Source organism: Pseudoliparis swirei, chromosome 24 (assembly GCF_029220125.1).
Source record: "Pseudoliparis swirei isolate HS2019 ecotype Mariana Trench chromosome 24, NWPU_hadal_v1, whole genome shotgun sequence".
Lineage (NCBI taxonomy): Eukaryota > Metazoa > Chordata > Actinopteri > Perciformes > Liparidae > Pseudoliparis > Pseudoliparis swirei.
Genome location: NC_079411.1, coordinates 18,809,669 through 18,936,992, shown reverse-complemented (window position 1 = coordinate 18,936,992; position 127,324 = coordinate 18,809,669). Strand labels below are relative to the sequence as shown.

Genomic DNA, 127,324 nt, shown 5'->3' with positions numbered 1-127,324 from the left:
ATACACTCTAGTGGGGTAATATGGTACTATACACTCTAGTGGGGTAATATGGTACTATACACTCTCTAGTGGGGTAATATGGTACTATACACTCTAGTGGGGTAATATGGTACTATACACTCTAGTGGGGTAATATGGTACTATACACTCTAGTGGGGTAATATGGTACTATACACTCTAGTGGGGTAATATGGTACTATACACTCTAGTGGGGTAATATGGTACTATACACTCTAGTGGGGTAATATGGTACTATACACTCTAGTGGGGTAATATGGTACTATACACTCTAGTGGGGTAATATGGTAATATACACTCTAGTGGGGTAATATGGTACTATACACTCTAGTGGGGTAATATGGTACTATACACTCTAGTGGGGTAATATGGTACTATACACTCTAGTGGGGTAATATGGTAATATACACTCGAGTGGGGTAATATGGTACTATACACTCTCGAGTGGGGTAATATGGTACTATACACTCTAGTGGGGTAATATGGTACTATACACTCTAGTGGGGTAATATGGTACTATACACTCTAGTGGGGTAATATGGTAATATACACTCGAGTGGGGTAATATGGTACTATACACTCTAGTGGGGTAATATGGTAGTATATACTCTAGTGGGGTAATATGGTACAATACACTCTCTAGTGGGGTAATATGGTGCTATACACTCTAGTGGGGTAATATGGTACTATACACTCTAGTGGGGTAATATGGTACAATACACTCTAGTGGGGTAATATGGTGCTATACACTCTAGTGGGGTAATATGGTACTATACACTCTAGTGGGGTAATATGGTACTATACACTCTCGAGTGGGGTAATATGGTACTATACACTCTAGTGGGGTAATATGGTACTATACACTCTAGTGGGGTAATATGGTACTATACACTCTAGTGGGGTAATATGGTACTATACACTCTAGTGGGGTAATATGGTACTATACACTCTCGAGTGGGGTAATATGGTACTATACACTCTAGTGGGGTAATATGGTAATATACACTCGAGTGGGGTAATATGGTACTATACACTCTAGTGGGGTAATATGGTAATATACACTCGAGTGGGGTAATATGGTACTATACACTCTAGTGGTGTAATATGGTAATATACACTCGAGTGGGGTAATATGGTACTATACACTCTCGAGTGGGGTAATATGGTACTATACACTCTAGTGGGGTAATATGGTAATATACACTCGAGTGGGGTAATATGGTACTATACACTCTAGTGGGGTAATATGGTACTATACACTCTAGTGGGGTAATATGGTACTATACACTCTAGTGGGGTAATATGGTACTATACACTCTAGTGGGGTAATATGGTACTATACACTCTAGTGGGGTAATATGGTACTATACACTCTAGTGGGGTAATATGGTACTATACACTCTAGTGGGGTAATATGGTACTATACACTCTCTAGTGGGGTAATATGGTACTATACACTCTAGTGGGGTAATATGGTACTATACACTCTAGTGGGGTAATATGGTACTATACACTCTAGTGGGGTAATATGGTACTATACACTCTAGTGGGGTAATATGGTACTATACACTCTAGTGGGGTAATATGGTACTATACACTCTAGTGGGGTAATATGGTACTATACACTCTAGTGGGGTAATATGGTACTATACACTCTCAGTGGGGTAATATGGTACTATACACTCTAGTGGGGTAATATGGTACTATACACTCTAGTGGGGTAATATGGTACTATACACTCTAGTGGGGTAATATGGTACTATACACTCTAGTGGGGTAATATGGTACTATACACTCTAGTGGGGTAATATGGTACTATACACTCTAGTGGGGTAATATGGTACTATACACTCTAGTGGGGTAATATGGTACTATACACTCTAGTGGGGTAATATGGTACTATACACTCTAGTGGGGTAATATGGTACTATACACTCTCTAGTGGGGTAATATGGTACTATACACTCTAGTGGGGTAATATGGTACTATACACTCTAGTGGGGTAATATGGTACTATACACTCTCTAGTGGGGTAATATGGTACTATACACTCTAGTGGGGTAATATGGTACTATACACTCTAGTGGGGTAATATGGTACTATAAACTCTAGTGGGGTAATGTGGTACTATAAACTCTAGTGGGGTAATGTGGTACTATAAACTAGTGGGGTAATGTGGTACTATAAACTCTATAGTGGGGAAACGTGGTACTATATACTCTCTAGTGGGGTCATGTGCAGATACTATACACACAAGTGGGGTAATATGGTAATAAACACACAAATATAAGAAGGTAATATACATCTAGTGGGGTGATATGGTACTATACAGCCTCTAGTCCGGCAGGAATGTTCTCCTGTATCTGTCCTTGTGGCAGCGGATGAGGTAGAGGCGTTTGGAGAAAGTACTCCTCTGTCCCTGTAGGAGGTGGTGGAGAGGGTGGTCCGGGTTGTCCAATATGGACACCAGTTTCTTCAACGTCCTCCTCTCCACCACCTGTTCCAGGTGCTCCAGCTGGCAGCCGATGATGGAGCCAGCCTTCCTAACCAGTTTGTTAAGACGGCTGGTGTCACCGGCTCCGATGCTGCTCCCCCAGCAGACAATGGCAAAGTGCAGCACACTGGCCACAACCGACTGGTAGAATAACTCCAGCATCTTGCTGCACACGTCTAGTGGGGTAATATGGTGCTATACACTCTAGTGGGGTAATATGGTACTATACACTATAGTGGGGTAATATGGTACTATACACTCTAGTGGGGTAATATGGTACTATACACTCTAGTGGGGTAATATGGTACTATACACTCTAGTGGGGTAATATGGTACTATATCTCTCTCGTGGGGCAATATGGTACTATAAACTCTAGTGGGGTAATATGGTACTATACACTCTAGTGGGGTAATATGGTACTATACACTCTAGTGGGGTAATATGGTACTATACACTCTCGAGTGGGGTAATATGGTACTATACACTCTAGTGGGGTAATATGGTACTATACACTCTAGTGGGGTAATATGGTACTATACACTCTCTAGTGGGGTAATATGGTACTATACACTCTAGTGGGGTAATATGGTACTATACACTCTCTAGTGGGGTAATATGGTACTATACACTCTCGAGTGGGGTAATATGGTACTATACACTCTAGTGGGGTAATATGGTACTATATACTCTAGTGGGGTAATATGGTACTATACACTCTCTAGTGGGGTAATATGGTACTATACACTCTCGAGTGGGGTAATATGGTACTATACACTCTAGTGGGGTAATATGGTACTATACACTCTAGTGGGGTAATATGGTACTATACACTCTCTAGTGGGGTAATATGGTACTATACACTCTCGAGTGGGGTAATATGGTAGTATATACTCTAGTGGGGTAATATGGTACTATACACTCTCTAGTGGGGTAATATGGTAGTATATACTCTAGTGGGGTAATATGGTACTATACACTCTCTATTGGGGTAATATGGTGCTATACACTCTAGTGGGGTAATATGGTACTATACACTCTAGTGGGGTAATATGGTACTATACACTCTCGAGTGGGGTAATATGGTACTATACATTCTAGTGGGGTAATATGGTACTATACACTCTCGAGTGGGGTAATATGGTACTATACACTCTAGTGGGGTAATATGGTACTATACGCTCTCTAGTGGGGTAATATGGTACTATACACTCTCTAGTGGGGTAATATGGTACTATACACTCTCGAGTGGGGTAATATGGTACTATACACTCTAGTGGGGTAATATGGTACAAAAACTCTAGTGGGGTAATATGGTACTATACACTCTAGTGGGGTAATATGGTACTATACACTCTCGAGTGGGGTAATATGGTACTATACACTCTCTAGTGGGGTAATATGGTACTATACACTCTAGTGGGGTAATATGGTAGTATATACTCTAGTGGGGTAATATGGTACTATACACTCTCTAGTGGGGTAATATGGTAGTATATACTCTAGTGGGGTAATATGGTACTATACACTCTAGTGGGGTAATATGGTGCTATACACTCTAGTGGGGTAATATGGTACTATACACTCTAGTGGGGTAATATGGTACTATACACTCTAGTGGGGTAATATGGTACTATACACTCTAGTGGGGTAATATGGTACTATACACTCTAGTGGGGTAATATGGTACTATACACTCTCGAGTGGGGTAATATGGTACTATACACTCTCTAGTGGGGTAATATGGTACTATACACTCTCTAGTGGGGTAATATGGTACTATACACTCTCGAGTGGGGTAATATGGTACTATACACTCTCTAGTGGGGTAATATGGTACTATACACTCTAGTGGGGTAATATGGTACTATACACTCTAGTGGGGTAATATGGTACTATATACTCTAGTGGGTTAATATGGTACTATACACTCTCGAGTGGGGTAATATGGTACTATACACTCTAGTGGGTTAATATGGTACTATACACTCTAGTGGGGTAATATGGTACTATACACTCTCTAGTGGGGTAATATGGTGCTATACACTCTAGTGGGGTAATATGGTGCTATACACTCTAGTGGGGTAATATGGTACTATACACTCTCTAGTGGGGTAATATGGTGCTATACACTCTAGTGGGGTAATATGGTACTATACACTCTCTAGTGGGGTAATATGGTACTATACACTCTCTAGTGGGGTAATATGGTTATTCTGCTCTTGCTTATTTAAGGTAGCTTAGCAGATAGCTAACACCAGATCCATAAAATGAAGACTCAGGAATCCGGAGTTGAATTTAGGGTCTTTAGTATAAATCTTTGAAATTGTAAAACTGTGGAGACATAACATGACATAACTTCACAAACCGTCCACACACATATACATAAACAACACTATGATTAACACAAAGCCATCATGCCAGGAATTACCCCTATCCATCAACATGAACCTCCTGACTACTTAAGAGTCCAAGGTAATCCTGACATGACAAATGCTAATAGCGATTAGCTAGATGCTAATCGCGATTAGCTAGACGCTAATTAGCATCTAGTAGTGATACAACACAATATTATATAAAACAGTAATGACACAGATAGCAGATATTTACATGTTACATACATAGATACTTACAGACTTAGAACTTCAGAGGCTTTCAAACAGTAAAGGTGAAACGTAGCTGCAGTATGTGCTTTCAGTAGAAACGTGAAACAGGAACTAACTACGGTAAGAGAGGAGGGATAAATCTAAGAACAAGAAAGGCAATTGCCTTCTACACCACTTAGCATCTCGAATGCAACACATGACAATGTGGGGCAGAACAATGGTACTATACACTCTAGTGGGGTAATATGGTACTATACACTCTAGTGGGGTAATATGGTGCGATACACTCTAGTGGGGTAATATGGTGCTATACACTCTAGTGGGGTAATATGGTGCGATACACTCTAGTGGGGTAATATGGTGCTATACACTCTAGTGGGGTAGTATGGTGCTCTACACTCTAGTGGGGTAATATGGTGCTATACACTCTAGTGGGGTAATATGGTACTATACACTCTAGTGGGGTAATATGGTACTATACACTCTAGTGGGGTAGTATGGTACTATACACTCTAGTGGGGTAATATGGTACTATACACTCTAGTGGGGTAATATGGTGCTATACACTCTAGTGGGGTAATATGGTACTATACACTCTAGTGGGGTAATATGGTACTATACACTCTAGTGAGGTAATATGGTACTATACACTCTAGTGGGGTAGTATGGTGCTCTACACTCTAGTGAGGTAATATGGTACTATACACTCTAGTGGGGTAATATGGTGCTATACACTCTAGTGGGGTAATATGGTGCTATACACTCTAGTGAGGTAATATGGTACTATACACTCTAGTGGGGTAATATGGTACTATACACTCTAGTGAGGTAATATGGTACTATACACTCTAGTGGGGTAGTATGGTGCTCTACACTCTAGTGAGGTAATATGGTACTATACACTCTAGTGGGGTAATATGGTGCTATACACTCTAGTGGGGTAATATGGTGCTCTACACTCTAGTGAGGTAATATGGTACTATACACTCTAGTGGGGTAATATGGTACTATACACTCTAGTGGGGTAATATGGTACTATACACTCTAGTGGGGTAATATGGTACTATACACTCTAGTGGGGTAGTATGGTACTATACACTCTAGTGGGGTAATATGGTACTATACACTCTAGTGGGGTAATATGGTGCTATACACTCTAGTGGGGTAATATGGTGCTATACACTCTAGTGGGGTAATATGGTACTATACACTCTAGTGAGGTAATATGGTACTATACACTCTAGTGGGGTAGTATGGTGCTCTACACTCTAGTGAGGTAATATGGTACTATACACTCTAGTGGGGTAATATGGTGCTATACACTCTAGTGGGGTAGTATGGTGCGATACACTCTAGTGGGGTAGTATGGTACTATATACTCTAGTGGGGTAATATGGTACTATACACTCTAGTGGGGTAATATGGTGGTATACACTCTCTAGTGGGGTAGTATGGTGCTATACACTCTAGTGGGGTAATATGGTACTATACACTCTAGTGGGGCAATATGGTGCTATACACTCTAGTGGGGTAGTATGGTACTATACATTCTCTCGTGGGGTAATACGATACTATAGTAGTATATAACCCCCACCTTTGGGGGGGAGGTGGGGAGGGGAGATGGGGGAGGGGGTGGCAGCTATGTATGTGTGTGTGTGTGTGTGTGTGTGTGTGTGTGTGTGTGTGTGTGTGTGTGTGTGTGTGTGTGTGTGTGTGTTGGGTGCTCATGCTTTAGTTTGCAGGGTGTGGGGGCTGCCTTTATTTACACCGTTGAAATATCTAATAATAGTGTGCCTACTCCTAGTTAAGTGATAAAAACCTTGTTGGGGGTGAGCAAGGCAGGAACCCAAAAGCAGCACAAGGAGTCTTTCTTTCAAAATAAAAAGTTTTCTTTTAATTGTTCACTGAGCAGAACCACAGTCTGGCAACAGGAGAGAAACAAACGATCCAACAATATAAAGGGGTATGAGGGCAGTTTAAGTAGCCAGCGTCCTAATTGATGATCAGTCACAGCTGCTCTGGCAATCACCGCCCAGGGGAGGGAGGAGACAGCCACACCTTCTTGGTGAGCCCTAGACAGACAGAATAAACACACAGGAGACAGAAGGACAGGGAAACAGAGGAAACAGGGAAACACTGTCTTGTCTTGACGACAACATGACAAACCTTGTATTCCCTTTTCTATTATTTTACACCGTTGAAATATCTAATAATAGTGTGCCTACTCCTAACTAGGCAATAAAAAACCTTGTATTCCCTTTTCTATTATTTTACACAATTGAGGGGAAAAAGGCCATGGGAAAAAACCTTAATTTTGTTATTTATTTTTAAAATGTAAACATATTAAGCGGTTATATGCAGTTAAGTCACCAATGCATGTAGTCCATGCAATGTTTTTAGTGAATTAACTTAATAAAATGAACAGTATGTGGTTTGTATGTGTTGTTTTAGGCTTTTATAAGTCCTTTTCCTGGGCTTTTATTATCGATATAGGGGTGTTTTTTCGATGGAGGAGGAGGAGGTGTAGGAGGGGAGGGGATATTAAATAAGTATATATAATAAAAGTGTTTAAAGGGGTATGTTATTTGAATGGGCTGTTGTTTTAGGCTTTTATAAGTCCTTTTCCTGACCTTTATTATCGAGATATGACTGTTTTAAGAGATCCTGTGCCTTTATTATCGATATATGGCTGTTTTTGAGAATTAGTAGCAGGGTGGCCTAAACCTTGGGGGGAAAGACAGTGGTCTGGCCTAACAAACCCTGTAAAGGAACAAGTTTGTTTATGAAATCACTTTTATACATAATGACATTTATCCAGTTGGTGGGTTGACATTTGTCAACTCCAGCTGATGCCTTAGAAATCATTTTATTTTAATTTAAATGATTCAGTGTCACTTTTAAGTATTTAAATATCTAATAATAGTGTGCAGAGTGTCTCTGTGGCAGCTGGCTCTAATTTGGCCTCGGCTGCTGGTGATTTGCAATCAGTCAGCAGCCGAGGCCGCGCTCATAAAAGCTCTCAGTGGAGATTGGAGGAGAGAGTGAGCAGAGGCACAGGTTTTGTGGTCTGCTCGGTGTGTGTCTTGCCAAAATAAAAGATGTCATTGAGCGAAACCTCTCTGTGCCTGGCTGGTCCTTGGTGCTGGTGGGGGAAACCCACGGGTAGCGGTGTCGGTCCTGCTACAGTCTCCTTTTCTAGAGTGTCGCTTCTGTTGTTTGGATCTCTGTCTTCTTTTTCTTTGCTCCTCCACTGACAGTTTGCATTTAGCCATGTCTGCCTACAGTACAGATAAAAGCAATACATATAAATTAAATTGTGTTGATCATTTATTTTATGTCAGTCAGTTTTGTATAAGTATTATGCCGCTTTATGTATTCGGTTACATTTTATAAAGACATGCAATTCATTTCATAATGATATTTATTACATTTTTAATGACTTTTCTTTGCAATTAGAGCCTATGAGCTCTTGCAGAGGACATGTTAATTTGCATGTACTTTCTAGGGCAATGCATGCACTTGGTCAGAGTGCTATGAACATATATAAGTATAGACAAAACAAACTACATTGGTGTAGTTAAGTCTTTCATGTTGATCTTTTAAAGTCTATTTCAATTCATTTATATCTGGATATTCAAGCCAAGCTTTGTATTTCAGTGAAATGTATGGCCAGTGTGTGTGTGTCTGTGTGTGTGTGTGTTTGTGGTATTTTTTTCCTGAACTTTGAAAAATATTTTAAACTTTAAAACCTTGTTTATCCTTCCTCAATAAAAATAACTTTGCATGTCGTTGCTGACGCCATCTGATCAGTTTAAAATTTGGAAGAATGTTGGCTTTTAAACATGTACACTTGCAGACACGAGCCCCTTCAAACAGGCTGACGGGGCTGACAGGCACATTAGAAAAGTGAAGGCCTGGAATGCCACATTTTCCTCAGATGTCACTAGAGATAATACGACTCGCTTGCTGTCCCCCTCTCTTCCAATAGTTACACCCCTTAGATAGAAGGGATGTCCGATGGCTGCCTAGGTTTCGCGATGTGCTGGTTGTCCTCTTGTAAAGGGGTTCCTAAAAAATGCTGCGATAGTCACACCCTCGTCTCTGATAGGCCTGGTGCTTGCTTTTGTCGCCAATCAAAACACTCCCGCCCCCTCTTTAACAACGACTTCTGACACCATCAAACAGGATAAGAAACATTCTCATCTCAAAAACTAGACAGTTTTAAAGAAGGTTCGCGTGGTATACAATAAACGTCGGGTATTGCGCGATTACACCCACTCTCCCATATGGCTACTGATATAGCGCAGGGTTTTGACGCTCGTTTTCAACATCCCTTCAGTTTGGTCGTTAGTGGCCCTTCAAATTGTCAAGGATATTATTGCCAACGCTGAGAGGGTTATTTCACATCATTTTGATAACGTTGTTTACATCTACTCCTGTTGGCAGCCTCTATATGATCAACTCCTGCAGATACGAAACATCAACTTTGTAAATGGCTTACCAGAGTCTCTGTGCGATGACGTATTACTACCACCAGCCAAAAACAACCTACTCATTATAGACGATTTGATGAATGATGCAAGTCATAACATCGAGATTCAAAATGTTTTTACTAAATATGTACATCATAGAAATCTCAGCTGTATATATTTAGTGCAACATTTATTTATTCAGGGTAAGGTTAGTCGTACTATTAGCTTAAACACCAACTATCTTGTTTTGTTTAAAAATCTGCGGGACAAATGTCAGATTCTGTTATTGGCCAGACAAATGTTTCCAGGTAATACAAAACATTTTTTCGAGGCGTTTAATGATGCGACACACCCGGCCTACGGTTATCTACTCATAGATTATAAAGCCATGACCCCTGAACACTTGAGACTCAGAACGTCTGTGTTGTCAGAACAACCGGTTGTGTATATTGCTAAAAAGCAAAAGAGATAATGTCTCAGCGCATGCAGAGGAATCTAGCACTGCTCGAGTTGATATATAAATCGCCACCTAAGGTGCAGAGAGTCATTGTGAATAATGCCAACGCTGATTTTGTCAACGCCCTTTGTGAGATCGCCCTCAATGTGTTGAGAGGTAATATCCCCCTGACTAACAAACAATACACTCTCTTGAAGAAGAAGAAGAACCTTATTAGACTGGTGGCCGCCAAAAAGGGTAAACTCACAAACAAGAAAAAGACGTTTAATCAGACCGACGGATTTTTATTCCCTCTGTTCGGGGCTGCTATTCCTTTTATAATTAGCCTTATTAACAGGGGCAAGTGAGTACAACCCAAAAGATGGACCATACCCAGAAAATGTTTCTGGTGCCACAGCATCAAATGGACTCTTTAAAACCCTCTCTGCATGACCAGCGACCTGGCTCTATAAGACAATCTGTGGAAAACGACCTTGATAGAGCCATGAGTGATGTATTAAAACAACCCGATACAGACATGTATGAGAAAGCTAAAAAATATGCAGGTATTTTACAAAGATACTTGGCGGTTGTGAGACAAGGTGAACGAGAGAAGAATGTCTTGACGCTGTCATTACCTCCGGGCGAGAGTCATGAAGGCTCGAGTCTCATCGTCTCAAAAGAGGCACAGGCTACTTATGCCGATGCCCCTAAAAAGGATCTGATTTGGGGGCATGTTATAAAGCACATGCCTAAAAATAGTAAAAAACATGCTGAATGTATTTTGGATACTTTAACCAACTCAAACAATGCTGTATCCTGGACAGATAGGGGAGAGCTTATCATCAATAAGCAACTGGTTAGATATTCACACCTGTATGATTTGGTGAGAAGTGTCACTGCAGCCCATAATGTTTTAGACAGTTCTAGACCACCTGGGTGGTCGGTTTTGTTAAAAACACTCGCAGGATTAAATGTGCCACTATCGGCCATCCCCAACACGCTGGTCCGCAAGGCTGTTGCAGAAAATAAGATGTATGGTTCTGCTGACTTTAAGGCCATTGCTACAGACACCCGTACACCCACAAAGCATAGAGGAGTTGTAGATAGTAAACACTTTAAGACCCCCAAATCCTCAAAGTCTAAAGCCCATAGGATTGGACCTGATGATGTGATGTAGTCAGAGGAGTAAGACACTGACAGCAGAGTAACAACAGAACAGGTTACATGTTGATGATGATTTAGTTTATTTCGATCAGCAAAATATACAACAATCATAATTCAACAAAAGAAGAAAGTGGCTGACCGAAAGGGCCGAGGCTAAAGCTAACGAGCTTATAAGTGCCCTAATCTATGATTTCTCGAAAAAACGTATTTCAAAGAATCATATATATATATATATATATATACACATATATATCCACACATACATACGTATACATATACATACACATATATATATACATACATATACACACACATATATACATACACACACATACATACACACACTGACACACACATATATAAACATAAAACAAAAAACGTGTCCCCATTAACCGTTGATGTAATGATGTAGTAATGAAGGTTACAGGTGAAGCACAGGTGGTGCTGTGACTGGGTGCTAACTGAAGGCTGCTTAACCCTTGTGTTGCCTTCGGGTCATTTTGACCCGATTCAATATTTAACCCTCCTTTGTATTCAAATTTCACAATCAAACATCATAATAGTGCTGTAGTATTTCCGTAGTACATCAGTAATGCAGCGAGTCACTACGCACTACTGTATCAGAGTTTAAAGGAAGTATGAACGGGAAGACTATCCCAAAACCTCTTTTGAAGTTAGATGATGCCTGACTATTGTTTAAAGACAGACATGAAAAACCCTAACTTTTGGAATATTTCATATTTAATTAACCCTTGTGTTGCCTTAGGGTCAATTTGACCCGAATCAATATTACACCCTCCTGCCGCCTTAGGGTTAATTCAATGTTTAATGTCGGTGTTCTTTCGGGAGTCAACAAACAAACATAAAGTACCTCACACTTAAACTTGGAAAACAATATTAATTCTAATAATTTTCTGGAGATTTTAATAGCTGGGGTCATATTGACCTCAAGGGTAAAATATGTTAGTAAATATAAAGGTAACAGGAGGGTTAAACATTGAATCGGGTCATATTGACCCGAAGGCGACAGGAGGGTGAAACATTGAATCGGGTCAAATTGACCCGAAGGCAACACAAGGGTTAATAAGAAAAAATCAACTACTGTCTCTTTATTTTTCAATTGTCAATATGTATTGCCTCGTGGTCATCATATCCTCACTCTTCCATGTGGGAATGTTTAGTTCCAAAATGACCCAAATAAAACAAGTAAATACATGATGTATACAACTATGCTAGAAATTAACCATGAACATAAATATCAGAGGAAATAAACGGCATTAAATACATATGTATCAATAACAGGTATACTGCCATCTAGCGGTATAAAGGTGAACCGTTTACTCTGCAGTGGAAATATAAATATATTAGGAACTGTGTTGCATCAAACAATGCAACGATTAAGTGAGAAGGTGATTCTTGCTGTGTACATGAATATTAAACTTCCCGTCGTCACCACTGTCGCTAACATATCCAGGTTTAATTCTTTATTCTTTATATTGACTAATTAATATTCTTCTAACGTTACCCTGCTATATGTTTGCATCGTTAAAATATCCCCGTTTAATTCTTTATTCTTTATATTGATTAATTAATATTCTTCTAAGGTTAATCCGAATATGTATCACTGGCTTTTATTTTGACTTCATTTTAAGCACTTCCGTTCTGTCGTTTTTGGTTTCAGACAGCAGAAACGAAATACGGAGGTAGTATTCCGTTTTTGGTTTTCAAACGGAAAACGAAAAAACCACGTGATTTCCGTATTCCGTATTTGGAATGAAACGAAAAAACAAAATAACATTACGTACACGGACCTTTCCGTATTCCGTATTTGGAATTAAACGAAAAAACAAACTCACATTACGTACACGGACCCCGACCATTCCTCCAGCCTGCTCACCAGATTCAGCCCCTGGTGCTTTCATAATAAAGGCTATAAAACCATTTCTGCTATGTCTGGGTCCAGCTCTACAAACCACATGACACAACAGGTTTCAAATCTGCAGGTTACATCCAGCCAAGATCCCTTCTGGCCATATGTGGAGGGTCAGTACAGGGTCAGAAGTATCTTCTCATAAACACAATTGCGAATGAACATATGAAAATCATCTCTTGCTGTATTAATGTCAAATAATACGAGTTATCAGTATGGGAGAAATACTTTTTTTCACAGCATACATCTTGACTTAATAGATTAATAGTGTCTCGGTAGTATCGAGCATCCCAGTGAGTCATGCCAGGAAACCAGCATGAACAATACCAGAACGGTGTAACTCAGCGGTCGCCAACCCGTCGATCGCGATCGACCGGTCGATCTCGGAGACGTTCCCTGTCGATCTCCAAAATAAAATGAAAATAAAATCACAAACACATTGTTCCTCGATCTCGAACATTTTCTGAAGTGTCTTCTGAAACGTTTTCTTCCTGACTGGAAGATCGACGTCAGAAAAGATCTCCGCCTGATTTTAATGAACACTTGAAAACCGGTTCTCTGACAGCCATGAAGATAATCATGGACCTAGCTGAGGTCACCAATAACAAGAGTGCAGTGTACCTCTTTTGAAGAAAGTTTCAGATTTGCTTTAAATAAAATCCAAATATTGTCATAATATTAATCATATTGATTTCTCGCTAACTTTAAAGTGAATTTATTCAAAATCTCCACAGTAATATCTCATGAAAATAATCATGGACCTAGCTGAGGTCACCAATAACAAGACTGCAGTGTACCTCTTTTGAAGAAAGTTTCAGATTTGCTTTATATAAAATCTAAATATTGCAATAATATTAATCATATTGATTTCTCGCTAACTTTAAAGTGAATTTATTCAAAATCTCCACAGTAATATCTCATGAAAATAATCATGGACCTAGCTGAGGTCACCAATAACAAGACTGCCGTGTACCTCTTTTGAAGAAAGTTTCTGATTTGCTTTAAATAAAATCCAAATATTGCAATAATATTAATCATATTGATTTCTCGCTAACTTTAAAGTGAATTTATTCAAAATCTACACAGTAATATCTCATGAAAATATTCATGGGTCTAGCAGAGGTCACCATTAACAAGACTGCAGTGTACCTTTTTTGAAGAAAGTTTCAGATTTACTTTAAATAAAATCCAAATATTGCCATAATATTAATAATATTTGTTTCTCGCTAACTTTGAATTGAATTCATTCGAAATCTCCACAGTAATATCTCATGAGAATAATCATGGACCTAGCAGAGGTCACCCTTAACAAGACTGCAGTGTACCTTTTTTGAAGAAAGTTTCAGATTTGCTTTAAATAAAATCCAAATATTGCCATAATATTAATAATATTTGTTTCTCGCTAACTTTAAAGTGAATTTATTCAAAATCCCCACAGTAATATCTCATGAAAATAATCATGGACCTAGCTGAGGTCACCAATAACAAGACTGCAGTGTGATTTTTCAAGAAAGTTACAGATTTGCTTCAAAGAAATATCAAATATTGGAAATATATTACTATTATTTTCTTTATGAAGTGCTTTCATTTAGAAATCAAACGTCAGAATGTCTTGATTATCTCTGGATGACACCTTGAGGTACTCTACCATGAATCAGAAGTGAAAGTATTTTGTAACTACGCACCATTGTGTTCTAAATCTATTCTGAAATTAGACACCCATTTGCGCATGAATGTGATTTTCTTTAGCTTTTATTTTGAAATTCTAAATCAGAATATCCCAATATTGGAATAATTACTTTCTTTCATTTAATGTGTTCATCATTAATACCATTCATGATTTTTCATCTCTTCATTTAGTTTAATCTATCACTATATCTGTATTTAAAGATCTGTATCTGTATCTGTATAAACTTTCATTGTTATGCAGATGACACTCAACTATATTTATCGATAAAACCAGAGGAGAGCAACCAACTCTGTAAAATTCAAGCATGTCTTAAAGACATAAAAACATGGATGACCTGCAACTTCTTGATGTTAAACTCAGACAAAACCGAAGTAATTTTAATCGGCCCTGAGCACCTCAGAGATCAATTATCTGGTGATGTGGATTCTGTAGACGGCATTGCCCTGGCATCCAACACCACTGTAAAGAATCTTGGCGTTATCTTTGATCGGGACTTGTCCTTTAACTCCCACGTAAAGCAAATCTCAAGGACTGCATTCTTTCATCTACGTAATATTTCAGAAATCAGGCACATCTTGTCTCAAAAAGATGCAGAAAAATTGGTTCACGTTCGTTACTTGAGACTGGATTACTGCAACTCCTTATTAGCAGGCTGCTCTAATAAATCTCTTAGGTCCCTCCAGTTGATCCAGAATGCTGCAGCTCGTGTTCTCACTAAAACTAAGAAAAGAGATCACATCACTCCTGCACTAGCTGCTCTGCACTGGCTCCCAGTAAAATCAAGAATCACTTTTAAAATTCTTCTCTTAACCTACAAAGCCTTGATTGGTGATGCTCCATCATATCTTAAGGAGCTTGTCGTACCATATTGCCCCACTAGAGAGCTACGCTCACTAAATGCGGGACTACTTGTAGTTCCTAGAGTCTTAAAAAGTAGAATGGGAGCCAGAGCCTTTAGTTATCAAGCTCCTCTTTTATGGAACCAGCTTCCAATTTCAGTCCGGGAGGCAGACACAGTCACCTCGTTTAAGAGTAGACTTAAGACCTTCCTCTTTGACAGAGCTTATAGTTAGGGCTGAATCAGGTTTGCCCTGGTCCAGCCCCTTGATATGCTGCTATAGGCTTATAGCTGCCGGGGACGTTTTAGGATGCACTGAGTACCTATCTCCTCTTTTTTCTCTCCTTAAGGATGAATTTTCATCTCTCAATCACACGTTACTAACTCTGCTTTCTGCCCGGAAGTCCTTTTGACTTTACGTCTCATGGGGTCATCGGACCCTATGAGACGGCATAGATCCTATCTGCCTGATGGATCGTCTGGGTCGTGGAATTCCTGCTCATGACCACGCCACTGTCCTGTTGAGACTCCGCCCACTCCTCCTCCCCACCGCCATCTGCCTGATGGATCGTGGAGGTCTCCATCGTGGAATATGCCTACTATGAACTATTCATACACTCTGTCATATTCATTGAATGTATTTTAACTCTAAATCTGTCCTTCTGTACATTACATCTATTGCATCTGTCCATCATAGGAGAGGATCCTCCTCAGTTGCTCTCATCCAGGTTTCTTCCATTTTTTTCCCCCTGAAGGGTTATTTGGGAGTTTTTCCTGGTCCGATGTGAGGTTTTGGGGCAGGGATGTCTATGTGTACAGATTGTAAAGCACTCCGAGACAAATTTGTAATTTGTGAAATTGGGCTATACAAATAAACTGAATTGAATTGAATTGAAAGGCGTGTTTCGTCATATCACGTTCACCGGAAGTTCGCTCTTATTTTGAAAACAGTTTTCACACACTCACACCGTAATGCCTGGTATATACGTGTACTGAAAAAAATCGTGCGGGCTGGCTTGACTGTGTTTTTCGAAGTGGCGGCTGGCTTGACCGCAGTGAGGGGAGCGTATAGGACAGGTGGGGCGCAGGGGAAATGCAGAAAGACCTTTATTCATAACTTTACATATTACACAAGTTCAAAGTACAAGGACATACATCTACGTCATCAATAAATAAATGTTGTAATGCCTGTACCTTAGTGTAAATGTTTACATTACGGCATAAACAAATTACGCCTGCGCATGCGCAACTGCCGAGATTCTCGGCGACTTGCCAGGTCTTACCTCCGTGAGTTGAGCTTTTCTGCTGTTGTCCTTCAAAACAAAAGCTCAACATTGAGCTGATGTGAACGTATTCACCAACGGGCTGACTTCAGAACCAGTCCCAGATGAGAACACTTTCATGAATACACATTTGCCCCAAAAAACTCCTCAGTGAAGTTGAGAAAATCACCAAATCAAAGACCAGGAGCTGGATTACTGACACTTGCACTCGTTTGTTCACTAAACAGGGCATTGTCGCACCCAAAGCAGATTTCAAGTATATGCTCGACCAAATCGACATCTTCTCCTCCTTCCGCCATTGTGGGTTGAAAAAACAGCTTTGTAGTCCGCGAATTAATTCCTTTATCAAATTCAGTTTCCTAGTTCTGAGGTTTTGCATCTACCTGCCCATTGGACCCGCCTCTCAATATTGGTAATCCAATCAAAAGACGTGCAGCACTCCGCCTGCTAGCTGCTCCTGTGCCGGTTCCGGGGCCTTCTAGAAGGCCTAGAGGAGCCAACTCTAAAGCTGATTGGTTGACACAACATCGTCATTCCCATTCACTTGAAGCTACCAGCGCCCGCAATGTTGATTCTGAAGGCCTAAGGGCAGATTTTAGCCCCCTAGCAACACACGATGGCTGAATATGATTGGATAAAAGATCTAACATAAAGACCAGCCCTCCAAATCTCAACCTGGCGCTGGCAGCAGCGCAACCAAGAGGAACGCTATGAAATTAAGAGAATAACTCTTACTCTGGGAAATAATTGAATACATATTTGTGGGAAAATATATTTAGAAAAAAATATATATTCTGATGATGTTTAGGCCAGCAGAGAAGGCCTTGCTGGCCCTGACGGCCCGCCACTGGTTATTGCCTTTTCATTAGAAAGAACCTTCATACACAAAGGGGAGGACAAAAGCATGAGAAGGATCCAGGTTGCTCTGTCTCCTCAAAAACGTGAACAATCCAGAGACATATTCAGGGGTTCTTATCTTGTCCTATTGACCTGTAAACATCGTTTTCTCATAGCTTCTCCCACTTCTCACAGGCATCGCTCCTCTTGAGCTCTTGTCCTGTGAGTTAACAGTTCCATATAATATATTTCATTCACAGTTGTCTGCCATCCGTCTTGTGATGGTGGTTCTGCCTTGTGCCATCCCTTTGTAATAGACTTGTTCCTATCACTCCTCTCTAATTACCATTGAGTAACACAAATTACTAATATATAACACCAGAATCTTGACTATAACAATATGGAATATACATGGGAATGGTCTACATTTAACTCCCCACATTTCCTCCAACATGGTTGAACAATAGACAGATATTTGCTTCTAAATTGGGGGAAAATAATGAATATAATTGCATATTTCCAACAATGTTCGCTCCAACTATGCAAGAATGTTGTGTTCTCCAAATATACAGCCATTCATCGTCTGTCATATTCACACCTGGATCTCTTTCCCCCCATTTCAGTTTTACAAAAAATGTTTGCATTTCCTCATTATTACAATAGGTAGTGGGGATTTTTTTATCTGAAACGACAGCAAAGTTAATGCATTTTAAGAGATTAATTCCTCAGATGCAGACGTGATATCTGTGTTTATCTACCACAGTCCAAATATGCCAGATTAAAAGGCCTTTTCCACTGCAGACATTTGAACCTTAGGTGTTACGATGGCTCTGCCCTCATTCAATAGCTGCAGTAAGACGTGCCGGTGTGGTTTCCCAGCATCACACCGCATCGAGCAGTAAAGGAAGCACGGTTTGCACCACTCTCTATGTGTGAGAGACAAAAACAGCGTGAAGTCAGTGCTGCAACATGAAGCTCCTCCGCTGGTTCACCCCGTTGCTCTGTCTTTGTGTCGATGCAGGTACGAGACCATTTACTCACTTGCTTCTCTCAAATATTCCAAGAACGAGTCTGCCAGCAACAGACTTCGCCAGACCCGCTGAGAGAAATACTTTATTAAGGCCATTCAAAGTAGTTTCAGTTGACGCCTGTCAGAAATTCCACGTCGCAGTTTGTCAGACTCTCTAATCAGACAGGTTGTCCCCTTTTTATGACAGAGAACATCGCAGTGTGGAGAGAGTCTGGCGAGAACGTCACCTTGAGGTGCTCCACCGCAGGATGCTCCGGCAACATCGAAATGTATGACGGGATGTATCTGTATCACACGGGCCACGTGAAGAGGAAACAGGTGCTTTACTACCACGCCGGGTCAACTGAGCAGATCAACCTGGAAGATGGATTCAAAAACAGGACTCAGAAGGAAGGATCTCTGAAGAACCACACCATCTCCATCAGCGAGCTGACTGTGGACGACTCGGGCCTCTACAGCTGCGTCTTCCTCAGTTTCCCAGATGTTGTGCAATGCAGCGTCCACACACTTTTTGTAAGAGGTGTGTTTTTTTCCTCACTCTCTTCCATTTATCTTCTTAAAAACTACACAAAAGGGTTAGTGACCCAAGTACCGTACTGTGCGGACATACAGTAAGTACCTTTGCCAATTTTTATATCTATGTTATACGTATCTGTTAGGTAGCTGTCGACTTTTAGTTCCAGAGGTGACCTCTTTCAGGTCTACGGAGAATATCGCTTGTTGGAATGCTACACGGGAGCATTCGCAAGAAGACCTTTTATTCGCCTTTTGGTCCTTTTCACACAGGAATGTCACCGTGTTCCAGATCTACAGGAGAGCCTAGCGCCCCCGCCGATAAGAAAAGTCCACCTCTGATCCACCTGTTGATCGCCATCACCATCGCTAGCTGCACCGTCGGCACGCTGGTAACCCTCATCTTCATCCTGCTTATTGTCCCGAGGGTGAGTTCAGGTCCCTCCCTGTTGTCCATTACTGCTGTCAACTGCTGTTAGCGCAAGGTCTTTGATTGCCGCAGGATGTGTGTGCAGCTTCTGTCAGCCTTACTGTCTGTTCACATTTCATGCTGTCTCAAGGAAAACATCCATACTGTTGGGAACGTTGGCTTGATTAAATAAAAACGTTGAATGTTTTTTTCACTTGGTTTATGCTAAATACTCACAACCTTTGCTGCTGAAAAAAGAATCTTAATGCAGAAGTGGCTACTACACTTCTTCAAATGGCCACTTGAGGCTAGTTCTAAAAGTGAGGCAATCTCCGCGGACCCCAATGTTAAAAGACCCATCTTTACAGCAGAAATAAACACGTTTCCAGTCTGGTACAAAACACGCATTTACTTTTATATTGAGGCTTAAAGTTAGGCGTCACCCTCAACAGATCCACCCCTTTCCTCATTTTAGGATTAAACCGGGATTAGCAAAAATGGCAATGGCCAGAGCCACCTACTCTGACCCGCGATTACTCAATCCGTGTTGTGGGCAAACTCGTACCTTTTAATCTTGAGCAGTCATGATGTTGAGCTTTTCAAATGTCTCTTCTTTTTGTGCCACGTAGTCCCATAATATTGGAGAGAAAGCAGACATCTAGATTGATGCACTGCAGGTAAAAGGAAACATAAGGGGTCCTACCCTTAACCTGATTTGTATTTATCTCATACTGCACCTGTGAAGAAGTCTTATGTACATGCTAGTCCGAAGATAGCTCTTCTTGCCATTTTTTTACAGGCTTCGTGATACATGGCTTGCTACCAGACTCAATGCTGTCTGTTCTGTTAGTACCCGTCATTAAAAACAGAGCTGGTAAAGTAGAGAGCCTAGATTATGACAGGTACATTGCTTTGGCCAGTATCCTGACAAAAGTCTTAGAAATAATTCTTCCGGACAGATTAAATGAGTTTATTCACTCCCAGTTCTTTTTAATCTGTATATACATGATCTGTCCAAGCAGTTGAAAACCTGTAATACTGAGCGCATGATTGGTAATATTTAGTTAATCATATTATGTATCCAGATGATCTTGTGATTCTTTATCCATATAGTGCTGCTCTTCAGCAGCTCCTTACTGTATGTACGACCTATGGTGTGGAACATGACATCAAATACAACGCCAGTAAGAGTGCTATCCTCATCTGTAGAACCACAGAGGACCAAAGTCTTCAAATTGTTTAATTACCTCGCTGTCTGATAAGGTAAAATATCTTGGACATTTTAGAACAGATGACCAACGATGAAGACATCTATCGGCAATGTCGTATGATGTATGCACGAGCGCTCTCACGCAGGTTCAGTATGTGTACAGATGGAGGGAAGATGTCTCTGTTGAGAGCATAGCGTCCACTCTACACTGCACACATGTGGTCTAATTACAAAAAAAGCAAGCCTACAGAGACTTCAAGTAGCTTTTAATGATGCCATGAGAATATTACTGAAGAGACCGAGCTGGAGTAGCGCCAGTGAAATGTTTGTGGCTGCAGCAGTCAATACTTTCCAAGCTGTTTTAAGCGATCTTATGTATAAATTTGTCTGCCGGGTTGATGACTCAGAAAATGAAATCATCATGGTTTTATCGAACATAAAGTTTAGTGACACGCGCTACCAGTCCCAGCTGTGGAGACATTGGTTCAGCTGCCTCTTCATGAGGCATTCGTAGGTCTATGTATTTTACTTGTGATTTTGTATGTTTTTTATTCTACTTTATGTGTTGTACTATCTGGAACTTGAGTCTGAAATAAAAGTTTGATTGATTGATTGATTGATATATTGACAGGAAATATTAACGAGTGACAGTTATAAAGCCAAATCCCTTGAGTCGGATCCTTTGAACTCATTTTTGTCTCTGAAGTGGAATTCCCCACGTCCATATTTCTTCTATATATAACCAAAGATAACATTTTATCTTCCTCAAAATGTGGTCTTCAGAAGGTCTTTGACAGAATGACTGTAATGTTCTGATATCTCTTCACACACCGTCTCAACGGTGATGTTTTACCACCAATAGGTGAGACGATGCAGGAGCAGCAGAAGAGCGGCGAGTGTCCCGCAGCAGGTGCCCGATGATACTGTGTATGAAGTGATGACCAAGAACGGCCTCCACCTTCCGCAAGAGGGGCCCGGGCCGCAGGACTGAGCTTAGCATTGCTGACCCTGCGCTAGGTGGTCATCTTCTTCTGTAGGGCTTACTGTAGGGTTTACTTTTGAGACCGATGTCATCAACACACATGAGACAAAATGTGAAATACATGTTCAACAGCTAAACATCGTTTTTTCATTTTTTTTCTACTGAGGTTCTTCATGTTCTCATATCTTTTCTATCCAAAAATGTAAGTGATGATCGATTTATTATGGAGTCTAAAATACAATTTAGGAAACAAACCCAACCAAGAGCTAACAGTAAATGATGAACGGGTAAAATAGGCCAAAAGGAAGTATGATTTATACTTAGAGAAAATGTGGGTTTTGAAAAAAAACTATATATCTGAAGGTTATGCAGCTGTGTGAAACCACATGTGGACACAACACGTACTTACAAGGGGGCTGAGGGGATGTTTGTGTGAAATTGTTAAAATAAAAAGGGGAATACTGATAGTAAAGGTGATGATGATGCAAATGGTTAATGCACATCAGTTTGAATGTTAATTGTAATTGCGTATCCGGATTAGAATGAGAATAAAAAATATGATTTTTCTAACTTTCTTGGGTGAATGCTGGATATGATGCAACATTTGTGCTGTAAAATCAATTCCAGCGTGTGTTGTATGGATGAAGTTGAATATTCAATAAAAGCAAAACAGATTAACTAAAAATTATCACACTTCTACTCCATGTATTTCTGTCAAACATTTCTGCACTCTTTTTTAATCTTACTCTATCTAATTTCCAATTTACTCACATGTTTGTTAGCAGAGGGCAGGAAGTGTGTGCCAAACGAAACCACAGGCTTTACTGAAACTAAATCTAACAGATACCACAACAATAACACGGCAGCTTGAACTTCAAACATCTATTATGTACAACTGAGGGTATGTATTTTACACTTTTTACTTCCCGATTTGAACATCTTTCAGGCTCTTTCTTGATGAGATGAGAGGTCATTTTAAATAATAAAAAAATGTCTTCCATTGGCAACTGCATTGTTTAACGTCACATTGTTATGACTTGAGGGTAATTCCCGAGAACAGAGTCTGCATCTAATGCTGTCTTTTGGGAAAGGTTCATAGGGTTCTCCAAATAGGGGTCTGCCAGAGAGGCCTCAAACACTCGACAGTTTGACAGTTTGACAGTGGGACAGTGGGACAGCCCTAAACCCTCGAAGTCTGTGAGTCCATAATGGTGGGGATTGGGATTGGCCCTGAAACATCAGCATAACAAAACGTCCACGTGACACACAGATTTTTAGGTGCAAACATGGACTAGCCCTTCACAGAGACGAGGGGAAACTTGACCGACATTAATTAGCATCAACGTTCCTCTATGTATGGATCTGGAGGAGTAATAAAGTCTCTCTCTCTGCAGGTACATCCCAAGTCTCCTGATTGTCATTTCCTTGCTCATTCCTGGTTCAATTACTTTATTAACGAGGTTGGATCAAAAATGAAAGGAGAATATAAAAGTGACACATGCTGATTAAATACGATCTCCCACTAACAATGTATCATATCACTCTTTGTTGTTATTGTTTATATGCAGATTCTAATCTGATCATAAAAATATGCAGATAATAGTTTATGAAACACCTTATTTCCATCATCGAAGTTTCTCGGCCATGATCGTTTGTTCTTGTCAATGGACGAATGGTGCGTCATTTTAAATGTTCCCGCCGCAAAGAATTGTGGGGCAACATTATCTCCTTTCCTTTCATAAAGGAAGGTCCAGTGTTTCCTATGTTAAAGGAGCAAAATGAGGAAAAATTGAAGCTCCTTTCCTTTGTATTTAGATAATTCGACCAGAATTAAATTTGTATTTAACTACAGTACTTTAGCAAATATACTTAATTACATTCCACCCCTGATCATAACACACTTACCACTTGCAGATAATCAAAACCATACAATTAGCTGTGGAATAATATTGAGCAGGATGAGTTCCGCCTATTGGTCCGGCCCTCCACACTAATCCCTGTTTCTCATGTGGCCCTTTGGGGAAAATAATTGACACTGTCTTATATTGTTTTAGTCCTGCCTGCCTGATTCTCTAACTCTCCGGTCATTTCAGGTCCTGCCATTCACACCCTGTCACTCATTGCCCTCATCTGGTGTCCCATGCCCATCTCACCTGCATCCCATTCCCTCATTAGTGCCTCACTATTTATATCCTTTCACCTGATCCCTGACAAATTGTCTTGTGTGTTACTCCAAGCTCTCGAGCGTTATCCTTGTGTCTATATCTGATCTGCCTGTTCCAACCCTGCCTTACTGTTTATAACCTTGGATTCTCTGCCTGCCCCATTTGTATGTGTTTAAGTGACTGATCTTATGGTGTTGACCCTGCCTGCACACAAAGTAAATTGAAAAATCCTTTTAACTATGTCTCTGTGTCATGTTTTTGGGCTCCAGTGCAAGTATTGTATAAAAGGGGACATATTCGATTAAAAAACAGGGTCTAACAATTGTACATGTCCAATAGATTTAGTATGTTACTGAATTGTCTATAATCTTGTATACACATACTGGGCTCTCAAGTGTCACGCATTGAGCGTGACAGTCACGCATTTCGGTCTTTAGTCACGCACTCCCGCCACACATCGTATTTCTCACGCTGAAAAAAAACTCTCGGCTTTTTAATGTGTCGCAGCGCGCAAACATGAGCTGGCCGCGCTGCCCTCGCCATGGAGGAATCAAGCGCTCCCTGGAGTTCTGCTGTGAGGTGCCACTTATCAGCCGATCAAAAAAAAAGAAATGGGCTACACAATATAGCCAATCAGAAAAAACGTATCTGTTGTATCTGGGTAAGATCAAGCAACCAATGAAAATAAAGCATCCTGGAAATGCGCGCGACTGATATCCTAAAGTTTCGTTCTGGGGGGGGCGATATGTCACTCTTGCCTGTCTTCGAAACGTGGAGCCCTGCACATATTTAGTATTCGCGTTTCGTTAAATTGATGATGTGATAACAGTTATGACCACTAGTTGGCGCTGTCCGAGCGTCTGAAGGCGAGAGAGTGAAGGGAGGGGAGAAGAAGAGGGGAGCGGTCTACAACTTCCTCCAGTGGAGCGCCATTTTCGGCGTTGTTCCGGGACTACAGCATGCTGTTAAACAGATAATAAGACCAGTATATAACGTTGCAAGACCTGTCTTTCAGTGTGCGCTCGAAATGGGACGAAAGAAGAAGAAGCAGATGAAGCCATGGTGTTGGTATCCTTTTGTTGCCCTGACGGTGGTGTGGCGGCGGCTAAACGTTAGCTTGACAAAAGGAAGGCCTCCGTTAGCCTCTCCGAGGCTTTATCTGTCTGCTAACGTAAGCTTAACGATTCGATAAACGATTGCTTAAAACAAATTTCACTGAATGTTGTATACCGAAAAAACATTTAGCCTCGTGTATAGTTACGAAGTAGTAGATTGCGTGGCCTCCGCTTTACGGTAAGCTGAGAGGAAAGCGAGCTTTCTCCGCTCCAATGCTAAACTAGCTAGCCGACGTTAACCTCTTAGCAGTTCATTGATGATTCAGGGCAAAATGTCTCGTTGTGATACCGCGTTACGTCTCCACTTGGATTAGTCGGAAGCATTTTGGTTGGCGAGTTGTGTGCACTTACAATATGTGCTTCCAGGTCATTGATCAAGAATGACGATCACGACTCCGCCTCAGCTCGCTGAGCTTTATTTACCAGTCCGACAACAATAGCGTCATGTTGGAGGCTGAGGTGTGACTCGCTGACTCGGGGAGGTTGCGTGTTGTGTATTTTTGCTGTTCTGCTCGTGCTTCCTCTGTCGAAGACAATCCTTAACTCCTCGCTCAAGGTACTGCAATCGAGACTTTGATGACGAAAAGATCCTCATCCAGCATCAGAAGGCAAAGCATTTTAAATGCCATATTTGCCACAAGAAGTTGTACACAGGCCCAGGCTTGGCTATTCATTGCATGCAGGTAGGTGCATTTGTGTGATTTATCCTACTTTAGTATTTTCTGTTGTCTTGAAGCAGGCAGTTGATGTAACGTTACTTTGCTTGTTATGATATGCACCTGCTGACTTTGCATGCGTTTCAGGTCCACAAGGAAACGATTGACAGTGTACCAAATGCAATTCCTGGAAGAGTTGACATTGAGCTGGAGATCTACGGCATGGAGGGGATTCCAGAGAAAGACATGCAGGAAAGGAGACGAACATTGGAACAGAAATCACAAGGTGTGTACACTTCATTGTACTTTAACTGCCAATTTGAGTCAAATGCAAGATGGCCGAATTAATTGTTTTCGTTGATTTTTGTAATGGCTTTGTGTATGAGGGCTGATTTACTGTTACGGGAGATTCCTGATAATCTGTAGCATTTGTATGTGGTAAGAGCCCTGAGAGGAAGTCCGGGGGGGGGGGGGGGTAATCCTGGGGTATCTCATCCTTGTTTAATGTATGTTCTATAACTGATGTTTTTAAACTTAAAACCAACCGTCCATGTTTTTTTTTAAGAAGCTACGGGTCATTTTCCTTTTGTTTAGGCGTCACCAGTAGCTTAAATAGTGTGTCTTGATTTTCAGAGAGTCAAAAGAAGAAGGCAAACAATCAAGATGACTCCGATGACGATGATGACGACGACGATGAAGCAGGACCATCAGTTCAGCCGGTTGCTGCCGTCCAGCCCCAGGCAGGCTATGCTACTCCAATGGCTCAGCTTGGGATGCCTGTGGCTGGCGGAGGTGTGATGCTCCATGGAGGATATCCAGGCAAGGACCCCTTTGTAAAAAACTGAAGTTGGGAATCGGCACCAACTCAAGTTGAAACAAATAATCATAAATTCACTCTGAAATATGGCCCGTTCACACCTACCTCACTATTCCATCTATAAAAATGGATATCTGAGACCAGGCTGCTCATGCTTACATAAGAAATATGGTGTTGGACATAAGCATTCATCATTTGCATTATGAATTATTTTAAACCTTAAGTGTAGGACTTTAATGGCACATAACAAATTGGTCATATGTCCGATAATTAGGTGGTTATATTTTAGGATTGGGTGATACGTTACATTTTCCTCATCCAGAACAATACCAGCGTACACCTTCTGAAATCAAGTTTCTCTCTTTTACTGCTTAGTTTCATGGTTGACTAATCCTAAAACGCATTCATTCATACTCCATAGAAACTAAATAAAACTCACCCAAACTTTCTTGACTAGTCTTTCTACTGTTTCAACAAGCACCAACTGCTTTGGTCAAAATATACCTGTAATTCAGAGTTGCGGGTGGAAATATGCTGTTTCTACGCTCATGTTGTCCGAGCTCTGTCTCCGCCGTTGCTGCCTCGTCGTGCGACTGGCTGAGACGCTGTGGATATGGTTGAGGGGTTTGGACTGGTGAAGTGTTGAGCTGTTAAACAAAACATATCCTCTTACTCACTGTTGCAGGAATGCCTCCCATGATGCCTGGCGTTCCCATGATGCACGGCATGCCCCCCAACATTCATGGAATGCCACCCGGGTAAGAGAGCTCTTAAAAATTGACACATTGATGTCTAATGACACGAGTTCAGATTCAATGCTGTTTATCAAGTTGGTTCTGCAATTGATTATATTCCCCTTTTAGTACAACTTGTGTTTTGTGGTATACATTAGATTTAATCTGACTGTAGTTCTAGCGCAGTGGAAACTGCTAACAGTGGTCTTTTACATTAATAAACCACCAAAGTAAAACTCTGCTCCTCCTCAACTGGCTCTGTTACCGCACATGCATCATCTGTTTCCTCTTTTGCAGCATGATACAAATGGGTGGAATGATGCCTCCCATGATGCCCGGTATGCCCCACGGTGAGTTGTGGTCTCAGTTCAGGTTGCAAATGTCATATTAAATTGACCGAGAAGTTTATCAGTGATGTAATGTAGATATTTTTCCCACAGTATCGTCCGCAACAATTTCAATTTTGAACACATTTTGACTTGAAGCACACTATTAATTAAATTCTTTGATCATAGCCATGCTCACCTTTTTTTTTAGAGTGTTCAGCGGGTTGGCCTGAATTAGACACAGTTTGTCATCTGCTAAGTGAATGATTTCAGACGTGTTCTTCAATGTTCTGGTGCCAGAAAGATTGATGGACGAGTTTGGGTGATTTGTTTAGGAATGCCTCCTCACATGGTCCAGAGGCCCGGGATGCCCCACATGGTCCAAGCTGCTGCAGCCGGACTGATGCCCAGTGGACCGGCAGTACCAGTGGCCCAGCCCGCTGTCTCCAAACCCCTCTTCCCCAGTGCAGTGCAGGTGGGCACCATGCACCACCCCACCCGCAAACACCACTCGCTCACACTCGCACAGCCTTTTCAGAGAGTTTAGAGCTTTCTGTTATTCTCACACCGATCACATTATTGCAGTTTCTTCTGAAAACAGTACCCAGAGATATTAGTTTACTTCTCAGCCCTACGGATGTCCCATTTCCTCATTTTAAGTCGTCAGCGGTTCCTCTTTTCCGGTCTTTCTCAGCCCCGTTTCTTTTTTGCTCTCTTTTGACTCGGTTTCACTGTTATGTCGTGTGTTTTGTTCTCATTATTAAATTGGGACCCAGTGGACGTGCTACATGTCAATGCTGTGATCTCCTTTCCACCATGCTGCAGATGGGCGCTTGTGTTCACAGCGGCTCAGCCTCCGTTTCCTCTCCACCTGCAGACCTTCAGTCTGCCTCCTCTCTGACTCCCTTTCCTAACACGCCACAAGTACGCTCCCAGGCAGGACTTTGACTCGGCTCTCGCAGCGGCATGTGGCTCATTTATTAACTGCCTGTAAATTCTCAAGCTTCAAACTAGTGCCCTGTGCATCAACACAAGCACGTTGGCTATAATGTCGTCGGATAGTTATCCCTGACAACTGACATCCTTTTTGTCTGAGCTTTATTGTCGCGCATGTGCTTTAATTAACGCAGAATTAGGCGCAACATTGGATATAATGGATCTTATTTTGCTTTCACCCCTCCTAGCCTCTGAAGCATGAATTCCGCAATAAATAAGTACTCGTCATGCTTTGACTTTGTGCGATGCAGCGGCGTATAACATACGGCTGGTTCCCCCCCACCCCACACACGGAGTTCTGAATGTCCGTCTATCTGGTTCTTCTTGCATCTCAGAATGTGGTATTGTTTACTCTGCTTGATGGCATCTGGTTTATGCTATGTCGCGCCACGTTGGCAATCCAGTTGAAAGTGTGACGGCCAATTGTTCTGTTCCTCACGTTAACAACACTGATTTCTTGGGATAATATAATTAACAAGTCAAAGACACGGTGTGTTTGGGGGGGAGAGGTTATATGTCTCAAAGAAATCCGTGACACAAGGATTGTCCCAACGGTATAATCCGCTGAGGAGCTTGGATTACCAGTGTGTTACCTGCATGCGTTTGTTTCCACAGGCCCAGCAGAGCACTTCAGGAGCCGCAGCTTCAAGCCCCCACAGTACCGCCGAGTCCTCCGACCCTCCCAAAGCAACATTCCCCGCCTACACCCAGCCCTCTGCCTCTTCTTGCTCTTCCACTTCTGCTTCTTCTAACCCCTCTAGCAGCACTGTGGCCAAACCCCCGGCCACAGTCGCCACCAAACCCGCCACCCTCACCACCACGAGTGCAACTAGTAAGTTGATCCATCCTGATGAGGATATCTCACTGGTAAGTTGCTTGAGCTTTCTATTTTGCCCTTTTCACAGTAAGTAATGACTGATGCATATAAGAGCACATTTATCCACGAGAGGGCCCGTGCACTGCTGTGACCATCACTCAGTCGCCTAACATTAATATCATGATCATCATAAAGTGAGATATTTATGGGGCCAGTTGCCAAGCGTTTAGATGTATTGCCATACACTTACTTAGTAGCTGCTCTTTTGTGGTTATGTTAAAGGATGGTTCTGAACTTTAATATCCTCAGTGTGAAATCAGGGCACGCCAACACTGGTACCCAATTCCTCATCATTTTTGTGAGTGTTTATCTTTGTACTGTAAGGGGCATAATATATTTTCTTTGGTCTAAATTCTCGCTTTGTGTGTTGTCCCTGCCAACAGGAGGAATGCAGGGCTCAGTTGCCCCGTTACCAGCGACTCACACCCCGGCCGGCTCAGGCCCTTGTGGCTGCTCCCCCAGTGGTGGCAGTGGGCAGCATAATGCCCCAACAGCAAGGCATGCCACCACAGCAGCCTGGCATGAGGCATCCCATGCATGGTAAGACTAATGTTTGTTCGAAAAAACACAGGAGAAAAAACAGCCGACGTCTGTCTTAATGATCCAAACTTTAAGCCAAATGTTTTGCAGTAAATAAAATCACTTTGTTACTTATATATTATCACTTCAAGGTGTCCCGTCAACAGCTTCCTGGCACTTCATAGAACCTTTTTTTTAAGCCTGAAGCAAATAGTCAATCACACCTATTTGCTCTCTGCAGGTCAGTACGGCGCTCCTCCTCAGGGCATGCCGAGCTACATGGCCGGAGGGATGCCTCCATACGGGCAGGCTCCTCCCATGGTGCCCTCTTACCAGGGAGGCCCTCCCATGGGCATGAGGCCGCCCGTCATGTCTCCGGCTGGGCGCTACTGAAGCAGCAAAGCAGCCACCACATTAGGTTTGAGGTTAACACCTTTCTCTCATCCTTTTTCATCAAACCTAGCTGCAAGCAAAGAGCAGTAAGGCCCACGGTGGTGAAGACAAACCTTATTTGTTAGAACTAACGGACATTTAATGTAACATTGTTATTGGGAAACAGACAAACACCACACAAGTTCCTGAAGGCTCTTTTGTTGTCATCTGATTTCATGTGAGGATATATATATATATACGTTTCTCCCTCCCCCTCCCATAGGTTTCACTCAGGTTTATAGAAGTAAAGTGTGTTAAAATGATTCATATTTCTTTTGAAGCTGCTGGAGTTACATGAACGTACCAACCCCTTACAAAGGCAAGTTTCTCTTGTAAACATTTGATTCTTTTTATTTTGTTTATTTTTCGGTAGATTTGATTGAGGCCCTCACAGCGCGCTTAGGTGCTGTTGGACTTGCGTCCCCAACCGTGGTTGGTGAGGGTCTCAGTGATGAATGATTCCAACTATGTAGTGTTAAAAGAAATTCACGACTCATCAGCCTCTAGCTTTATCCTTATTTCAGGTTTGCTTTTAATATGTCCTGGTCAAGAGGGTACCTGTATGCATCCTTTGTAATGTTTTATGAATCTGTTGTAATAAAATTCATCTTGAAATTCAACGCTGGTTTGTCCTGACGTGCGTGGAGGTGAGTGAAGGTTTGTACTGGCGCACTTATCTTATGGCTCTTTTACCGGATTTAATCAGGTATTTAATAACCAAGTTTGCTATCATCGCTCTCTCGTGTGTGTGGATCTTAAAGTGCTAAAGAAAATCCTCTTCCGTTAAGTTGGAAACGGATACAAGATTTAGTGTTCTCAAATCTTTTATTCCACCAGCCTAAAACTAAGATGTTGGCCAACTTTTGGTTCTGAATTCGTCATGTTACCTCATGATGATGACGGCCATGACTGCAGATTATATAGAACTAGATGCAGTCAACCCGAGTGAAAGGAACTAAATTTAATTACTGATTCATTGATTCTTATTTTTTGTCTGGACATGGTTAGCAGTACAACATTAGATTTTAATATCTCAGTCGTGTCCCCATTAGGGGGGGAGGGGGGGGCGAGGCAAGCAAATCGAGCAAATCAACAAACCCAACAATACTCTGGCTCTGTTAAATTCAATTTTTTTAATAGTGATTCATCCTGTTTTAAACTCCAGACTCGAACCTCTACTCGGTCAGTGGTTGTGTCTTGCGACTCTTAATTCCCTGAATTACATTTGCGTCCTCTTGCAAAAGAGTTTCAAAATGTAACGATGTAATCTAAAAAACTAACCACTGCATCAGCAAGAGTCGTGAGGAAACCCTCGCAAGCAGCTGAGAAACTCGAGATAAACAAAAAGCTCCGTTGCTTGATTATTTACTGCAGCGCTAGTTTGTATTGCTGGGTGTTTCCTTTTTTTTTGTCCATCCTTTTCTATTCAAAATGTTCATAATCGCAAACTCCGATCTCAACCACAATGATCCTGTGGGAGATTTCTATAGAGGGCAATCTATGTTATAGAGTGGCACAAGTCTTGCACACATCACTTACTGCTTTGTATTTGTTTTTGTTTGTAGCCCATCATATCAGCCTTAAAACCCACTCGGCTGGCATGAAAAGGTCAGTTAAACCCAGTAAGTACCTGATGTTTATTTTAGTCGCGAGGCCGTGTGTTCAATGCTGTGTTTTCAAGATGGGTTTTGTTCAGTGGAAATTGACGGACATGTCGTCAGTGTAAAATAATCTTTTATTTATTTGTGTGAACTGACAAGTAAAAAGTTGTCGACACCAACATGTACCTTAGTAGTGGAAGTATTCATTATGCAAATGAGATATTTACCTAAGGGCAATGTTTCTTTGACAGTCGTACAATTTGATTAAAGTTAAGATAAATTAGGTTTTGACGAGTTGTCCTGAAAATCCCATGTTTGTCTCTTTATAGCTGATACTCTGTTCTTAGTTTCTTTTGGAGTAGTATTTTAAAACTGTTTTTGGAGCAGGTGTATTTGTATTTGAAGGAATACAAGCTGCCCTATAAGGAGCAATTGGAGCTATTCAATAAAAATGTTATGCATCACAACGTCACATTGAGGGTTTTGTTTGTAATAAAACGATTGCATTCATTTGTTGCCACGTGTCTTTATTTTATTACATACAAATGTGAGGTTGAATCCACTGGTCTGAACTGTGGGCCCCCTAGTGGCGCGAAGTGATATTACTGATCCACCTCGATGGATGGTGTGTGCGTGATACTTTTATTGTTTACTGTATCTCTTGTGCAGTGTGAAGCTTAATTAAAGCAGACTGTTCCGATAACTTCCGGAGAGGAAGTGATTGAAGCGTTAGTTGTAGTTTTGTCACGATATATCCAAGTAAAAATAGACATTTCAAAATAATAGTTAAACAATTTATTAAATTATTCGATCTCTGTATTGAATATACCCACTGCTAAGTTAGTATAGTTTCCTTCTACCTTTTTTCTTCTTTTCTTTAATACAACAGTATAACAACCTTTGGTGTCACGTGTCATGAAGTGGAAACCTGCGGGACCTCGAGATGTGCTCATGTGGGCTGTTCGTACACAATACCAGGAATTAGTCACATCTTTATTTTTTTAAACCTGAAGTTGTGAGAAGCATCAGTGAGGCCGAGCACGCACTGCATAACGTGCATGCGAAGTGTGAGACCTCAAAGCGAGCCCCCCGCACACGCACACACACACGCGCGCGCGTGCACTGACAGGCGAACAGAAGCAGATCAAAAAGGGATATTAAAAGCCATGTTGAACAGCCCCTGTGCTATTTTCATAAGTTTCTTTCTCATCTATAGACCTTTACTTCTTAAGTATTCGAGCAATGTTGAAATGCCTGCACGGCCTTTATATGAATCTATAAAGATTGGAGACTTGACACTGATGGAAACCCGCATCTTGTTCAGAAACAGGCCGTCACATTAATTTCTCTCTGGGATATGTTTTAAACACTACGCTGTGTTAATTTGGGCAAACCTTTTGGCTCAAGGGCCACAATGAGTTTCTAAAATATGGCGGACCTGTATCAGAGGGGTGTGTGTGAAGTAATATCAATGAAGTAAAAGCCATTTCAGTGGCAACAGTGCTGCTCACCCTGTTTGGCCCCTCTTTATTTGGGGCCATATTTGACAGATCTGAGGTGATCATAAGTCAACAGATCTGTGAGCAGATGTTCATCCCGCTGAACATCTGGAGCCACACAACAGCAGCAGCATCCTCCCGGTGCTCCCGTTGGGGGGAGTTGAACTTCTCCTTTAGGACGCAGTCACATCGAACATCGATCCGTTCCTGCGGCGCGGCTTCACATCTTGTGACAGGAGACATCTCACCAGCGGAGGTGACTGGTCAATGGTTTTCTAAATCACAACCGACGGCAGAATTCTGCGTGCAGGTCGTCCAGCGATTGGCTGCATTTCTTCACGCGTGGAGGGTCGCACGTGATCGCACTTTGGTGAACACATATTTTGTTATTCCACTTCTCATGAAACACTCGTCACTCCCTGAGGACTTCTCTTTACTTTGGTCCACTGCGGGGCTCAACGCACTGGAGACGTGGATTAGAGAGATGCTAATTAATGTACGTTACATTACGGTCATGCGGGTATCATAAGACCATACAAGTGATGAATTACTGCCAATATCTCCATTATTACAGCTGGCCGGCAGAACCCGATATGTCACATGAGCGCGCAGGGCGGCGCAGTCTCGTGGGTCTGATGCGCGTTCATTACGCCGATCAAAATAACTGGATTCAGTTGTTCTTTCATTAAAAATATATTTTTTTAACAAGGGTTAGTATAGTGTTCGTAGCCTACTGGTGAGTGGGATCAGCTGAGACGCCGGCTGGGAAAAGGCCAAATGAATGCGCTCTTTAATATAATTTGGACACTTTTGTACCAATCTTCGACGGAGCTGATCCAACACACGCCGTGGTGTGTGCGCGTGCGCGTGACATCTTGTGTGAGGTCTTGAGGTCTGAAGGTGGAGCTTCGTGGAGTTCCTCTTCTGTCCCCCGGAGCGGTTCTTCTAGTTCTGAGCGCTTGTTGTCGTGTCATGGGTCACACCGCCGGCTCCCCTCACCACCTGAGTGTCTTCTAGGTACTGAAGATGGCTGCTGGGCTCCGGTACCTGGCGTGTCTGGGCACTCTGTTTATCACACACACTGGAATTGGTAAGTTATTCATTGGTTATTTGGTTTTATTTCATTTATTTGCGGTATTTGTGCCCAAATTGAATTGTAGCCTACTTCACCGAGGGGTGGACAGAAAAACAGGAACATCTCACCCCTGTCTAAATAATTGGCCTTTGGTCATTTCTTGGCAGCTGCCGGAAGTCGGATCATTTTGCTTTTTAGATGATTGTGTTTTAAATATTGTCGGATATAAAATTGGATCGATCATTATCATCCACCGTTTCAAGCCTTTGTTTTGTTTTTCTGGGAACTGACTTTTGATGGCCTCAGATTCAGTTATATTGTCTCTAAAAGATGAATAAGTATGTGACTTAAAAGCAATGAATGACCTTTGGGTTTGGATACAGAAACAGAATTAACGTTGTTATCTTGGTCCGCCTCGAGAGCTTTTATTCCAATACTATAGTTGTGTTCACGTGTGTCCGCATGGTCAAGATAATGATTATAATAATGTGGTCTGTCACGTGTATTAATAAACATTTACAACGTATTCACAGATGGAAACATGCATTGTGAATCATGTCATTGCTGTGACCTGTTTGTCATCGTTTTATGGAAATGGACATTTTCAGTACCAAATAGTAGTTTGGCTGATACACATTTATTAGATTAGCGATTTATACTTTGCAACTGGCACATATATTTAGGTATAGGCAGGGCCAGAGTGGGGCCACTTTTCAGCCCGGGAATTTCAGGCTCAAGACCAGCCCACTTTTTTCATGGTATAGTGGAAATTGGATAAATGAAGCAACAGTTCAGCTCTTACTATCCTGTAGTTCTTTTATTAATACCATGGTCCAACAAATAATGTAACGGTTAAATACAACAATAATAATCCACTTAAGATGAGAAGTTAACAAAAAATATGCACAACATTAAAAAAGGCAGAAGGGCGTAGCAGAGGTGTCAGACTCAGATGAGGCAGTAGGCCAGATTTGTTGGAGTGAGACCTCATGGGGGCCGTCATTGTCATGGTCATTATCATTTTTCTGCATGAGTATTATATAGTGGTGATTTACTCCTTTACTACACCCACTTCTGAGCAAACAATGCATATTGGTTCATCAAGTATACTGTACTGCTCTTTCTTAGAATATATAACTTTAATTCATATAGTGTCCACTGTTATCCTCTCTACCTGTCCCTGTAGCCATGGCCTCCTCATTGCAAATGTCGGGCTCATCATTTTCAGCAGGAGACTCTAATCTGCTGCTCCGAAGCTACAAAGAAAAATTAAGAGTGATATTACTGCATACTTCAATATCAATAGTATATATCAATATTTGCAAAGTCTATGGATCACCATATGTTGGGTGATATAAAAAGGCTAATATTTTAATTAAATGTAATATTTTGCTTGGGAATAGGTTGACAACGCTACAATGATATTAATCAAGTCTACAACGTTAGCCGAATAGTTATGTTGCTAATCATTAGGCCTTTGTCTCTCTTTACCAGTTGCCACTTGTGTTTCTCCTCTTGAAAATAAATCTGTAAGCTTGGCACATTTGGCAGCATCCTCCTCCAATGGCTTTCCTTTTTTCAACCTGGCTTTTTCAGCCCCTCCTGCCCTCTTCCTCCCGTCCATCCTCCCTGACGCGTATCGTTGCGGTCGGGCCGGCCCAGCTATCGGTAGCTAAGAAAACTTTTTGGAAAAGACGGCTAAGGACCGAACCAACTCTATTTTGGAGGGGTGAAGTTCTCCTCTCCCAAACTGAGTTGGTTGAGTTCCATAATGGACTGAACCAACTCTATTATTTGGGAGGGGTGAACTTCCTCGCATGGTACAACCCATGCAGAGGCTGCGGTGTCAGAATGCGGAACGTGTGTAGCCCACTTTAAGAGAAGATGGACTAACGTGACAAATGTCAGCAAATAAAATTCTCGACCGGCCCAGAAGTGAAGCGGCCCACCGGGAACTCTCCCGATTCTCCCGATTACCCACCCCGGGCCTGGGTATAGGCCTACAATCTTTGAGAAAAGAAAGTGTTGTCCAATCTTTTTCTTTTCTTGTCTGAAGTCTGCAGTGACATTCGGTTCCTGGAGCGCAACGAGGGGGACTCTGTGCTGCTCCCCTGCGCGGTGGAGGGAATGAGCACTCCTCCCTTCGGAGTGTACCTGAGGAGCAGCTGGCTGCGGCCCCGCGACGTGCTGTTCAAGTACACCAACAGCGACTTCAGCGTGGAGGAGGAGGACGACAAGGAGCGCATCACGGTCAGCGGAGACCCGAGCAGCCACGCCGTCAACGTGACCATCGCGCACCTCAGTGCGCGCGACACGGACCGCTACTACTGCGAGTTCGTGGCCACCAACCCGTCCTCTGTGGACGAGCGGAGACGGGGGGCCACGGAATTCTTCCTCCTCGTTAATGCTGGTGAGTGTCTACACTCAAAGAAATGACTCATTGGATGAACTCAATTAAATTGTTGGCAGGTTTTCCATCCAATTATTATATGCAACTCCAACTCAAATTTAGCACATCAGTGCAATAAAATGTAATTAAGTTAGTCCAACTCATTTGTATCAAATACATCAAAATAAAATAACGATATTCATTAAATTAAATTAATTTGTGTTTGTCCAACTCAAAATATAAACTAACTAACAAATTATGCAAACTCCACACAGAAGGAACACCCGGACTGGGTATTGAACCCACAGACCTCTGGCTTTGAGGCAACAGTGTTAGCCACTACACCACCGTACAGCAATGAAAGTGTGTTCACCTCATGTAAACAACTGATTTTCAGCTGGCGCATGCGCAAAGGGTAGTCCTCAATGAAACACATTTATTTTGAGTTGATATGCGCACCATCTAACCTAAATAAATCTAATCAATGAAAGTATTCATACATTTTGTGTTACACCCATTAAATATAAATATCTATTTTTGTAATTGATTTATTTAAATGTATCAAACAATATTTAAATGTGTCACCTCTAAGAAGGGCTTGAATCGGTTTTTTGAGTGTAGTGCCCCCTAAACACACACACACACACACCGACACACACTTTTGACCCCTCACATGAGGAGGGGACTTTCCAAAACCACCATAAAACAATTGATTGCTGATATTTAGGAAAGGTGCTTTTTATTGTATTTCTGTGGGTGCTTTTGTTTGCTCCATGCGGCGCTCGCACTGAACACCATATACTTTGTAAAGGGGTTAATTGAACATGATCATCATTGTCAATAATTCCGGTTGGGACCAGGTGGCAGGTGCCTCAAGTGTAAATTAAGAGGGATAAATATATGAAGCATATAGCTGCTGGAGGATGCACACTAGTAAAGAGGGATTTGGCACAACCCCAAAGTGGTAATGATGTGAAAACGTCTCATAATAAGTATTATAAAATGGATGCTTTATATTGAAATGAGCTAAACCCCGATCACTCTGCAGTTCCTGAAACAACATGGCTTTTCTGGAATCTTTGATGCTTCTTTTTTCTTTATGAGACACACACCTGCATGTTGCCCATAATGATGTTAGCCTGGCTGTGAACGACCTCCTATTATAAGTGCTGGTTCCAGATCTGTAAATACAAACCCATCCTAAATGTAATTTTCACCCTGAATATGCCTTCGATGGGTAGATGATTGAACTTGTTCCCCCTCCATAATGTGCATAATGCCACGACTCTAATAATCTATAATCATCTGAGAACTCCCCTTGATTATTCAGAGGGAACAGGGTTTTCTTCTGCGTCGTGTTTTAAGGTGTATTCCCTTTCCCTTTTGGAGATGCCCCGTGGTCGGCGGACATAGGGTTGGTAGAGACGTGTTCCGGGGGTTCGGCCGTGCTCCCCTGTCTCCCCCCACACGGGGGGCCCCTGACCCTGGCCGTGGAGGGGGTGAGTCTGAAGCGGCAGAGGGGCCGGGCGCCCGTGGAGGTGCTGTACCACTCAAAGCGTCACCACGGCCCTCCGTCCTCCTCCTCCATCTCCCCGTTCCCCGTCGAGAGGGTCCATCTGTCCTCGGCGCCCGGTCCCGGGGGCCTCACCTACAACCTCACCCTGCTGCAGCTGCAGCCGGACGACAGCGCCCTGTACAGCTGCCAGCTGCTCCTGCGCGGCGAGCCCGACGCCAGCAGCGGCCTCGGGAGGCGTGCGCTCTTTGTGTCCGTGCAAGGTGGGTCACGCCACCGAGGGACCGGGTGGCCATCGCTCCGGATTAAAAACCTTGATTTGAGTTTTTCAGGGAGTTTGAACATGAAAAGGAACAAACATATTGTCAAACTAACTGTTGTCCTCTTGTGTTTCACCCTCGTCCTTCATGCTGTTGTTTCAGTGTCGGATCACTCCAGCTTCACGAATGATGTCCGTGTCTGTAACTTCAGTGAGGATTCCACTGGTGTTCATAGTTGCCACGTTAACAGTCAAGCAGTATTGTTGCTGTTAGCTTTTTTTCTTTTCTTTCCCAAGTGATAATTAGTAATAGAAATCATGTAAAGCAATTTTCTATTACTCCATTAGTTTCAAATGCACGAGCAAAGTTCCCTCATGTTTTCACTTGTGCGTCTGTGAATGTGCCCCCAACTGACACCACTAACGCATGAAATTCACTTTTCTTCGCGGGCATGAATCTCATAGTCAGTGAATCCATCTTCACCTCTGGTGAGGCCTCTCAGCTCAACGTTTCTCTGTGTGCTTCTTCACAGGTGGTCAGTGCGGCTGCTCCGACTACTCCACTCTGCTCTACGCTCTGTCCTCCGCTGTGGCCCTCCTCATCCTCCTCCTCGCATTTGTGGCGATCTACAAAGTGAGTGGCCCTGTGGCTTGTATCGAAATGCACCGCTCTGATAGAACACCAAGAGTTAGGGGGGAGGGGGAGGGTGTCGAGCAGCACCTGCCTGTTGAGAACGTGCCAGAGTTCCTCTGAGCGCGCACCACAAAAACCACACGAGTTTCGGAACTTGTGTCACCTTGTTTTTCTTCTTTCAATTCAATGACGCAGGCTGAGAAATATTTTACTCTGCTTCGAGTTGAGTTCTAAGACATTTTTTTAATTAATTTTTTTAAAGAAAAAAAAAAGTGAATGATATTTTGAAGTTACTGTAAAACACATCAGAGTGAGGAGGCCACTCCGTTAGGACTTCCTATTCAAGGTGCCGCTGAGAGAAAGGGACACACTGAGCCCGCAGGAAATGGAGAGAGTGTGTGTTCACTCTGCTAGTTCCCTTCACTGATTTGTGTTCTTCCTGTCAGGGCAAAGCACGCCGCGGTGTCAAGTCACACCCTCAGGCCCCCATCTACGAGGAGATGACTGCGGCACGGCCCGCCAGTCGGAAGCTGCAGCCCCGGCAGCTAGAGGAAATGGATTCCTCCGAGTACACAAACTGCCACGTGAAGAAATCCTGTCCTGAAAACCATTACGAGAGCCACAGCGAGGCCCCCGGCGCCAGGAGTGAGGCCCTCAAATAAAATATTAGACTTTGTGCACCGGCATCGTCGCCGACGCCATGCTGATCAACTCGGGCTGAGTTGGGCCTCCAACAGGTTCTGCCTGTGGCGTCTTTCATCTCATGTGTATTGGACTGTTTGGAAGAGTGAGTCTGTATTTTGTTGGTATTTTTAAAAAAATCGTGATTGTTTTGGGCTATTTCTGATACATTAAAAGTACCCGGCAGAGTTTTGTAAACCGTGATCTCTATAAACCGATATCACAGTGCAGAATGTTTCCTTTTGTCATCGCAGTGTTGACCAATCACACAGAAACTCCACAGTGTCTTAAACAACTGACAAATCAAGGTATACTTTATGACATCGATGCTATATATAATGGAATATTGATGTTCCCATTAGGAATTTCTCTTTATTGGTTTGCAAACAACCTAATCAGAGTTCCCCCTGAATGTATCTGGAGACAAAGGTGGCCAAGAGTGTGTTGCATTTGCTGCATAGTTCATGTGTACACCTTCAAACAGATACAAAAAAAGAATAAAAATCACTATTAGGCTAAAAATGTCCATCTCCATAGTGGAATAAAACGATGACAAACAGGTCTCAGCAAAGACATGATTCACAAGCAGTGGCGGCTGGTGATTTTTTTTGGGGGGGGGCGCAGTTGGGCGACGCGGTTTAAAAAGCACTAAAAAATGAGAAGAAAAGAGGTTTTGAGTAGAATATTGTAAAAAACAAAGCTTCATTTCAAGAACACAGCGTGCTCAACACGGTCCAATAACAACTATCAACACACTGTAACTTTGGGCATGAGAGGTTCAGAGCAGCTTTAAGACACATTGGGTTGGGTTTCAGAGGTTTGCAAAATAAGAGTTTCACCCTCACATGAAAGAGGTTCAGAGCAGAATAGAGTCAGAAAGAGATGCAGCACATGTTACATTGGGTGTTTGACAGAGTAGACCCACGACTGTAAAGAAAAGTAGCCTCCTCTCTTTAAAGTGGTCAAACTTCTCAATAACTCTCTGGTTAAAGTCAATCATATCTGTGACGAGCCTGTTTCCATCATTCTTGAGAAAATTTGTCTGTTTTTCAGAACTTCTTCGTTGTGTTTTCGATGCCAGTTCGGTCTCCTTCTGCTGCTCTGCTCTGCAAACAGGGCTAGCTTCATGCTGTTAGCTAGTTAGCTTCATGCTGTTAGCTCGATAACTGCGGCAAGATTCGTGCTTTACACTTGTCTGCAGCTCTTTAGATCCCTCCCCCCGTTGTAGTCCAGAGAGTTTCAGTCCCTTTGGAACAACAGATAGGGGAAACTAAACAGCGCATTACTCACTGAGCCTCCAGCTGACAGCTCCGTTAGCAACCTGCTCGCGTAGCTCCGTGGAGCTCTCTGGCTGAGGGAACGATACGTCTCTGATTTGCCGAATAGTCCAGTCACGTGAAATAAGAAACGATGTGATTGGCCAGGGCGCACATTTTTGCGCCCCAAGATTCACATTTCATCCGCCAATGAGAAGCCGTCCTTGCCGAACAAAATGAGGAGGGGCTTCTCTCCGTGATGATGAGTGGTTAAGCTTAGAAAGTTAGTCATGCAGGAATAGCTTACCACCCACCTATTGAGATTTCTAGGTATGTCACAAGCAAAGTTAAGTATAGTTTTTTTTTTTTTATTATGTTTTTATTATTTATATATTTCTTTTTATGCTGGCCATTTCGTAAGCAATGTGAATGGGCCATTTAGTAAACAAGTCCAACACTCCCACAGGAAGAGTCAAGAGCCTGGAGTCTCAATCGCCCACTTTCAGAGTGGGAGATCCAGCGATCCTCCTCATGGACTATCATGAAAGATCCACCGACCCCTCAAGCAATTCCCCTCAATGTCTCCTAAGCTCTCTTAAGCTCCAAAAGGACGCGTGGAGGTTATGGGGAGGCACGGTGGAGTTTGGAGTGATGATGTTGACTTTTGCGATTCACTTCCACTACACCATTCACCCCACTATGATGTTCACTGTTAAAGTGATTACTGTTGATGGAGAGTGAAGAAGAAGGAAGATGATGTGAGGTGGAATGGATGACAACTGTACAAGTGGCCAGTGGCCGCGACAGCCGCACAACATACAACAATACAACACACAGAACAAGGATCAGGGACACAGAGAACCAGAACCACCCCCCAGAAAACTTCCCCCCAAACCTCCCCCACACCATACCTCATATTATCATATTTTTTTTTTTTTTTTTTTTGTTTTTTTTAAAAATTTCATATGTACAGTTTGTGTGTGTTTCAACAAACAAAAAACAAAACAGAAAGAAGTTTTAGTTTTTTTATTATATTTATAAATAAGAAAAGAAGTAAAGGGTATAGCACAGCACAAAAAAAGCACACAAATATAAAGGGTAAAACAAAATGTCACAGAAAAACATTTATATATATACAAGGTGCTTAGAAAACAAATAAAATGAGTAGTAAAAATACAAAGAAAAGTCAGCAGTAGTAATGTGAGAAAAGTACAGCAAAGAAGAGAGGTCTGCAGGTTGAGTCTGAGGTCTGCAAAATAGTGTAAAGTGAGGTCAGCAGGTTGGTCTGCATGCAAAATGTGGTGCTGTAATAACCATGGCTGGGAATCTTGGTGTTGCGGACGTTGATGTGGTGGTGAGATGTTGTGGTTGAATGTCTGTTATTCTCTGTTGAAGCTTAGCTTCTCTCTCAAACTACTTTCTCTGCATCGGCTTCAACCTGAGGATCGCTGGGCACCTCGCTCACCTCATTGTCTTCATTTTCTCTTCCTGCATCTATTCGCATCGATTCCATCCACGAGCAGTTGTCTGGTCTCTCTGGGGTGGGTCCTTGTTCCCTCTAAATGGAATGGGTATAATGTCTTGACAGTTTCACCGTGTATGCATAGACAAGTGACATCTTTTGACATCAGCTGTTTTTGGGATGAGGATGCATGAGTGATGGATGATTATGATGAAGATTCTTTGTGATGCCTTGATGAGAGAATTAGTTTTTATTGCAGAACTTAACAGGTAGATCATAAAGGTGGAGGGAGTGCAAGAGGTGAGGAGAGTGGAGGAGGGGAGGAGGTGGTGGAGGGTGGTGGTGGGTGGTGGAGTGAGGTGAGGTGAGGTGAGCAGCAATGAGCCCTCCGAGCAGTCCCTCTTAGTATCCATTGTAGCATCTATATCTAGCAATAATAATTATAAAAGCACCTTTTTGAAGCTCAAAGAGTGCAGCAAAAAAAAGCACGCAACACGCAAACAACAACATCACATACATAACAAAAAACAAACAAGAAACAAAATAAAACAAATAAAATGCAAAAACAAATGTAGTATGTACACTTTATTTATTGTGTAACAAGCCACAATCCTAAACATCCTAAATTGTGTTAGTGGAAGGTCTACAGTTCAAAAAAAGCAAAGGCAACAACAAAAGCACAGGGCAGTAGGAAAGTGGCGGTTATGTTAAGGGACCCAGGTTAGCCTTTAGGTTTTTTTTTTATGATTGTGTTTTCATTGTTTACATTTTATTTAATTGTTGTACAGTTTATTCATTTCAACACATGTTTCAACTGATGGTTACTTACCCATGGTAGTTGGCAACTGAACACCGGGTTTGTACGCAAAGGACAGGGGAGAGGACAGAGGCCGCCCCAAGGCTCATCATAAATAAAATGCAGAAGTGCATCTCACGCCACCACCCCCTTGTTCCATTTTGGCCTGGAAGCGTGCCCTGGAAGAGCAACTGCTTGCATCTAATCTTTAATCCTGATCTTCAGGCCAGCCAACCCAGAGCTCTACCATCTTCTTCAGCGCACCTTCTTAAACAGTTCACATCATCGAATTCTTCTCCATCCATGAAAACTTCTTATATATCCTTCTCTTCAATATGTTCTGCATAAATGCTGTCTGCTCTTGGTCCAGAAATGTGTGGTGGTGTGTGTGTGTGTTTTGTTCTCAAGCTTTTGGCGGGGGTCCAATTTATCTTTCGACTTCCGCTCGGTCACGACATGGGGAGGAGGGGGAGGAGGAGGGAGGAGGGAGGAGGAGGGATGCAAAGCAAAGTCCAAAGTCCAGTTTCACAGTCAATACATGCCGCGAGAGCATGAGTCAACGAATTATCAACCGAGCTATCCCAGGGGTATAAGGTGTATCGGACACGATAAGTCGGACCGACCGAGGGTGTTTACATGAAACGGATAATTCGATTTCAGTCCGACTAAGCCAATAATTCGATTGCATGTAACCGCACTGCGTGATGAGTGGTGATATATTATTTATGTCACATTTAACTTAAGTGATTGTTGACAGGCTGATGGTCTCCCACACATTTAGCGCGTCAACACGGTATATTTGCTATTTAAATGATTTGACAGGATATATTATATTTTTTTCTTCATCTCAACATTTTAAGAGGGGCGGCGCCCTAGCGCCCTCTATGGACGCACCGCCACTGTTCACAAGGCTTGTTTCCATCTGTGAATACGTTGTAGGCCTACATGTATATTAATACACATCACGGACCACATCATAATCATCCTGACCATGCGGACACACATGAACACAGTATTGGAATAAAAGCTCTCGAGGCGGAACAAGTTAACATTTATACTGTGTCTGTATCTAAACCCGAAGGTCAATTATTGCTTTTAAGTCACATACTTATTCATCTTTTAGAGACACTAACACTGAATCTGAGGACATCAATGAAAGTTCCCAGAAGGACAAAACTCATTCTTGCAACGGCCTCAATGAGCCGAGGACGTGACGAGTGAACATGTTCAGCTAAATCTTGCTCTGTTGAGAAAACACAACTAGTCACGTGATCATTGCAATTAGACCACGGGCTAATTGCTCGCCAGAATTTGGGGAATTCTAACAGGATTGTTGCACAAAATAATTCTTGAGCAGGGGGAGGTGACCCTCTGTAAGGGGCGCTCATCGTCATATTTGCCACCCCCAATAAACTGTTAGATATATTTATACAATTCATACTTAGCCTATTCAGTATGGATTAAAGTTATAAAAAACTAAAACACTTTGAAATCACTGATAGAATCATAGTAAAACATGACAATAAATAGGAGAAAAAAAGAGACAAGACACTCGGTAACAGCGAAGAAAACTTGTAATTTATTAATATATTCCAAAAGAAGATCCATAATTTATGGGAACATTTATTTCCGGTGCATGTCCTTAATCACATTCTATGAGGAGAAAAAAATGAACATTAAAAGCCACAACTTTGTATTTCAGTTACAGACATTTTTCCTTAATGTTTTTTTTTTTTTTTTTAAAGTAAAGAGAAAGGCTAAGGACCCCCCAGTCACCCACCTCCCCACCTCCCATTAACCAAATAAAGGAACACGAGAGCCGCGAACGTCTCCCAGTACAACCCACAGTGCTTTAGCTCATTGGTTCAGGATTACATAGCATGGTGACGCAATGTCAAGTTTCACTCAAACATTAGATGTCGATGATAATGAGGAGAAGGGGGGGGCATTTGAGCGAGAGGAAGAAACGAACAAGAACAACCCGACATAAAACCCTGAACCCCAGAGTCTCGAGTCCACAAACGGCAGCAGAACAGCAGCTGGGCCTGGACTCCTCCCACTTTGTGCATAGATCATGATCCTTAAAAACCAGCTTCATGCCTCCTCTTCACACCCGTCTCCGAGAAGCCTCCGTTACACGCGGACACATCTCCCACTTACTGAATGACGTCACCGGCACCGCCGTGCTTGACAGACAGGCGAGATGACTTGGAAACAATAATAATACTAAATACTTGCACAATGCTCCTGGACGACAGGATGGAAACGTTAAAGTCAAAATATACTCGATGCATTTGCTGTCACGTGTCTCTTTTCTCTCTCTTCACAATCAAACCATTGATCAGTTTAAATGTAAAGCAATTATATTTAGATTTCACATGTAAAGCACTCCACTTTTTGTTTTTCAAAGTTGATTCTTAAGTCTTATTTGGTAAATATATAACTTGCTACAAACCTTTTCTTGTTGTTGTTACTTGGTACTCTCTATATTCTCTTAAACTCATGACCTTCAGTGCTTGCTTGGAGTTTAATTGTTTTCAGTTGCTTCTTTCACAAAAAACAAATAACACATGACATGTAGAAAGGATGGCGTTGCTATCGGGAACCCTGGCCTTCCTGAGACAAAAATCCACATCTTTTATGAGTGTGCAAGATATTGAGCAAACTGCGTCGCTTACAGGAAATACAAAACCACAACTCAATAAACACACAGAGATAGTCTATCGACGCGGACATAACAAATATAAAATTGAAACTTGAAATGACAACACTGATCAATCCCAGAGTTCTTAAAGTAGCATACATCTTCATTTCGCAAAGATTTCCATGTCCATATTTGATGGAAGATGAAATTTGTCTCTTTTCTTCTTCTTCGAACATTCCCGTTATAAATTCCTATTTCCTTGAACCTCCGACCAATGAAATGCTTGTAAACGACAGGTGGGTTTTGCAAAACAACAAATAAACAACAAACAAACAGAAAAGATAGGCACCTCTGAAATGAGTCTTGTAACAAACTCACCTCCCACACGTTATCCCTTTCTATTTCTCCATGAAGTGAACATCGGGATGACTAGTCCTTCTACCGCTATCTATGGCCACAGTTCTTTGTTGTTGCTTTTTTTTCCTTCTTTTTCTTCCATTTAAATTTTTTTTTTTTTTGGGATTTTAAATAGTTTCTCCATTTGTTCTTGTATAATTGAAACAAAATGGTGCAATACTCAATGATAAATAATCCTTGTACTGGATTATTTCACAATAAAAGCCACTATAAGGTAGATACACTTTTTACAGATAGAATGAAAAGAATCCGTTAAGTCCTTGAGTAAACATGAACACGTGAACTGTCCCCACCGCCCCTCAGTACTTAAACTCGTTTCCCTACGATTAGCTGAGTGAGGGGCAGAAGACACTCAGTGCAACGTTAGAAGATAATAACAACGTCTATCAGAATACATTTTGACAGAACAAAAAAAAGAAGAAGAGGAAACTAATACACAGATACAAAACATAGCATACTGAGTGGAACGTGACAGCGGGCCTTGTGCCCACACACAGTTATTGGCGCACACATTCAATCAAACATCTGACTTTCAAGCACACATCAAATGATGATTTTCGAATTTTTTTTCTCTCTCTCAAAGATTTTGTATTTGTAACTCAATGCAATACATGTTTTTAACATTCTCTAAAAGCCCCTATAGATGTACCTGTCAGATGGAGGGAAAAAAAGAAGTACTGACTTCACATTACATTATTGGCGCTCCATTATTCAAGTATTTGTGTTTAATATGTTGTCTCCTTTTGATATGTTTGTGATTTTTCTTTTCATTTTTTTGAATGGACTGGTTGTTTTGGGCTTTTAGACGGACTAACTAACACAATACACATATGTACAGTACGAGCACTTCAAAGTACTGCAATATGTCATCAACACCAGAACGTGCATAAGCAACCCTACGCCAGAAAGCCGACGCTTCCAATCAATCAAGTATCCGTTCACGCCCGACCCAAATTATTTCCTTCGTATCACTTATTTGCGGGGAAAATACATATTGCTCATTTTTTCCGGTGTATGAAACTAAGACCGTTGAAACAAAAGTGAAACGTTTCGGAGGTCATCGATCCAAGAAGTCTGAAGAGGTGATACCACACACACCAAACTCACAGTATGTGTATACGTGTATATATACACACGTATACACACACATATAAACACACTTATCTAGATCAGAGCTGTAGAGAGGAGAGCCTCTCGATGCTGGTGCAGCATGGGAAACCCCCTTCACTGTCGGGGTCCTCCGGTAATGCAGAATGCAGGAGGATGAGGAGGTCCTCGGCTATTGGGTCTGTCTGAGCTTGGATCAAGGCAGTTACAGAAACAGGCAATAGTGATTTTTGCTTGTGTGCTGCAGGACTGCGTGTCCTGAAAGGTAGCCTTTTCCTGTTTTCTTGCTTTTTTATTTATTTTCATTTTTTAAACCAAGTTTTAAAAAACTTTTGTAGTTTTTCAAATGTTATTAAGACTTTTGTACCTCTTGAAATGTGCCCCTTCCCTCCTGCTGATGCAGAGTGAGGCTGATACAGTTGGCCCGAGCCATCTGGGTCCGTGGAAATGTCGAGTTCAGGGCCCTCGCTTTGAGCGGGACACGAACTTTAAATCGAGATAAATACAGCATCCACAAAAAAAAGGCACCCCGGCCCCTAGTCTACTCCTTTAGATGGTAGCAGTAGAGGCTGCTGGCCGGAGACGTTTCAGCTAGAAGTGCAGAGCTTTAACATATTATAGAAATCTTTTTTCTTTTCTTTTTTCACTTAGATTTTTTTGCATTTTCAAGATTTTTATGTCAAACTTCATAAAAATGACGTTAAAATGCAATTTCATTTTTGGTTTAAAAAAAATATGTACCCGGGATTACCCATCATCAAGTGTGCACTGTAGCAAACTGGAACACCCAGCTGAGTAGAGAGATGTTCTCCATAGCATGGGGCATCGCCCACAAAAGCATAGAAAGCATAAAAAAAAGAAAGAGTTCTCAGCCTGTTCAGGGTGTGATGCTGCTGCCCGTTGGTTTGATCCCTCCTGTCCCCCGCTGCACCCTCTGCAAAGGTCATCAAAGCTCCTCCAAACAGGGAACAGAAGTGCTCTCTCTGGGGATACAGGACGGCACAGCAAATCTATATTGGCACATTATGTTGGAAACTTTTACACGCAACAATGGGCCCCGAAAACAGTAAATATAGGCCACCTTTTTGAGGAACAAAAAAAGATTCAATACAAGCATTTCCCCTTCCAATTAGGATTAAGTTCGAGGCGTGAGGTCCGTACATGTTGCGCCGATGGCCTTTTCGTTTTAAGACTTTGCTCTCACAGTAGAAAGGACAGATACGGAGAGCTGCATCTCTTACTTGGTATCATCTGCTCCCCTACCCTGAGATCAAGTGGACAGAAGTGTCTTCAGCGCGGAGAGAAAGGCCGATCTTTGATAAAGTGTTCGGACTTCAGTACGTGACTGTTCTGGTGGCTGCGCCTGACTTTACAGAAACGGCGGCCATTCCGAAGTGCTGACAGAAGCGCACGAGGGGGGGTTAGAGGGGGTGGCGAGGGTTTTGGGTTTTTTGCCAAGCCCCGGGTACGAGTGCTCATTCCCGAGTGAGGTTTGGCGTGCTGTAAAGGGCCCCAGCCTCTAGTCTTTTGCATAGAAACAGATCGGAGGGCCTGTTGGTGCCTGGTCAGGGGAGGGCTACTGGGTCTGGTGGTGGAGGAGGAGGAGGTCGTAGCGTAGCAGCTAGGCAAAGGGCAAGGGGGGACAGCCTGCAGGGCAGGCGGAGCAGCTTGGAGCAACAACCCCCCCCCCCCCCCCCCCCGTCAGACATTTTTTTTTTTTAAACACATCTTAAGATACTACCTGGAAATACTACCGAATACTGTTAAACACAAAAAGCATGATCAGTTAAAAACAAATAGACAATCAATAACGCTCTGTAGTATTGATCCTCGTTTTGCATTCAATACACAGGATGGACATACAGAGACACCTCTGACCAAAGTGTTTCTGCATATCAACAGTGAAGGGCTACTTCAGCAGCCAGTATTTTGTAGACTACTGCATGTAGACAAAAACTACAACAATATAACACGTCGTAAATAACCAGACAAAGTCAAAAGGATCTTTTCCCAAGAGAAAAATAAAAGAACACTGGCAAAAAAATCCAGAAATATGACTATTACATCTTCCAGCTAAAGTGATCGGTGTGTCAAAGAACTGAGAGATGAGAGGGGGAAGTGGGGGGAGTAGGGGGGGGGCACAGGACGACAGCAGGGTTGAGTGGTGGCGGGCCCCCCCCCCCCTCTCCAGTCGGAGATGCCGTGTGTGGCGGAGAGCCGTGATTGGCCGGTCTTGGAGGAGCCGGACTGAGGGAGGGTCAGGTGGAGCCCAGGAGGAAGTGCTGCGCTGTGGGGCTGCCGCTCGGCCACAGCAGGGGAGGCACTCAGTGGACGCTCCCCCTCTCCACACCACCTCCGACTCCCCCCACCCCGGCTGACTGGCCGACGACGTTGCAAGTCTGGTGCTCTCCAAACAGAACAAGGCGAAATATTTGGAGTAACAATGATATTGACTTTGATATTGTTCAAAGACGGAGAAAAACTAAACATCGACTGCAGTTTTCCCACTAAAGTCCAATGGTGCATTTCAGTTGTGTTTCCCTTCATCCTGCTACCAGAGGAACAATGCCAGACACATTTCCAAGGAATAGATATAGTACATAAAAGAGCAGTTTTTTTCTGTGTTTGTTGTTGTTTTCAATGTTTATGGTGCTCCTTTTTTTGTGTTGATTCATTAGATTGCAGGTGAAGCGATTTTCTCTTCATAAGTGCTATGATCAAACCCTCTGAATTTCTAAAAGTCTTAGTCTCTTCTGTTTGTACAGTACCAAACACAAGGAACACTCGAAGGTCTACTGCATTAGGAGAAACCCCTCTTATTTGGTATTGTGCCAGATACCCAGAACCACCCGACCCCCCCACTGTGGATTCAGTCTCTGTTGGGTGTGTCTGTGGCATGCAGAGAGGAAGTGTGCGTTATTGTGTCACTCTTTAGTACAGTTTGCTGCGTGCACAGTTCAACAGCTGCTTCTTCCTCTTTGCAGAGTCCAGTTTCAGGGGGACTGGCGGCCTGGAGAGAATCCAAGTTTTGAAAAGGGGTGCGTACGGTTTGTGAAGCTCCAATGACTTTTTGCTGCAATCAGCAACAATCAAGAAAAACTTAGCAAAAAACAGCTCCGGTGGACAGAAATAGGATGGACGGAAGAAAGGTCTCTGGTGTATATTGCACAATGTAAGGTGAAATTGTGTTTTTTTTTTTTTTTTTTGTCCTCAGAAAAACTGGCTGACCGTACAGACCGCTGGGCTTCATGACAAATCGGACAATAGAAAATTCGACAAAGCACCAGTGACCGACTGGGTTGAAGGTGACCAGAAGGATCCGGGCTTGCAGTGATTAGGTGCCACTGGTCAGAACCAGAGACACGCAGCGAGGTTGACAAATAATCTTCTCTCAGCTTATATATTGTAGATATAAAAAAATGCGCTTGGGTCAAGAAAAAAAAAAGAGAACATTTTACAGCTGTGTCAATCCCTTTAAGAAACTAAAAATAAGTAAGCTGATGATTGGTAGGGCCAGTCACGTGGCCAAGACTTCTTACTGCTCAGTGACGGAGTTGGTCACCAGTCATGTCCTGGACCACTCGCTGGTTCAGAGGTGAAACTGTGCAAGATTTCAGCAATTTCTTCAATTACAAAACAAAAAACAAAAAAAAGGCTGCTTGGGAAGGACCTGGGCCAGAGAGCACTTAAGGCTAATATTAGTGCTGAGAAACAAACGTGAACATAACTAGTAAAGGTCTTTGAACCACATCATTGGCCACGGACATGCTGGGAATGGTCGTTTTAAGTCTTATTTTGGGATGGTTTTCTTTTTCTTCTTCTTTTTTTTTTGGAGGGAAAAGGAAAGTCTCAGATGGCAGCTTTGATTGCTTCTCCTAAAAACAGTCTTCAAAAACAACGTCACACAGAATGTCATGTATACTTATGGAAAAGAAAAAAAAACACTTCAAAGGTTTCTTTGTATTGTGTCTCGTTTTAGTTCGTTTTGTACGATGCATTAAAAAAAAGTACCAAAAAGGGTAAACCAAACGAAAAACGGACAACAGCAAAACAGAAGGACTGGAGTCTGCAGTCTCTGTGGTTGGGACTCCAGCCATCTGATTCACAATTCACAGTTCAAATTGATACTGATTATCGCCACATGATTTGCTTGGGTTTAGCTCCTGTTCATATTGACATTTTTTGTTTCGTTTTGTATTTTCTTTCTCTTTCTCTACCCACCCACCACCAATGGCTTACGTGACACGGTGGTGGCGGTTGGTCGGTTAGTGTATCGTGGCATCATCCTACATGGACTCTCCACTCAGCAGATCTCCAGGCAGCAGGGTGTTAATGGAGGTGGGGCTCCCAATCACGCGGGCATCGTCTCCGCTCGGCGGCCCCCACAGGCTGGAGTAATGTGGCATGCCGCCCCACAGCAGGTCGCTGGACTTGCCTCCGCAGCCACCGCCGCCGCTGCTCCATTGGTTCATAGGGTGGGACTGTGCTGCCCCGCCCATCCGGTTTTGATTGGTTCCTGGGTTGGCCTGCCAGCTAGTGGTGTTAGCCCCCAGGGACTGGGACTGGCCTTGTGCAAAGAAGCGGTTCACCTCCTCCTCGCCGGCAAACTCCGCCAGGATGGTGGTGTTTCCAAGCACACACCTGACAGAGGACGAAAGAGGAGACCATGAGTCTCACCATGATGGTTCCATCAGGAATAGGGAAACAATAGTTCTCGTGTTTTGAAAAGGTGTTCTAGAAGTTAAAATGGGACGGCGTGTAGCTGTCATACTTGGTTCTGGGACTTTTGGGCTTCACCATGCCGTTATGCTTTTCGTGCCCTGCTACAACCACATTTTGTGCCACTGGTAATGAAAAGTGGGTCACACAATTTGCATTTTGTTTCTACGGCAACTTGCTGCAGTGGCTGCCACTATTAGCAAAGAAGAATTGAGGTCAAACCTTCGAGAATTAGAGCTAAAATGCAGCCAGAGGGACCTCAGATTGGCTTTGAGCTGGTGTTTCCTCCACTTATTATATATATACACTACCGTTCAAAAGTTTGGGGTCACCCAGACAATTTCGTGTCTTCCATGAAAAATCACACTTTTATTTATCAAATGAATATAAAATGTAGTCAAGACATTGACAAGGTTAGAAATAATGATTAATATTTGAAGTATTAATTTTGTTCGACAAACTTCAAGCTCAAAGGAAGGCCAGTTGTATAGCTTATATCACCAGCATAACTGTTTTCAGCTGTGCTAGCATAATTGCACAGGTTTTCTAATCAGATATTAGTCTTCTAAGGCGATTAGCAAACACAATGTACCATTAGAACACTGGAGTGATCGTTGATGGAAATGGGCCTTTATACACCTATGGAGATATTTCATTAGAAACCAGACACTTCCACCTTGAATATTAATTTACCACATCAACAATGTATAGTGTGTATTTTTGATTAATTTAATGTTATCTTTATTGAAAAAACAGTGCTTTTCTTTGAAAAATAAAGACATTTCTTAGTGACCCCAAACTTTTGAACGGTAGTGTATATATATATATATATATATATATTATAAGACGACTGCCTACAGCATGAATCACCACCTCCTCGCCCATGTGATACAAAAATAACACCGTCTGCACTTATCCAAGAAAAAAAGCTGAGTTGGGCTGCAGCTTGAGGAAACACCATTAAGAAAATGGGAACATTTGGTTTTCCCAGGTGTTACCCAGTTTCTTTCTCTGGAATATAAACAAAACAAGAAAAGCAGGAGGAGTCGGGAAAGAAAGGGCGAACGCCCCCTTCATGTCGGTTTGCTCCGCTCACTTTGGCTGATGTCAAAGACTTTGCTTACATGTGCAGAGACTTCTGGGCCTTTGCGGCCTCATCCCTGGAGCTGTAGCGCACCACGGCGTTGCCCTGGGTCAGGTTGAGGTGGAATGTGATCAGGGGGCCGTGCTGCAAGCACAGCGTCCGCAGGGTGGAACCATCAATCTGGAGCACACAAATAAATATTGCAGTTCAATCATCAATATACATTGTAGTTTCAGTCAACATTTATTTCTCTTTCTCACCGTCCATGTTTTATTTATTTATTTATTTAAATGGTTTCATCTGCCTAAGACTGTTGATTCTATCTAATTATTAATGTATATTAAGTGTTTGTATCACACTTCTTTATCAAATTAAAAGTGCAGAATCATATATTTATTACATTTTGGGTAACCTACCCCCTAAACCAGGGGTCAGGAACCTTTTTGACTGGTTGAGCCATAAAAGCCAAATATATTTCATTGAGAGCCATATAGTATTTTTAACGTATAATAAATTAAATATGTCTTGCTTTTAATGTGACTTCTGGTGCTGCATGATGCTACGGGGGGGGGGGGGGGGTGCAGGTGACTTTTTCTTTGCTCCGCCCTGATGGACTCGCACACGCCGGCATCAGCGGCGCGCGAGACGGCGAGCCAAGAAGTGTTAACGCGACACGTAGAGACAGAATGACATGCTGTTGTGTAGATACGATCAATAGCAGACGTTTAGTTTAATAAAAGAACAAAGACGTCTTTAAGAAAGGGACCTTAAATTACTTCTGCTGTAATCTGGCGCGATAGAGAAAATTACAGGGGGGCGGGCGGAGATTTTTTTTCAACTCAAAATTGTCTGGGAGCCATATGCCGTCACCAAAAGAGCCATAGGTTCCCGACCCCTGCCCTAAACCATCAGATGAGTTGTTTGAGACACAGCAATGATCCATGACAAGATCTTTAAATTCCCAATACTAATACACCAGCTGTACTCAGAATACCAAGTGGCTTCAATCTAGCACCAAACAGCGGCCCGGGGTACGTACTTGTGGGGTGAGATTCCTCAGCACCAGCCAGCTGCTGGTCCTGCTGGGGCTGTCAGTACTCCAGGTGGTTCCCTCTGGAAGAAAAATGTCACAATGTTATAATCTATCAAGTGTAAGAAGACGGAAATGTCATCAGTGAATTCGTTATTAATGTTTTACAAGCGATGCTTTTCCCGTTACAGTCAAGTGAAGTTGGGTTCAAAAGGCAAACGTGAAGACGAAGAGACTATTGGACATAGTCATCATCATAATAGAGCTCTTAAAAGAGAAACTGTTCAAACTGATTATGTTTTTTTTTTTTTAAGAGGGCTCGAGGTCCGAGGGTTTAAGTTCTAACAACAGAGGAACATACCATCCACCAACCGTTATCCATTTCCACAAACATTATTCTCGTCTAACAACAATAATACAAGAGGTGTTCCTCTTCATCCGACATGGACATGTTATGAAAAAGAAAGAACCGGGTCACATATATGATGCTTGAATGAGGCTTCCTCTCAGAGCTGGCTAACCTCAAGATGTTAGTTCCGTAGGGTGTGTTCCCCCAGACCTCACAAAGCGAGTGCTGCCGGGGCACAATTGCAGCTGTGAACGTCGGGCACACCTACACACCTTCAGTCGCGTCCGCGTTAGCAGGGCGTGAAATGCACCAAAGAGATCTCTTGCTTTGATTTTGATGAAAGCCGTCCTCAATTCAAGGTTACGTTGAAATCCCTTTATTTCATCTCATTGCAAATAACACATTTTGTACATGGCTTTGAATTCTGTGAGCAAATCCAAAATGAAGCTGAGCAACAACATGATGAGTGCTCACCAGAGGTGTAGGAGGCGCTCCAGCCTTGGGCCAGGCCCAGCGAGTTGCCGCCCCAGGTGGAGGAGGGTTTGCTGTTGGTGAGGCCTGGTGGGGGCCGAGAAGGGGCAGCGTTGCTGCGCGGCCCCTGAGGGACTTTCCACAGCTCGTGGGACAAAGAGGATTGGCCCTGGGAGATGGGCCCCGGGGACCAGGTGGACTTCATGTCAGACAGCTTGCCTTCACGTGGAGAGAGGGGGTGGGGACATGGAGGACAGAGGATCAGTAACGATGGGACGTGACAACTAAGTTGGTCAAAAGGCTGCTGCTCCCACACTGGTTACGCTCATGCTAACAGTAGCTTCTGTGGGTTTGAAGGTTTCCTCATGTAATTCAACCCATACTTGTGCACTGCATACCAGCTGAAGTGAAAGTAGACACATTTGTCCAATCTGTATATATTTGAGTTTAGTTTCAGGTAACACTTTTCTGACTTCCTTCTAAATTGTTGTTAATGCAAAAACAAGACGCATGGTATCCAACAGCAGTTTTTTAAAGAATCGCATATCATATGACATATTCATTACATAGAGACCTGAATTTATTTAAAAAACCAAAACTATAAATTGTAAAGCACATACAAAAACACCACAAACACAGGGTGTGTACTAATGTCCTGGGCGAGGCTTGTTTTTGTGTGTGGGTTGAGTAAAAAAAAGGCACAGATGGTTGAAGGTCACATGGAGGTGAGGTTGCTCTCTTAGTATCGGTAAAAGTTTTGTCTAAAAAAGAGGCACTGATGGTACAAGATTAGGTTTGACAAAACAAAGGGTCATAAACACAGGTCAGGGGTCGGTTCAGGTTCAGGAGGGAGCCTAAGACAGGGTTGTATAAGGGCTCCAACGTGGATGGGAAGAGGTTGGGCAGGTCCACACATTGAGGGAGGATACTCTGGATGTGTACCTGTATCGTCTCCGTCAGAGGACGCAAGAGACAGAAAAGAGCTAGAGTAGCCACAGACTGGCCAGTCGTTGCTGGTCGGAGGCAGAGAGTCATTCGGAAGTGGCAGAGCTGGGGGAGTGGCTATGTTGTCGTATAGGTAAGTGACCAGAGGAAGAAAAAAAAGTTATTTTAAATATGTATCACATGATACTGGGGGCACGCGGCGTAGGACAGACGGCAACATGACGTCAGAACGTCTAAAGTGAAGTCACTTATATTCTATTCACACAGCTCATGTTTGGTTGTCTCAAATTAATATGCGCGTCCCTTCTCCTGTTCATACCTCCATTCTTGTCCCGCAGCAGGTATCGGTTGACGTCGTGGATGTTGGTGTTGATGGTGGGGCCGCTGGGGACGCTGCCAGGGGTCATGTTGGGGTCATTCTCGGGGTCGATGTTCTGAAGGCCCTTCCATGGAACACCTGGGCAGAACTCTATAACAGAGACAAAATGAAGCGCTTGATTAAGGGTTTTAAAAGCAACTTGAGGCACTTTTCACCATCTCATGACTTCCCCACACTTTGAGCAATGTTCACGGACCACTGAGTCACTGCTTTCTTCACACATATCCTTAAACTGATGCAACTGGTGCAAAATACATACATTAATGAGTCAGTTCCTCTATTTTACATGGTTATGGCAGCTTTGACATTGTCTTTTGAACTTGTGCTGATTATCAGGCTGGATGTACAATCTATGTGGGTCGCCTACAAAACAGATTTGGCCCCCAGCTAAAATATGAACCTTTTTGCACATTAATGTCTTCAAAAGGCCCTGTACGACTACAGAGGCTTTCTGATAAGGAAACTTAAATCAAAACACCTGTGGTGGGTGGACAATAGGTGTGTCGCAGCGTGAGTGGCTATCTATTTGGATCTTGTCCTCACCTGGGGGCCAGTTAATGTTGGTCCCATTGGAGATCTTTTCATTGGGGCTCTTGCCCTGGCCCCAGCCGTCTTGGGGCACCATGGGGCTGGTGGGGGACTCAGAGCGGGACATTAGATTGTAAGGGCTGTACGAGTCCTCCAGATGGTGGGGCTTCCCGGGGGGGCCCAGGCTAGACCCAGCAGATATGGCACCTAGGATATGCGAAAGACACACAAAAAAAGGAAATTGAATTGGACTTGGTTTTACTTCATAATGGAGAACAAAACAGATGAAAATACTCTTTTGAACTCATTCTTGCTTCAACATCAACGGTATCAATTTGCACTGATGGTTTCTTTTCTGAATAACATTTCATTGGTTGCGATGTCTCGTGTGAGATGACCTCCGTGTGTGGTGATGCTGTGGATGTCTTTCAAGGACGTCAATATGTAGCACAAGGAAGAAGACATATCTTGACAAAGGTTTGAGAATAATGTGTTGTTCTTCGACATACCGTGCTTATTGAGGTTGTTCTCCATGTTAGAGGAGTTGCCAGAGAGGCCGTCCATGGAGTGAGAGTGTGTCCACTGGGACAGGCGGGATTGGGGCTGAGGGGGCTCCTTCAGGGACATAACCCCAACCTCCATGCAGTTTACGTTCATGTTTGGATTCAGTCCAGCTGCACACACACAAAAGGAAATTCTTAAACGTGTTCATCATATTGAAGTCAGTGGTAGAAGATTTTAAAACCCCAGCAGCTAGAAAAAAAACAGGAAACCCCCATTTATACGTTGTCAGACGTTGAGATGGAATCCCCTAAATGGGAATTTGCATGCGCTTGTTAAAGAAAAATGTCAATGGACTGTTTCTAGTTGGATGCATTCACTGAATGGACTGTGGGTGGCCACGCAGTGTGGTAGGAGTAGAGATATATGCGTGACAAGGTTACCACCTCAAGGGCTATGGAGGAAAATGACTATTCTCAACAAGCCAGAACAAATTGTTTGACAAAAACTGACAGTGCCAAAAATCTCCGTTTCAGCTGTCCCCATCCCCAGACTCACAGAGAGGGTAGGTGCTGTAGGCGTTGGGCGAAGACGGCGGCTCTTTGGTGTGCAGTGTGTCGGCTAGACCAGGAGCCTGGTGTGCGCCTGCGTAGGGGTCGTGGGTTGATTTGCCGGAACCGTGGCCTCCGGGGTTATGCATACCGGCGGAGGAGGAGGAGGAGTGAGAGGGAAGTTGCTGCTGCTTCATCAACAGCGCTTGGTACAGCTGACGCTGGTGCTGCTGGATCTGCTGCTGCATGTTGGTGATTGTACGCGCAACCTGGGAGAGAGAAGAGGCGGTGTCACAACGACGTGTCATAAAACACGCTTTGAGCAGCAGGAAAACAAGAAGATAAAAAAAATAAAGATAGAAGGGGAAAACAAATTAAGAAAGAGGGAACAAGAGGGGAGGGAAGGATGATCTGAGTGGAAATGGCGAAAGCATGAAAGCACTCAGTCTTTCAACAGGCTTGTTTTCTTGCAGCATGCTGCTGATATCAGTCAACATGTCAAAAAAGGAAGCCAGATTTGCCAACACACGTGAAACGAGAAGTAACCAGTTGACATGGCGATCTCTTCACAACAAACATTTGCGTAACTCCTGTCGTAACGATGCTTTTTCCTCTGTTCCCAGAACCGTATGTCATGTGAGAATCATCATATTTGTGTAATGATGCATTGCGTGGACTCACTTGCTGCTCTTGTTGTCTAATGGGGCCGGAAACATTGCGTTGCGCCTGCATCATCTGCTGCTGGATTTGTAAACGCTGGTACGCCTAAATGAAGGCAAGCAAAAGTACAACACACTAATTAACAGAATGCAATGATGGAGGGAAACAATACAACATGGTAGGAGAGAGGCGTCAACCATTTATATCTGATATATAGTTCTGCCTTTTCTCATGTGTTTTCAAATACAGACATTCTTAATTCTTCATAGGATGTTTGTGTGTCAATATTAAAAGAATCAACATATTTTTAAATGTTTTGCCTGGTTCCATCACCTTTAAAGTGAGGTCCCCCAACACACATGGCTCAGACCCAAATTCAGAGGCTAATACAGATGGAAAGAAGGACACTGACTCACCATTTGCAGCTGCTGAAGTTGGTACAAGAGAGTCATCTGTTGAGGGTTTATTGGTGAGGTTAAAAGTGCAGGGTTCAGACCAATGTTTTTTGCTGCAAACTGCAAGAGCTGTGCTTGGACCTTTGGGGAGAAGATCCGGGACAGAGAAAGTTGAGATGACAAGTTAGTCATTGCGAATCACAACCGCTGTACACAAGCAGCTTCTGATGGGATGAAACTCGTCACCGCTGCATGCATGCAGGGAGGAAAAGAGAGGCGGAAGAGTCTGCCAGAGGAGCATTATAAAGCAAAGAGGGTTTGACAGGCATAGAATGTGGTTCACAGGCAACAAAAACATTTCGATGTGTGCCAGTCTTTAAAATATATTTTTTCAGATTTATTCACCGTATAAAACTAATATTTTGACAAATTATTGTGAGAGGAAATGTCACGATTTCATGTCTTTCATGATGTTTAATCAGAATACTTCTAATATAGCTAATGACGTCAAGTATGTATTATCATCATCAACTATATCCAGTTCGTTATACAGAATGTAGGCCCCACAAAGAACAACAGCCCCACCTACAGTCCCGCTCAGTTGGTATTATAATATCACAGGAAGATTTTTTTAAGTAAACAGATTGTATATCCATGTTGTATAACAACTCCCCGGTCAGATATCTACATTGCTGATTTAAGGCTGTTTATGGGCAAATAAAAAAGGCTGGCATGTCAGTTCCCTCTGACATGTTACAGCTCTTCTTCCTCTTCTTCTTCTTCTTCTTAACTCTTCCACTGAGTGGCTCACAAAACAAATAAGCACACACGCACAAATGGAGATTTCACCCAATGCGGAAATAATACAATCGCTGCATGCTTCTCGTCATGCATATACCTCAGATTAAGCAAAAGTCAAATTGTGTTCCCTGGTTATGGGACCACCATTACAACTGATGTATTTGTTATTAAACCTGTATTTAACCAGGCAAGTCCTTAAGAACACATTTCTATTAACAATAACATCTGCCAGCCATCTTTTATCTGGTCTTGTGTGTTATAAATAGCTCCATGTTCCACATTAAATCTGTACATGGTTGTGTGTATCTACCTGAGGGGAGAGAAACTGAGGCACTTGAGCACGTAGACTAGGCTGGGAGGAGCTGGGAGGTGGCACTGGTGGCTGAGGCTGCTGCAGAATCGCCCGGGTTTGTGCTGCTCCACTACTGCCAAACATTCCACTGGGCATCTATAAGCAGGAGTCACGAAGGTACAATGAACCGTCTTCGAAACCTTCCCGTTCACTCACACCACTGGGGCCATTTCTTAACTGAAGAGCTGAGCCACCGAGTTGGTAAGACATGTGAGTATTCTTGGCCACTCCAGCAAACAGAGCACCTCAAGAGGAAGGATATGAGTCATCAAGCCTCTACGAATGTAATCGGTTCATTCAATACACGAATGAGTGCACTTGAATTGGATGAAAAAACAACAACTTTAAGTGCACTCACAAGCTTAAAGCATGGGTCTATGATATCTCCAACACTCACAGCAAGGTCTCAAACCATATTTAAAGCATTTTCCTTCAAGGTCTAACTTCACACTACACTTTGTTCACCAAGGCACACCGAGCACTCACAGAGCAGCAAGGCGTTAGACCGTGAAATTGTTACTATTTTATAATTTATCAAATGGCCATATTTCAGATTCCATGTTGTTAAAAATGTTTTTCTATTCAGTGCAGAAAAAGGCCCTCTTACAGGTCGTTTTGCGTGGGTTACAAGGACACGCTGTAGTTGTTCTGGGCCATGACTGCCTCTGGGGCTGATATTTGATCGCGCAAAAACTATCCGATCTGAATGAGCACTTCAGGCAAGGTCATACAGACATAAGTGAGCAAGAGAAGATTTGGGAGTACATGTGGGTAGTAGTGTGTCAAATAACTATAATGCATCAGTTGTTGCTTTCCCTTCATATAATATACACTTAAATCCTGCACAAGCAATTTAATTTCAAAATAAAGGGTGATGTATTTTCTGTGTGATAAACAGACTGCTGATCAGAATTGCTTTGCACTGCCTATGGTTTGGTAGCACAATCTGCATCGTCTCTTGTTAATAAAATAGCTATTAGGGTTGTCTATTAATGTTGCCGGTGCAAATTTGGCCAATGTTCGCCTGTCTGCTATCCATATTGGGAATATAAACTCTAATTTATACAATAAATTAAAAGAGAGTGAAACTAATGTATATTATCATAAACTTCACACAATCTCAATTATGTTCTATGCACATGCAGTTCACAGAGTACTTTTTACTGCAGGTATATCATTTGGATTGTGGACATTTTGTTTTAAAGATTGTGTTTCTGTTATTTTTCACTTTAAAAATGCTCCCACATTGTGCGGTAGAACCGTGCATGCTCAAGTTGTTACCTGTCTGTTGTTCAAGTTTTGCATGGCCAGCCCCGGGTTGCCCTGTCCCAGACCCTGCCCAGGAAGGCTACTGTTGGCCAGGGGGAGCTTCAGGCTGGGGGAAGGCAGAAACGGTGATGGGGGGGCATCATCTGACAGAACACCGTCCTGGACCAGGGTAAAAAGATAAATGTTTAATGGGGGGAAAGAGGCACTAATCACATGACCGATCAAGAGAGGAGATTATATTAAAGTTGATATTGGCAAGAGATCATGTGACCAGATAATGAATGTCAAATTGAATAACCCGTCTTTGTAGCAGGTCAAAGTAGCTACAATGCAAAGGTAAAAAAGGTAAATGCCCTAAAAGCACACTAAAAACCACACTTATTTTTGGAGAAAATATCCATTGTCTGACCTTGTCAATAAAGGATGTGCGGTCTGAGGGGTCTTTGGAGAGAGCAGAGGGCCGACACACCATGGGCTTGTTCATGCCGTTGCTGTAATCAGACATGCCCCTGCCCCGCTTGTCCAGGTCCGTCTTCTTCTCCAACAGGGCGCCTGGGAGCAGAAGAGAGGAGAGTGGACTTAAGTATAGTCAAGCAAACATAGTGTGTCACAAAACGCAATAATAATGTTTGATTGCCTTTCATCGAAAGTGATGTCAATTAAATGTTCTTTTTTTCTTCTATTAATGTAAATATCTATCTATACACACTTTTGTTATGCTGGTAATTTGACAGCAAGGAAAACCTATCAATCAGTAAATACTTAACAATAAAGGAAAGTGGCTTGGTATAGATTATTCCCGGTTGAATTAAAGTGGAAATGCGGAAAAAATGATTTAATTCTGATCTTAATTCTACAAAACAGTAAAAGCATCTCACGTCAGCATTTTGCAATACATACACACAAGGACACAAATATGTTGTGAACTTACTCATGGCCTGGTCAAGGTTCATGTTGTTGCTCTTCAACGCCTCCTCAGCAGGGTCTCTCTGTACCACATGGATAACATGACCATGGTTTAATTGAGATTTTCTGAACAGTTTTCATGCATTTTATGTTAATTAAAAGATCCTGTTTAAAAAAAAAAAAATGGTGCTTAGTTGGGGGGGGGGGTGGAATAAAACCTAAACTTACCGGAAAGCCCATGTCAGTGAGCTGTTTGATGAGACGGTTCATGATCCAAGCTTCATCTGGCTTGCCCATCTTGCACTGAAAACACAAACACAAAGTATTAAATCTCTCTCTCTCTCTCTATATATATATAAATATAGAATTATTCCTATAATTAATTCCTATCATTAACATCTGCCAGGTCATGACGAGAAAAGTCTGTTCTCTGACCTTGCTCGGGCCCTTCTTGGGTCCATTGCTCCAGGAGTTGCAAGAAGAGCTGCTCTCCTGGGAGGTGGGGCTGTTCCACATGTCCCCATCCTCAGCATCCCATTGGCCGCTAGACATGCCCATCTCCTCCCCTCCATTTCCCCAGCCATCTTGCATAGGTTTGGGACCTGTGAAAGTGATGAAATAACATGACAGCGATAAGCCTTCAGTTGGCTACCTGTTAGAGTGCTTCGGTATCTGTGACATATCCTACATGCACATTGAGAATAGACAAGCTATTTCTGCGGGTGAGGAACAAAAGGTACATTTCAGCCTGACCACTTGGTGCCACTGTTGCCATTTGACATGCTGCATTTCCCCCACACATCACTTTCTATCATTTTCAACATTTCAAACCGACTGCACAAATAATCATAACCCACTGAGGCGTGGAATTGCTTTAATCCCAGCAACACTACAGTAGCACTGAAACGAAAAACCTTCTTAATTTTCACAAAAGACACCTGTTTTTTGCAATAATTGTCAAGGTTGCAATGTGTGGTATTGTCGCGATAGACTTTTAGCACATCTAAAAATTCTAACAAATGCATATATAATGTGTAACAGTGTGTTATGGTAGTATAGCAGCCCGAAAGGGTGTGTGAGTAATGAGTATAAGCAATAACAGATGGTCCTATATCTTGGTATAGGATTATTTCCTATGTTTGACATGTGTAAATCGTCTGTGGGTGTTACCTGGCTTGCAGGCTGAAGAACCTGTGGGTCCGTTGGCCCTGCCATAGGGACCAGAGGACTCGTGGCCACCGTCTCCCCATCCTCCTCCACCACCTCCACCACCTCCACCTCCTCCACCACCTCCACCTGAAGACTTTCCCCAGGCAGAGGTGCCATTGTCCACAGATGATGTTGGAGCAGCTGGCTCTCCCCAAGCAGGCTCTGACTTGAGCTGAACATTTGGAACTTCTCCCCAACCTGGAGAAAAAAAGAGAGGATTTCACTTAAGCAAAATCTTCATCCAATAGCCATTTCTACTCTTAACTTGCAATTATGCTTCATTTAAAAATGGAAGGAAGGAAGCTCGAAAGCAGTAGGAGTTTGACTTGAAGACATGTCTGAAATCACCTTGAAATCTACATTATATGTATGCATAAATAAGATCTCCTTTAGCAAAAACTATATAATGATAATCCAAGGGATGCACCGATCTGATCGGCACCCATCCATATCGGCCGATATTCCCATTATCGGTTTTGATCGGCGTTCTCAAAACGGCCGATCAGATGACGTAACATCTGCGAGAACTATCAGACGTTTCAATCGCCGCGCACCGCAACGGAGACGATGCGCCCGGCGAGGGCCGCAGAGTGAGAGGTCCACGAGGGGATCCTCACGCACCGAGCGGCGTCCCGGTCCCCCGAGTTGAATCTCTGGGTCAACTGAGCCGACTCTCACATGTCTGAGCCCCTATAGACTGATGTTGACGGTAAACGCATTCGATCAGGAGCGCGCGAGGGTTTTGATAAAGTTAGCGGAAGGATTTACGTGACACAACATCCGGTTTTGCAAAGTTAGCGGAAAGAACCACGTGAAACAACATCCGTTTATCAAAATAAGATGTCGACAAATCATACACGAACATATAAAAGTAAACAATGAACTGATTTTGTCTCTTTATAGATCTTTTCTGAGATTTAGCTTAAATTATGCTAACATTAAAACATTTTTACTGTACCAAGGAAGAGTTTATAAAAATAAGTTAGACTTTTGTATGTTAAGAAAAGTCCTGTATATAGATTTCCCCAAGAGTTCCAGGAAATCAATGATGCAGATGTGTTCCATACATATCTGAAATCCCCTACAATAGCATTCAAACAATCTTAATGTATCAATTAGGACATTTTTCAAAGTAAAAGTCCTAAATGTTTAAAGAAATCAGTAATTTCATTAATGTTTGAGTTGCTTTATATATGTATTTCCTCATAGTCCTAGGCAATAATGCTACACAATAAATAGAATGCTTCAATCGACACCGTGATCGGTGAGCGGTATTATCGGATCGGCAGATACTGATTTCAGTGATCGGCACCAAAAACCTGATCGGTGCATCTAAAAACCACACCACTCTTGTGGCATGTTAATAAGAGAGACTAACAGTAAGCGTTTCAGTTAAAATAGTGGCCTGCTGTTTAGATATAGGGGCCATTCATCCAGCCTCCTCCAGACCACAGCAAGAGCTTACTTGGCAAGCTGACTCGTCAGGTGACGCTTTTTGGTAACTGCACTGCAATTGGTTAACAGTAGGGGGCAATGGTTTCATTCACAATCCAAAGGAGAGGAGAAGGTGGGGTGTTAGAGCTGTGCCATCTCTGTAAGCATGGCCTTTGTCTTCAAAAATACGTATTTGAACTGGCTGCAGAGGTGACTTGAGCTTGCTGGACAGAGTCCTAACTATTTATGGATGGCAGTTCACAGGCCTAAATACCTCCGACAGTATCTGCTTAGTAATTACTGAGAGAATCATTTTAACGAATAATCTTTAAATGGAATAACTATTGATGCTTTTAATTAGTAATGGTGTGACTGTGTTTCAATAAGTGAAAACAACTCTACTTTAGCTTGGTCACTTCCCCCTATCCTTAAGCATGAGGTTTCTAGGTTATCGAGTCTTTTCATGAAAATCCTTTTGATACATACCTACTGCATTTAAAAAAACCATTCCTATGTCTTTTGCATTTGTTCTAAACACAAATATTGGTTGTATAAATTATTACTTTCATTGAAAGTCATATCATTTAGTTTGAGGTTTTTAACAACAGCACTGTCACACTGCGTTACCTGGGTTGGCGAGGGCGGGTCTACCCTGGGGGCCTGCACTTGGATGTGGGGGGCCGTGGTTGGATGACCCATTGTTGTTTCCATGGTGTTGCATGTGAGGTGGGGGCTGGCCATGATGGGGGTGGTGGTGCATGTGGTGGGTGTGATGGGGATTGTTGTTGCCAGGGCCGACAGAGTGATTGTTATTGTTGTTGTTGATCACTCCACCACCCTTACTGGGCGGTGGGCCGCTGTTTCCTGGGTTATTATTAGGATTTTTGCGATCCCACATGTTGACAGTCTTGCTGTTGGGGGCAGGATTGCCCCAGGTGGACGTTCCATCGTCAATCTCCATCTTCCTGCGGATAGAGGGAGGGGAGGGCTCCTCCCAGCCAGTGGGATCCATGCCTTGGTCCTGTTTGCTGCCATTTCCCCAGCTCGATGAGTTCTGCTTCACAGTACCAGGACCACCCCATGAACCCATGCTGCCACCTCCTCCGCTGCCATTGCTGCTGCTGCTGCTGCTTTCCTGGGCCTTAGAAGAGCCCCAATTCCCCTGCACTGGGCCATTGGCACGTGGGATCTCCCCCCAGCTGCTATTACTCACAGCAGGAATCGGAACAGGAGCGGGAGTAGGTGCAGGAGCAGGCGCAGGCGCAGGCTTATTCCAGCCTCCCCCTCCACCGCCTCTATTTCCTCCCCTGGGGCTCTCCTTCCATCCACCATTTCCTCCACTACCTCCTTCACCTTCCCACATGCTGTTGGATGATCCATTCTTCTTGACCTCCGCCTCTCCCCACTCTCCTGTGCTTGTGCTGTTGGAGCCACCATTACCGTTGCCCCATCCATGGGAGCTTTTGGGGCCCTCTCCCCAGTTAGTCGGCTGACTTTTCGTCATGCCATCGTCCCAACCGGATGACTTTTCTTCAGAACTCCAGGAGGGTGTGCCTTTATTTCTGGGAGCATTGGGAGGCAAAGGGTCCCCCCAGCCACTGGTATTGCCATTCTGCGTTTTGCTATGGGACTGTGGGGGGTCCCCCCATCCTGATCCGGTTTGGATAGGCTGAGGTGGAGGGGCTCTCCAGCCAGAGGAAGATGATGATCCTTCATTGTCACTTTTCTCTCCAGACCCAGGCCTCTGATTAGGGCCGGTTTTTGGGTCGATGGTACCTCCATTGATGGATGAGGGTCTAACATTAGAGCTGGAGCATCCTGTGGAGGCTGAGCTACTTTTGATCTTCCCTTCATCTGATTTGGCTTCTTCCATCTCCCATACAGTGTGCTGTCGGATCGGGGTCTGTCCCCAACCCGTGTTACTCAGCACCCTAGGGTCCAGGTCTTGCCGGGGTAGAAGAGGGGTACAATCCGTGCTGGAGGACCTATCTCGGCCAGATTGACTTTCGCTGCTGGCCCCATTACCGTCGCTCACTGGGGCTGTTCTGGGCTGCTGCCCCCATGAGCTATGTTGCTGCTCTTGGCCTGAACCAGAGCTTCCAGCATCTACTGAGTCCCAGCCTTTAGATGCCTCACCGCCACTGGAGGATTTCCCCCAGTCACAATAGCCACCACTTCCACTACTCCCACCACCACTGCCTTGCCGGCCCCAACCAGAAAGGCCTCCAGAGGGAGTTGAGTCCCAGCCTGGGTCCTTGGGAGAGTCAACTGCCTTGGTCTCTCCACTACCCCATCCAGTGCTGCATGTTGTGTCCCCATTCAGCTGGGATGATTCAGTGGGTGACTGGCCTCCCCAGCCAGTTATCCCATGGATTGGGCTCATAGGCTCCTGAGCTTGCTGCTGCTGCTGCTTAGTGCAGTTTGGTCCATCATTGTTAAGGTTAGAAGGTTCCATTTTGAAGGACAAGCTTGTGTTAGTTGAAGGGTGCTGTTGATCATTTTCACTAGCACTCATCATGCCACCCCAACCTCCCCCGCCATTATCTGCACCTCCCAGGCTCCCATTTCCCATGTTTCCATTAATACCTGGTGGGAGGGATGGGGAGTTTGACACCACATTGGGACCAATACCACAACCTCCACCACCCTCCTGGCCCAGAACAGGCCAAGCTGATGGGTTGGCATTGGGATTGAGGTTCAAGTTAAAATTGGTAGAGCCCCAGTTATTGGGTGCCCCTACTCGACCACCATTCATACCTTCTTGTTTCCCATCAGAGCCCCAGCCTCTACTACTGCATGTGTTGGCTGACCCAGGTCCTGTCATCATGTTATTGTTAGCTTTAAGAGAGGAGTAGTGGGCCTGCTGGCCTGCGGCACCTGTGGCCATAGTCGGAAAACAATTACTACTGGTGGTAGTGCAAGCACTTGTGTCTGTGTTAGAGCTAGCTGAGCCCAAGGAGCATTCTGGTTCCGCGGGGTGGCCGGGGTCACTACTGTGGCTGATGGAGAGCCAAACTTCTTTGTCACTTCGGTCAATAATCACTTTGTCCCAGCTGTTGGCACTGTCAACTGGCAAAGAGTCTCCCCAGCGAGAGGTCTCATACTGGGCAACTGAGCCACTCTGGAGGGATACGTCTAAAGAGAGAAGGGAGAGAAAAAAAGAATGGTTGAGTGGTTGAGACATACAGAAAGTAGGTGTAGTTGATGAGTCAGAGAGAATTCAATATGAGATTGCAGAATTGTATATATATATATATATTTTAAAAAAGGATGAGCTTGAGCAATATGAATAGAGAAAATAAAAAGGGAGTAAAAAGGCGACGCGGAAAGAAAAATACAATAGGTTAGACTAAGGAACATCAAGTTACACTGCCGCCCTAAGTCCCCTTGAGCAATTGTATCTTCTTGATTGGTTAATGCTAGCCATCAGACTCCTTGGTAGGAGATGGTCACATTTAGACGTTCCACAATCCAACACATAATCAGAATGCACAGCCAAGCGTGCCCCATGTCAGACCAGCTATGGCATATCCATATTTCTTTGCCCTGGTGCAGTCGGCCAAACAGAATCAGGGAGTCCTCTCTTTCGTTTCCTTTTATCCAGCTTTCTTCCCACACCACTTCTTACTGAAATTCTTTCTCCAACTCCTTTCCTCTCCCCTAGCCGTCTAGTCACCTCTGCCCCTTACTTCCCTTGCACTACCAAGCTGCCCCTATTCTCCCTTTCTGCCCATGTCTCCCCTCTCACTTTCTCTTTCCTCACCCTTTAATTCCTCCCTCCCTCTATCCCTGTGCTCTCCTCTAACACCCAGCAGTGAGAGGCCCATCCATCTCCATCGTGTCCTCACTGGCTGAGGCTGTGAAGGGAAGCCCAAGTGGAACGCGGCTCATTTATTGGAATGAATCCAGGACGCCTCCTCGTCCATCACTCCCTACGCTCCGCCGGGCCGACTCCTCCTCCAACCGCACTGCACTAAGAAACCACAAAACACTTCCGCCAAGCCTGCGTGACGACTGTATGTGTGTGCCACCTCTCACTACCTGCATATCCATACTCGTGTGTATGCGTTAGGGGTGGGAAAAAAAGTAAATAAAAACCGATCGATTATTAGATCCATCGCGATTCTCTCAAACAATTGGAACGGCTGAACTTGAGCAGTCGAATATTGATAGTGCTTAAAAGCTAATGATGGAAGCATTTTGCTTCTTCTTCCATCCAACTTGGAGAAGGGGAAAGGAATCACGAAGTAGATTGCAACGTTTTTGCCGAGGATCACAACGTTTTTGTTAATTGAGACTGATTGTGCTCCCAATGATTGTTTATACTTTTCAGGTGTGTGTGTCATGTGACCACGGTCTATATAAGCTGATGCACCTGCAGATAATAAACCGCTTGAGTACCATTCTTACAAACTTGCATCCAGTGTTTTTGTCCTCCCAAGTTTATATATGTTGAGTCGATACATGCAGTCAAGCTCTGCTTAACAGGTTATGGGCCCAGACGCGTTTGACGTTTGTGCCCAGAGATATCCAGCGTGAGTAGCCACGGAGAGACAGTTGTTTGTATGCGTGTCTCACGGATTGGAGTGCCAGCACCATGAGTGAACGTACGAGTTCACGTTGGTCTCGTCTTGTGTTTGACGGAGACGAAAACAACTATGAACTGTGGGAGACTAAGTTTTTGGGCCATCTGCGGTTGCAGAAATTGAAGGACACCATTTTAAATCGGCCCGCCGATGGCGCGGAAGAAAACGCACTGGCTGAGGATGCGGCGAAGAACGAGGAAGCATACGCGGAACTAATCCAATTCCTTGATGACAAAAGTTTGTCTCTGGTCATGCGAGAGGCAGCGGATGACGGGCGTGGAGCGCTCAGGATTTTGCGCGACTATTATGCAGGCAAGGGTAAGCCCCGCATTGTATGCCTGTATACAGAACTGACTTCTTTGCAAAAGATGAGTAGTGAGAGTGTGACTGATTATGTCATACGCGCCGAGACTTCAATCACAGCACTGCGTAATGCTGGAGAGATCTTAAGCGATGGACTATTGGTTGCAATGATTTTGAAGGGGCTGCCAGAATCATTTAAGCCTTTTTCCGTTTTTGTCACTCAAAGTGATGACTCTTTTGCGGAGTTCAAGACTAAGTTGCGCAGTTATGAGAGCACTGAAAGTATGCGCACAGCTGAGGCCGACGAGAATGTCATGGGGGCCCGTGCGCATCCAAGAAGAGCTGCCCCAGCAGGCGCCGAGAGCGAGGACATTGTGTGTTTCCGTTGTGGCCAGAGAGGTCACAAGATAAGAGACTGTCAGCGTGGTCAACAGTGGTACAGCCAGGGCGAGAGTACCACACGGCGAGGAGGATGGCGACAGCGGCAGCAAGACAACGCGCGTGGAGTGTCCGAGGAGACGGATGACAACACCTTTGTGTTCAAGCTTGTGACCAGCGAGCCTGGGAGCGGTGTCACGAGAAAGGGCCTGCTGGTGGATACCGGTGCGACGTCGCATATCATCACTGACCTGACTAAGTTCAAGAGCTTCGATGACCGATTCCAGTCCGAGAAGCACTACGTGGAGCTGGCCGATGGCACAAGCTGCACGGGGGTCGCGGAGCGCAGAGGAAACGCAGAGGTGTGTCTGGTCGACAGCAGGGGGCGGCGCCTCAGTGCCACACTGAAGCAGGCGCTGTACATCCCCTCGTATCCCCAAGACATCTTCTCCGTGAGAGCTGCAACTTCCAGTGGAGCAACGGTGATCTTCAAGGATGGAAGAGACGTCTTGCAGTACAGAGACGGTACGTGCTTCCCCATTCATGAGCACAACAGACTGTTCTATTTGCCTACTGTGCCAGTAAACCGTGAATGTGACGATCAATGTATGAGCTGTCATGATATTCAGACGTGGCACGAGATTTTGGGGCACTGTAATTTTGATGATGTCATGAAGTTGGAGAATGTAGTGGATGGAATGTCAATCAGTGGTAAAGTGTCAAGATCCATGATATGTGAAGTGTGTACTCAGGGCAAGTTCATTCAGAGCAGGAACAGGAAGCCTGATGTGAGGGCCAAATCAGCCTTGGAGCTGGTTCACACTGACTTGGCAGGCCCCATTGACCCAGAGTCCAAGGAGGGGTATAGGTATGCAGTTTCCTTTACTGATGACTACTCAAGTGCAGTGTTTGTGTACTGTCTAAAACACAAGAGTGACACTGTAGAAGCTACAGAGAGGTTTCTAGCTGACACAGCCCCCTATGGGAAAGTGAAGTGTATCAGGTCTGACAATGGTACAGAGTTCACAGGGCAGGGTTACCAAGCCCTACTGCGTAGAAATAGAATCAGACATGAAACATCAGCACCATACTCGCCACACCAGAATGGCACTGCCGAGCGGAACTGGAGAACCCTTTTTGACATGGCTCGATGTATGCTCTTGGAGAGCCAGTTAGCCAAGGAGCTATGGCCGTATGCGGTCCAGACTGCTGCAGTGGTGAGGAATAGATGTGTCAACAACCGCACCAGAGAGACGCCTTACTTTATGCTGACAGGAAGGAGACCTAATGTCTCCAGGATGCAGAAGTTTGGTACTGTGTGTTATGCCTACAGGCAGGACAGGAAGAAGCTAGAGTCAAGGTCTGACAAAGGCATCTTCATTGGTTATGACAGGAACAGTCCAGCCTATATGGTCTACTACCCTGACAGCAGGAAGGTGATGAAGCACAGACTGGTGAGGTTCATGTCCTGTGTTGAGGCCTTGAGGGACATCAGACTGATGACTTGTCCGACGATGACAGTGGTGTCCAGTCTAGGACAACCAGACCTGACCCTGACAAACCCGAGCAGAATGACATCCCAGAGGCTAGGCCAGGTCCAAGTCAGATAGGCCTACAGACAGGTGAGGTCAAGCCAGAATCCCAGTCTCCACGGAGATACCCTGCTAGAGAGAGGAGGCGGCCAGACTTCTATGGGATAGAGAGTGATCAGGCTCAGATCAATATTGATTATTGCTACAGGATGGTTTGTAATATACCTCAGACATTCAGAGATGCTGTGACTTCATCCAACTCAAGAGAGTGGGTAGATGCAATGGATGAGGAGATGAAGGCACTGAGGGATAACAACACATTTACTCTGACCACCTTACCAGAGGGCAAGAAAGCAATGGGGGGTAGATGGGTGTATACGATCAAAACCAATGTTGATGGATCTGACAAGTACAAGGCCCGCTATGTAGCCAAGGGATACAGTCAACAGATGGGTGTAGACTATGGAGAAACGTTTTCTCCTACTGCCGACCTGACCAGTGTGAGAGTGTTGATGCAGAAAGCTGCCCAGGAGGATCTGACCATACATCAGATGGATGTTAAAACTGCCTACTTGCATGCACCAATTGATTGTGAGATTTACATGGAACGACCAGAGGGTTATGATGTACAATCTCAGACAAATGAGAAGATGGTGTGTAGACTAGAGAAATCACTATATGGGTTTAAACAATCAGGTCGAAACTGGAACAAAATGTTGCACGACTATCTATGTGAAAACATGTTTGTACAGAACCCAGCCGATCACTGTTTATACGAGAGAAACGGAACATGACAAGCTGATCATACTGATCTGGGTTAATGACCTGGTTATTGCAGCCAGTGATGAGGGAGCTTTAAAAACAGTAAAAGAGATGCTTGCTGTGAAATTCCAAATGAAAGATTTGGGCAGACTGAAGAACTTACTTGGCATCACTTTTGCCCAGTGTAATGGATGTGTGACCATGTCACAGCAGAGTTATGTTGACAAGATGCTTGACAGGTTTGATATGCAGGATTGTAAACCCAGGTCGACACCTTGTGAACCAAAACTGCATTACACTGATGATGAGACGCTAGGTGACCCCAGAAAATACAGAGAGGCAGTGGGTAGCCTAATCTACCTAACCTCATGCACCAGACCTAATCTGAGTTTTGTTGTAAGCAAACTGTCACAGCATTTCAGTGAGCCGACAGAAGAGCAGTGGACAACTGTTAAGTATGTACTGAAATACTTGAAGGGCACAGATGACAAAAAGTTGTGCTACAGAAAATGTGATGGGCTGAGGTTGTTTGCTTACAGTGATGCAGATTGGGCAGGTGATGCAACTGACCGACGCAGTACAACTGGTTATTGTGTTAGTCTGAGTGAGAACGGTCCTTTGATTTCCTGGAAGACCAAGAAGCAGCCAACTGTAGCACTTTCAACCTGTGAGGCAGAGTACATGGCGTTGGCCGCCACCACACAAGAGTGTCTGTACTTATCTCAACTGCTTGAACATCTTGATGACTGTCTGTATGACGTACCTACGATTTTTTGAAGATAACCAAGGTACAATTGCATTAGCCAAGAATCCAGTCAGCAGACAGCGATGTAAGCCCATTGATATAAAATACCATTTTGTGAGATCGACTGTTAATGACTGTAAAGTATGTTTGAAGTATTGCCCAACAGACCAGATGGTAGCTGACTTAATGACAAAACCAGCTACTAAAGCAAAGCTACTAACTTTTTCCATGTTCCTGTTTGGGGTATAGCCAGTTAATTGCAGTTGGCTTCCATGTTTGTTTGTTTTGTTTGTATGATTTATGGTTGTCAATAATGTGTGATCAAGTGGGGGTGTTAATTGAGACTGATTGTGCTCCAAATTATTGTTTATACTTTTCAGGTGTGTGTGTCATGTGACCACGGTCTATATAAGCTGATGCACCTGCAGATAATAAAGCGCTTGAGTACCATTCTTACAAACTTGCATCCAGTGTTTTTGTCCTCCCAAGTTTATATATGTTGAGTCGATACATGCAGTCAAGCTCTGCTTAACAGTTTTTATGGACAGAGCGAGACTCTACAACCAAACCAAAGCCATGGAGTCTGAGGAAAGCGAGGAGGATGGCAGTAACACACGACATGGGTGTAGTGTGAATACAGTGGCACCGTAACCGTGCACTTCATCACTATGTATAGTTTTACCACATGTTCAAGACAGCATTATTTTTGTAATACAGCTGAACACTCATAGGGATTTGTTTGAGGAGAAGTCTTTATCACATATTTGTGAATAAGAGCAGCAAATTGTGTCAACTGATACAGAGCATGCAGACTTCTGTGTTTTTACTACCTTATTTATTTGATTGTTGGTGCTGTTTGTAATGCTGTAAAATATAATCCGCTAGTTGACAGGTGTATTCTATTTGTTATAATAAAGGTAAATTCACCTTTTTAAAATTATGAATCATTACAGATATGCAGATTTTTTAAAGTAGATAGTGGGAAAATATAAATATTGTATCGACACATTTTAATGCATCAAGATACATTGATAATCGTTTCATAATCGCACTGTAGCCCTCTGAATCAGAAACGGAAATGAATTGTGAGGTGCCTAATAATTCACGGCCCTTGTTTGCATGTAGACAAAATATTTGATCATAATGAGGGAACTAAAGACTGCATCTAAATCTTGTCTTACAGGCTTCAAGCATGATTAACAAATTCAACACCACACTACCCAAAACAGAGCATTTACAACAATTCCCTTAGCAACATGGCATCACGCACACAGGCAATTTCATTAGCCGCAAGAGCATCTCATCAAGGGGAGAGGGAGGGGGGGGGGGAGAGGTAATAATAGACAGATTCAATGCTGTAAAGGGCTAATCAATCAGTGGGAGGCAGCTAATCCATGATCTTATTAATGCTAGTGGCTGAGAGCAGGGAGGTTATCGATCCAGCATGCAAACATTCCAACCACTAGCCCGGCCAATGAGAACGGCGAGGACTCACAAAAGAGCGCATGCCGAGGCAAGCGTTAAAAAAAAGGAGAAATTCACTGAGAGACTCGCAGAATGGAGAATGTGAACATGAAAGCTACATATTCGTCCCAGTTTTGTTGTTTTCCAACATTCTGTAAAGGTGGATGTTTCAGCGGTGAAGCAGCATTATTTGTCACTGCATGTGAATACTATGTATTCTTATGCAAACGTTACACTCCCCATCACAACATAGACGCCTGATATGGTGTTGTTTTTTTAAGATGAGATGCGAGCGTTGAACAAATCGTGATGCCAAACCACAACCAATGAAAAGCATTTTCATCCTCCCAGACAATAATACATGTGTGGCTACCCTCCGGAGCAGCTGCAGTAAGCGTGGCTCACTAACCTTTGATTAGAAGGCTCAGGCTGCATTTGTAAAATATTTGCCTTGTTTGGTAATCAAGCCGTTTTACCTTCCATTTCTCGGCTATTAGTTTCCGTCAGATAGTCGCAGTCATTTTCCAGAATGCCGATTGGTTAACCATCACGAGATATAGACCCAGTGGTCAAAACAATCCAGTCAGATAAGGGAAGAGCGCCTTTGAACAAATTAAAATTAAAACACGCCAAGCAGCTATGTGGCTTTAAGATACTGCGCAACACGCCTTTGAAGGCAATTTTCGCCTGACGACACTTATCTCCACTCTGCAGGCAGCCTTATCGCTCAGGGTCGCCACACTGATGGCACGTACACACACACCAGTCCGTCTACAATCAGTAAGAGACATAAAAAAAGCTATTGAAACCCCACCATAAAGTGATCCATCACAACTGTTGTGACGTTGCCAAAAGCTTTGGAGGAAATTTAGGAGCTGTGGAAACTTAAAAACAAAACAGATGTGATCCTCCAGTGAGGACGCTTTCTCTGCCATCAGACAAACTATTGTGCTTGAGAGTCAAGGCAAAGGCCTAGTTTCACATCATTGTGAGGCGGAAACTGCCCGGTGCCCAAAATACAGCAAGCTGAGGCATATTAAGGAATCATTTTGGAGATATTCAAGGCACTTGGAATTCCATTGCTAGAGATGAACTACTGTATTCATTGAACACATGGGTCAAAGACATTCAGATGTTTTTGATGAAGTGTTTTTTGACGTGGAGGGATAATATTTATACTCTTCTATTTTTCACAGTGCATGTTCGCCACCCAGTCGATGTGTAAAGAAAAAGAACAAAAACCAGGATAGTTATTAAAAAGGCCATGAAGTTGTCCTTCTGTCTGTTACGTACCGAACGAAGAGAAGAGACATTTTATTAGACCTGAAACATAGCCACGGAGCTCAGAGACTGCAGCCTCAGGAACATTTGGTTCTGTCGACCACTCACCCATCCGGTGCATCTCCATCTCTCTTTCTTCCTCTCTTCCTTTGTCTCGGCTTTCTTTGCACATTTTGTTTCCTCAAGAGTTGAAATATAGGTTACATGAGAAGTTAATCAAAGCCTGGAAAGCAGCTATCTTTTTGTATCACTCCTGTCACAGACACTGCGAACAAGCCTAGTCTCAAGCCGTAAAACTCCCGTAAAACAAAAAGGAGAAGAAAAAAAAGAAAAAGCGAGAGAGAGAGAGAGAGAGAGAGCGTGTGGAAGAATATCTGAGGGGAGGTGCACCAGCACCACTCTCAAAGTGCTGACACAGATATCCTCCGAGTGTGTCTGAGAGCTAACTACCCAGCAATGCACTGCAGCTGCTGAGGAGTGTATTGGATCAATAGCGTGTGCAGTGTGTGCAACCGAGTGCCGTGCAAACAACGTGGGGAACAAAAATGGGACATTATTAGCTCTACAAAAGGAGTAGTTGTCGCCGGACTACTGGATTGGATTGCATTATACTGTATCAATGCTAATGCTATTGTGTCTCCTTCTAAACCTGAAACACATGTGAACTAATGCAAAACACCCTTTTCTCTTTCTTGTTCCTTTCACCTCAACATGCCCCGATTGCTCCCCTTTTAACCCGCTCCCCAGACTTCCCAATAGAAAGGTCTGCGGATTCTTGGCAAAGCCGTGATTTAGCCGAGGTTGGTGGGGGCAACAACAAAGAGAAACGGGGACAATTATTACCAACGATCATTTGCAACCATGTGTCATTAGTGGGGTGCTGCTTTCACTATGGTTGCAATTCGGAGGGCAGTCGCTTATTACGCTTTGTGAATGACAAATTAAAAAAAACATGGGGCCCTCTGTGGCTCCTCATGCTTCCAACAGGGAGCAGGGATACCTTTTGGTGTCCATGCGTTCAGATACTTGTTCTCTTCAGAGAGCCCGGACGACAGCTAAGTAACAGAAATACGCAGGAGATGAGCTTCTGACGAGACGAGCTGCCGTCATAGAAATGGGCATGTAGCCAATAATTAAATGCCTCTCCTCCCCTTTGAATGTAATGAGAGGAAGGGTGACAGAAGACGGAGAGAGCTTTGGGTGGGGAGGAGGCAGGGGGGAGGGGATAGAGAGGGGAAACAGGAGTAGACTATGAGAAACGGTGCAGCAATAAATGGAATCCTCCGTTTGACTGCGAGCCGAAGACTCGGCTCAGTTTCCCCTCGGAGCAAACCGCGGGGTGACGTTAGACCAGAGTGAGAGCAGGAGGGGACGTTTAAGAGCCTTTTGTCCCCAAATAGACCCTCTCCGTCTCCCTTTGAGGGACGCTTTATGCCCCCCACTCCCCACCCGTATCAAAGACGGCTTACTTTTTTTCCCCCGGAAGCAGGGAGGAAAAGAAAGACTGAGGGAATGGTCACAGGAGGGTTTCAAAAGCTCATTATTCATGTCTGTTTACCTCTGCCGAGGAGGAAAAACAGGACAGCGAGACCATGGTGACTTCTCCGGTTTCCCCGGCAGAGGCTGGATTAATTAAGCCACTAGGGGGTTCTCTCACTTGTGTACATGTGTGTGTGTCACAGCCTGTGCACACGTGCAATCTATACCTCACAGGCTTCATTAGGGCCAAGTGCTCTTGTGATTATGATTTTCAAACATACAAGATCTAAGTAGAAGTTTTTTTTTCTTTATCTTAATGGTTCCATGTTTGAAGCGGCATACCCACAACACCCATGAGAAGGTACTTGAAGAACGTTACATGTTTCACAGAACACGGCTTTAAAAGCAACCCTCTGTTCCACATCCATGCTTAGCTTATACCCAATTTAAATAAGACACAAAAATTCAGAAATACACCAACTGCTTTTACCTGCTGATCAAAACGGGCCCAATTGAAAGGGATAAGTCTATTAACAGCACCCAGCTGAGTGCCTTCTGGCTGCTTGCGCTGTCTGGAGGACCAACAAACAGCTGTTGGGCCGCAGTTCCCACAGTCTTGAGAACCCCCACCACCCCACTCCAGCACCTGCTACTTGGGAGCCTGTCTGGATGGCTGCTCCGGACGACTTAATGGTCCCCAGTCAGCTGGAGAGACTGGGGGCACAGGGGGTGTCTGTCTGGTGTTTGGGACAATTAGATGGAGTTTCGGGGAGCAGAGGTTACGTGGGAGTGTGTGAATGCCCCTTGAATTTATGGGGTGGCGGGGGTGGGGGGGTCGTTACCTTTCAGACTTTGTGGATGCGTGTGTTTGGCCTGCGGGAACGTGATAAATCACACACTTAAATGCAATACGGCTTTTGAATGAAAATCAGTGTGTTTTTCTTTTTCCTGATGCAAATGTGAGGAAAGTAAGCAAAATAAATGTCTCAAAAGAAGCGCATTCAACCAGCTTCGGATATCTACCTGCTATTACTGCAGCGGCTTATAAACTAAACATGCGTGTGTGCGCGGCTGTGTGTGTGTGTGTGCTTGCAAACCCTTTAAACTCAACCAGCTGGCCTGCAAGGCAGACACATATCCGAGTGGACACAACTAGGTCAGACTAGTGTGTTCTTACAACTGCGCAGCCACTACATCCATGTGCACGCGCTCGTGTTTGCATGTGCAAGTGGAAGTGTGTGAAGGAACAACACATGACGTCCCTCTGGGCCACAGTAACCTCACCAGAGTGGTCAGAAAAATGTCCTCGAAACAAGAGTTCATCCCTTACAAACAGTTTGCACTGAACAACTTTTCATCAGTACTCACAAGCCAGACTCATAATTCATAAAATACATTTTGATGCAGCTTAATGCAGCTAAAAAGAATCTGGAAATGATTATCATATCTGTGATAATGAAGCACACGAGTCTTGACTTTAGGATGAAAGTAAGTTCAAAAGACAACATTGCAAATGTGTCACCAAGTGTAAATATGGGGTTCTGTTGTAACTCCATTTCTTCCATTTCAACGTTACGATGCTACAAACGACCATGAACAACGTACAAGTGCAAGAACTGGTGAGGGTGTTTTTTTGGTTCAATTTTGAGATATTTCTTTTACTGAACGCCAATGTTTTATGTAAATATAGTAGAGGCAGTGCAGAAGGGGTAAGTTTAACGTCCACTCTCTAAATGACGTATTGCCAGAATCTTTACAACAACAGGGCCACTAGCTTGAGGCCATTAAGCGATGAGGACGGGATGAAACCGGCTGTGAGGGGAAGCCCTCGAGACAAAACAAGAGGGGAAGGAGGTGGAAACCCAGCCAATGGCTACTAACGGGCCGAGAGACCCATGGGAAAAGTGGGGCCAGGTGAAGACCAAGCAGTACAACAATCTCTGGACTAGGACAATAATAAGGACATGATAGGTTAAATACTCTCAGCAAGGGGAGCTTAATTTAAAGCCCAAATGAGAGACATGTTCTTTTTTAAATTCAAGGGTTTAGAGGCATTGCTTCTCTTGAGTGACTTTAGCCTGCAGCCACATTTAGTGCCTGGCCCAGAGGCCGGAGGAACCCCTGCCCCCGACAGTGGAGCACAGAGAACACATATCATATTAGGAGGTTTCAGGTGCTCAGCTTATAATCAATGGTTGAATATGGTTTGCGAAAGGAAAGTGTTTATAAAATGAGCCTGTAAATATGGGAACAACTTGCAAAAACAAGACTAGGGGAAGAGAAACTCAACAAAGAAGCCAGCAGAAACTGGTGAGCCTTCCTTTCTAACCTGGACATGTAAACAATGGTTTGAGACAGCAAGTCTTTGTCTTCAAAGTTACACCTTTGTGTCTGTGTACATTATTAAAACAATAGTTGTAATTGCTTTGCAAGGGAAAAAAACCTTTGGGACAAACATGTGTTTCACACACACAAAAATATAGCCTAAAAAACAACAATCTAAACAAAATCTTGAGTGTGCATGCAAAAAGAAACAAGAACATGTAAATGGCCATAATATAAATAAATCATGGCCATCCTTTATCAACACATCACTTGCATAGAAATGCACACAAGCAGCTGCACAATGAGCACCTTGAGGCAGGTTCAGTATTAGTGATCTTAGGGGCCACCGGTGACTTCATTAAAAGAGTACCGCTGGCTACAGAGGTCTGAGAGAGAGAGAGTGTGTGTGTGTGTGTGTGTGTTTGTCGAGCGTGCAGAGGCTTGAAGAATTTAACCATGTTCTTCTGACTTAGGCTAAAACATTGGAAAGAATTTGCCGTTATTATTGCCAATGTCAGACACACTTGTATCCAGACCTGCACACTAATAGCCCAGTGGGAACGAGCAGAGCGATCAGATTCCTTTCAGAAGGCCAAAGAAATTGAAAGTATGGGCAGCAGCCAATTGAAATCAGTGTGGACTCGAGTCTAAACATTTTAGTTGGCTTTAAATCACATAAGAGCTGTATCTCTGCATCATTTTTCCACACTGACAGGAAGTGTGCCGTTAAACTACACTTATAATCATTGTAATGTATTATGCTTACAGTGCAGTAAATCTAGCAATGCTGCTTTGCACACTGCCGTGTCAGTGCCAAAGCCAACCTGAAAACAAACCCTGAAATTAGGCTTAATGTGGGATGCAAACAAAAAAAAAATGATGACAAAAACTGTTTAGTATTTCCTTAATGTTAATATGTGATTTGTCTAACAAAGTGTGGCGCAATGAAAGTGACTAACATCGGTGGAAGCAGAGTGTTGGATTTAAAAAGGAAGCTCATCGGGGTAAACACGCCGACACAATACAGTCAACATTTACTCAAATAAAAACAAAATAAGATTGCAGTTTAGAGTGTGAAACAATTTGCACATAGGCACCACAAAAGTGTTGAAATTAAATAAATAAAAATAAAATCAGGAATCCAATCCAGGGCTATCATATTTGAGTTGTTTACTGTATTCACACAAACCTGGGTGGCGTTTGCCCGCAGTGGAAGTGGCAGAGTTTGGGGAAGTGCTGCTGGCAGTCTTAGAAGAAGAGTGAGACCCCGAAGGTGAAGAGGAGGACGAGGACGAGGAACAGGCGAGGGTGAGAGCACTGAGGGCTCCTGCAGGCAGTGGCTGGCCTCTCTTCAGTAGCTGCTTGTGCTCCTGCTGGCGGAAGCGCGGGGGCACCTCTCTGGGTGGGTAGCGAGCACTGGCAGAGGACAACTGCTGCTGAGGGAGAGTCTGGGTCGGGAGTTGGCTACTGGAGGGGGCGCGCTTGCCATTGCCAGAAGAGGAGGAGGAGAGGGGCAGCGTAGGGCTGGCCTGGTGGAGGTGGTGGGGTGGGCCGGGACTGGGCTTAGTGGGAGCAGGCTCTGGCACTGGATGGATACAGCACACAGGCACAGAGAAAGACACATGCAGGTAGCAAGGTATTAATGTCTGGGTTAAATCATTATTAGACCTTTATAGAAACAAAACGATATGTGTAGGGGGGAGGGGTAAACCCGTACACTTGAGATGTCTGTCATGACTGAAAGTGTTTTTCTGAGCTAAGTCCAATGTAAATCAAAATCATGTTTTTTTATGTTAAATGATTACTTTATAATAGGAAAACATTCCTTGAGATTTCTGATACATAATCATCAGTAATGTGGATATAATGACCAAGTTACATAAGGCAAATAATTCGACAGCTTCAACAATCTGGTACATTTGGAAAGTTGCATCACTTGTAATGCAGCCTTTTAAAACCAAGGAAAGACGACACTTATCACATATTAAGATACACAAAAAGACGATATCCACTCTCAGAACATAATATCTGTATCTTGCCCAGTTATATTGTCGCAGTACGTGATGGAACGGTCAAAGAACGGAGGGAAGAATGTGCAACAGAATGTTCACGAAGTCTCTGTAAATTTAAATGTAGGTGTTCGAGTTGATGTATAGTACCCAGCAGGTGGAAATAATTGAATCTTTTAGTATGCGCCGCACGCTGGTGTGGACTGTCGCTTTAAATTTACGGCCTCATGCAGCCTTTTGTCGAACATATGTCACTTGCCCAGACGCACTCAATGAAAAGGTCATACTTTTTTCTGCTGACTGAACACACAAACACACGGAGACAACTTCCTTTCCTCTTCATTACACACCTTTCTCTGCTGGCTTGGCCTCAACCTGACCCCTTCCCTGTGGTTGCAGTGACCGGCAAGCCATCTAATTGAGAGTTAGCCCGAGACGTGTTATTATTAGCAGGACCTGGACAGCTACCAACCAAACAGATTGGCCTGGCTAAAGTTTCCTCTCCGGGGGCCGAGGGAAAAATGTAATAGAAATACTGTCTGACACCGAATGATTCCCACCGAGGACGCCGAAGGTGAGGGCCTGTGGCTGTATGCACCTACGAGGAACATGAACTACATCCAGTACCGCACTACTTTCACCTGAGAGTTCCCCCGCTGCTCAGAAAACAGTTGCTTTTATTATTGCTATTGGTTACTAATGAAGTAAGAGCTGCAGCGAATTTGTTTGAATGGGTAAATGCGATGAATGTTGTTTTCTATACTCCCTTTAGATACGGCTGCTCTACACAACAGCCGAGACTGCTTTCACTCAAGGAAAGGGGGTGGTGAAAGAGAGAAAATAGCGTGTGTGTGTGTGTATATGTGTGTGTTTGTGTGTGTCGTCAGGCCTTCAAAAAGGGTGTGTGGAAGGGGATGCGTTTTTTACATTTTATAAATCATAAAATAGTGGGAAGTTGATGACCTAGAAATACTGTGTTCATTTATGCACAATGTCCAGTGTGAGAACTCGTCCTACAGTAGTGCTGTGCTGCAGGGCTGGCAGTTAAACACTAAGTGACACGCACGCACACACGGGCACGCGCTGCCACACTGGAGGAAGTACATTCGGAGAGCGAAAGGTATTCAGTGTGCCTGCCAAGAGCTCGTCTGAAAGCTGAAAAAAACAAACATCAGAGGCCCTCTCGGTGAACACAACACTGATCTAGACGGCTGCCTAACTGCTGACACACAGAAACGGCAGAGATATGGAGCAAACCCTTCAACATGTGGCTACCCAGATCCAATTCCAAAACAAAAGCCCTCTACGTGGAGACGACACATGTAGTGCAGCGTCTTAAGGCAACAACCTTGTTTCCTTCGATGGATTGAAAGACTCCCACACAGGCACAAACACGTGCGCCTCTACTTCTTTCCAAAATACGAGAGAGAGAGACACAGAGACATGCAGACAGACAGAGCGAGAGAGAAAGAGAGCGACATGGAGAGAGAGAGAGAGAGAATGCCCCCTCCAGCAGTATCTAGCTGGCTGTTGGCTCGGAACTGCAGCTTGTGACGCACATCTTTGATTAAATCCATCTCGGCCCGCATGATGCTGCCTCGACCAATCAGACAGCAGGACGGGGAATCCATGCTGCCCTACCCCCTTTCCTCACTGTCTACCCTGCTCATGCTTCCTATTCCATTTATTTCACCTTTTCCAACACCAACCTTTTCTCTTTTCCCTGCTGTCCCCTTAACCTTTATGTAGGAGCCCATTAACCCTTTGTTCTAGGCCTGGACTTCAGGAAGTGCTTTCCAATGACCAAGGAGCTACCGGGATACACTTTGCACTACTTGGTGTCGCTCGCTGCTCAAACAGAACGCAGACAGCCTTAGTTCATACGCACCCTGCAGCTTCATAATGTGTCGTCGTAGTAACAAGGGTGTATTCACACTGCAACTCCCTTATGTTGCCGATGACCACACCTAATTTATCCAGCGCCAGCAATGACATTCCTTCTCTAACATAATCAGGATCGATTTAAAAACCACATCGTCACAAACCTGTACAATAACATTATTCTGTGCTTTAAACAGAGAAGAAGAAATAAGCTAAAATTATCTGTAATTCTTCATGAAAAGGGCTGCTATGACACAAATGTGTTGCCATCGAGGGTGTCGTCTTTATTTAACAAGTGGATCAGTGAGAATTAGTGTTTTCCTGTGTGCACACAAATGAGACGGCAAAACAGCAGCATGTGAGAGACACATCTCATCTCTGCCCTGAATAAAAAAATACATTTACTGAGATGCCCTTATTATTTTTGAGGAGGGATCTTCTCTTAATCTACGAAGGATGGGTAAGTGCTTTTAAAGAGGTGACCAAGAAGCGAATTAGAGAAAAGTGGGGAAACCCCCCTTTTAGATGAAAGAGAGTGGATGTCTGTCAAAGATTAAATGAGGAAAGTGAAGAGTGTGCTGCCGCTCACCCTCACTGACAATGACAGTCAATGAAATCCATACGGTGACGTGTCGACGTTTGCAAGGATGACTAATTGGGTTCCTCCGCTTATTAACCCCTCCCGTGGGAGAATTTTATTTCTAAACTATTAATTGATGGCTTCTAATATATCTATTTACAGATGCGGGGCTCACCAATGATAACAAAAAATCACCACGAATGTGCAAAAAAGATAGAAGTTGGATGAGCAATCCGTCCAACTACATTAAACCTCGGTAACCGTGAGATATCCTCTGAGTAAGAAACCAACCAATGATGCAGAGACAAAAACAGACTGCTCAAAATGATGATTTCTCCAACTCCACTGGCAGAGGTACGCGCAGACACATCTGAGTTAGAGCGGTGTTGTGAAACCCAAATTTAGACTTCCAATGTGGTTGTGGCCGTGCTACTGCTAATTGTAATGGAAAAGAAGAGAATTAAATAAGCATTGCGAATCAAGTGCACTGTAAATTCCATTAAACCTTCCAGCTGAGGTGCTCCTTGCACCAAACTTTTAATTATAGCCCTTCTTCACACTAAATGGTTAATTACACACAAGGAGAGAGAGATAGAGAGAGATAGAGTGAGAGAGAGAGAGAGCAACCAGGTACAGATAGAGAGCAAGTGAGCATAGATGAAAGTAGGGGGTGGAAATGCATAAAGCGCATGAAGAAATCAGATAGAGTTAATAATCCTCCATGTGGAGGCATAGCCGGCAGAACGGTGGGGTATCCCGTTATTGATCCAGAACAACTGTTGTACAAGAACGACTGGGATTGGCTCCCTGAGCCCAGTGCCAGGCGGAGCGGGTTCCCACATCTCCGTCTATTGTCTGCAGAGAGCCACTTTATTATGCAGCCGTGTTCATAGAAGGGAATAGTGGGTGGGGATGGGGGGGAGCCAACACAGAGGCCTGTATGCGCCCCACACAATGGCACATTTCTTGATCCAATGAAAGCGAAGGAAGGAAGAGGCAGGGAATTACAGCATGTCGTCCGCGTACAATAATTGTATACGTGCTGCTGTCGTGATTTTAAAAGAGGGGCGCGATCGCGAGCATGTTGACGTTTGACTTCAGCTTACGAAGCAGCATTTCCCGTGCCTCGGTGAAGGCAGTGGGACGAGGTCTCGCCAAGTTTTGGTCCGAGACATTGCATCACAACAATTTGAGGGGGTGGGGTGGTGGTGTGTGTGTGTAGCGGGGGGGGGGGGGTTTCGCAGTAGGCAATTGTACGTGTGCAAGAGGGAGGGTCAAGTGGGTGTGTCTACGAGGTCCCATCTGTCAGTATGAGTGGAGAACAGAAGCACCCTCGCTCACACGAGAAAATCAAATGGGCAAACATTTTTCACCCCTCCTATCACGGGGCCGTTGCTATAGAGACTGACAGTTGCCTCACGCACCTCCATTTGCCTCGTGACACCCTCCCCCTCCCGTGACCTCTTCCCATAACACGCCTCTTTCACCCACTCTCTCCAATTAGTGACCCCCCCCCCCTCACCCATTTCTCAAAGCCAAGCTCTTTCCTCGGATATCCATCTCAGCTGTGCCTCTCCGGGCTGTTGAGATTATGAGAGTGCCCACTTTATTTATTTATTTTTGGGGTTGCTCTCTAGCCCTAATATCTAATCTAACTCGCTTAACAGGATCATGCTAGTACACCTCCATCCGAGGCCAGTGCCTTGGGCCATCAACTGCCTGAGGAGAGAGGTCTTTTGAACTTGATAGATATGTAGCATGGTGCATGGTATTTTAAACATGCTACGGCCGAAGATGTGGTCTCCCACGGTCAGATCCACCCCCCCCCCCCCCCGCCCCCTGGAAGAAGGACAGGGTTTTTCCTGGGTCTTCGGTGCGCTATGCGCGCGCGGTCTGTGTCTCTCTATCTATTCGCGCACCTCACAGTTGCGTATTGATCAGACAAGAAGACACGCTTATCAACTCGATTACTATTGATCAAAACAGAACGAGGGTTCGGCTGTAGCCTCCTTGAAACATACTATTGAGAACTAGAGATGCACCGATCAGGTTTTTTGGTGCCGAGCACCGATCACTGAAATCAGTATCTGCCGATCCGATATCACCGATCACGGTGTCGATTGAAGCATTCTATTTATTGTGTAGCATTATTGCCTAGGACTATGAGGAAATACATATATAAAGCACCTCAAACATTAAAGAAATTACCGATTTCTTTAAACATTTAGGACTTTTACTTTGAAAAATGTCCTAATTGATACATTAAAATTGATTGCCAGTGATGGGGATTTCAGATATGTATGGAACACATCTGCATCATTCATTTCCTGGAACTCTTGGGGAAATCTATATACAGGACTTTTCTTAACATACAAAAGTCTGACCTTTATTTTTATAAACTCTTCCTTGGTACAGTAAAAGTTTTAATGTGAGCATAATTTAAGCTAAATCTCAGAAACGATCTCTAAAGATACAAAATCAGTTCATTGTTTACTTGTGTATGATTTGTCGACATCTTATTTTGAAAAACGGATGTTGTTTCACGTGGTTCTTTCCGCTAACTTTGCAAAACCGGATGTTGTGTCACGTAAATCCTTCCGCTAACTTTATCAAAACCCTCGCGCGCTCCTGATCGAATGCGTTTACCGTCAACATCAGTCTATAGGGGCTCAGACATGTAAGAGTCGGCTGAGTTGACCCAGAGATTCAACTCTGGGGACGGGGACGCCGCGTGAGGATCCCCTCGTGGTCCTCTGCACTCTGCGGCCCTCGCCGGGTGCATTGTCTCCGTTGCGATGCGCTGCGATTGAAACGTCTCTGATAGTTCTCGCAGATGTTACGTCATCTGATCGGCCGTTTTGAGAACGCCGATCAAAACCGATAATGGGAATATCGGCCGATATGGATCGGCGCCGATCAGATCGGTGCATCCCTATTGAGAACATATTCGCTGACATGCACGTGATGAACAGTTTTTATTTTATTTTATATTTTTAGATTTTTTCCATCGTGGACTTTCTTTTGCCTCAGGCGCTCGGGATTTGTCATAGGCGTTCGGGAAAACGTCTAAGCGCGCGCCCAAATTTTCTCTATGCAGGAAAAACCCTGAAGGAGCATGGGGAACACAGTAGGCACAATGGGGGGCACCACTCATTCGTGGCCCCAATGTGATTTCTCATGATTGCGTATATAATGTGAGCAATATAACCACCCACTGAAGCCATCTCATCAAGTGAAATTCCACTGGCAAGGTGGTTCTGGTTTATATCAAACTGCTGTCTCACAATGGCCAGAGCGTGAGGAGCCCTTTTTGAAGTCCTCACGACACACACACACACACACGATCTGTGACATGAAGCGGCTCACTGTTGGGGGGAGGGGAAAGAGGCATGGAATGGGCTCGCTTGTCAGCAGCTTGTGAGTGATCGTACAACAACGAATACGCAGACAGGGAGGAAGCATTGTTGGAGCTTGTGCTTCCCTCTTGTTTCCTCTCCCTCTGCCCCCTGTCTCTCCCCCTCCATCCTTCACTCGCCTCTCACACTTGACATGCATGCCGTGTGAGCATACTGGGGTGATGGAGGGAGGGGGGTTAGAGAAAGAAATTATGCTTGGCAGTCATAAATCCACGGGATGTAATTCACAAGCTATTCACTATTAATTCATGAAGTGTTTATAAATTGTGGTTAACAGGAGAGAAAGGCAGCCAGACTGATAAAGCAAATTAGCCTCTAATTAGATTGTGATTCATGAAATACCCTTTTCAAAAGTGTTGACGCAATTAATAGCATGTGAAATTGAGAATTAATACAATGCCGGGTTATACGACGCACTGGCGTTTGTGGGCGCCTCTCGCCGCTGAGAAAAACATAACGCCGTTATCGGGGTTTGGGGTTTTGTTGGGACTTTGTGTACCTGTGTGTAGCTGCCCGTTTCATGGTGCGTATGTGCAACTTACTGAGATCTTGAATAATATTTCTCTGTGTGTGCACGCATACAAGTAGATTAGATTGAAATGGCTGCAAGGAATGTGCACGTTTTTTAGTATTGCTCGACGGATACTCGCTTTTCAGATACTCCTCACACACCCTTCTGTTTGTGAGAATATGCATGTGTGTGTGTGTCTTGGCATGTGCATGTTTTTTGTCAGGCAGTCAAGCTGACTGATTGTGATTGCAGTGGTGGCAGAGATTGTGATGAAGCTGTGTGTGTGTGCCCTGGGTGAATAATCAGCATCCCTCTGAGGTAATGGGGACCGGGAGGGAGGGCCCTGCATCAGAGGTCCAGTGTGTGTGGGGTGGGGGGGAAACCTTGCGTTCGGAGAAGCTCCATGCCTAATGGGGGGCAGAGGAGTTAATTCCGCTGCGCCGAGGCTTTATCTCATTTTCATACATATGAACGGGCCCAGATCGTTTACCGCAAACAAATTGAAATGCCTGGGACCACGGAAGGCCTGCGGAGAGGAAGGCGCTGAAAGGTGGGGGAGGTGCGGTGCAATGGGCATGTGCCTATGAATGTCTGAGTGTATAAAGAACGCAACATTCTCCAATATGGGGGGACGGACGGACGCACGCACGCACGCAAGCACGCACACACTAGAGTTCCGCATGAAAACTCATATCACTCCAGTTGATGCCATCTTCCTTCCAAGAGATATTGCCAATGGGAGGTATTGAGCAAACTGAAGGTCCTGAAGGCTCGCTGAACGATTAGTCTTCAAACAGGCCCGCGAGCCCGCTTCACCCCTATTTCCTTTATCTCTCGGTCTGCATGAGCGCCCGCTAACATACACACAATTAGTTTCTCATTCCATGTCCTTTTTTTCCGCACTCTCTCTCATTAAACATACCATAAAACAAATGTCCACGTCATTAGCCCGATTCTATAGCAGCACCACCATTGACTCCTGACAGTCATTTTTGGCACTAGTCTAAAGTGCTCACTGCTTCATTACTTTCTCTCCTCTCTTCTCTTGATTTCTTTTAGCTTTCATCTGGCCCTAGAAAGCCCGGTTACACTCAGTCTCTCTCCTTTCCTCCTCCCCATGGCCCGTTCAGAGATGTGCCCCCTGTGTGTGGGCCTCTCTCACAGGCAGAGGTTTTCAATATTTCCTCGCTTGACTCTCGTCATTTCCTTCGCCTCTCCCGTCAGTGACACTCGGTACGGCCCACATGCACGTGATAACGCTCGTCACTGTGTCGGTTCCAATCAGCCACATTGGGTTTGAAATGAAACGATGAACAGGCGGGTTTTATTTCATTGAAACAATGCAGGGGCCCAAAAACAAATAAGACCACCGATGAGATGTTCAGCAGCCAAACTAAAACCAAAACCAGTCCCCTGACCTCCCTGAACTAGACAATGTGGTGCAGCTGCAGCACAGGGCCTGCCAGAGCACCACCGGGGGAAATACCAAGTGTCTGCTCACTTCATTCAGTTCCAATGTTCTGCAATACAGAGCCAACCTAAATAAAACTAAACAAAAAACAGATGCAGAGGCCCCAGCTCAGTGCGTGTCATTTATTGTTGCCCACATCACACCGTCTGACAAGCACAAAACTCTCACTGGCCATTTGTCGGTTAACCGTCTGGACGAGCACACCAGTGAGCAGGGCAATTGAACCCCACTTGCCCCCAAGTGAAGCTGGGCAGCGGGCAGCAGATAAGACCGTGGTTGTAAGAGACCGCTTCTAGGTGTGAATGTACACAATGAGAGTGTGAAGCAGGGTGTTCGTGGTAAAGAGCATTCATGCTCAGCAAATCTGCCCAGTGTAAATAACAGTAAAGATGTAAAAAAACAGAAGCTCTACACAATAAAAAATGTCTCGTTCTCACCTTAAGTTCTCGGTTTCTCTTTAAATGCTATTATACATACAGATATAGCGCAGGTCTGACTTTATTACCCACTCAAGCGCAAGCACAGTGGCATTAAATGCGTATTCAAATTAGAAGCGGCTAGCTTTGAGTGGAGGCTTTGAAACTTGGAGAATAGTCCGAGCTCAGTCAGGCTAATAAAACTCGCGGAGTGGGGAGTGTGTGTGTGTGTGTGGGGGGTGCTGCTAGCAGACACACAAGGAGGATCGTTTTTCAAAATGTAGCCACCTTGTTCAAATGCTGTGTGGAACCTCAAACATTTTGCACACATTGCATCTTGGAAAGCGGGAAGCCGTTTGTGATGATCAGTACGAAAAGGAAAAGGGCAAAGAGATCGAGGGGATATGGACTCGAACATCTCCTGCTTGGGACCTGGCGCACTTGCTCACAGTCGACCCTTTTGAATGCATTTAGATAGATTTTTAAAGAAAGATCACAGGTACAACCATTTTGATTTATTTTTTACACAACAGAGCACCAGAGGCAACTCAGGGTTATGTAAACATTTCAAGTGGAGTTTTTACAGCGGGGCTCCCTCAAGAGCTATTTTAGCATCTAAAGACGACGTTGAGGTCATGCGAGGACACCGTTCTGTCCGATTCACTCTCATTTCAGCCGAACTCTATGCCCTTCTTTTATTCCACTTTTCCTCTGTCCCCCCTCCCCCACTCCTCTTTACCCACACCACACTCAGTGCGCTGTCTGGCTGCCCTCCCGCTTCACTGCCTGGTGCTACGGGCGTACTGGGCGTCACTCGGCATCGCTCTGCATTAGACTCCACTGTATCTGCTCTGCTCTGCTGCGCGTGTGTGTGTGTGTGTGTGTTTGAGAAACAGAGTCAAACGGCACAATTGTGCATGCATGTGTAAAACTTGTGTCCATCTGTGCACGAGAATGCTAAATGCTGTGTGTGTGTGTGTAATGCATGAATAATGTGTGTGTGTGTGTGTGTGTGTCTTTATGGGTCAGTGTGCTGTTAATCAGAGCTGATTAATGCAGATCAGTGGTAGGAATGGAGTTATAAAAGTAGGGTAGATGAGAGGGGGCAGTGTACGCGAACATGACGCTCACCTTTAGGTTTCTGATCAGCAGCCTGCAGGGAGAGAAGAGAGAGCAATGGAATTAGGAATTTAAACACTTTCAAATCTGCTAATAAAAATGAAAGGAAAAGGTATAGTGGTAAAATGAGCCAATCTTGTTCCAGCCGTTTAAACCTGTTGTTGTTGCTATTGATTTTAATAAAAAGCCATTGATTAGAAAAGGTTTAACACCAACTGTATGTGCCACACATATATAGTGCCGAGTTCTAGTGCCCGCCGGTGGACTGAAAAAATAGATATGCGCAGGTGTGCTGTGTCCGAACTTGTGCATTGTTACCTTTTTCTGAGCGACGTCCGTCTTGATCTTTTCTTCTTGTTTTTTCTTTTTTTTTTCTTCCATCAAATGGTTCTCTTTCTTCTGTCGCTAGCTTCTCTCAGCTGCCCAAAAAGGAAAGAAAGAGAGAGAGAGTAATGAATGAATGGATGAGTATTCAGCTCAAACGTCACAAACTGTAAAATGAGAAGGTTGATTGGTAGGGATATAAAAAAAATTTTAAAGGCACACATAAGTTAGAGAGTGATTAATACAGAGAAAGAGTACAGTGAGAGTAAAGTGTTAAGAGCTGGGTGAAAGACCACAGGAAATGGCAAGAAGATTAAAAAGTCACGAGATTAAAAGGAAAACAAGGTAAAAAGGCCAACAATCTGATAGAATAGGAAACAAGGTATTTTTCTAAAGACGGAAATGATCCGTTTCCAGTGGGAGCGAGTCAAACTAGCTAGCCCGAGGGGCCACGGAAACTAAGTGCTTCTTTTCAGCCCGTCTTTCCTTTGGCTCAGCTTTAGTGACAGCTCCTGGAAACTATTAAAGAGGCATGAGCTGGGCCAGAGAGACCGAGTGTGCGTGCGTGCATGTGTGTGTTTGCTCTTCAAAAAGTGCAATGGACACTAATCTTTGGACACTGGACTGTGTCATATCAAATCAATGATATGTAAATAAAATGTGCAAATACAATCAATCGTCTTCATGCCAGTCGAAAACAATGGTCAATTCCCATCCGGCTTGCACACACAGCCAGTGTGCTTCATCCTTGTGAACTTGAAGGACATGACTTTATGATATACAAATGTAGTCTGACAGTAATTCATCAGGTAAAAATTTTATATTATGATTTTAAAGTGTTGATCAGACAAAACACGCAAAGCCCAAACAACCTGACAGTAAAGTAAACTAAACAGAAAACACAAAGTGTGCCAACACAAGGCATGAAAATGAATCAAGTTGCGAAGGTATGAATGAGCCATTACGCTCACAACGGAAGATTAATGAAAGGCCCGCCCCCCCCCCCACTGGGGGCTGCCCACTAGCGGGGGAGGGAGCTGTTCATCAATCCAAGACAAGTCTGGCAGAATAATCCCCGACGGTAGGGCTATGTCTCTATGGCCGTAAGGGAGAGGAATAGAGAGAGAACGTCGACAAGGGTTAGGCCATAGAGACAGAATGAGTCCGCCACTTGCCCCAAGTCGGTTTGGCTCATACGTTAGCCTGCTACGGCTGTTGCAACGGTACACGTCAAAATGTACACTGCTCTGACCCCCCTGCTATGTTGATTTGAATGGGAATGTCTGGTATACTCCATATCTAATTCTATGGGTTCGACAGACATGCAGAGAGATAGACAGACATTGAACAAGTATTAACAGTGAGTTTACAGATAAAACCCTGGGGAAGACTAGACTAGCCGCCATGGCAGCAGGGCAAAATGAAAATGAAAATCCAATCTGGATTTTCTCTTCTTCGTGGCATGTTTCCCTTTTCATTGCTCTCTAATATGCTTTCTTTCTCTCCCCCTATCTCTCTTACATTCACACAGTGCTATTTTTCATACTGAGGCGTCTGTGTGTGTGTGTGTGTGTGTCTGTCTGTGTGTGTCTGTGTGTGGTGTCATTGTGCTATCTCAGCAGCTTGGGGAAGGCAGCCCTCAGGTAATAAATAGGAGCTCAAATTATGTGTGGGGTAGAGAGGCAGAGAGTGGGGGCGGGGAGGAGATATACAAGTGGGAAGAAACTGTATGCTACATTTGTATTTTTTATTTTTTTATTTTTAATAATTTTATTTTAAGACAAAAGACAATACATAGACATAACACCTAGAGGACAATAAACAATGCAGACGACAAAACAATGGACATAACATCATAAAGTCAGAATATTTCTGGGAAAAAAAAAAAAAAAAAAAAAATACAAAAAACAAACATAATAATAATTAGAAGGAGAAGAAGAAAGAAAAACAGATGCATGTGTACATGTGTATATGTGTGTGCGTGTGTATTTATGAATTAACTAATAAAATAAGAGGAGTGGTGTCATGTTTGTAAAAATATAGTGAATGATGACCAGATGTCGTGGTGTTCTGTTGTATTGTAAATGATAGATGAGGTGAGTTGTTCCATTGAAATATATTCTGACATTAAATTTTTCCAGTGTAAGATATGTGTGTTATTCCTTAATTTCCAGTTCACGAGGATTGTTTTCTTGGCGATAGTTAGGGCCACGAGAAGTATTTTGCAGTTTGTTTTGCTCAGGTTTATAGATGAGATGTCTCCCAGTAAACAGAGTGATGGGGATAATGGGATGAGGCAGCCCAGGAAAACAGACAGTGACTCAGTTATTTGTTTCCAAAAGTGTTGAACTGGTGTGCAGTGCCAGGTGGCGTGAATGTAACTATCCTGAGTATTTTGCATGCAATGTGGACAGATATCTGTAGTGAAACCCATTTTAAACATTTTGTGCCCAGTGTAGTGAATTCTGTGAAGTATTTTATATTGTATTAGTTGTAAATTTGTATTTTTGGTCATAAAATATATATTAGTACAAATTTTGGTCCAGAAGTCGGCATCAGGAGTGATAGCCAAGTCAAATTCACATTTTATTATTGGTATGGTTATTATTTCAGAGTGTGATATTATACTACATATTTTTGAGATTAATTTATTTGAGGAGGTGATATTAATTAACTGTGAGGTTGAGGAGGTAATTCCAAATGTGTGGCCTTAATGTTGAATTTTGTTTGAAGGATGATTTAAGTTGTAGATATTCCAGAAAGTGATTTTTCCTGATGCCAAATGGGGGAATGAAACCAGGGTATTGTGATTAAAGATGTGTTTCAAATGAGTGATGCCTTTAGTGGACCATGTGTGGAGATTTAAAGGCTTATTACCACTTAGAATGTCCAGATTATTCCATATAGGGGTGAAATTTGAGGGTGCAAAAGTGACATTAGTGACTTTGTGGAATTTCCACCAGGCTGTCAGAGTTTCTGCTATTGTTACCATTTTGAAGCAAGGATGGCGTTTGATTGATTGGCTGAGAAATGGTAAGTCTGAAATGTGGATGTCCTTACATACTGTCTGTTCTATGTCTAACCATGTGTTGTCTGAGTGAGTGGGGTGGATCCATTTAAGAATGTATTGAAGTTGGTTTGCTAGTGAGTAGTGAGAAAAATTTGGAGCTTCAAGTCCTCCTTGTTTTTTTGTTTGTTGTAAAGTGGCCAGTTTTATTCTTGGCGTCTTATTTTTCCAGTAAAATTTAGTAATGATTGAGTCAAGAGATTTGAACCAGGAGTGAGTGGGTTGAGATGGAATCATTGTGAATAGGTAATTTATTTTAGGAAGAATTGTCATTTTAACTGTTGCTATTCTGCCCATGAGTGACAGTGGTAGTTTCATCCAGCGGAGGAGGTCGTCGGTTATTGTTTTAAGTAGTGGAGTGAAGTTGAGTGTGAACAGCTCTGACAGCCTGGAGGAAATATGTATTCCCAAATAAGTAATGACACCAGTGCAAAAGGAATAGGTGGTGTGTGGCCTGCCCCATCCCAACTGTTACTGTCTAATGGAAGGATGAATGATTTGTTCCAGTTAATTGAGTAATTAGAGATTTTGGAGAATGTGTCTATAATTTTAATAGTTTCCTGTAACGATGAATATGGCTTTTGGAGAAAGAGCAATATATCATCGGCATAAAGACTGATTTTGTGATGGGTATTGAGTGTTTGGATTCCTTTTATGATGGTATTCTGACGAATGCAGCAGCTAAGCAGTTCAATGAAAATGATGAAAAGTGAGGTTAATAAATGACTCCCAAAACCAAATCTTTGTTTGGGTTTGTTGTAATGATGAGTAGTTGATTAAATTAAACAGTCTGCGTGTTTGTATTTATTTTTGATGTCACCATGAGTTGCTAAGGACAAGAGGCTACACCCAAATGAATACTCTCCGTGCACATGAGCGGTCGGAAACCATCTCCGTCCATGCTAACGCGCCTGAAAATGCACATTCTGTGTTGCAAATTGTGCAAATAATAGCGTGCCTTCCTTATGTAGACAGTAGTAGTATTGTGAAATGCAGACCGCAACAGCATCTAGCAGAGCCTCCCACGCTGAATTAACCACCAGCAAGCGAAGCTGATGACATTTGTTTTCTTTCGTCATCGGGGTGTGACGACTCGGAAACTTCATGACTGATGAGATCCAATCAGGAGGATGCAAACGTGAATCGAGGTCAGCAGCATTGTTTTCAAAAGTCTGTATTTCGGTGGTCAAAAACTGTTTAGTGCTGACGCTATATAAAGCTTATGCCCCCCAGATGATAGTGAATCTATCCTATGTGGTTAAAACTAGCGCTGTCAGAAAGGACAGGGAGAAGGATATTTAGTATCCATCTCGTTCCAGAGATGTCAATAAAACATAGACAGCCTTCAGTTAAACGGCTGTGTTCTTGTTATTCACCATCATGTTGGGTGCACCCTTATCGAAAACTCTATCACTTTTGAGCAGACAGAGCCAGTGTCAAACTTAGCTTCCCTGCTGATCTCCTCTGCCCCAGATACAACCGTACCTTCAACACATTTCCTCCTGGGTTTGACTAAAGTAAAATATAATCTAATCTAACCTGCCTCCCCCGGTCTCCCTGCCTCTCACTCAGTATTGCCAACACTAGCACCTCCTCAGCTATGACCCAGGGGCGTCCCTGTGCTGCCGTCCAGCATCAGGTTCACCCTCACTGCAAGTATGACGCTGCAATTAGGCAAAATATGTCATTTAGTTTCTTCCTCACATTAAAGAGGCTTAGATCACGACAGCCAGCGGAGAAAGAAACTAATGCAAAGATAGCTCTGTGGTACATTCAGCCAAACTCGAAATCCAAAGGCCAGCCTCGATTAAAAGTAAGGATGATTTGCTTCGCACGAATGCATTGCCGTTCTCAACACGCCGTGTCAGCCAGCTCATCGATATGTCCAAGGTGCAGCTGTGTGTTGTCCCAAGACCAAAGTAGCAACTCTATGCAACGCTGGCAGTTGCTGGTACAGTTGCTGGCAGAGGTTTACGGTTGGCTCTGTAACCCCCTCACATTATCAGACAATGCGGGTCGAACACGGTACCGACCAAGGTCACAGACCAGACTTCTTTGCTGAATGTTGGGAGGGGTGAATGGGCGGGAGGACAAATCAGTTCAAAACTTTTATAGTCTAAGCACGGCGTTACCGGCTTTTCTTAAGAATACAAACTCGAGTAGGAAAACATCCCGAAACTGGGGCAACTGGGAAATTGTGAAGAAAGTGCATCATGAGGCAGTATCCTCTCTTCAAGTGCAGCACACATCCACTTCATATCCCTGAACTATAGGGCTTTAAGCTATAGAGGGGGAAGCATGACAACAGGAACACACTGTACTGGAACGAGGGGGACTGGAAACACACAACGCACACAAACATAAAATACACACACACACACACAGGGAAGCTTGATGTACTCAACCAGGAGGCAGTCTGTCTAATGCCTGCCTTTTTCTGCCAAGGATGCAGAGGAGAGGGAGGTGGGAGGAGGAGAAGGAGAGATGGGAATCGAGGGGTGGGATAAGAAAACGGGGAAAAAAACAGCGGAGGATGAAAGCAGACGCTGAGCAACACCAATTAAGAACGACAGCCGCCGGAGTACCAGACAGGGCACATAGAGAGAAAGAAGAGAGACTGTGCTGGAAGAGGGGGAAAAAGAGAAAGAATCCTCACTGGAGAAATGGAGGGTTTGGGGGGGGAGGGGGGGACAGAACATCGTACTATTGAGGCTGGCAGATGAGGAGAGATGGGAGGATGTGAGGAAGGGAGGGTGGAGGGAAGAGAAAGAGGTGCACCGAAATATCTGTGCGCCTTGATCGCTACTATCTAGAGATGCAGAAGAGCGAGGGGTGATGGGAAAGCCATGTAAGGGTGATAGAACAGAGGGGGGTGTAGAAAGAGCTGCGCTGGTGTGACGAGGGAGCGAGACAAAAGAAGAGGGAGAGACAAACCGGGAGAGAACTCGAAAAATAAGGGGAGGCTGGAAGAAAAACATGTAGCGCTACGTGTTCAGATTCAGGCTGTCCGATCAACCGCAGACACAACTCCAATCACAAAGGACAGGCGGGGTTGGGGGTGGGGGGGTTATATGGTCCGGTCCGAGGTGGACACAGACTGTGGTGAATCCACTCCGCCAACATCACCATCCAGCCAGCCTCCCCATTCCTGTGGCGTCAGAGAAGCCACAGAGGTCTCCAGAGCCCTATTACATGGAACATTATCCTCCTTACCTGGGGAATGATTCCTCAAAAAACTACAGACCTCAACCTCTCCCCACAAATGTCTGTGGCCGTGCCATTCGTGTTTACTCGGCCTGAACGGCTTGTGGGGGGAGGAGGGGGTTGATAAGCAAACAATAACAATGTCGTTGTGCACGTTTCCACGCCAACAGCCCCGCCTGACACGCTTTGGTTTTTGCGAACGTTCGGCGCATACCAGCTCAATTTACACCAGGTGGAGACATACTACGGCACATGGTATTGCTACTAGGCCGGACCTGCTCAATGAACTGTGGACAGAAAAATTCTTGGTCTGTCGGAATCCGGAGGCGAGGGACTGATCGAGGGCGACCGGGTGGGCGCCTAGCGGCGACGCGCAACGAGAGGAGAGAAAAGAGTCAAAGGATCTGTTAGGTTGTAATAGTTTATTTTGATAACATCTGCAGAGGTCTTATGTTTTAAATTAATACATATAGAAAGATATAATAGAAAATATTAGGGAGAATATTGATATTGTTATTAATGTATTATGAAGCATAGGGGTAACGTTTACTCTATGCAAATGTAAATGGCAAGAATTAATGTATATTGCATGAGAGTGACTGTATGTTAGTATTATAGATTGACGAGGCCGGTTGAATTCCATGTAGTGACTTACAATAACAAGAGACTTTTATTGTGAAGGTGACTTTAATGCGGACAAATAACAAGACGGGACTTTTATTGTGAAAGTGACTTTAATGCGGACAATAACAAGATGTTTGTTTACACTTCCTGCCATTAAATGTTGATAACTTAATTCACGCGCGTCCGGAAGCCTGTTTTCCATCATCTGCAAAGTGCCCAGTTTCAGAACTACTTTACAGATCCGACGGCGAGAGGCAGACCTGCGTTATAAATAAGAGCTTTGAGGTTCACCTCCAGAAGATTTGCTACTTTAACACCACGGCAGCTCATTAAATAGGAAAAACAGCACAATGCACGAGATTAAGCAGGCCGGCTCCCTGCGAGCAGCACAGCCAAAGCTTATTGAATTCAAGGAGAAGCTGTCACGCCGAGTGTGTGGGCGTGTGTGCGTTCCTCTTAACTCGCCTTGTGTTTACGGGAAGAAGTAACTGTGGCCTGCATATACCTCCATCTTTTGACTCCGTCAATAAAAAAGGTCTAGATAATTAGAAGGTTCTATTAGCGTTAAAACAATGATTACTTCGAAGGTCCTCTCAATTTGTACCGTATAGCAAAACTGAGCACATCTAAATGTACACTCATTGGGCTTCTTATCAAGACCACCTACAGTGAACACCAGCATGCAGCTAACCATATCGGCCTATATAGATGTCAGTCAACAAATCTCTGGCTGTCAACAGCGTAAGCAATAAAACAGACTTTGAAATAGCCTAGAAATGACTGAGGTGAGGACATGAATGATCAGGGAGACAGATGGAAGCACCAGCCCCGTCTGTAGAGCTGCAGGGATGACGGTGGAGATGTAGAAAGACCATGGGTCAAGCCAGCGTGGCCATGTCTCCATCTGGAGAAACTACGGCGACGGGGCATCCCGAGATCTGCACCCTCAATATCTTATATCCTGCAGATGTGCATTAAAGCTCATGGCACAGTTCTTAAAAGACATTTTGGTATCAAAACATTAGTAAAGAAGGTACAATATGATGAATGCTTACTTGAGCAATTATTTAGTTTCTTCAGATACTCTGTGTCTTAATCAACATAAATTAGCCTGGGTCAACTGTTGTCAAAACGTTATCTGCTTGGAGTTTAACGAGGTCACGACTCAAACATCACAAGATGTGTCTTTGTTGGTCATTTACAGCTTAGTCCTTCAAAATGTGCTCTCACAATCACAATAGACGAACTGAATGAAAATGGTCAAACGTTAATTGATTGTACGCGAGTTGATTACGGCAATGATGCATTCCCAAGACAGCAGAAAAAGATCAAATATGACCTACGCTTACGTGGCCTGGCTATGGCCTCCTCATCGGGGCACGCAGAGCATGCTAGTGCTCTTTACGGAGACGTAACAGAGGGCTTTGGCAGTGCGGCGGGGCCTAAGTCCTTTTGCATAACGAGTTGGTCCGTCTAATGTCGGTTTGCAGCGAGAAAAAAGGGAACACTGTATTACTGCATATTCACTGTTATCCTCCATGTGACGGGCCCCTCTCCTTCTCTCCACGTCCCTCCAATTAGCCGACATGGAGCAGGGGGAGGGGTGGGGGGCTCTGAACCTTGGGCACATTGAACATTCCCCTGGACCCCTGCCAAGACTCACAGGCAGCGGCTCGCCAGTTTCAGCTTGGCTTCCCCCCACCTTGCTTCCATCCCGGGCCGGGCTTACCCTTGGTGGGCCTCCTTAAGCTGCAGTGGCACACAAGAAGACCCCCCAACACACATTGGACTCCCCTATGCCTCTTCCGGACAACAGCCCTGTATATGACATAATGTACTGGAGCAGGAGGTCAGCCAGAGTTGGTCGTTGTGCACGGGACTACTGGTCACTACCACATACCTGAGGGGTGGGGCACCTTCACATGAGACTGAAACTATACTTTATATCTTCCTCTGAATGACTATGCATTATTTTAACCTTTCTTTTTCTTCATTTTTTAAGTAAGTGCAGCTGTTCCACTGACACACTTGGAAGGTGTCGACTTTAGAAGAGGAAATGATGTCTATCATAACACGGCGTTGTTGTCTCATTCCAAAGCAGATTAGTGTCAGAACCCCGGTACCGTAAACCATGTAGACCCAATCACTAATGGTGTACATGAAGAACACTCGAACAAAGCACCCATTCAAAGAAAATGTCAGTCTGGGCTCATGGAAATATTAATGACAGATTGGTACCGTTTGCTTTCAGGGTGATGTCCATCCACCTAAGATTACTACTATGTATGTTTTCCTGTCTAACTACATACACACCCCCCCCCCCCACCCCCTTCTCATTTCTTACAATAGCCACACCAAAAACAACTGGCTGGCAAGTCTTTATATCCACCTTCACCCCCCCCCCCTGACTTCCAAATAGCCATCCACAGATCAGAGGAAGAACCCAACAGCTCTTGGCAGTCTCCCAGTGAATTCAGCTGATTCTACTGTCAACCCCCTCCCTCCTCCCTACTGCAGCAGTTCCCTGCGGCAGTGTTAAGCGCGCTATCTATCAGGACTGTGCCAGTTGTTTGAAAAGCCACATAATCACCGCTTCAGTGACTACCACGGACAGACCTGGGCTGAGGTCACCGACGGGGAAAAGGGATCGACCGCACAAGCCACTTTTCCAAAGCACAACTAAGTGGAATTTACCAGAGCAAACAAAATGTCTGACGGGCGATGGAATAAACTTTGTTTATTTGAAATTGCAGTCATATAGCCTTACTACTGTGTAGACGTAAACATTCAAAAGAGGAGAACCAACACTTTTTATGGGTGATACAGGGACATGAGACAAGCAGGCTGATTCCAGTTACATTTAGCCCTGTAGTGGAAACCAGGCCAATGACAGCAACCCGAGGACTGGGCATGTTTTGGCTGTGACGGGTCAGACGAGCCAGCTTTCAGTTGTTCCCTTTCCAACAAATGACCCCGCCTCCCCGGTGATAAGGAGCTGCGGGCGCAGGGTTTGTCCTCATGGGTTTGTAATAATACAGTCTAATCAAAACAATGTCTAGATGCCAACAGCCTACAGCACCGGTTGCATGCAGAGCCAACGTGGGTTGCGTGTGCGCTGCCAAAATGGCAAAAATAGTAATGAAATTCATTTAGTCTGGAGCGCCGGTAAAAGACTACCTTTCTCATCCTTATGCATTGAGAAAGAACCAATTATAGATGTAGATAATGTATAGAGTTCTGTTCAATCTCTCTGCTCGTGGATTTCGCAGATGCCAGAATGTTTTATACTACTCTGTCGACAAAACGTTTGTAGGGAGGTTCAAAAAGAGAAGCACTGCGTGCCTCGGGGGCAACCCCCAGTGCCTGTGACCTCACACACACACACACACACACTTAACCTAGTGTCCTCCAGATAAGCCACCTGCTGTGGCTGCAGTGGTACCTATGGTGCTGAAGCAGCAGCGCCTGGGAACGGTGAGCCTGACTGTATGGCATTTCAGAAAACTAGCAGACTCCTTCCTCCCCTTTTTTGTAACCACGCTAAAGGTCTCTCTTTTCTCTCTTTTCTCCCTATTCACTCATTTTACATGCAGGGGCCCCTGCAACATCTTTTGGCAGCCAAGCCCCTCCCCTGACTGTGCTCTTCAGCCTTTTTGGACAGACGGGCGTGTGCATGGAAGGAAGGGGGACCTCTGACCCCGGATAAGAACAGGACTCTGTGTGTGTGTGTGTGTGTGTGTGTGTGTGTCAGCTGGGTACTTAGGATAAGCAGGAGGCGGCTCACAACTTGAGCAGCTGCAGGGCATTGACCAATGGCCGCGAGCTTGACATTTGAGTGGTCATGTACTCCCATGGCAAGAGCAACGGGCATTCCACGTGTTCATTGCGTTTTCGTTGGCTGATTCTGAAACAAACACACAACACTTGCGACTACATTTCCAAGTCACACACACAGAGATGGGCACACAAATGTAAATGTATCCCATGCGCCAATATGTGCCCCGACAGTCTCTTGAGCTGACTGCAAATCTATGTGTCGCCGCTGCTGCTCACTCATTTTTCATTTCATCACCTCACTGGTGTGTGACGATAGAGATAAGACAGTGGTGACAGAGATGTCAAAGAGGGGGCTGTGTGTAAAAAGGGTGTTCGAAATTGAACAGGAAATTATGTACTTCAGAGGAGATATTAAAAGCTATACTCCAGTGCCTGGGGACAGGATGCAGGAAGACAGGGTGAGGGGGAATGCAATGGAAGGCGACAGTTCAATCAGTATCTCCGGCTTGTATTTGTGTGTGTGTGTGTGTGGGGGGGGGGGAGAATAGAACAGTTATGTTTAATATTGTACTTGGAATTAAGTCTAGTGGAATGTACAATCGTGTGCAAGATGCAGGGCGCGATAATGCTACAGAATGAACCAAAGAGTAGTGACAACAGGACGGATGGGGTGAAATTGTCACACTGAGGAAACACTGCAGCCTCTATGTTGCAGGGGCACGAAACAAGACTGTCCTGCTGACATAACACAGTCCTTCTGTCAATGAGCATGCTATAGAGAACAGTGTGTGATCAAAAACAACAACAAGACCGGATGATTACTACAGATATACATGGGTGGGGGGGGGGTGCAATTCCCCCAGTCGGCTGGAGAAACCACCACATGTTCCAGTCCACTCGGCCAACCATGAACGGGCAATGATAAACACAAACTACTATTTCCAGTCATCAACCATAGCCAATGTTCAAAAAAAGCACCTCGGATCAATCACTCAATCGGTCGGTCCTGTGGGGTTCTCATCGACCCGACATAATAGCAGGGTTCCTCATTTTCGCAGGGTACGGCCCTCTCAACAACAACAAATACAACAAACACATTAAAAGCACCAGCACTGTCTCACATCCACACACTGAGTTGAACGCTACTTTCTGGGGACAAGCAACATGAATACGGTGGTGAAGAAGCACAAGTCTGCGTTAAAGGGTGCTTTAACTACGCGACACTGACGTTGATCGTTGCAGCCTTAAAGTGTCTGTAACCGGGATGAATGAAGTCGGGTTAAACACTGCGATAAGAAACAACAACGTTGCAATAGGACATTATTTTGCTCCGCGGTATTCATGCGACATTGCTTCGGATCTCTTTCAAAAACAAAATATCAAAATCAGCATCAGCGACCTGCATCAAGAGAAAAAGCCGCTGATTTGAAACTTACCTCGCGTTAGTCGCAGGTTTTTTTGCAGCTTTCGGTGTTGCGTCGGTTCATGGCAGAAGAAGAATTAGACGAAGCATTCTCCACGGTCTCTTCTTAAAGTTACCCGTAAAAGAGATGGAGCTGAGATTCAATCGCTTAAAAGCCGTTTAAAGTCGGATTTGGCAGATGAGCCGACTGGTGACGAGAGAGAGGTAAACAACGGCCACTCAGCCGGAGAGACGGAGAGTACTGTGGTTTAGGCTTGTAACTCAACTAAACCCCCAACTCAACTAAATGTGCCGCGAAATTACACTCGAAAAAACAGTTTGTCAAAACGTCACGGATAAAACGACTTTCAAAGCAGCTAATTGATGCACGCGAACGCGGCTGACGTTCTATTTCTTCGCGAGTTTTTTTGCAAAGGCGATTTTCGTTAAAAAAAAAAAAATCGCCAATGACTTCTCGCGTAGAAGAGCAAAGCCGACGGCAGTCAGACCTGACAACTTACTTTAAAGTGCAAACATAAATTATTTTCTGTTGTTTGTTTAGGTCGCCAGTTGGACGACTAGCGACGGGCTGGCTACCAAGGATGCAGTAGAGCTAAGTGAGAAACGACTCCGGGGAAATACATTCTGTGTGGATCCAGACAGCGGAGCGGACAGTCATGGTAGGCGTTCAGTGAGCTCTCGTTGACAGTGGTCTCGCAGCCATTTTGTTCAAACTAACAACACCGCAGTCTCGTTCTCCTCCTCCCAGGGAGCAGACCGACCAGGAAGTGGCTCCCGATACGTCACCCCCGACCAACCAAAACAGCGGACGCCGACTCCGCCCTCCGCCCCGCCCCCGGTGTGCCAGACCTCCAAGCGTCCACAGAGGATGACAGACAGGCGGCTCATATTTCCACGGTATGGCTGAAGCGTGCAGCGCATAATGAGAGCTTAAAAAGAAAACAAATGTGAGGTTATGATTCGGGGAGGATGTTGTTTTAAGGATATATCTGAAACATATTTACATTCTTAATACTTTTATAGTAGAGAAATGAGACGTTATACTTCACGACACAAGTAGTGCAAAAGAGACAGTCATCAAAGTCTTCGAGCAGTTTGAAACTTTAAACATCATGCACTTCGCAGACTGTTAAGCTGTCTCTTAAAGGGCCCACGCCAAATGTTCTCTACCCCAAATGATCTTTGTCAAGAATCTCTTGATCAAATGATGTCCAGAAAACATGTGGCGATCATTCCAAGCTATTCACATCATGATGGATGAGGTTGCCCTTGCACGAATCCCACCCTCCCGGAACTGTGACTGCAGCCGTCTCGGAAAAAGAAAATGTGGGCCTTGTCCATTCTCTGCGCTCTTTTCTTATGGAAATGTCGGCCTTGCGCACAGACAACACACACTCACGCACACAGTGTGAGGTGGGGTCAAGGCTGCAGTCCACAAAAGGGAAGCTGACCAGTGAGAACTCTCTCAGAAAAGCTCTGGGCTACTATACATCACTGGGAGAGACTGCTAATGAGAAAGCCAGGGGCCCTGGCCCAAAACTTTTTCTTCTCTTTCTCTCTCTCTCTCTCTCTCGCTCTCTCTCTCCTTTTCAAGGCAAGATGCCCAGAGCTATTAAAATAGCAAGCTCCGAATGAATGGAGAAAGCAGATGTTCCATACTCGGGGTTAAAAGAGGTGATGCGAGAGGGGAATGCCTTCAGAATCGCCTGAAGGGATCTGAAGTTCGCTGCAGATCCCAGACTATTAAATGGTATGCAGATATTTGCTATTCATTCATGCCACCTAAATTAATTGTGTTCCACGTGGATCTCGAATGAATGTGCATTACGCGAGGCATCAAGCTAAAGTACCCTACACTTACTTCTGGCTTAAATCTCCTTCATGTAGACTCGCATGAGTTATCAAAGATGAAGATGGAAATCTGTGCGCCACAAAGGACACTTCATGAAATGGTACGTGGTTTGACATGATCTTATCCATCAAAGGCGGGGAGCTGTGTGTGTGTTAATGTTGGTGAGTAAAGAAATGTGTGTGTGTGTGTGTGTGTGTCTGCAGACATGCATGTATGTACGTGAGTATGCACACACACGCACACACACATACACACACACACACTTCCTTCAGCACATCCACTCTTCACAGCTCATTCTGAGATGTTTCTTTGACTCTACCAATTTCCCCAATTGCTTTCACATTTAAGCAGCCTGCTGACAGAGGCGAGCCAATGGGAACGCTCTGCTCTGACATTCTGGTAGGAAGTAGCCCAGACACAAACCGAAAAGACTGCAGTAGAGCTAATACTGACTCCTTACCCTCTCAAACAATACACTCCTCCCGCTTCGGCTCCTTTTCTCACCATTCCCTCTTCCTCTTTCTCCTCCTTTTCCCCATTCTCCTTTCAGTGCGCTCATCTGCCTTTTGTTTTAATTCCAGTCCAATCACCAGCCGCGTTACGCATAAGGTTTTAATTTCAAGCCTGCCGCCGGAGTCTGCCAGACGGACGCGCACACATTCACACAAAAAAGCATGTGCATACACCAGACTGCAGCTTCTTATGCAAAGCACACACACACGCACACACACACACACACACACACACACACACACACACCCACACTGGCTTCACTATCACATAAAAAAATACACACTCGCACATGTGCGGGTCTACGTGGCTATACATGCAAATTTTGATCTGTGGTTACAATTTGTAATTTAAACATGTTTCCCATGAGAGAAAGTAAGTCCATCCAGAAACATTAATAATCACACACATCCATAAAACGTTGTCAGAACAATTACATGAAAAGAATCCCAACAGGCTGTGTATCTTTTTTGTTGCTTCAGCCGTCAAAATATATTGCATAGTTTATGACAGACTAGCAGAATTTATGGGATCATCAAATTAATGTTGTACTTACTTTGCTTTATATTAAAACACAAAGCCTCCTCTCCAAATGCTTAACATTTAATCTTTTGGAATTACCCAGACAAACATGATCTGAGGGGGAGCCAAATATTACGTGACAGCACTAAATTCAAAAGCAGATCTTGGTTCAAATCCTCATTAACTGCATGAAGAAGAAGAAGAAGAAGGCATGACTTGACATATGCAAAAGGTTCATGATGATGATGATGATGATGGCTCTGAAAGAGGAAGGAGCCAAATGAAACCATCTCCTAACAGCACATGGAAAAGGGGGGAACAGCCTCCTGCCACTTCAAGGCGAAATAGCAAGTTGAAGCTGAAAGGCTTCGTTGTGAGTTTTCCTCACTCTGATTAGCGACGTGGTTGAGGCGCCATCGCCATTAAATGGCAGCAAAGAGTGGCGAAAACCCCCCGCGGAGCTGCTCATCTCCAAGGTCTGCAGCGTTGGGAGATAAGGACACACTGAACAAGTACATGGCGGAAGCCACGGTAATCCTGAAGAGGCGGAGAGATCCTTTTCAGTAACGTTTAATAAAAACAAAGTGTGAATCACCCTGAACAGAAGATGTCTGACACATAGGAGCCATTGGGGCAGCGACATGGATGCACGCTGCACTCCAACACACATGCCTAGACTCCTGCATACAAATCCAGAGCAGAGCGTGGCAAGAAAATGCTTCTAATCCTGCATATACTGCCGTGCCTCTGTGTAGTGCATACTATATTGCGGGGTGGAGGGTGGGGGGGGGCGACAATAGCAAGAAGTAACAGTGGGCACACGTCCACAGCTTGTGTGTGCTGTGAAGGGAGGCAAGCTAGAGCGGAGCGTTGCAGTGCAATAGGACAGCGTTTCTGAGCTGTGGTAATTTCCCCCGAGGCGAGCGAGCAGGTAAAAGGCCAGCGAGAGAGAGGGAGGGAGTGAGGAAGGGAGGGAGGGAGGGTGGAATAGAGGGAAGTAGGCAGAGAGGCAGCGAGCGAGTGTGTCAGAGAATAATGAGGAATGATACAGCGGTGGCTTGGAAGAAGAAGAAAAAAAGAAGATGACAGGCCGTCAAATTCGCCCAATCAGACGCACAGACACTCTGCATTAGCAGCGTCCTCGGGTTGATCGTGTGGTCGCTCTCATTGTCAACACATTAAGGTTTCTATTTTCTGTTTGAAAACGCCTTATCTTGTTAATGAGTGTTTTTTTACTTTTTTTAACCGAGTCATTGTTTTTGTAATGAATTCATCTATTAATTACAGCTGCGTCTTTTCCTGATGACCTTGCTTTATTTTGTTACAAGCTGCAGACCTTAATATTAGCATACATTAAGCCCTGCTTATCTTTCATCCCCAAATGCTAATACGTCAAATTATCACCCGAAAAAGAAGAAAAAAACCTCAATAGTGGTTTGTGGGGTGATTGTGTGTGCGTGTGTGTGTGTGGGTTAGCACCCTTACTTATTAGCCCCCTTCCCCCTCCCCACTTGGAAACTCATTACCAGGGTATAAGACCTGCGTGGATTTTATGGTGTTTTGGGAACTGACTGGTTAATCAGATTTATTGCACACTTAAGCTTAGTTGATTGCCTTTATGGATTCAAATGAATAATTAAGTGCTAACAAGGCTATAGTTTCTGTTTCATCATTCTGAAATGATGATAATGACCCACAGTGAGGGACGGTGTCAATCAAAAAGTGTTAACATCACAGTCACCACTGTGAGGCCTCGGCCCGCTGTTTGCTATACACGCTGCTTATAATTATGCAATGCGTGTATTTTTCTACTTTCCCATCACTCAAAATGCGCACAGACAATGTCCACCTGAACTTTGATCTCTAAAACCCAAAGCCGAAGATTTAGTCCTCTGTCTGTCTGCTCTTTGTGGCCCCTCCCCCCGCCCCATTGTTGTTATATGTTATGTTTTTATTAGGAATGAAGTCGTATAAGCCTGTCATATACCGGCAGGGAGAGGGCAGACGGTGCATTAGGATCAAGGCGGTCCAAACAGAGGTGACACATCCTGACCTTCAGATGATCTTCACCAGATCAATACTATCATCAGCGTAGACGAAGAGTCATAGATTCACCCGGCCTCCTTTAACAACCCCCAACCCAAACACACTCCCTCTCACACACCTGATTCAGTGAAGACCCTGGGTGTATCGATTGGTTTGTATTGACTGATATAGACCTACCACATGGACGCGCTTGCTTGTTGACTTTATTTTTCAATGGCTGTCTGGCTGGCATTGAACAGTGAGGATGGTGATGGGTTAAAGCTATATATATATATATATATATATATATACATTCAAGTCCTATTGTAGCCGGATGAATCCTTAACTGCATAGAAGTAGGATTCATCTTCAGCAATTATTTGAAAAAAATGTTTCTTCTCTACCAACATCCGACTCAAGATCAAAACTGTACAATAGTGTGCAAATAATGATTGGTGCTGCATTTACATATGTGTTTGACATTAGAAAAAGGGCATTATAAAGGCCATATGAATGGCATCACTATCGTAGGTCTGGTCCCTGCTCCCCCCACAGATCTCTGCACATTTATTACATAATTGAATTCAGACAATCAAGACAATCTGACTCCCCCACCGGCCATTTCCACAAAGATATGCATGAACGTGGAGCGCAAAAAAACAGAAAATCGATATTTATACGCTTCTGCAAATGGCCGGGAGGCAACTGGCTCGATCCCACGTCCGATGTAAATGTTGGGGGCATATCCACAGGCATTGGCTGATATTTAGAAGTCCATTAACACAGGGTGGAGATGGGTTAATTCACTGTTTGTAGTCAGAGATCCGGAGAGGGTTCAGGGCACGCGGAGAGGAGGGGACGCGGGAGATAGAGACGGAAAAAAGAGAGGCGGAAAGAATGAGGAGAAAAAAAGGGAAGAGGATAATGTGTGAAAAGCAAGAGAGACAAAAAACAACAACACAAGAGGGTAGAGGAAGAATGCAAATAGATGTGGTGGAGGGTTTGCTGGTGTTGATGGGTGGGTGAATGTTTGGTGGTGGTGGGTGGGTGGGTGGGGGGGGTGGGGGTTTGTTGTGAGCATTGCTGCTATCATCCGCCTCAGCCTAGGCGTCAGTTTGATTAATGCTGCTTTCCTCCGACTGACCTCCAAGGTCACCGGGATAGTGGGTACTCAGCCTCTACCATTCTCTGCCGCACCGAAGGGGGGTAACGGCTGTATAATACGCTCCTCTCCATTCTTTTTCTTTTCTTTTCCCCTCTTTTCACCATCTGTCTCTCATTTAAACTCTCTCTCTCTCTCTCTCATCCGCCACCGTCTGTCTCCCCTTGATCTGCCCTTCCCTCTCTTCCCATTCGCGTTCTGCATCTCTCATCCTCATCTGTCCCTTTCTCTCAGCCATCATTTCTCTCTCTCTCTCTCTCTCTCTCTCTCACCCTCTCCCTCCCGTCTCTCTGACTCTCCTGCTCTCTTCCCACCAGCGCTCTCTAATCTGAAATGCAATCAAAAGCGGCAATAATGTAATGTGTTTGAAGACGCTGGAGAGAGAAAGGGGGGAACAGGCCTGCGAGGGGCTTTTACAGAACCCGGAGAGGTTTTATTTATTTATTTATTTGTATGCGTGTTATTCGCAAAACTCAAAAAGTATTGAACCGAATCGCATGAAATTTGGTGGGATGATTGTTTATTATCCGGGGACCAGTTGATTAGATTTTGGGATCGATCGGGTCAAAGGTCAAGGTCAAAGGTCATGAACAGGTCAAAATCTTTCGCAGAACTCAAAAAGTATTGAACCGAATCGCATGAAATTTGGTGGGATGATTGTTTATTATCCGGGGACCAGTTGATTAGATTTTGGGATCGATCGGGTCAAAGGTCAAGGTCAAAGGTCATGAACAGGTCAAATCTTCTTGAATCACATGGAATTTGGTGGGATGATTGGTTATTATCCGGGGACCATTTGATTAGATTTTGGGATCAATCGGGTCAAAGGTCAAGGCCAAGGTCATGGAAAGGTCAACATCTTTTTTTTTACCATAGCACGATACATTTTTGTCCAATTGGCATGCAACTAATGCCAAAATGTTCATAAGTCAATGCCCAAGCTTGTGATATGCGAAGGTATGCGCTCTACCGAGTGCCCATTCTAGTTTATTTTTGTTGTTGTCATCACCACTGTGGATGCACTTTAGAAAAGCTTATCTTTCGACCTCATCGTCTCGATTTCTTCAGTTTTTGGGGTTTTATTTTGTTTTTGGGGCCACTTTTCTCTTTTAAAACAACATAACCACTTTTAACTGAGGAAGACATATTCCTGAAGAGAAATGGGTGATGCTATGCTGATAGCGAATAGCAGCGCACACGAATGACCTCGCGACCATTTATCTCCAAAATGTCAAGGCGTCAGTTTATTTCAGACACTTCACTTCAAAACTTTTTTGAAGCCGAACCAAGATGGCGTCTGAAAGTATGTGCAAAAAAATACAGTATAATCGTAGCCTGGAGAGTTCGCCCTACTGTGCGCCATCAATTTGTCTCACACTCTGTAACCCCCCCACGCCTCCTCCATCCCCCCCAAACCCTCTCTCCTTTTCTTTCTGTCTCTCTCTGTTCCCTTTTTCCAGTCAGTGCCTGAGCATGAGACACACACACACACACACACACACAACACACACAATCCCGACCATCATGAATCTTTCATGCGAGCGGGCTGTATAATCCCTGAGGCGTGCTCTCTGAGACCCACACACACCCGCCTCCATCACCTTGTACCAGGAGAGAGGGAAAGAGAGCGAGAGACAGGCACAAGGGGGAGAGAGAGAGGGGGGGGGGCAGGGGGGAGAGGGAGAGCGAGTGACAGGCAGAGAGATGGATGGAGAGAGTGAGACATGCAAAAGAGGGAGGGGGAGGCGGTGGAGGGTGTGAGAAGCAAAAAGACAAATTGAAGGTGTGAAGTAGTGCCTGGCTGAAATTACATTCCTTCTTTTGACCAGCGAGGGAGGGATGAAAGAGGGAGGAAGAGAAGATAACAATGGAGAGGTTTGTTCTTTTTCTTCGTGCCTGCTGAAGGCTGCAGTGGAAAGTCAATTGGCTTCTCATTATTAGACCTTGTCTGATGGAAGCCCCTCCCCCCCTGCCCTCCCCCCCATTAGTGACGGGGAGAAATGGGGATGACAAATCTACAGTGTGCCTTCTTAACTACCTTCATTATACATAAATACACATGGTGTATATGCACATAGTAGACTCATGCATCCACTTACATGTATAACCTCATACATATGTACAACATACAACAAACATGCACATTTTTAAACATTTGACATGGCTCCAGGTTTCTTTAAATGATCGATGTGGTGTAAAAGTAAATTCCACCCATCTGTTTTCATGGGTAGACTCAATTTACACATAGAAAAACCTAAATGTGTAAAGGTTGGCAAAGGTCAAATTAAGGAATATAAAAAGAAAATGTGAAAAAGATCACAAAATCTATTTTTCACCCCATAGTCACTATTCAGGGTCATAAAGGATTATGTAGATGAATATATAGTTAGCTCTTCAAACATAATGAAAAAACACACACATCGGCTCATTTTTTATTACGTCACTGCTGCTGCACAATTAAAACGTAGCGTATCAATGTCGGCTGGTGGACCATCCAACTACCAAAAGACATTTTTGTATCAAATGCATATTGCAAGCTATTTTATTGCGTCCGCTTCGCTAAGTACTCTAAACAAAATGTAGGTTCCCCCTGGTGAGCACTGATGCAGCGTTTATGTCTAGGGCTTTTATTTTGAAAGGTATTTTCCCAAACTGCATCACAAATACAAAGTACTTTTCTTTGTTATGGTGCAATAATCCAAATTACAATGGAAAAATCCTAATGGCTTTTGGTTGAAGGAACCAGTGTGATGCTAACTTCCTGTTGTTCTATGGCCAACCATATTTCCAGCTCATTAATTAGCTTTATTTGTATGTATACCTTAAACTGTTATATCATTGTGTTCCAAATGTTTTAATTAATAAACAAGGACTCGAGTGATTTGATGGCGCTGAGTTCTTTACCTAGTCGGCACGGCAGTGCATTGCAGCTCACAGCAGTAGCTGCTGTTTTTCTTCTTGCCAGCAGACAGAAAGTGACAAGGGGGCACCTTGACGTGACACAAAGTCAACGGAGAGCGATGGATTGTTTTCCCCTCCTGTGGGGGCGGGACGCAGTGGCGCTCTGTTTCGACAAAAGCGTGACAAACAACATTGTGCGTGTACGATTTGTTTACCCTCAACAAACGGGCTGATGGACAGTTCACGTATTCTGCCTCTACATCAACCTGTTCTTATCCCGGTGATACATGAGGGAGGGGGGGGGCTTCTTGTTGGTTCTCATCCTTTTCCATCGGACGTGTTCGATTAGTCGCCACAAAATAGTTCCTCCGGACGCAGTTGATTAGCGCCATACTGACGGGTTGTACAGGTTAGCTGGAGGGACAATGGAGGAGTCACACGGGGGGACTGGACAAGCACAGTTGTGGCTGCTACTTTAATGACCTGAGCCCAGTCAACACAGCAGCAGAGATAACCTTCTCACTGGCCAGATGAGCTTATTATGCCACCCCACCTCACACCCCGGGCCTCTGATTTACTATGACACTGATTAACAAGGCTGTCTGTGAGGATAAAGGTGGGAGAGTGTGCAGGTATGTCTGTGGATGTGTCTGAAATCATGCAGGCAGTATAAATGCATGCGAGGTGCAAAAATACTATTTAGTATTTTCATGGTGCGGTCTGGACATCTCAAGGTCCCCAGCATGTGCAAAAAGCCCAAGGAGAACTCTTTCATGCACACTGGGAAAGTGCTCCATGTGTGTGCGTTACTTTGCTTCTGTACATGTGTCACCCTTACACTGTGAGTGTGTGAGTGTGCGTGTGTGTCCATCCTAAATGCATAATGTGTGTTTTCAGGGGCCAGGAGGTTGGCCGTTTCCCTCCTTCCAGTGTCCTGCCCTCACTCCCATTACTGCTCTCTCGCAGTCTCAGTTACATTTCACCATGCACTCTACGTCTGAGCACCACCTACGAAATACAATTAAGGTGAGTTATGACCACTCTCTATAGGAGGGGGCAGGCAGGAAGGTTGGGGTGCTAGTGGGTGTTTGTGTGTGTGTGTGTGTGTGTGCGCGTCAACGGCGAGATACATGCAGGGGGAGGGCACAAGAGAATGCATCACTTGGGCATAGCAAGCAGATGTGTCACATGTGGCTTACTGGGGTGCACATGGAGCGTGGTCCCTGTCCTCGGAGTGGAGGGGGCAAGCAGGCAGTAGATTGAGGGGGGGGGGGGGTGTACGCTGTGGACGGTGCGGTGCCAATTTCACGCCTCAGCTCATCTATGCCTCTTCCAGCTGCACGCTGCATGCTCTCTTCTCCCTGTCTCCTTCCCCTCTAACTAAGCTTACCCCCCCCCCCCCCCACACACACACACATATGCACACTAACACGCACACTTCCTCAATGACTGTACTCCCCCCCCCCCACCACCACCACCACCCCAGCCTCCGTCCATAGGTTGAAGTGTGACAAGCACAGTGGCACGGGAGATCCGTCTCCAAATAACAACCCAGAGCCCATAATAAACCACATCGGAGCTGCGTTGGGAAGAAAGAAGAAGGGAAGAGAGACAAAGAGACCAAATAAGCAACTCAGCAGCAGCAGCAGTGTGCCAGAGAAAAACCTTGTGTCCCTGTTCAAGCCTTGAGCACCCACATCCAGCTCAAGATGGATGCCTCGCTCCTTACGCTTGGCGGCGCGAGGACAAAAAAAGAGGGCACAGGGAAGAAGGAAAGAGAAAAAAACAGCAGCTCGATTAGCATTCGTAGAGGTAACATTTGTTTACGGCACGTGCAACACCTCTCTGAACGACTCCGCCGCTGATTGAAGCAAGCTTACTAATTAAGCATTAATTACACAACAATAGAAGTGCGACGCAACGCCGACATGTTCCCACCTGGGCGAATGTCAACACAGCATTATTACCATCACCGCCTGCTGTGGTTATATGGCTATCTAGGCAGCCATAAACGTCAGCTCTGGCATATTGTACCACAGTTGCTATATAACTGAGCAATATGTTTCCTCTCTCTCTCTCTCTCTTTCTCTCTCTCCTCTACTGTAAACACCAGCAGACTGCGCACAAAACGATGCATTCCCTCCCTGCTGGTGTTAATTGGCGAAAGCAGTGGGATTTACACAGGCAGGCGGGTTTTCCCTTTTTTGGTGGCACCTCGTTCACAGCCTTGCTGCAGCGTCGCCGCCGCCTTCGTTTCCGCCACATCACATACAGTGCGTTTACATGATGGTATAATTCGAATCTTGCTTTAGTCGGACTATGCTATCTTTTGGGTCATCTGCTATTATCCCAATATACATGGCAGTGAGTAATTCGAATCATTGGCCGAAAGCATGTCATATCCGATACGATAGGTGGCGCTGTTTTCATTACAACTCGTGGTGATACAGCCATTTCCGCTTGACCTCTTCACCACCACCACCAACAACAACAACATCAATATTTCGAGAAAGAACCATGAACTCTAGTTTGTTCAACTCCTTCAATACATTAAGCATAAATTCTGTCTGCTCTTCGGTCCAGAGATGTGTGGTGGCTCTTGTGTTCTCCATAGCGTTGTTTGCAGCGCCGCCGCTCCCATAACGCGCACTACGCGCTGCGCGTAGGGCACCAAGTCCTGAGGGGGCTCCACAAAATAGGCAACTAAAAAAATCCTCATAGTTATAATAATTATAATGCCGATATTATTTCAGTCTAGAAATATTAGGCGCCTTTTAGGCATGTATATCACAAAACAGGCAGAACAAGAGATATATTTAATCGCTCAGCACCTCCGTTAACACTTCTCGGGTCGCATCGCTCTGCCGTGATGCGCGCCGACACATCCGCGCACACAGATGAGCACACTCTCACTAGTTCGATTTCAGTCCGACTAAGCCAGTTATTCGAATGCATGTAAACGCACTGATAGAGGCCAGAGAACTACCCTGCTGTATCCTCGTGCATCACCCGCAGATGCACGAGGATACAGCAAAATCACTCAGACAGATGCACAGAGAAACACAAGGTCACCTGACGAAGAGAGATGGGGGATTAGAGAGCGAGTGGTGGACAGATGGGATATCAAATGTGTGTGTGGTGAGGGTGCGTGTGGAGGATCGGTTGTCCTAGGAGACATGGGATGAAGCCAGTGTTGTGTGGACATCTCATTTGGAGATATAGGGTGTACGGGTTTGTGACCACAGCAGATTGGAGCAATGAAAGATTAACAACAGTGGAGGAGAAGGTAGCTAACTGGAGAGTGTGTGCGACAGCAGCAAGCACATCAATTTGGAGACACAGGTGGTTGGGCGTGAGAGAGGAAGTGTGGGTCACCGAGAAGGGGAGAAAGAATCCGACGAGTTGTGAAGTACAGCAGGTTTTTAAAACAAAAGCAAGTAACCGCACACAGCGCCTGTTCAATTTACACCATTAATATGCATTTTACCAAAAGGGAAATGGTTTATATTGGACTTTCATTAGGAGTGTGCTGGATTCGTACCATTTAAATTACAGATACTGTTCCCTCCTGTTCTGCTCCACTGGATGTGTGAACGTGACTCACGAGTCACGAACTGCATTAAAAGCCCCCGTTCAGATGTAAAACGAACAAACATGGGAAGTGGGATGCAGAAAAAACCTCCAAACCCACAGCGTAACCTCTAAAATATTTGGTGAGATTGGTATCCTGTACACCTGATGGGTAACTGAAATCTGGACGGGGATATCACACATCCCCTTGTGCCTGTGTGCGAACTAACCGATGGGAGAATCATCTCACTCCAGATCCACCGCTCTCTTTGGCCCATTCTCCCCCCCCCCCCCGCCCAATCCCACCCCACCCCCACCCGCCCGCCCCATCCCTTAAATTGGTGACATTTTCACAAAACGGGAATACATTAGTACTGGGGAGGGATCAGGGGGAAATGGCACATTATGAACACTGTCAGAAGTGGCCTATTAAAGAGGAATCAGACATTATCGACGCCTACGTATCTCGAGAACAATCTCAGTTAAGTTAATAATGTGCAATTAATCATAGGTCACTTAGCGCAGTATGCGGCATAACATACCGCAGTGGAAGCATGCCTAATCTTCCGTCAGTCCGTCCTGCAGGACGAGAGAGATGGATGGAGGCAGGCTGGCACACTGTAATCTAGACGCGGAGCTGGCTTTGGTTTCTGACAACTCGCCAGATATAGAATGGCTGAGGCAAACCACTTGTCACTAGCTTACAGCTTTACTCAGCGGGCCCTTGGAGTACTTCCCATTACATTTATTCTTTATGACTACAGATAAGCATTTTTCATGAAATTCATGAATTTGTATTTTCTCTATTGGGTGTATGGGGGTGAGACGCAGCATTATTTCCTCACAGAAGGTCCCAGGATCAAGTGTGAAGGGGGCCCTCTCCTGCCATTGCTATGGACAGTGACCTCAGGTCCCGCTGTACCTCAATCAAATGTGTCAGAAACCAAAAAGACTAAGCTCCCCCCCCCCCCCCCCCACCCGTATAGGTACAACCTTCAGGAATCTACTGACAATTCTTTCTACGGGATACTTCAACATTCTGAGAGGGAGACCTGGTCATTGTCATTCGTGTCTGAAGCACTCACTCTCAGAGAAAAAAGGGAGGAGAGAGTTTCGGAGGGTCTTTTATTACCCAGGCGGTGCCCTCTAATGGAGCCGAGCTGATGGATTTCATGCAGGATGGCAGCTCAATATGGATGCAGAAACATGTAACCGCCAAGAGGCTCTAGTCCCAGACACATCCATATTTCATGTGTTTGGAACAAATAGTGTTGTGATCAGTTTGCCAGCTTATGATAGAGCTGTATGTATGTATTTCTGTGCATACGCCAGACTCATTCACCGATTCAGGAATAACATTGGATGAAAATTAAGCTCCTGAAATCTCAGTATTTTGGAGAGAGCTTTGTTATATTTTCAGTATCTTACATACTTGCATCTCCAATTCTGCATTCTGTAACACTTGTACTGTCCATTCTTATGGGAAAGAACTGTATATTAGGACAGGAACATTAACACATAAAAAAAAGTCTGAAATGTGTGACTATTTTCCAAAGAAATTAATTTGTGAAAAATGGAATCTAAATAAAAAAGCTTTTGATCAAACTTTGAATACTTTTGACCAATTAGTGTCTTCCGTCCCAAAGCATTTGACAGTCAGATGGATGATCTAACCACTGAACTGACCATCTAACACCCGGGTTACATTTATTGTCTACCTTTAAACTATTTACAACTGGCCCTTAATTTAACAAAGATGGCGGGGGGCGGGGGGGGGGGGGTATTGACGTTGGAGAGGCATGTAGACCCTGAGAAGGCAGGCACCACCGACGGAGGATCAGAGAGTATGATCTGACACTACAACCGCATAGGAAAGGAAATGGGACTAGAATCCATTGCTTGGGGACAGGGAGGGGTCGTGAGGGGTGGAGGAGACGAGGGAGGGGGGAGTGCTGGGAGACACACAGGGGAAAAATTCACTTCCACAGTTGGCTGATCTAGGAAATCCTGCAATCTCGCAGCGGCTAAAAAGCAGCAGCAGATGAGCCATGTCTCTCCATCCCTCATCCCCTCTCTCCATCCATCTTCCACCCTTCTTTTTCTCTCTCATTCTCCAGATGAGTGGGCCTCTATCTTTTTTTCTCTTCTACTTCCCCCCATTTCTCCTCCTCGCTCCTTTTTTCTCTATCCTCTGCACTCACAATCTTTTATATCGTCCGTTTCTTTCTTTCTCCCCCACCTCCCTGCACTCCCCCCTCCATCTCCCTCCATCTCCATCCCTCTCCCTCACTCATGATGTCCGAAGCTGTTTGACTCGTGCTCAAGCCAGACTATAGCCCCCAGTGGGCTCATTTCACACCTCCAGGCCCGTTGCCAACCAGTCGGGCGGCGCGCAGTGTTACAACTGATAGACATGCAGCCCTCGGCTCCCCGCTGGCTCTGATTAGGATGCATACGGTGGACTGGGAGGAAGAACGGGGAGCTAAAAGGAAACACTGAAGTGCGGCAGGTTCATTCCCCCCCCCCCCCCCCCCACACTTTAGTTAAGCCGGGTGAGACGAGTCGAGAGATGATAGAGAGAGAGAGAGAGCGGGGGGGGGGAGTATGCATCATAGTTGTGTGGCGGTCTGCATGCTTGTGTGCGTGCGTCTGCATTTATATTGTGTGTATCCATGCCGATACCAGTTTTGGCTCCAGGAAGCGTCCGTACGTTTCAGTGTGTGCCGTGCGCGCGTTTCGTCACAGAATACCAAATTGCCAGAGATCCAGCCGAAGCCTTCGGGCTCCCTCTTTGTACTTCACAGAAACAGCCCCACCCCTGTCACCGGTGAAAGCCCCATTTCTCCCTCCATAAAAACAATAAAGACAACTCGCCATGCTCGCGGAATAATAACTGAAGGGGTGGTGTCACATATTACACAGCGGGTCAAGTATGGATGAGCGTGTGCATTGTATAATGGCAGAAGTAAACGGCGCACAACAAGCACAAATTGAGTTGCTCTAACAAAGCAATTACATCTTCTAATAAAGCTGTAATTGTGTTTCATTATGGCGAGACGACATCTATTTGCATCATCTTTTCTTCCCTCGCTCATCGAGCAGTGCCTACGCGCTAACCTCTGACTGGCTCACACAATGCTTATTATGCTTACGGCTGTGATCACACACAAACACCGGCAACACGTAAATGAGTACGCGCACACACACGCACACAGCCAGCCAGACAATGAAATGAGGGGAAGCCTCTAGCGTCACAGAATAGATCTCTCCATTGAGAACCGGTAATTATAGACCCTGTCTCATGATAAATCAATTAACGCCAACGTATAGCTTTTAATTTAATCCGAAGCTAATTAGAGTGAGGAGACAAGCGGGATGGGTTGTGGTGGAGGTGGTGCAGGAGGAGGAGGAGGAGGTAGGAGGCTACAGGAGATGCGTGTATCCATGGAGGCTGGGGGATTGTCTCAGTCCCCGGGTTCAACCGAGCACAAGCGGAGATGATTGAAATGAATTCCGCTGGCAGTTTGAGTTCAGGGGATCGCTGATATTGGCTCGACAGTACAAAACATCACCTGGAGCTGTCTGACTGACAGGTGACACTCTAATTGAAATATTTAGCGGAGCTCATTAAGGAAGTAAGACTTGGCCTTGATTTGGTGGGAGCAGGAGAGAGATGAGAACACGAGTGCGTGAAAACAGGCACACAGACAAAGAGAGTAATGGAGCAATTTACCTGGAAGGAGCCTTTCTTTTCTCAGTGAAGTAAAAAGTGACACAGTGCTGACAGAGCGTCTCATTACACAGAGAGAGAGGAGGAAGGCGTTCGGAGCTTTTGCTCTCGCCATGTCAACAGCCTATTTGTGCATATTGCGTTACACGGTGACCAAATGGATGTATTTCTTATGACAAGACGGACTGGATGTGTGTGAGACGAGTCTGATAAGGACTGCGTGTGTGAACGGGCATATCTCATACATCTCCTCCCTTATCGTGGCTGCAAAAGCCGTGTGAAACCCAGTGGAGACGGGGATCGCAGCGGCCTTCACGTTAGCCATCGCTGCCGTTTACGAGACGACGCGTCGGCCCTGCTGATTATCTGCTTTTCCAATCCTGCGAAGCCCCCACACCGCTATCAGCTCCTGGCTAACCATCTCAGCACACAAAGCGCAGGAGAACCCATGGAGATGGACAATCAAGACTTTTGTGTGTGTGTGTGTGTGTGTGTGTGTGATTTGTGTGTGTGTGGTGTGTGTGGGAGATGTTTAAAAGTCAAACATTGCAAGTCAAAGTGTTACGTGTTTGTGTGTGTTTGTGTTTGTGTCTATCATTGTTCACATTATAGAAATAAAATAGTAGAACTACGGTCATTTGATTATAGGTCAAAAGGAAATGGCAATTATTGTCGAGCCTATTGACCTCATTAATCCGGCGGTTACCTTTTGTCTGTCTCTTGCTGATGCTCATCTTCCTCAGAATCCTCTCTTGCAGCGAGGCAATAATGCACAAAAGATGCCTCTCAGCAACTCTATACTGCTCGTTTGTTTTAGTCACTGCAAAGCTGCAAGAAGTCGGTTTATGCGGACGTTAGCCGGCTACAGATGTCGCAATAGCTAATATGTTATGGGTTAGACATTACGGTTTTTCGAGAAATGCCCCATCACAAGAATCATCTTTTTTAGTAATCAACGACATTATAGAGCCCTACAGCCAAGGTCATGATGATGTCACGTGTTGAGGCCAAAACAAATGGAAGAAACACAAAAATGTCCTCTTGCTGTGTTGTTGGTTGCCAGAATCAATATTGCATACATTTGATGATAAACGACCAGGTGTAGCCGGCTAAAAGCCATAAACCAATCTCCTCAATGCTAAGGAGTAATTATCTGTAAACTCATATATCATATTCAAGGTCTACTACTACTTTTACAAGCCCTGCAAAGAAAAAAGTTAAGTATTAAAAAGGAAAACAAAGGTTGAATATTCCGTACACAATTTGATTTGCTTAAATATATACTGCAATTAAGATGTGAGGACCTTCTGCTTCTCAAGAGTCTTAAAACAAGTACAGCGACTATTTTTAGCGCGAAGATATTCTTCTCCCAGTAATTTGACGAACAGCTTAACCTGTATGGGGTTCCAGGGGGCTGAAGCATAAACCTGAAACTACAGTACAGGCAATTTACAGTTTGCACTTCATTTAACCTACTTTGGCCTGTGGGACGAAAAAAAGATGGAGGGAGAACATGCAAACTCATGAAACCAACGCATATATGCTACACCCACAATGTTTTTATCAGCTTTCAAGAAACACTTTCTCCTTCGCAAGTTCAACGATGGATTGGGATTCACTCGGCCGTAGTACCACCCGCCAATCGACCGCTGAAATGTCCTAACAAAAGGCCCGTCGGAGGGATAACTTTGTGTGGCCATTAAGTTACTTGATTGGCCAAAACGCTCGTTACAGAAAGGACAAGTCTGACTGCTGTTTCTAGGATAGTGGTTTACCAGCAGCACTCGTTAGCCTCAGCACAGTCTGATAACACACATCACCACATACACGGCTAAGAGTGAGCTACACTTCACCACCATAATGAATATAGTACTGTTACGTTTGTTTACTCTGTCGGCTTCAGTGCTTCTATTCAGGTCACTGGCAGTGTTTAGATTGCTCGGTGACAGAAGTGGTGGGTGGGGAAGGAATCTATAAGTCTTTACTGGAAGCTGCTTCACACACTGCAGAGTTCAAAGTTGAGATTAGAACGAGTCACTTGAAAACAGCAGTCTGCCACTGCAATTGGGTCTTTCTTTGTTGTACTTGTGAAGTTAGAGTTTGGAAAGTCTTTCTACAAGTTCATCTCAGTAGTAGTACGACAAAACATTTTGCAGTCCAAAAGCATTTGTTTTCCAAGTGTTACCATTACAGAAGAAAACAGGACAGAACACCTCAAATTGCAGTCAGACAATGTGCAATCAAACCAGGAAAGAGATGACAGCTTTTTTTAAATCGTGTTGGTGTTCACACTGGGTGATTCACTTCCATGTGTGAGCGCCATATTGAAACCCAACAAAACAAAGTTCTCTTCTCATTATATTATATATATTATATATATCCATGATTACGAGCTTCTTCTTTTAATTGGAAAGGAAATAGGAACTCATGTCACGTGGTTACATTTATTAGATCGCGAGTAAACTTAAAGTATGAATAATATTTTGAAAGTGCCGGCGTGAACCAAAAATATCCAGAGAACGAAAACAAAATAATGAGTAAAAGAAAAAGAAAAGTGTTGAACGACAGAGAGCGGTGACAGATCTCTCTAGTAGACGCTCTCATTCCTTGGCCTCACGACATCTGGTAAGGTGACAGCACATTGTTACACAGACTCACAGGAACACAAATATACAACAGCGCATCTTATCTCACACTGCTCACATTGATCTGCAGTTTGCTTCGGTGTTTTCTGCCTTCAAATTTTCCGCCATCACAAGACTTGTGGAAACTTTCTGGCATTAATGGCTGGCAGATCATTAGGAAGAAAGACAAGGAGGGCAGGGTCTTTGGTTGCATTGTAAACGGTCATTTTCTTGTCATCAATTAAGGCAAACCTTTTTGTTCCTTTGTCAACCTTGTTCTGTGTTTCATCCCATTTGCCAATATCCACCCAGGAATACGGGAACACTCTGCATTTCTATTTCCAGGAGCATGCAATTGGCGACTAATAAAAGGCAATGCAGACACTACAGCCGCATCTCATTAATAAAATATGTACAAAGGAAATCATGGTAAGTGAGAGTTGTTCATCTTCATGTCTTTAAAATGATGCCCGTGTATCATGTTCTTTGGTTTAAAATGACTGAAGCTGGAACGTGGCTGGAGGGAGGCAGACTGAAGCGTTGCCTAGTTATTTGGCTAAGAAAGTTGCCTTTCACACACACTGGGGCAATCAAAGACACAAATTAACTCAATGAGGACATCAGTCCCGTTACGTATTTGGAAGAAAAAAAGAGAGATAAAGCGACACGCGAGAAACGAGAGGAAAAAAGAAGGAAAGGAGACCAATCAAAAGATCGGACGATATGCCGTCTGTCCACCCGGACGCACATGCACACATCAACCAGCTACACTGCTCTTATGTTTCCAACAAAGACATGAAATGCCTATTATATTTAATCGCTCTTTATATCATAATCCATATGGACACAACATATTGAGTGATTATATGTGTGTACATAAAGCACATGGACATTCTCGCCAACCCTTTCTGCCCTGGGGGACCATAAAATGCTCATTAATTCCTTAAATTAGCTTAAATGCCTTTATTGGACGGGACCTTAATGCCTTTTATTTTGCTTATTAATTATTCCCTATGTGGGCTGCCGAGGGTCCTGTCAGGTCAACGAAGTGTGTGTGTGTGTGTGTCTGTCTGTTTGTGTCTGTTTGTGTTTGTGTCAGGGGAGAGGAGAAGCCAGTGCAAAGGCAGACCTCTAACCCCCGCCCCCCCCTCCTCCTCTTCTCCCTCCTCCCTGTGTTTCTCTCTTGCCAAGCACAGGGGCCTATCGCTGTTGCCTTGGTGACGCTGGCTGGCAGCCGATAGGGAGAAGCAAATGGAAAATGTCAATTACTGCTGGAGATATGTAGATCTGAGTGAGAGACTGCAGATAGAGAGAGAGGGAGAGAGCAGAGGAAGAGGATGAGGAGAAGAGGGAAAAGAGGAAGAGGGATTGAAGGAGGGGTGGGGGGGACCAAATAAAAAGAGATGGGGTGTCAGACTGCAGAGGGGAAGAGACAGGGAGGGAGGGAGGGAGGGAGGGAGGTTGATGGCCAAATACAGCAAGAGGTTACAGAGGACTGTCAAAGCCGTGAAAGTGTGTGTGTGTGTGTGTGTGTGTGTGTGTGGAGGGGGCTCAAGTGAAGAGATGGCGCGAGGGTGTTAATGCAGTAGATGAGAGGCTGAATTGAGCACCGGCTGCTGACAGAGAACGTCTGTCCACATCTATTATAACACCTTTCCCTTTCTGAAGCGGAGCAGCTCGTTGGTGTTCATTGTTCCTCTCTTTCTCTCCCTGTCTCTCACTAACACACACACACACACACACACACACACACACACACACACACACACACACACTCACTCACTCACTCCTGGGCTATCTCCCATCCACAACCTTCAGCAGCGGCCTCTAACTGGCAATTTGATTAAGCCTGGGAGATAAGGTCGCACAGGAGAGGAGAGCGGAGCGCTGCACAGAGCTGGAGCCATTCTGGTGTAATCACGGCATTGATCTCCTAAGCATGTGCCCAGTGTAGATTATGGCACAGAGTTAGGTCCATCACAAGCTTTGGAGTCCAAGATAAGTGTGTATATACACGTGTGTGTGTCTGTGTGTGTGTGTGTGTGTGTGTGTGTGTATGCGCGCATATTTAGTCCTTTCTAGAAGGATGTGTGCCTTCTGCTGGGTACGCGGATGTGTTTGTGCACACGCCGCCGCACCAGTGCGTCACGTGGTGTATCACTTGACCCAAGTTGAATTAATGTGTCCCTACCCCCCATTCACATTTTGCATCAGGGGTCTCTTGACCCTCCCCACTCTGCAGACACGTAATGGTCCATTTGGGGTTTAGCAGCAGGCATTACCGGGGCGCATGAGAGACAGTGAGCTAGACTGTATTTCCATAAGACTGGGACACAGAGGCCCTTCTATACATATATTACCCCCTTTGTGTCTGAGAGGTCTCATGTGGTGCTCGTCTACGCCAATGCATGTGCGAAACACACACACACACACACAAGACAGGATGCATACGCAGCCTGGCGTGAGAACAGGCACATACTGTATACTGTAAACAAGAGCACTCCTATAGCAAATGTAATGACACATAAGCACACGTATGCACACAGACACACACACACACACTCACAGATATGACTGTATAATGGGAGCTGTGATTGACACCGGTGAGCTGTGAAGGGAGACATCCCACCTCTGCTGTCACAACGTAGCTGTACAGTCTCACACAAACAGTCGCGGTCTCTCATGCATTTGCTTGACTTTGATGAATTAGAGATCTGTCTCTCACTAACACACTTGCCCCCTTTCCTGATATACCTTTTTTTTTACAGCTTGAGACCAACTGTGATCTGTCTAGGTGAGCAATAGTAGCTGGTATTGTGCATATAGGGGCTGATGTGGCGGATGTGAGACACATTAGCGAAATACATTTGTTTCACTTGTGTTTTTTGCTGTGACAAGCCAAAAATGTATGTTTATTGATTGAACCCCATTGCTGCTGCAAGTGGAAAGCTTTTCAGGGTGAAAGATTATTTCTCTTTCTTCACGAGAGTCATGTTCCCCGGTGTTCATTGTTCCGTATAACTTCACAATGATGAGCGATTACATCGGTAACTTTAGGGTCTCACAAATGGTCCACATTAGCAGCAATCAGAGTCATTTTTGTGCCAACATTTCTTTTGTAGTGAGAGGTGGAACTTCAGCTCAGTGCTTCAACGATATATAATTTCCCTCGGTAGATGAAGAGAAAAAAAAGAAATCTGTTCAAGTGTCTTTCAATTTCATTGAAATCAAAGGTTTCATTTGTAACGGTGGGATAAAATAAATGTTGGATTTAATTTAAGTTGTATATCTTCAGTTTTATAGAGTGCCTCTAATAGATACAAATTGTCAGTGAGAGCGTAAATTGCCATCAACTATTAGGGTCTGGACTGTTATCATCATATCATTTGATCATGAGTACGCGAGACCTTGAGAGCACCTTAATGATCACGGAGCTGGGCGTACTCACATCAAACACAATGTAAATCTCTCTCTCTCTGGCTCTCTCTTGTTCCCTAACACACACACGCACACACACACACACACACACACAGCACTCCTGCTACAAATAGCAGCAAACAGCTGACATTGCTCTCTGTTGACCTACTTCCGATGGTATCGTCTTCAAAGAGAGAGAGAGAGACGGTGTGGGAGAAGAATAAAAAATCAAACGGGAAGGGGTGAGAAAGGGATTAAATTGTAGAAAAGTGGGAGTAATTGACCTGTGTTTTTCTGAGGGTGTGCAAGGCGCTCGTGCTGTGTAGGTAGGTACAGGATGGGTTGTCCCAGAGGCGGCAATGCTCCCGTTCATTTACAATTTACAGGCTGCTGCTGTTTGAAGCCAGGAACTCATCTTCATTTGGGATTCACACACGCCTGCCCGTGGCAGATGGCTATTTCATCATCATCACACACAAACACACATACACACATACACACACACACACACACACACACACACACACACACACACACACACACACACACACACACACACACACACACACACACACACACACACACACACACATAAGGGGTAGCTGGCATGCTGGTGAAGTAAGGTGGCATCTGTGTGTGTGTTTATCTGTATCATTATTTCAGCATAATTGGCTGACAGGAGCATTTGGAGTTAATTGGTTGGCTGACAGTGTAAACCCTAGGGCTTATGGGTATTGTAGTACGGATAATGCACACATCCTGCTCGGTCACACAGCCTGACGGAGACGATTATTTGAATGCTTGAAGTTCATCAGTAGCTTTCTGTGACTAAGTAAATCCTAAATTCTGTAAGATTTCGGACCCCTAT

At 44.2% G+C, this 127,324-nt stretch overlaps 3 protein-coding genes across 5 annotated transcripts; 2 read left to right on the top strand and 1 right to left on the bottom strand.

The window, feature by feature from the left end:
• The first annotated feature begins 24,980 nt into the window (after window positions 1-24,980).
• Window positions 24,981-30,612, top strand: znf207b (zinc finger protein 207, b). The gene is made up of 10 exons (XM_056409188.1): window positions 24,981-25,146; window positions 25,750-25,876; window positions 25,997-26,135; window positions 26,483-26,668; window positions 27,352-27,424; window positions 27,698-27,750; window positions 28,062-28,201; window positions 29,338-29,589; window positions 29,983-30,139; window positions 30,360-30,612. The coding sequence occupies exons 1-10, from the start codon at window positions 25,106-25,108 to the stop codon at window positions 30,509-30,511; spliced, it is 1,320 nt and encodes a 439-aa protein (XP_056265163.1). The 5' UTR covers window positions 24,981-25,105; the 3' UTR covers window positions 30,512-30,612.
• Window positions 30,613-30,646: 34 nt separating this feature from the next.
• cd7al (cd7 antigen-like) lies at window positions 30,647-40,434 on the top strand. Of its 3 annotated transcripts, none has more exons than XM_056409187.1 (6): window positions 30,647-32,158; window positions 34,668-34,740; window positions 36,782-37,135; window positions 38,504-38,890; window positions 39,420-39,520; window positions 39,967-40,434. In XM_056409187.1, the coding sequence occupies exons 2-6, from the start codon at window positions 34,677-34,679 to the stop codon at window positions 40,180-40,182; spliced, it is 1,122 nt and encodes a 373-aa protein (XP_056265162.1). In that variant the 5' UTR covers window positions 30,647-32,158; window positions 34,668-34,676; the 3' UTR covers window positions 40,183-40,434. The 3 variants fall into 3 exon arrangements, with proteins under 3 accessions (XP_056265162.1, XP_056265161.1, XP_056265160.1); XM_056409186.1 differs by having other exon boundaries at window positions 30,647-32,172; XM_056409185.1 differs by lacking the exon at window positions 30,647-32,158 and adding an exon at window positions 34,120-34,146.
• A 4,837-nt stretch (window positions 40,435-45,271) lies between these two features.
• On the bottom strand, window positions 45,272-104,789 carry LOC130189951 (trinucleotide repeat-containing gene 6C protein-like). Its single transcript, XM_056408988.1, has 24 exons — window positions 104,157-104,789; window positions 92,043-92,143; window positions 91,737-91,758; window positions 81,511-81,906; window positions 66,094-68,601; window positions 64,120-64,230; window positions 63,994-64,086; window positions 63,259-63,425; window positions 63,052-63,126; window positions 62,849-62,906; window positions 62,327-62,469; window positions 61,930-62,076; window positions 60,607-60,744; window positions 59,517-59,636; window positions 59,122-59,205; window positions 58,448-58,709; window positions 57,898-58,062; window positions 57,404-57,595; window positions 56,801-56,950; window positions 56,479-56,598; window positions 55,540-55,755; window positions 54,726-54,799; window positions 53,727-53,866; window positions 45,272-52,524 (listed from the first exon to the last, which is right to left on the bottom strand). The coding sequence occupies exons 2-24, from the start codon at window positions 92,103-92,105 to the stop codon at window positions 52,170-52,172; spliced, it is 5,799 nt and encodes a 1,932-aa protein (XP_056264963.1). The 5' UTR covers window positions 92,106-92,143; window positions 104,157-104,789; the 3' UTR covers window positions 45,272-52,169.
• Window positions 104,790-127,324: the final 22,535 nt, after the last annotated feature.

Coding starts and splice junctions, on each gene's coding strand:
- cd7al (XM_056409185.1), top strand. Junction 34,741..36,781: donor TATCACACACACTGGAATTG/GTAAGTTATTCA, acceptor TCTTGTCTGAAG/TCTGCAGTGACATTCGGTTC. Junction 37,136..38,503: donor CTTCCTCCTCGTTAATGCTG/GTGAGTGTCTAC, acceptor TCCCTTTTGGAG/ATGCCCCGTGGTCGGCGGAC.
- LOC130189951 (XM_056408988.1), bottom strand. CDS start 92,105: ATGGAAGAAAAAAAAAAGAAAAAACAAGAAGAAAAGATCAAGACGGAC. Junction 56,951..57,403: donor CAACATTAACTGGCCCCCAG/GTGAGGACAAGA, acceptor TCTCTGTTATAG/AGTTCTGCCCAGGTGTTCCA. Junction 53,867..54,725: donor TGAGGAATCTCACCCCACAA/GTACGTACCCCG, acceptor TGTGTGCTCCAG/ATTGATGGTTCCACCCTGCG.
- znf207b (XM_056409188.1), top strand. CDS start 25,106: ATGGGACGAAAGAAGAAGAAGCAGATGAAGCCATGGTGTTG. Junction 25,877..25,996: donor TGGCTATTCATTGCATGCAG/GTAGGTGCATTT, acceptor CATGCGTTTCAG/GTCCACAAGGAAACGATTGA. Junction 28,202..29,337: donor TCTTCCCCAGTGCAGTGCAG/GTGGGCACCATG, acceptor TTGTTTCCACAG/GCCCAGCAGAGCACTTCAGG.